Genomic DNA, 144,179 nt, shown 5'->3' with positions numbered 1-144,179 from the left:
AGTCAGGTACTGCATGTTTTAAAAGTTCTTGTGGCACACGGGTTGAAAATCGCTGATCTTAGACACTGGCTGTGGTTTACAAAAGATGTACGCACATGTGTAACCTTTGACCTAGTAAGTCCATCTCTGGGAGCGAGAGGAGGATGAAATAGCCTTCGCAGCGTTGTCTGTAACAGCAGAAAATAGGGAAGAAGGACATTTCCAGTAACCAAGGGGGGGACTAAGTACTAGGAGACAGTTGTTGTGAAAAAAACAGATATCTGGACGCTACTTAACGGCACAGGAAAATTCTAACATGACATGTGGAAAGGGATGGACAAGAGTCAGGTGTGATACAGGCCTGTGAAATGCACAGAAAAAGGGAAATGCTCCAAAATTTTTAAAATGTTTTTCTTTGACTATCCTAAATTATGAGCCAGTCCTAATTCTCTTTCTACTTTTCTTCTTCTCAGACTGTTTTGGGAACAACCAAGATAAGGATGAGGAAGAGCCATGTGTTGGGTGAAGAGAAGTTTGGGAGGAAAGGACTTGGGTTCCTGGGGGGGAGGCTCCTGACAGAGGCGCCCAGACAGGCACATTCTCACGCTTTGCCCAGCCGCCCTTGGCGGGCCCACCTACCCCCCCCCACCCTCCACCCCCCCCACCCCCCACCACCACCCCCCACCCCCCGTCCGGTGGGAACTGGGAGAAGACAAGAAGACACACCTCTGACTCCTCGTTGGTAACTGAGAGCTGCCCTGTGCAGCTCACTGGGAAACTTGGATCAGATGGAGAATGAATGCTCGGCCAACATCACATGAGAAGTGTTTGGGAGGAGTAGGAAATGCAGCGATTTGACCGCAGGGCTTCACCTCGTTTCCCTTTGGAACCACGCTCGCTTGTGGGAGTGATGGAAACACCTCCCCAAGGACTGGGAGCTGGAAGGAAGGGACGACGTGTCCAGAGGGAGGAGGATCTGGCAAGGCAAGGGCAGGAAGGAAGCCATTTCAGAGTAAAGAGATGAAAAGTGTCCTCACTTAGTTAGCAAGGGGATGGGGGTGATAAGTCCCTGGAGGGTCTGGCACAGGAGCCAGGGCAGCTGGACCCTCTGTGACCTGTGTGGCCGTGTCCGGAGGAAGAGTTACCAGGCTGAGGCTCAGGGACAGCCCGTGGCTTAGGGGCACAGTTTAAGAAGGTTTTCTCAAAGGATCACCTGACCTCCAAATGTCTGCCTGGCTGGATTGTCCCAGGGTTTGAACACACACACACTCACACACAGACACACACACTCACACACACACTCACACACACACTCATACACACTCATGCACACTCATGCCACACACTCACACACACATTCACACACACATTCACACACACACTCATACACACACTCACACACACACACTCACACACATACACAAACACTCACACACAGACACACACACTCACACACAGACACACACATTCACACACACACTCAGACACACACACACACACACACACACACACACTCACACATACACACTCACATACTCATACATGCACTCATACACAGACACTCACACACACACACAGACACTCACACACACACTCACACACTCACATACACGCACACCCACACACACACACATAAATTTGATGAACTTGAAATTAAAACTTCTGTGTAAGAAAAGACAAACCAAATATGCTCCTTTGAATGAAGTCACTAGAGACCCTTTGACATGGAAGGTCACACAGATCATCATTTGGAGGGCTGAGGGCGTGTACGCGGGATCCATGGAGACTCAGGGTGGCCCTTTGTAATTTCAGCACAGTGACCCCTAGGGCTAAATACAGTACTTGAGGGTCTAATAATGTTTGAAAATCACTCAGCAATTTTTGCTAAACTTATTTTATTTGATAGTTTTGTTGGGTAGTACCTTAACTTAGAATTTGGCCAAAGATGAGAAGTAATATCTCTCTTTTTTAAGATTTTTTAAAAGATTTAATTATTTTAGAGCAATTTTAGGTTTATAACAAAATTGAGAGGGATGGGGGGTAACATAGATACCCCTGCCCCTCACAGGCATAGCCCCTCCCATTACCAACTTCACTCTCCAGAATGGCACTCTTGTTTTTTAACCAACAATGAGAGCCTACTTAGCATTAATTTGGATTTCCCCCAATAACTAGTGAGATAGAACGTTCAAAAGTTCATCAGCCATTTGGGTATATTCTGCTTTCCATAGATGACTGCTCGTGCCCTTTGTCTATTTTTCTATGAGGTGTTTACCTTTCAGTCTGTTGGTTTGCTTGTTTGCTTAGGTTGAAAGGATTTCTTTCTAGGATCCCAATAAGACCCTTCACCTCACCCCCCAGTGGTGCATAGAACTTCTCCTAAGGTTGGCCTGTCTTTCACTGCACAGAAGTTTTCAAATTTATCTTTCTTTTTCTTTGTGTGCATGTCCTCTAAGAAATGCTCCTTCATCCTAAAGTGATAATGAAGTTTTCTGACCCTTTCTGCTAATAGTTTTCCAGTTGTTCCTTTCATATTTAAGCCTTTAATCCCAATGAGTAGCTGATTGCCCTTCCTCTGTTTCCTAAACGGGCTGTTTCTTCCCCACCAGCAGCGAGCACCATCGCTGCCCTGCAGCCCATCCCCGTGCGTGCATCGCCTTGCTCCTGGTCCTGCTCCGAGGACACATTTATTGCCCTGAGCCAGCACCCCACTGTTGTTCATACTGGGTCAGAGGCCTTAATATTGGGTGGGGCGAATCCTTCCTTTTTATTTTGTTTACAGACTTGGCTATTTGGGGTCATTTTCTCCTTCACACGGATTCTAGAACCAGAGTCCCCCTTTCCCTGAAAACCCTGGTAGGAGTTTTATTGACTTGGCATTAAATTTACCCTTTCATTTGGGGAGAATCTGAGTCTTCCTGTGAGTGAATCTTCTCTCTTCATTTATGTAAAACATATTGTATATTCTCCAGTAGCTTTGTATTATTTTCTCCACAAACAGCTTGTTTGTACTTATTCCTGTATGCTGTAATTTTGTCACCGTGAGCAAAATCAGTGCTTCATTTATTAATTTTGTGATTTCCCCCCACAATGGTACATATGAATGCTATTGTTTTTGGATAGTGATTTTCTATCTGAAAACCCTGCTGTATTCATGTATGAAGAATAACCATGGCCTCCACCAATAATGGCAATTTGTTTTATTTTTCCCCCCCAATTTTTTACCTCTTATTTAAAATTTATTTTGCTATGTCAATATCTGGGCATTTGAAGCAATGATCGCAGGAGCATTTTTTCTTGTCTCCAACATTTAAGCGGATGCAGGCTTTGAAAGTTATGTGCAATGTCAAACTTCCAAGCCTTTGTTTAATGAAAAACATCTTCCTTTCTCTCAGACCAGCCCAGGGCTCAGACGCTTAGCACAGGGACACTTATTTTTTATTTCTCCTCTTTGCATTTCCTAGAGTCACTGAGCTTTTCTGGGGGTGGGGCTGGGGGTTCAGGAGAAGAAGGGCATCCATCTGGGCATCCCAACCCCAAAGGGGGCACGGCAGTCAACACCAACTCCTAGCTCCACATCCAGGCAAGCCAGGGTGGTCACAGTCTCCAATTTTTCCTACCTCAAACACTTCCCACCACCTCAGCATCCCTCACAGCCCTGGCGCTGACAGGAAGGGGCCTCATTTGACTTCAGGTACAGGAGGGTGAAATGCAACATCCCTCCCAGGGGCAGATGGGAGAGGCTCCAGTCCCAGACCACTGTCTCCATGAGATCTTCCTGTGCATGTGTCTCACCCTTGCCGACTTGCTAATAAATTCTTAGCCTCACATTGTATAGGCTGCAAGTAGATGGGTGACAGGCTAATGCCGGCATCAGGGCCTTTGGACACTCCTGCTTCCAGCAGGTGGTGAGCACTCTGGTCAGGCTGGTGGGGGTGGGGGGGAGAGCTGGGGGAGGGATGGGGGTAACTTGTCTTCTCAGCCTTCAGAGCCTCTGAGGAAAGGGAAAGATGGCAAGAGACACCGCACTTAGCACTCTGTTGCAAATGACCAGAAATACTTTGCTTGTCATGCGTTCCTTCCACAAATTTGTTAGGTAATAAAAAGATGATATTCCCAACTTTAAAATCAAAAGCACATTTGAAGACTGAGCATATTTACTTAGCAACATTTTGGCATTTGAGTAACATACTAAAATTTGGCTTTAAAAATTCCATGTTGTGAAAAGAACTAAGATGGAAGCCAATTTGAGCAAAACCTTGAGTTGGAGGACACTAGACCGCCACCCCCCTCTCTTCCCACCCCAACCCTCACACCGTGTGAGACCACAGCAGAACTCAGCCATCTGCAAGCCAGGAAGAGCATCCTCTCCAGGAAGCAAAGTGGCCTGCACCTTGATCTTGGACTTCAGCCTCCAGAACTGTAAGAAACAAGTGTCTGTTGTGTAAGCCCCATGCAAGGTATTCTTGCTCCAGCAGCCTGGGCTGACACACTCAGAGGAGCAGGATGTGTGGGTCATTCCCCACGTGTACTAACTGCTTTGTGAGTGAAGCCCCCCAGCTTCTACCAGGCTCCTCAGCTCTGTCCTGCCCACCACCTGGTCACAGGGACATCAGGTGTGCTCCGTAGACATAGGGGTGTGGGTTGTGATGCAAGAAGCTCCCATTGGGGGCCTCCTCACCTAAGCCACACCCTCCAACTCAGTGTCAACCCAAGGCCCTGCTGGGGTGGGGAAGGTTGCCTAGCCCTTGCTGCCTCTCTGCTGGCTCTGGGTCCCTGTGCAGGTCACTCCTTTCAAGTCCCTGCAGGGAGGAGCCGTGAACTGTGCGGTGACTTGGTGGGTTAGTGGCTTGTTGCACACGACAGCCTGGAAGCAGCTGGTCCTGGACCGGGGGCTTGAACGCTGGCCGTCTCTCCTGTGCATCCCAACAGACATGACTAACATCTGGCGCGATCCGACAGTCTGAGACAAGTAAACACAGCGCAGGAATGGAAATGTGCTTGGAAGACTCACCCAGGAACCCGAAACTTCAGAACAGCTGCTCTTCTCAGGAGCGTAGTCTGATGGTGGGAAATATCAGCCAGGATATGATGCGGTGAGTGGCCCTACCAACCTCCCAAGTCTATTGACCTGGGTAGAACATGTCATCCAATGTGTGCAGAAAACCTGGCCTTTGAATGCACTTGGAATGTTTACTAAGAAGGCCTCACGCTGGGCCCTAAAATAAGTCAAATCAATTTCAAAAGAGTGAAATTGTAGCCTGTTTTATAATCACAGCAGAATCTAATTAGAAAATAAAAGGCATAGAAAATTTCAAATATCTCAAAAACAGGCAAAATAGTCCTATGCCGAAAGAAACCAGACTGAGGTTGCCCTTGAGATGAAATGAAAGGGACATGAAGGAACACCTTGTGAGGCAGAGGGTGCAGCTGGGCTCTGTTGATGGGTGCTGCTTACACAGAAGCATATGCATTACAAAAGTCATTGAGTTGTTCAGTTAGGTTATTTGTATTTCACTGCACATAAATTTTACCTCCATTTTTAAAAAAGGTAATGGAGACATCCTCTCTCCTTCCTTACAGACTGTGACAGTGACACTGGACACGGGAGACCTATGTCTTTATTACCATGTTGTCTCAACATAATTATTACTAACACCCCCCTTCACACCCAATAAGCCTGCGTCATCTTGCCTTTGATGGTCCATTTTTTTGTTTGTTTGTTTTTGTTTTTTTTGTAGGGCCCAGGTAGGGTGCCCCTGGAGGCAGGAGAGGTCAGGCTCAGGCCTGAGTTGAACATGAGACTGAACTGCTATGGGAGGGGAGGGGAGCTGAACTATTTTGAGAAATGGTTCATTTTGGGAGACCCAGATCTCACTGGTTTCATATCCCTTGCTTTGGGGCCTCCATCCAAGGAAATTTGGGCATGTGTTAAAGACAATGTATTGGCACAAAAGAAGACAAAACTGGCATAAAAGCAACATGGCCTTGTGCCCAGGGTTGTGAGCAACCACATATCTGAGGTTAGAAGGGGCCCAGGGAAAGAGGGGAGGCCAGGACTCACCAGGGAAGGGCCAGCTGAGCACACTGTCAGGAAGAAATGAGCCCCTGAGCAGCCCCCAGTCAGAGAGAAATGCACGGTGCAGGAGGTGGGATAGGGCATCAGAGCATGTGCCTGGCATTGTTGGAGCAATACCTTACCTTCCAGACTCAGTTCCCCACCAATGTCCCCATTTCCTCATCTGGCTCTTGGCCCCATTTGTATAAAGGTCAAGATTTCCCCTACATTCATTAGAACAAATGAAGGTACCGCAGGTTTATTCTACATCATTATACCTTTCTTTTCTTGTTAATCTATAAACCAATTGAACACAACCAATAAGATCATAAACACGATTTCACACGTGGACACAAAAATCTTGTGTCAGCATGAGGCTGTTATACAGATGGCCCACATATATGCTAATTTTATTATAGTGTCATTGTCTCAGGTTTTACTTGAGTAACAAACTACCACTCAAACAACATTTATTTAAGAACTCATGATTGTGTGGATTGATAACTTGGACTGAGCGCAGTGGGGTGGTTCGTCTGCTACTCTCACATGGCTGCCTCAGGCAGCTGCAGGCAGCTGGCCAGTCAACTGGGCAGCATGGCTTCCTAGATGGCATCTCTCACATTTGGTAGTCAGCTGGGATGATGTGTGAGCCACAAGCTTCCAGCATCTAGCTGACCAACCCTGTCTTTTTCACATAGCCATTGGGTTCCAAAGACAGGAAGAGAAGACAAATCTTAATGGACACTTTTCCAGCTTCTGCTTATGTCATAGCTATTAGTGACCCATTGACCACAAAAAGTACCATGACCAAGCTTAGATAAAAGAGGTAGGGAAATAGACTTGGCAAGCATACTTTTTTTTTCAATATAACAAAGTTATAAAATCAAAATCTTCAAATGAAAAAAAGAACATTTTATAGAATATTTGCAGACCCCTGAAAACACTTTCTGAGGCCCCTGTAAGGAGTAGCCTATGTGAAGGCAAGGTGCCCCAGCCGTGGAGAAGTTGCACGGAAGGGCCGGGCTGGGGCAGGACAAGTGCCTACCACCCATGACTAGGCCCTAGGCTGCCCACTGGGAAAATAGCCTTTCCATCAAACACTTTCCATATGCCCCATTTTCTTTATTCCAGAAGAGATTGTCCAGCACATGGGTTTGCTCTTCTCCTCAGGCGAATCTTAACTGTGGAAATGAAAGAACAGAAACAATATGCCCTCGTTCAAGTCAGGAAACAAGCTGGTCGCTCTTCAAGTATGCTGACCAGAGCTCAGTCCAACAGAGAGCTGGGCATGAACTGATGCTCCACATTTAGTCCACACGGTAACGGCCACAATGTGGGGAAGGAGATGGAGTGTGGTTCAAAAAGGGAGTTCGACTTGGGTTAATTTCAGGCAGGCACTGGTTTTCCTTTCTAGAAGGGGAACTTGGATGTTGACTAGGAAAATTTTGTTAAGCAAATGGAATTTAACTGAATATTCCAGAGAAGTTCTTTGATTTCCCATACATCCTAGAAAAGTGCACAAAAACAAGCCCATAGGGAGCTCCCGGAGGCACCCCTCCATCTCCATTGGGTGACCTCAACACCTGCTGTGTTTAGAATGCAAAGATCAGGCTCTAAAGTCAGGAAGATCTGAGTTTTCATGTAAATATTGATACTTTCATGTGTTGCCTTTAACACATTTCTTTAGCCTCCTGAGGTTCCTTTCTCACCTATAAAATGGGAACAGTTGTATTTTCTCCCCCCTACCCCCAGGATATAATATGTTAATTCATGTAAAGACCTCACAGATCACCTGACACTCAAGACACTCAACTTCAAACCCCACTGCTGATGAAACTCAAGCCCTTCTCCTTATCCCACCCCTTTTTTTTTGTTAATCCTCACCTGATGATACTTTTTCCATTGATTTTTATTTTTATTTTTTATTTTTTTTAATATATTTTATTGATTTTTTACAGAGAGGAAGAGAGAGGGATAGAGAGTTAGACATCGATGAGAGAGAAACATCGATCAGCTGCCTTCTGCACACCCCCTACTGGGGATGTGCCCACAACCAGGGTACATGCCCTTGACCGGAATCGAACCTGGGACCTTTCAGTCTATAGGCCGACGCTCTATCCACTGAGCCAAACCGGTTTCGGCTCCATTGATTTTTAAATAGAGTGGAAGGGCAGGAGGGAATGGGGTGGGGAGAGAGAGAGAGAGAGAGAGAGAGAGGAGAGAGAGAGAGAGAGAGAGAGAGAGAGAGAGAGAGAGAGAGAGAAGAAGAAGAAGAAGGAGGAGGAGGAGGAGGAGGAGGAGGAGGAGGAGGAGGAGGAGGAGGAGGCCAGGAATGGAACTTCCCTACAACCCAAACTACAGAGTAAAAGCTTCACATATTCTTGACCAGGAATCGTATTCATGACCCTTAGCTACACAGGCCAGAGCTCTAACCACTGAGCACATGGGCCAGGGAGAAACTCAAAGCCTTTTAAGTGAAGCATATTTTATTACTAAGAACTGAGTAGTGAAGTGTTTGTCTATTGCTTCTCAGGTGAGATGTGGGAAGGAGCAAGAAACAGATTGTGCATGTCTCTGCCATAGGATTTTATTGCTGCTTCTGTTGATGAACCCTCACCTCCCAAGCACACACCTTTAGAGGCAGCTGCTTGAAAAGGAACACTCACCTCCCCACTTTTCCAAGGAACATTGTTATTTACTTAAAATGTCATTATAAATAGCATCAGAACAAAGATGCTATTTATGCTAGTAAATTTTAATTGGGATCCTGGGGAAGAGATTAAACATAAAGATGATTATGGTTAACAAGCAAAGCTGGCTTCTTCTAGACCAGCAGTCACCAACCTTTCAGATCTCCTGGACCACTGGTTGGTGATTGCTAGACACTATTAATCGCTGGTTTTAATCAATTTGAGCATGGTTTGTTTGGATGGAAATCTTTATTCTCAGATTTGTTGAGCTTCTTGCATCTCAATTTTCATCCAGTTTTGACAATTTTATTCATTATTTATTAAATCATTTTTTCCAATATATGTACAATTGGGGCGTCCAAAGAGGACTTTTGATAAGATCTTTTTGCTTCCTCCTGGAGAAAGAGGGGACAACAGAGGACACAAATGGAAGCGGGTGGGTGCATAGGACTCAGATGGGAGGTGGCCAGGTAACACTGGCCAAGGAGAAGCTGATGGGGATGAGGAGACTTGGATCCGTTGGAATATTCCTAAGGTACAATCAGTGGCTTTTGTAGCCATGGAAGTGGATGTGCTCACCTGTGGGAAACTGCATTTGGAAGAGGAGAGAAACTAGAACCAAACATCCAGGCATCTTGACATTAACTAGTCATGCAGAAGAAGATGAGCCTGCAAGGAAGTGAAAAGAAGTGTGCGTAAAGGTAGGAAGAAAACCAGGAGAATGTGTAACCACAAAAAAATAAGGAAAGAACGCGCCTCTCAAACCCTGAGTGGTCAAAGGGGAAACAGATACCTTCCTTCCACACCATTTTTCCACCCAATATTCAAACCTGTTCTTTCTACCCTAACTGCTTTGTAAAAATTGTAATAGAATGCTTGATTGCATATGTTCATTTTTTTCCCCCCATCTCTCTACCTCCCTCCTTTCTGGCAACCATCAGCTTATTCTCTGAATTTAGGAATCTGTTTCTGTTTTGCTTTGTTTGCACATTTGTTTTTGGTTTTGTGTTTTTTGGTGTGTTTTTTGTTTTTTTGTTTTTTAGATTCCACATATAAGTGAAACCACACGGTGTTTGTCTATCTCTGTTCCTTTTACTCTAATGCCTCTTCAACATATCTGCAGCCTCTGTCACTCTTTGCATCTCTCATTTTCAGCTCCCTTCACTCTCTATTCTCATCTTCCTCTCTTTATTCTCTATCTTCCCATAAAATAAAATAAAAACTAGCTCAAAAATGTTGTCACAGTGTTTTTTCAAATTACAGAAACCTTTTATACAATTCATAGTCAACAATATTTGTAGGAAAAAAATCAATATTAAATTAAATTGACAAGGGCTAAAGCTTCACAGAGTAAAAGTAGTTACTGACTAACATTTTGCAAGAAATAGTCTTCCTGCCTAAATTTTTCTGTTCAAAATTTGACAGAAAAATTGGACTTTGTAGAAATAATGGGTAATGACTACAGAAGGAAAACTTATAATGGCAAAAGCAGTGACTGTTAAAAGTGCAATAACTGAGGACTCAGATATTGATTTTTGTTATAAACTCTTCCTAATACATGAAAAAAAATTTACCTTGATGAAAATTATTCCAGTAAAATGAAAATGGAAATAAGCAATATATATGTTTTGATGTATAGAAATTTGGACAAAAATTATATTTTGTCTAATGGATTTTACTTGAGAAAATAACTATTTCACACCAAATTCACCTTGGGAGCCTGATTAAACAGTTTCTACTCAAAATGCCCTACTCAAAACCCTGTTAACCTCAATTTACTTGCATGAAGTTGTTCGAAATAGTCTTATGACTTAAAAGGCTTTTGGAAGGTTACCTTTCTCTTTTCATTTCTAATTTTGTTTACATATATACTCTTCTGTTTATGATTAAGATATGTGAGTACACATGTTAGCCATAAGGTTAATATTAACAACTTGGAAAAGGAATTATACTCATTTATGCAGATAATGTTTTGTGTATAATAGGAAGCTGAAAATATTTCTTTGTGAATAAATAAAAATTAATCAGTCCTGACGTGCACAAAATATTTTTCATGTACAAAATCAGTCTCATTTAACTTACATAATTACATTGAAAATTTGCAAGCCCTGTCTTAGAGACAACCCTTTATGAGTTTTTTATCGAGTGATATTCTCAGTGAGCTAAGACCTTGCAGCATTATGCAGATGAGTTTTAATTGTGTCCCTCTTTCAACAAGAGAAGGGCAGTGGCCTCCTGGGCTGCAAGCCTGGGTTCCTGTTTTCTCTCTCATTTTCTCTGTGATTCACTGTATTATTCCAGGCAAGCCGCTCTGTCTGGGCCTCACTATCTCGCCTTTTTAGAGAAGCCAAATCGTACTTTCCGGATCATCTCTCCAGAGACGTGAGGGCCCAGAGGCCATGTTGTGTCCTGTCTAGAGAATGTGAACATGAGGTCTGAAACCTGGCACCCGGAGGGAAGGGCAACTGCTGTGACCTCCCGAGGTGGCAGCAGGAATGGGAGAATTTCTCCATCGTTGGCAACTGAATCCTGGAGCCTGGTGGTGAGAGTCATCGCCAAAGAAAGGAAGACCCTTTGGTCCCCTGGAGGTGCCCAGTGAAAACTGCCCTTGGGGTTTTTCCGTGGGATTTTGTTCATGGTGATTTGTTGGTGTGGATGAACAGGGTGAAGGTGATGAGAACAGCCCCGGCAGCTCCTCCCTGGTTATCTGTCTGGATCCCCTCTGTGGGGTGTCCTTCAGGATCTGTGACCATAATCTGTCCACATTTTACCATTCTCTGGATCAGAACAGAAAGCTCCCGGACTTGGCTCCCAATTGTAAAATGGCCAAGACATGGGGTCCCAGGGTGAATGTGGCTCTCCTATACAGGATGTCTCATCTCTTCCCTGAGGGTCACATGGAGGTCAGCCAGGGCGCTGCTATTCCAGGCTGGAAGATGGTGGGAGGGGCAGGTCCACCCCTGAGCAGCGAGTCCCTTTGTGCCCTGGGCCCCCGAGCAGGTGCCATCTCTCACAGCTGTCCCTGCGGCCCTACGCAAGTCCAAGGCAGCTCCCTAAGCACCTTCCGTGGTGCCTCTGTATCTAATGTCACTTCTGTTTTAAAGGTGTCATACAGTTGGAATAAAACTCATTATTCTGACAGAATCCTAGAAAATAAAAGGTTTGGAGTGCACACTCAAGCTCAGGAGAGGCTGAGTCTTGTTCCTGACTCCCCTGTTGATGAGAGGGAGAGAGAAGCATCTGTAATTAGAGCCCGGGCCCATCTGGCTGCACAGCGTGATGCCCGTCATAAACACACAGCTGAGATCGCACATCAAGCTGTTTGCAGAAAAGTGCAGCTGAAGGCTCAGGCATTCTTAATTGAACTCAAGGAAAAGGCCTGCTCTGCAGAGCACACGTGACTAGAAGCCTGTGTGCAGTGCGATGCTGTGGATGGGGGATCTGGTTTCCTGATGGCTTTTCTCAGCATGCCTCTCCACCCCCCAAAGCTGAGGCCTGTGGTGTGAAAACGAAGTAGCTGCCATATGGTTGTCTTATGCCTGAGGATGAATAATGGAAAAATAAATAAATAGAAGAAAAGATAATTTTTTTTTTCTTCAAGGAAAGTGGAGAAACAAAGGCTTTGGATTCCTTTCCTAAAACAAGACATCAAGGCTGAGGAAGATCCAGGCTGAGTTCACCTCAACAGGAGAGCATTCTTCTGCCTCACCTGGGCCATGGTAACTAGGCACCTGGGCCGTGGTAACTAGGCAGCTGGACCATGGTAACTAGGCAGCTGGGCCGTGGTAACTAGGCAGCTGGGCCATGGAGACTTGTACAGGTTTTTTTTAGCGATTCATTTCCAGTGCTGCTCTGTGCTGATGTCCTGAGGAGGCCACACCAGGCACATGGGGGAGCCTTCACACTGCTGTGGACACAAGCCTCTGAGGGGAGATGAGAGCTCTGTGTGCAGGTGCACTTGGTTCTTTATTCCTGTGTGTTCACAACTAGACCAAAACAATACTGACTTCACCCAGTGGACAGACACCTGCATCTGTCGCTGGTGTGGGAAGCATCATCTCTGGCTTTACAGATGGTCTTTGGCTATTCTGAGTGTCTGGGCAATTGTTCACAAATATTCATGTTCCTCTCCTCCCATCCTCCCATGCAGCCTCAAGAGGAACATACTTCCATATGTTTTCCTTACACTGATGCTGGGTGTGGCGATGGGACATGCTTTGGCCCACAGAGCATGAGCAGAGGTGAAATGAGCACAAGTCTTCAATGCACTTGTGCAGTTTGATTTGACTCTTAAGCACCAAGATCAACAATCAAAACAGCATCCCATGAGGGGTCACTGCCTCTCTAGCCTGGATCCCAGATCATAACATGTGCAGCAGACCTAGGTTTCACCCAAGACCCAGAACCAAGCCCAGATGACCCACTGCCTGAACCAGACTAGGGTTGACCAGCTCCATTGCATTAGCATGTTGGTTCATAAGCATGGGAGTAAATACTGTAATAAGCCATGAAGTTCGGGGAAATTTGTGATGCAACATTGATGTGGCAATAGCTGACTGATATCGAAAGGTTGTGTGATTTACCAAAGTCAGGGAGAAGTCAGAGTCCAAGCATTCAGCCTTTCTCATCTCCACATCCCATACTTTCCCAATTCTACCATGTAGGGCAAACAGTGTGGAGGGCATAAATCAAGGCAAATTGAGGATTTGTCCCCTCTGCAGTACAGCTGGCCACTGAAGCTTCCAGACCGTGAAGATGAAAGAGGAACATCACACAGGAGCTGATTCAAGAGAAGTGTTTGTTAAGAAATCTCCTCAGACTTAGGTTTTCAGAAGATGTGCCACAGGAATGTTTAGCTTCATCTACCCACTTAAAAAATTACAGCCAGGCAGATTCATGTGCTGCATCTGTGAACCTCAAACATTTCAATATGTAGATCTGTTTGTATTAAACTTGGCTGAACCACTCGTTTTCAACATTGTAGATAAAAATCCACTAGCTTAAGTGTGACAATAGTAATATTTCACAGAAGAAAAGACATTATAAAACATGGTGACCACACAGGATCTGTCTGTCCAGCCACCTGGAGTTGTGGTTGCTGGATCCCAAGCCCTGAGCCCTCCCCTGATGTCCTGAAGGATGAACAGAGAGGAGGCAGGAAGTCAGGAACGTGGAAACTGCTGAGTGTTTATGCAACTGAGGGTAGACAGATTAGTTTGTATTTGCATTTCTCTCTGTTACCTGGGTGCTTCTCCTCTCTCCTCTTCTTATGACAGTGAATTAAATAAGAGACTTGGCCCAGCCAGCATGGCTCAGTGGTTGAGTGTCCACCCATGAACCAGAAGGTCACAGTTCAATTCCCCACCAACCACATGCCCAGGTGGTGGGCTTGATCCCCAGTAAGGGGCATGCAGGAGGCAGTTGATCAGCGATTCTCTCTCATCATTGATGTTTCTATCTCTCACTCTCTCTCTATCCCTTCCTCTCTGAAATCAATAAAAAAAAAATTTAAAGAAGTTATTTAGGGAAGCACTTAATCAACAGAAACTAAGTAATAGTTTAATAGCTATTGATAAATCCTATGAATTTTTAGAAAGGGTTTTGCTGGATTCCCACCATTAAGTTGCAGTTCTTTGGAGACCAAGTAGAATCTCGTGTTTAGGGCCCATCCATACACTTGGGCGCTGTGCTGGGTGCTTTGCATGCAGGGGACTCCCCGCCACCCCTACACACACACACACATACACACACACACACACACACACACACACACACACACACACACACGGAGCCCACGGCGCCTGCTGGATAATCTGTGTCTGTAGACAAGGCTCCGGGAAGCGACTTCCCCAGAGATATAACTAATGCGTGGCAGGCTCAGAACTGAACCCAAGTGTGTCTGCTGCTAAATTCCATGCATTCCCCACCAAGCCAGACTGCCTCCTCCCAGGCTGTTTCCTGCTCCCCAAGTCCAGGAGTGAGCAGGAGTGTCTCCGACCTTCATTCAAGGAAGAACAGGGAGCTCCTGGGGACGTGGCAAGTGTGTGACATACAGTGAGGCCCTCCAGCTCAGGGCGTCTCTCTGTCACTCGCCCCAGACTTCCCCTGGTTCATCTCCCCTTCTCTGTCTGTTTTCAACTTGGGGCTCTTTTACCAGCTTATCTAGTGGAGGGGCAGGGCTGAGACTCAGCCCATTTTCCCTTTGGTTAGAAATCAAATGAAAACCTTGGTATTTGGAGAGGGGATTTATGGGTAAAGAAGTTAAGCAATAGCAATGCGAGGGTGAAGGTTCTACTGCTTCCTTCTCCACCCGCTTTCATGAGGACTTACTCGCAACTTAGCTATAGTATCACAGACATGTTTGTTCAAATGAGCTCTGACTGTTCAACTTTGAGGGGGAAATTTGATATTCCCTGTAATTTATTTTTCCCAGCAGGATGCCAGTGTCAACAGCAGCGATGTTGAATCATCAGAGACTTGGCAAAGGGTCATGTTCAAAACTGAAAATGAACGTTTGATCATTTATCTCTAACGACTTCTGATGCCACATTTTTCTCGTATTTATATGGTTATAATTTCTAATTGATCCATCAAAGATGGGAGGATTATTCCTGATGGTTTTTTTCCTCCATCCTTACTGTCCAGTACACTAGCACACCCTACCCATGCTCCCCCAAAGCTCATGTCTTCACTCCTCTCTGTGGCTGAGGCTGCCTCTTGGTCCCTGCCCTCAGCCTCCCCCCTAGATGAACAGGGACTTCGGTCATAGTGACGCCAGAACAATCTGTTCTAATGGGGACTGTGTCCCAAACCTATAAATGTATGGTGACCCCCTTAAACCCACTTCTTGGGGACTCCAATTCCAGGCCACATCCTACATGTAGTCTCCCAGGCCTGAGCACAGGCAATGACGCGGCCCCATCCAGCGAGCTAGTGGGAAAGCTGCCCCCTTACAGCAGTTTGGAGCGGTCAGCGCACCTCATGGTCTGGGGGGAGCTGTGGTCAGGACTCAGGCTTCTCCAGGCCAGCGTGTCCCCACCTGTCAGCATAGCCTCCATTCTGAGGCCTCTATGGGGGAACCATGGCCAAGGCCCTTTCCCCCACTCTGCTGTGTGCCTTTCCACCCAACACCTTCCCTCTGCCCCTCACCATGGCCAGTCTGCTCTGTGTCCACCTGGCGCCTGCCCAGCACCTTTCCCTGGGGAAAACAGGACCTTCGGGGGTGGTCCTCTTCCTGCCTGTTGCTGGCACTGTTGCATGAGGCATAAGCCTACTGGTTTGGAAGGGGAAAGGAAGATAATTAGCAAACATTGAATTTGCCTCTCTTTCCTCACCAGCTGCTTTTCCTCATTAACTGTGTTCCTTCTTCTCTGCTTTCCACACGTGCACATTCTTGGGGAGGGCTTTGCATCAAGTGACCAGCAGTGGCTGCTGCACTCCTTCCTTACAGAGGACCAACCGCAGCCAGTGAGGGAGCAGGGACCTGGGGACTCTCTAGGAGGATGGGTCCAGCCTCTTTCAGTAGGAATGTTGTCTTTACTGCAATATCAGTGATAGCTCTTCAAGCTTCTAGAAAGTCCTATGGCCAGCCTTGAGAGGTTTCACAAGGTTCTTTGGGTTAGGAGGATGAAATTCACTTTTAAATGCAGTCATAAGTTTTCCATTTCTTCCTGATCTGGATTAATTTGGCCAAGCCTGGGCCCACAACTTTCAAGCATTCAACTTCCTTGGAAAAAAATTGTCACCAGGGAAGCACGCACCCACTGTGCCCTGCTCTGACTCACTCTGGCTCTGTGGGTGCTCTCTCCAAACTGTGGGAAATGCAGTCTGGGGGTCCTGCCTTGGCCTGGCCCTCTGTGTGTGGGTGCCCCTTTTCAGGGAAGCAGTGGGTGGACAGGGCGCCTGGAGTAGAGGGAGGATTGGGGACTGAGTCACCCCATTGGCCACAGACATTCTGCTATTGTAACTGACGGTGTACCCAACCAGACATATGTTCCTAATTTTTCACTCACATACCCCTCCACAAGTGACTGGAACTTCCCACTGGGGGCTGAAATCACAAGTTAAGGATTGCTGAGCTAAGGAGTAGTTATTTTGGATTTGAAGATTCTCAACCCAGAGAATAGAAGTATTTATATCTTGGCATTTGAGAGAAGAGCTGAGTAGTCTTCTGTAGACAGTGTGGGATAGATATCCCACTAACTCTAGGAGTCAGACAGTATTTTCTCAGCTCCTTTATGGAAGGCTCGCAGGGATTCAGCACAGGGACAAAGGGACCAGACCAGCTGCCCACGCTTCAGGGAAGGGAGGAAGTTAAGGGGCAGTGGGCTCAGAAGGCTCTGCCTTGGAGGCAAGGGTCTTCCACAAAGCTTCCACGAATCTCGGGGACCTGGTGCGACATGCTGAGTTCGCAGGCCTCAGACATGAAGCCCATACTCACAGACCCCATTGGCCAGATCCTGTTTATTTCTAACAAACAAAGGCCAGGTATGCCCTTTTGTGGGCTGCCCGAGTTCTCAGATGGGCCTTCCTCTTAGATCCATTCTTCTTGACAGGCTATTGATAACACTGGTGAACCGTCTCTTGCATATGAAGCTTGAGAGCTCACTGAAGAAAACGCCAGCCTGACGCAGCTCCTTTGTGGGTAGCACCTGCCAGGGGTACGTTGGGTGGCCTGGTGAGGAATGCTAGCTCAATCAGGCAGAAAGTTGGATCCATAGAGGCCTTTTAAGGGTCAGGTGACTTCCCAGCCTCAAGGTATGAGTGAGACATGTGGGGGGATGGGTAGAATTTTCTAGAGAGAGTAGTAAGTGAAGTGGCAACTCTTCCAAGGTCACTCCTGTTCTGTCTGCACACCACTCACTGCATCCGTCTCCTGAGACTGAGGAAGAGGTAGCTTTCCTCAAATTCATGGAGCATTCACCTGGCTTGTCACTCAGACTCATGAGAGCTATTGGTATCACCTGCATCCTCTCAGCTGCAGGAACTGAGGTGTGGGGAGGCTGTGCGCTCACCAGAGTACTCACATCTGGGTTAGATGGAGCAGGGAGACTCCAGATATCATGTCAGTAGGTGTCCGGGAATATCTGGAGGAGAATGCTGTATGGGGACCCCGGGATGTGGCTGGGCCCGTGCAGGGAGGAGCTTGGTCCTAGTCCTGTTTTCCCTCTACCTTTCCAACCTCTCAGTTTCTGAGACTGGCTTTCTCCTGTGTTCCCCCAGCCACCCCTTAAATACAAGTTCTTTCCAAAGCTCTATCCTTGGCCCTATTCCATAGGATCCCTGGGTGAGCATCTGTAGCTTCTATTGTCACCTACAGACTTAGTGGCTTAAATAACACCCACGTATTCTCTTCTAACTCTGAAGGCCAGAAGCCCATGCAGCATCGCTGAGCTAAATAAAATCAAGGTAATAGCACTCACTCTGGGCACTCCAGAATCTGTTTTTTCATCCCCTAGTGTCTGGTGGCTGCTGCAGTCCTTGGCTTGTGGCCACCTCACTACAGGCGACCTCTGTAGTCACGCTGTCCTCTTGGCATCTGCATGCCACACACCCCCTAACTCCTCTCTTTTAGAAATTATCCTGGGCACCCACACAGTCCAGGCTGATCTCCCCAATGCAATGTCCTAATTCAGTCACATTGGCCAGACCCTTCACAAACTAACAATCATAGGTCCTGGGCATTAGGATACAGACATCTTTTGGGGAGCCATCTTTCACCTTACCTCTATTCCAAATCTATAGATTCACCCTTGGCCTTTATATTGAACTGCAGGCCTTCATTTCTAATAGCCCATCAAACTGCCAAGGTCAGGGAGAGTGAGTTCTGCACCTGCTGCAGGCCACACCCTCTGTGCAGTCCCATGCAATCCATAATTCTACCACAGTGACCCAGGAGGACCACAGCAGGTCAGCCTGCACCCTCCCAGGTGACCTGGGCATTGGGCATGCCTGCTGTAGCCTTGCTTTGCTTTTCCAATCACTGTGTGTGGCGGGAACTATCTGCAGGCTCCATTGTGTCCTGAGAGTGCAATGTGGAATCATTTCCTGGCTCGGGCACATCTGGGGAAATCACCTCTCTCCATGAGTGTTGACATGCTTGATATAAGATACAACAAAGACACTGGAGGAGCAAAAGAGCAGAGGCAGCAATATAAAGTAGCTCACTCCTAGAACGGAGCCCTTGTCGGAGGGACCAGTGAGAAGTCACCTGCTACACGGCCTCCAGCAAGACTGGTGTCACACATGCTTTGTGATGACACCTCTCCCTGATAGTGGGGTCCTCGCCAGGGGCGCTCAGCATAGGTGTTTCAAACGTGGGTCTGGCCACTCTTGTAAGAACTGGGTAACATCTGGACAGCAGCTCTGATGGCTCAGCCCCTGGCCAGGAAATGAAGTCTTCTGCAGGGGAGGGGTCTGTGCACACAAATGGGATGTGGGAGAGGCCTCAGAGCTGCAGACTAAGTGTGTGAAACTAAGTTCTGGGACTTCTGGGAGCTGAGCAAGAGGAGGTCACAGCTGCCTTGGACAGAGTTAGGAAACTGTGGGAATTCACACGACAAAGGAAGGCCTAGAAGCCATGGCATCATCAGACCAGTTTCTCTTTCCTTTGGTGAGAATCAGATGTTGCTTCCAATGGGAAATGGAAAATGCTTTCCATTGAGCCTCCTTTTGATTGTTCCTGAAACTCTGCATCAACGTGAACAAAATGTTTGCTGTCAGACTTCCTGGTTTCCATGTCCTCATTCTTTGCTAACATAAGGTACCACAAATGAGCTCTGGCTGCAGAAGTCACCAAACCTACCATGTTGAAAAGAGGTATTATCACAAAAACTTAGATTCCCACGGAGCTTTAAGGAAAACACGCCTGAGCCTCCACCGTCAGCCTCTGTGCTCTCACCCACATGGGAGACCAGCACCAGACCTCTGTGATTCACAGCTTTCCTCCTTCATGGTGTCGGCAAGCCCCAGGGGTGGTCCACAGAGACCGAAAACCCAGTTCTGCACCTGCTTTGAAGTTAAAGACAGTACCTAGAGGATTTTTGGTTTGCTTTTGCTTATTTCTCCCTGATTTAATTTTTCATGATCCTAATGTAAACCCAAGTGTTGAGCTGACACAACTATTTTCTAGAGTGCGGAGGACCCTCCTCCAGCACTGAGGAGAGTTCTCACAGACAGTTTCAATAGAGCAGAGCAATGAATGGGGAAGGGAGCCACCCCACAGCCTCACCCAGTGTGATGCTGGCTTCAGGCCTGTGCTAACCAAAGGCCTAGAACGGTAGCCAACTTCAAACCCATATTGAAACAAATCAGAAGCTCTTTAGATAATTGGTTTTCAGCATAGGGAAGAAACCCATAAATGTGGGTGGAGAGGGGAATGTTTCATGCTGTGTTAAAGTGCAATCTATTTGAATTGGCTGCACTTTCTGAGGCTGGCCAGACTCTTCAACTCCAGAGGCCGGAACACAGCTCTCATGATTGTTAAGAACCAGTGATGACACCCAGTAAAGTCTAAGCTTTGTAATAATATATGGGAGATGTGGTCTGTGTGCATGACTATCCGTAGGGAGAGTCTGGCTTTCCTCCTCTTCCTCCCAGCCACCAAGCTGTCCCTTTAGTTCCCTTTTAGAAAACTTTGGGAAGGTTTGGAAGGGATTACTCAGAGTCTTTGTCCCTAGTCCCCCCGTCTTGTCTTGGGGACAGTGTCTCTTGGCTTGGCTCCGAACACTACCTCCCCTGCAGTGGGTGGGTCTCTGTCTAGAGTGGTGCTCACCTCAGTTACCATGGGAACCATCTGGGAGTTTAATAAACTTGCCCCACCTCCAGTATTTCCAGTTTACCTGGTCCAGGCAAGGCCTGGGTATGGGATTGTTGATGGATACCAGATGACTTCTGGTGGAGCCAGGGATCTGGTCTCTCCGTCTATACACAAAGCATTCATCTTCACACATAAAGAGTGCCCCAACACCATCACATCCACGGAGCACTTCTGTTTCACCGTGTGGCAGCACCATTCACCCACTTAGGTCGAGTTAGGTCCATAGCAGCTCACAGGGCTGAGGGCTCAGGACATCTCAGTCACGGCCCTCCCAAGGCCCAGCCTTACTTCTGTATCCCTCATTTTACATTGCTTTTCTTCAATAGGACTCCCAAAATGTATCAGCTTTGTACCCCACAAAAGTGTCTTTAGGGCCATTTTGTTTGTTTATTGATACCACTTATTTCCCTTTCAGTCTTTATCAAGCATATTGGAGCAGAAATAAATAAAGATAAAGTAAAATTATCTCTCCTATTCTTAATCTTAACTGATCTAAAATGGAGTTGTTTGTTTAAAGCAATAGTAGTCACCATGCATTGGGTTCTTAGATCACGTGGTAAGAAAAACAAGTAGTAGCAACAGGAGGGAGCAGTTGAAGAGACTCTGTTATAAGGTTCCTACACTCCAGGTGATGTGGTGCAGTGTTACTTAAAGATGATTTCAGATTATTTAAAATCTATATGGTAAGTCCTAAGGCAAACACTTAAATGTCTTCAAAGGAAGCATGAGTGACAAGCACAAGAGGAAATAAAATGGAATCAGAGATAATGCTCAATTAAAACCAGAGAAGGGGGGGGGGAACATCAATTCTAGAAAGACCGAGTAGATGTAGTTTTCATTAGTCCTCTAAGTCCAACCAAAACCCTGGGTGCCCTTTGTCAACAAACGTAGGAAGACATGAAAGGTGGAAAGAAGCGGGCAGATGGCTAGGGACCTTGGGACCCAAAGTGTAATATGGCAGGAGTTCTCCGGGTTTCCTTTATGCTCACGTGTCCAACTAGGTCCTGGAGAAGAGGACAACCCAGAAATGCTAATAGGTATAGACAACCCACCAACAACAAACACTGTTCTCTCTAGCCAAAGGAATGGGGCAGCCTAGCAAGACAACACTTTCAGATAATAATCATTTTGCTCCATGCAACCAGACACACACATACACACACACACACACACACACACACACACACACACTACCTGTGGCACTACTCCACACACACCAGCAAAAGCTGAGTGTAGAGACTAGACTGCCCTTCTTCAGCCCGGAGGAAGCCTTCTGACCTCCCACCAGTGAGCTGAGCCTTGCACTCCCTCCGGCAGTAACAGGACGCGTTCCCCTCCCCACTGGAGTGATGCCAGGGGAGACCTAATGTAGACTCAGGACTTCTAACACCACTCAGAGGGAATGAGGCCACCCTCCCTCTACTTTGTGAGTGGAGGCCACATGGAGAGTGATAACTGGGCACCCCCATTTTCCCAGTCAGCAAGGTAGCAGTGGAGGCAAGGTGGGATACTGGAACCCCCACTTCTACCTGGCATAATGATGCTGCAACACTGCTACCTTTCATAAAATAATAGCTGGAACGTTCTGATTTCTACCCAAAATCACTCACCGTCCAGAGAACCAGAAAGATCACTAGCTGCATAAAAATACGATAGATGACAACAGCAGGATGACAAAGACTCTAAAGCATTCATCATAAAATACTCAAAGAGCAAACACGTGTAAAATGAATGCTAAGAAATGGGAAGTCTCAGAGGAGAACCTGAATGTGTACAGGTGACACAAATGGAAATGCCAAATGAGAAACTAGCATTCTATTCTGGGACCAGCCCCACATGGTCCTGTGTGGTGTTGGGTTTGGGTGGCAGGCACTTTGTTGAGGATTTACATGTCTATATTCTGGTCTGTGATTTATTCTGATGTCTTTGTCTGGTTGTGGTATCAGAGGAATAGTGGTCTTATAAAATGAATTAGATAATGACCCATCATGTTCCATTTTTTAAAAAATTTGTGAAAGACTGCTGTTCATTTTTTAAATGTTCAATAGAATTTACTGGTCAGGCCATGCTGTCCTGGGATTTTTCTTAGCGGGGAGATTTTGGATGAATAATTCAATCTCTTATTTGTTATAGGTCTGCAGAGACTTTATATTAATTTTTTATTTTGTTTCAGTAGTTTGTGTCTTTGTAGAAATTTGTCTTTTAGGTCAAACAATTCCCTTATAGTATATTTAAAATTCTGTTAAGGACAGCAGCAATGAGACCACTTTTTATTTTAGCATTCTGAGATCTCTCTCTCTCTCTCCCTCTCTCTCTCTCTCTCTCTCTCTCTCTCTCTCTCTCTCTCTTTTGGTCAAACTAACTAACCTGTAGGTTTTTGTTTTTTTAGATGCCCTTTTTAGATTGAGAAAGTCCCCTTCTAGTCTTAATTTTCTGATTTAATTGGTATGTGTTTTTCTGAGCATGGATGGGTGCTGAATTTTTAAAAAATGTTTTCTCTACTTCTATTGAAATAGTTCACTCCTCATCTACCACAGTATGAAGACAATAGGTTTGGCAGAATAAAAACTACTGAACAAGAGACAGGATTCACGTAATGAACAGGAGACATGCAATGACAGTAAGGGTTAGTATTTCACTGTAAATATTGTAGTGGTATTTTACTTTACTCAATGAGATACAAAAAATAATTTCTCCATGAACAAAATGCTTATTTCCCAAGTGCATTTTCAACAAGAAGTGTGTCATTGAGGTTCCTTCCCCAATTCGGTCAGCAAACCACCTGCATCCATAATTCATTGGCCACGCGAGCAGAGAGACAGTGTGATTTTCAGTAGGGTGTTTTGTTAAGAGATGATGACAAGCACCCAAGATGCCAATTTCAGTACTAAACAGAAAAAGATGTGTCTTCTAAAATAAACAATATAAATTCAACTAGATACCAACCTTCAATTGTATAAAATTAAAAAAATTAACTTTTACATCTAACATTTATTTAGCTCTGTGCTAAGCACCTTACATGGGCTAATATTGTCTGCATGTTTTAAGTCTTTAAAAATAGTTTTAAAGGAAAGTATAAAATGACATGCATGCTGTGTTTTTATAAAGAAGAACCTATATGAATATTAATGATTTCTAAATATATTCATAAGTTCAAAACGAAGCAATAAAATTCCAGTGGGAATTTAGCAGGCTACCATGACAAAGAGAACAAATGAGGGAGAAGAGCTAAGAAAAGTTTGGGTTAGGGAGAAAGGAGAGTAATCAGACTTACCCTATCAGATACTCAAATGTGTTGTAAAGTGACAATAAAAGTTAGAACTAAACTTGACTAGAAGACAGATCAATGGAATAGAAGGTGAGTCAAGAATACAAATAAGCATATGAGAATGTAATTTATGATAAAAGTGTCATTTGAAATCAGTAGGGAAAATGGATTATTCAACAAACATTTTGAGGACATTTGTAAAAAAAAAAAAAAAAAAAAAAAAAAAAGCTGCATCTTTGGACCATTCTTAATATTAAAATAAATTCCAGATGGATAAAAAATTTAAAAGCAAAATATAAAATTGTAAAAGAATGAGGAATTATTTTGAATGAAATCATTAATAATATTCAGTAGAGTGATTTCAAAACAAAAAAAATTATAAAGGAAAAGAAATGGATTCAAATATGTAAAATTGTCATTTAGCAAAGAACAGTTAAAGGAAACTCCACTTAAGCACTTTGCATTATCAGTGATTAATTTCCTTAACAAACTGTCAATTTAATAATAATTTGAATGATTAGCAAATGATTTAACTGTTCCTGTTAAATATTTGCCCTAGGTTTTTAGAGGATTAAAATGTCAAACTTAGGTTTCATTACAAATCTTTTCCTTCGTGATTTCTTTTGCTTTTATACATAAAGTCCCTTCCTATTTTGAAATTAACATTTGCTTGTAATTCTTGTTCTCAAGGGAATTATCACATCACCACAGCAGACTTTAAATGCATTAGAGAGCTCCATGTAAAAATAATTCCAAGCAAGAATTACAAGCAAATGTTAATTTCAAAATAGAAAGGGACTTTATGGATGCATGTATTTCGGGGGGAGCAATGGGGAGAGATGGACACATGTAATACCTTAATAACAAGAAAATTAAAAAAAAATACATTAAAAAATAAATAAAGTCTGCTGAGGTGTTTGACATAAGGTAGAAATCATTTCTGAATTGTCACTTGCCTAGGACTGCATGTTGTGCAATCCTTCCTTCCCAATTGATAAGGACGCCGACTCTACCATGTGATTTAGATGAGTCTCTACAAGTTGGACCCATACTTACATCTACATCTGTTTTGTCCACCAAACGTCTCATGGGTGATACAGAAAATCTTTCATCAGAGAAAGACCCAGCTTTGCCCTGGGTCACACAGCTGGTGTAGGGTGGAGTATGGGTGTGGGCCCATGTCTATCCCTAACCCCCAGCATAGTGTTCTTCCCCTAAGCTGGGCACCCTCTCAACCAGGCTTCCTGTTAGGTGGGGAATGATAAGTCCACCCTTTCCCACCAGAACACCCACCCTCTGTTCAGGAGAAGGACCCGTCTCTTCCTTCACCATATTTGTGGAAGAGAAGAGTGTGACTTTGTTCTGATTCCTGGGCTCTGTTCTGTGAAGCTAGGTCCCAGAAAAGAAGGCCAGTCTGGCTGAGAACCAGGCCCTGCTCCCTTCCCCTTCCATAGATGCAGCGCCCACCTTCAGGAGTCCACCTACCTGGACACTGGACTCAACCTACCTTGGTGCTGGACTCAGCCTACCTTGGTGCTGGACTCAACCTACCTGAGTTCAAATTCCAGTTCTGATGCTTCCTACTTGTGTAACCTCAATCCTCCATCTTGAAAATGAGAAGAACAGGAGTGCCTGACTCGTGGGATTTTGTAGAGATTAATTGCATTAATCCATGTAAGGTGCTTAGCACAGAGCTAAATAAATGTTAGATGTAAAGGTTAATTTTTTTAATTTTATCCTGTTGAAGGTTGGTATCTAGCTGAATTTATATTGTTTATTTTAGAAGACACATCTTTTTCTGTTTAGTACTGAAATTGGCATCTTGGGTGCTTGTCATCATCTCTTAACAAAACACCCTACTGAAAGTCACACTGTTCTCTCTGCTCGCGTGGCCAATGAATTATGGATGCAGATGGTTCGCTGGCTGAATTGGGGAAGGAACCTCGATGACACACTTCTTGTTGAAAATGCACTTGGGAAATGAGCATTTTGGTCATGGAGAAAATATTTTTTTGTATCTCACTGAATAAAGAAAAATAACAGACTACAAAGGCAGAAGGTTACTATTAAAGCATTTTTGTCTCATGAAAAACTGATTGGCTTCACTACCTGTTGATTAAACATCTATGTGCAGTAATTCTTTAGACAATAAAAATCCTGTTATAAAGTAACCTCGCAGGCAAAGTTCATTCATGGTCAGGGCAGTTTCACCAAAACAATAAATCCCAGTGTTACGATTCTCAACACCAAGTGCCTGCAGTCTCCTTGGGGACTTGGTTCTGATTAGAGCACAAATTGCTCTCACAGCTACCATTTCCTACTGCTTCCTCAGTTTCCCTACAACTCAACAATCTGAGAGACAGAGTGAAGTTGGGGCACTTTTAATTGTACACCTCTCTGCCCGTTGTGTACAGTCCAGACGTGCCCAGATGTGTGATCAGAGTCTGTTCTCAACTTATCTATTAGAAAGTGAAGCAACCACGGGGTGGATCTCTGTGTTGTGATATCAAACACGAGCTGATATCACAAGCACACCCCCAAGAAATGCTTTCCTGTGCTCAGATAGGCAAGCAATAAAGCCCTTCCCCCTGCCTTGTGTTATTGCCCTCACTGCCTCAGAATATTCTAAGGGTCTTTCTCATAGCCTCCACCTAAAACTTCGCTCCTTCAAGATCACCTTACTTCTAGAGAATTCTGTTAGGAGATTTGTTCCACATCCATCCCTTTTATTCTCTGGTTCTGTTATTAGCCTTAGTGGTCTTCTTGTAGGTCTAAATATAAAATATATAGGCAACAATATAAAAACCAGTAATTGGGTTCTACAGAAAAATGCGGGGCCACATGTCACCAGCCAAAACAGGATGCAAGAGCTCTATAGAACTGTGTGAACTTTTGAAATTGACTAAAAGCCATTTGTTTGTATGTCCTATGCCTTGCTCACATGTCCATCTGTACACCATGCATGTAGGCACGCATTGCAAACCAACTTTTTTAAATACGATTAAAGTGCAAGGGTCAAAAAGAACTCGGATCCCAATGGCTGGTCTCATGACAAAGCTCCAAGGCCCAGCTCATTCTTGAATTGCTGCCAGGCCCTCATCGAGTCTGGGCTGAAAGTACCCAGGAAGAAGGTGCGACTGGTCTAGCATGCCTTAAGTAGGCTACCCCAGTCATCCTGGAATTTGAGATGGACCATAATTCAAAACAAATAGGAATCTACTGAAACCCTGTGGTGACACTCCCTGTGCCCTGGACAGATGTCTGGGCACCAGCTCCAGCTGCTTTGATGTTTGTTTCTAAGGACTCACTGCTGTCCTTTTCCAGAGAAGTGTCCTTGGGACAATGACAGCTTCCTGGCCCAGAAGTTCACACCCATGCGACAGGCAGAGGCCCATCCCCGAGTACAACAAAAGGCCAAACCCCTTGCCCATAGTGGGACCAACTCTGGTGTGGTTCCGATTCGCATTCCAGCACTCCCCGCAGGAGTAGCAGAAGCCAGGCTCCAGCCAAGACCACATCCTTACTCAGTCCTTCCCCCTGCCTTTTGTTGCTGCCCTCACTGCCTCTCCGCTGACAGTGCTCCCTCAATAAACCCTTTTCACAAGAGTCCTCACTCAGGCTCTGCTTGAGAAAACCTTCATCTTTCCACAGATCACTGTGTCCATATAGCATCTCCCATATAGACAGTTAAATTCCCCCCAGATTGGCAGGGACATTGACAATATTCAGACCTTCAAGACAACTGGAACAGCCACCATCCCTTCACCCTCTGCCCTGCAGTGGAATTATCAACATTCACCAAACCCAGGAATAGACTACTCATACTCGTAGAGCAAGAAAAGAAACACTTCATATGTAAATGGTAGCTTTAAAAATGCTTTCAGATATTAATAATGCAATGACATTTTATTCGAAAGTATAGAATGTGAGGAAGCTGAAAATACATTCTACAAGAAAATGTGTCAATCGACAGAGATCCTGGGCTCAAAGGTACCACTTGAGTTCATGACCATTGTATAAAATTCTAATGTGTGAAAGTTGGAATTTTATCACTGGCCACAAATGCTATAAATGTTTTCCTCAAAATGACAGGCTCACTTCATTGTCAGTTATACTCTGCAAAATAGCTATGTCCAAATAGCCATAGTTTGTTAGTTTTTCTTTCAAGTAAATATGATGTTCCATGAGGGGGGAAAAAGAGATTAGTTCAGCTCACAACTCAAACACTTACCCAAGTGTTCTTCGAAGTACTCTGCCTTTATACTTCGGTATGCTAACGTGCTGTAGGTGTGTTCTCACTTTGCAACTCAGAATATTCAAAGGACAGCCCTCAAGGATCAAGACTGAGTAAAAGTGACCATCTGCAAGGCGGCAACGATGGCAGAAACAAGGTCGCTGGTAGAGTTTGACGTCACAGCCCGGATTCCTGCGAAGGTGTTGGCAGGCTGTTTTTACACATAAGGGAAAATGTGAACACAGTGGGAAAGGCGAAAGGTATTCTGGTGGGTCTGTTTAAATAAGCTTTTTTATTGTAGAACACTTTCAGGTTTATAGAAACATTATTAGTACAGAGAGTTCTTATGCACTCCACACCCATTTTGCATCATTATTAACATCTTGTATGTGGTACATTTGTGACAACTGAGGAACCAGCACTGAAACGTGATTATTAAACAAAGTCCACACTGCTGGCAGATGTCCTTAGGTGTCGCCAGATGTCTTTTTCTGTTCCAGGAACCTACCCAAGACACAATATTGCACTCAGTTGCCATGTCTTATGCTTGACTGTGTCAGTTTCTCAGACTTTCCTTGTGTGTGTATATTTTTAAATTGATTTTTAAAGAGAGAGGAAGGGAGAGGGAGAGACAGAGAAACAACAATGTGAAAGAGACATATCAATTGGTTAATTCCAGCATGCGCCCTGATCAGGGCTGGGAATTGAGCCTGCAACCGAGGTACCCATCTCAGACTGAATCGAACCAGGGACTCTTCAATCTGCAGGCCAAAGCTCTATCCACTGAGCCAAACCAGCTAGGGCTGGGGTCTCATTATAAGGGCAGTGACCTATTCGTGAGGGTTCTGCCTGCATGACCTAGTCACCCCGCAAAGACCCCACCTCCAAATACTATCGCTTTGGGGATTAGGATTAAACATTGGAATTTGAGAGGGACACAAACTTTCCACCTGTATCAGTAGTATCACTAGTTAACTGCTCCATCTGGACAGTGAGAGGCGGGATCCAGTACATAGATGTTCCATTCTGCCCACAACCTGGCATTGACTCCCACTCAGGTTTCACGTGGCCTCCTGGAAGGTTTTATTGTGTGGAGCGTCTGGTCTCCTATAGCACACGAGCTTAGCCACACATCTAACACTGTCTGCCTCTCCTCTACTGAACTACTTTCCCCATCCCCTAGGTTTGCCCTTGGCAGCACTTCCCAGTAGCAGTGCTAATGCATAGGTTTGTCTGGGGCTCCTCTCCTTGAGGAGCTCAAGCCAATACTGCAGCTGCTATGATGGAGGCAGCCCACTGTGCTGCTGCTGCTGCTGGCAGTAAGTGGGGCATTCGGATGCATATGCTTTGTCCGGGGTCACACACTCATCCAGAATCCTGGGGGTGTGGAGCTTCCCCCAAGCTGGCTCTGAGTGTCCTCCCAGAAGTGACTTCTTTTCATGGGCTCCCTTGGCAATAGCCTTGCACACGTTTTAACTCCATTAACTTCATCCGTTAGTTGAGTCACACTTAAACACGCTGTGGTAGAGAGTCAGTATAGCGGTTTTTGTCTCAGATTCTCCAGGAAACAGCTTCCATGTCTACACACATTTTGCCCGTGGGGAGTCATCGGCTGGGCCAGCCAGTGATCGTGACCAAGTAGAACCAGACGTCCAGGCAGTTTCCATCTGGGAAAACTCTCAGAGCTCTGACTTTCAAACTCTGTTTTTCATAAGGAAATGCAACTTTTGAAATAAAATTTTATGAAGAAAATATATAAAACGGGTTCAGGAGGAGTAATTCTGATTAAGCAGCAAGAGGCATCCCCCAGCCTCTCTCCCCAGGTCCCCCCAGACCCCAAGGAACCAACATTGAGTTTAAAGCATCTGACCTATCCCTCTGATGACTATAGTCTTCTTCATAAAGGCCACTGGAGCAGGAGTGTCACAGAGCAGCTTCCCCCTTGGTGCAATTTGGGATGGGCCATGGGGAGTCAGACTGTCTTCTGGGCAGGCCTCTCCTTGGGGGAAAACCCTATCTGTGGCACAGCCTCCCTCCAGCTGCATGACCTCCGGATGCCTGAAGTCACAGAGATTGGAGGCATCATTTTGGATTCTTTGGTTATAAGCAACAGAAATGGACTGACTCACTCAATCCAAAAAGAAATTTATCAGACAGATACAGGGTGGCACACAAAATTGGAAAATAGCTAAAGCATCGGGCTCAGAAGGGGAGCAGGAGAAATTCTACACACTGACATAATAGACAGTGAGGTCTGGTGTGCACACAGGTGAACAGGTCCCATGTGGAAGAAGGACTGCCTCCAGAGAAAACCCAAAGATTCTTGGATAGCCAGTTAACTGCCAACTACCGGACCCACTGGTGACTGGACTTATTGCTAACAAGGTCACTAGAAACCTTGAGCTTCTAGTTGGGCCCCACCTGTTGCTGTGCCTGTCCCCACAATGCCTCAGCCTCATAGGTAGCACCTACATTATTTGGCAGTCAGGTATGGTAAACTATCCTGGGCCAGATCCACATAATTTCCAGCTCTGGCCTTGGCCGTGTAACCTGTTCTGGAGTCTCCTGCAGCCTGGACACTCCTCAACTCTTCACTCATGTCATGTTGCTGTCTCGCCCAGCTGTTCCTGCCCAACCAGCTCTGGCCCCCCACAGCACTTGTTCTGCACCCACTGACTCGGCAGGGAAATACTTCTCCTTCCATTAGGGCCCCACTGATTTCCGATTTCCTGTTGAACCCCAAGGCTGACATTTCAGACCCCATTTTGGGTGGGCTCACCTGTCTACCATTCCATACTTTGAGAAAATCAAGAGCAAAAAAGAGTGAGTAGGTTTTGTGGCCAGGCACTAGGGAGCATGAGCCAAGGACCAAAGTCCCATCCAAGTGACGTGAATAGCCGGGACGTGGTGGCCCCAGTCTGATCACTGGGAGGGCAAACACAGTGTTGGAGCAAGATGGTGGGTCAAACTGCAGCAGGACCAGCATCCACATCTCACAGAGGTATACATACTGAGTGAGCATCTGGTGTGAGTCCAGGCTGACGCCTTGCCTAGGGTCTTGAACAGACAAAGCCTCACTATGAGGAGCTTCCTGCCCCCCTCAGTGTCCCTCACTGTCTGGAGAACCAAGAAAATTCTCACTCAGCAGTTCCTCTGAGGACCCTCTTGTTTAGGTTGCTACCCTCCATCTTAGCCAAAGTCACTTTTCTTCATGGCCAGGCAGATAGATCACTGGTCCACAAACTTCGGCTCTGTTGACTAATGAGTTTGCTGACCACTGGATTAGGGGCTTAATCACACAAAAAAACAACAGCCTATAATTATTGGAATTGAGATCTAGGTCAGTGGTCGGCAAACTCATTAGTCAACAGAGTGGTAAACCGCAGCTCTCAAGCTGCATGTGGCTCACGAGCTGCAGTTTGCTGACCACTGAGTTAGATTGTCATGGAAACCTTTTATTTGATGCCTAATGAATAACAGTGGTTCAAAAACATCTTCCTTCTCTCTCACTTTGGGTCAAAGATCCTTATTTAAGACAACATGGCTGATAAGGCACAGCTGTCACCATGCAGCTCAGAGGGTCTGTGATACATGATGCAAAGGTTGGAAATGATGCCAAAGAAACAAATATGGGTCAGCTTGTGAACATTCTGGAAAACGAAGCCAAGGAGCTTGTCTTTTTTCACTGCTGCTGAAAAATGAGAAATCAGTAAGTATTTGTTGAATGGATAAATGAGATATATCAGAACCAAAATGTAGGCAATAGCCTTGACAAGAATGACACGGTGGCTACCAAATGCGAGCACTCTGGTTCTGAAACAATTGTTAACACCTGGAAATGGGAAGAAGGTCTGGACTGGGGCAAGTGCAAATGGAGCTGAACCTTTAAGTCAAGTTGAAAATTGACTGTGGGGAAGTGAGAGGGGCAATTAAGGAAACTTCCAACATCATGAACCTAACAGAGTGTGACAGTTTCAACAGCCAGGGAGACTTAACGAGAGAAATGGATTTAGAAAATAATACATTTAGTTTGGTCATGAATGTGCCATATGGATGTATCCGGGCATACCAAGAGCTCAGGAGAGGGAGAGCCTGTGTCAGAAGGGCACATTGGAGGAAAGTGAGCAGAAGTTTCAGAGCTTTCACCATGCCTATCCCGTGAGTCCACCACATCCTAACCTCAGCTGCCCTGCTGCCTCTGTCCTATCTGTCCCATTGTGTGGTTGGCTAACTTGAGCTGTGAGCCCACCCCAAGAAAGAGTGCCGAGCCCAGCTTCCTCCCAACATCCTCCCCTGAAGCAGAGTTTGACTGGGAACTTCTGTGCAAAAATTTTATGTGAAATGAGATCTCAGAGAATAGAGTGAAGGACCAGGGAAAGCAAAGGAAGGATAAGTCAAGTCGATGTGGAGCTCATTTTAGAGGTCACTGCTGTGGGCAACTGGTGCTCAACCCATCCTGGACCTTAGAATTGAACGCAGAATGCCCCTTAGAATTGAACCCTCAAGGGCGAAAAAATAAATCATTTGTTTATCAGCCCCTATGCCACAGTGGGCATCTCAAAAGGGGTATATTACCACTCCTACGCTTCTAGGCTGCCTTTGTATGTGTGCCACATGGGAACCAGCCACATCTGTAGCACTGGAGAAACTCCAAGGCGGAAAGTGAAGGATGTGGGCTCATGCTGGAAGCCAAAGATGTCTGCAAAATGTGAGTAGAAGCCCCACAGAGCTGCCCACCACATTCACAGCTGGAATCTGTGTAGGAGGGGCTTGGAGGCATCTGAGACATGAACCGCTTTTAATCCTCAGATCCACTCCTGCCCTACAATACATCCAATCAAACCAAGATCAAGTCCTTAAAACTCAACAGACACGTTCGTGGAGCTAGGTACTGTCCCACTGTTGCAGTTGACCCAGAGACCTTTACCACCTCCCTCCTTCACGATCCTTCCCAGGTCCCCCTCTCTTTTAGCTAACACTTCAGCTGGTCTAGGTTGGTTGCCTGGTCAGGCAGGTTAAACCTTCACCTCTGAAGGGTGGGAGCACTTGGCTCCCTTGCTTCTGGAAGGCCATGGTGGCTGCAATTGCCTGTTACTGACATCACTGGTTTAACAGCACCAGGAAAGGTTCCAGTGAGCTCCAGAGGCCCTTCTCTTCCAGAAGCCACTCTGGCTCCTGTTGACAAGAATTAGTGACCCCTCCTTACTTGCTTGCTGACCAACTGGCATGACTGGTCCAAAATGAACACTCTGTACTCACAGCTTCTGAGCCAGTGAACTCTGTGTCCCTGAGGGAAGTAAGTTCCCAGCCTGCAAATTATGGCCTATTTTCCAGCAGATCCTGGGGGTAGGAAGCGCAAATCCCACAGTGGGTCACTGGAGGTGACAGTGTGAGTGGCCACCCCACTTCTACCCCTTATTGATCACACCTTTATTTTCTAGCTGATGGGGATCCTGCACCAGCTGTGAACTTAGTCCACATTTTACAACCTGGGCATGACACCTCCCACGAAACAGAAGACCTGTGCCTCTCATCTGTTGAGCCAGATAAAGATGTGACATGGTGTTGTGCTATATGGTAAGGTCTTTTGGTCTGAATCAATGTTTTGTGACATTGTTGTCAAAGGAATTGTATGCAGTTGCCAAAGGAATCCTATGTGGTGGAGGAAAACTATATCCAAACCAGGTGTTCATTGCAGCAAAGATAAAACACTGCCCTTCCAGGTGCAGGGATATGATGGAGTCAAGACCTACAGGTGCCTAGCTCTTGTCCTGTGGGTACAGTATTCGATGGAAGACTCAGCATTGACTCCTGCTGCTGACAGTCCAAACAGTCATTTCTGGCAGCAGCATAGATAAGCCCGATGAGAGTGAACTTACAGTACTGGGCCCATGAAAGGACTCTAACCCTACCCCCGAATGACACTGAGGGAAAAGAAATCTGCATGTAAGTACTGTGCTCTAGTAGATAAAGCTGCTTCCCAAGGATACAGCTTCACAACAAGAATGAACTGGACAGGTGGCAAATGGTGGAGACCAGGGTTCTCATGTTGGAGAAGGAATTCACAGATAAATAGGGAATGGTGGTGGTAATGATTCATGTGGGAATAGATTTGAGTTGGAAACATCAGTATGGAGACTCATGTTTAGTTTAATATAGATACAAATGCTTACATTAATTATTTTCTGTTATGTATGTATACACAGGTTACCATATACATGTGTACTTTTTTGCTCTGTTGACTGAGGGGGCCTAAAAGGCATGACAGCTGGGAGTAATGAGCACAGCTAGTTCTCAGGTCTTAGTTTATGAGACTATTTTCCAATAAAAAAAACCAGGATTCCTTGGAGAAATGGCTGGCTCTAGGATGGGCAGGAAATGAACAAGATAAGCCTGAATGTCTTACTTTGCCAGAAATAAGGAAGTGATCAGACATGGAGGGAAACAACACCGACAGGCATGTATTGAATGGGCTCAGGAGCCAAGCAAAAGGGCTGGAACAATAAGAGCAAAAAGTCAGGTGGTACTGTGTTATGGTCCAAAGTATAAAATACATACCCATGATTCACAATGATATAAACTAGACAACTAATATGTGGGTTAGAAACGAGACAAATCTCCCCTGTAGGATAACTTCAAATAATTTACAAAGATATCCTGCCCTCTGGGAGGTAGATGTGACTCCCCACTCCTTAAGTCTGGGCTGCACTTCTTCCACAAGAAGCAATGTGCAGGGACAAAGAGTAATCCTACCATGGATATTCCTCAACCCAACGATCAAGGTACTCAGCAGTCATAAGTCACACTGATACTGATAGTATGTACTCTTGATATGAAGTGATGAGCATGGCCCCTCTCCTTCTGTGGGCTTCCTCTCAACCCCCAAATACCAGTCTTTTATAAGAAAACATCAGATGAATTCAAATAGTGCAACATCTTTTAGGACATCTACCCAGTACTCCTCAAAACTGTCAAGGTCATCAAAAACCAGGAACATCTAAGACACTGTTGCTGCCAAGAGGTGTGATAATTAAATGTAATGGCACCTGGGTGGGCTCCTAGAACAGGAAAAGGATATTAGGTAAAAACAAAACAAAACAAAAAAAAACAAGGAAATCTGAAAAAGGTAGAGACTTTAGAATGTACAATATCATTTTTTTTTAATTATAAAAATCCACCATAGTACTGTAAGATGATAATAGTACAAGAAACTAACTAGGTGTTATGTGCAATTTTTTATAAATACAAAGCTGTTCTGATGAGTAAAGTCCATTATTTAAAAATGAGTTGTTACACAAAACAACATGGATAGATCTCAAATACATTATGTTAAGTGAAAGAAACCAGACTCAAAACATTGTCACGGACCCTAAGCTGCAGGTCCATGGCTTCCCCAGGACTGAGCCTGGCTGGAGAAGTGACGCTGAGTCCCCAAACACACAGGTGGGAGGAAATGCTTGCTGAATGGCGGCATCTGCAAAATACGGCTCCCAGGGAAAAGCAAGCTGGCCCTAAGGAGAAGTCACGCAGTGTTTGATCAAAGGGTGGAGCTGAACATGACTTACTGGTTTTCGAGAGGAAAAACACGCACACGCCAACATCAGTCAATGTTGCTAAGGCATGAATGTCTATTTTAAAATTTCATGTGGAACCAAGTGTGAGTTTCACTGCAGGGAAACAAAAGGAAGCTTCTATATCTAAGAGGCAGCATATCATGCAAGTTTGCAGTTAATAAACCTGTAAGCATAACCGCCTGCAGGAGGTTGGACAATGGAAGTGGATCAGGTGGGCACAAGCAGAGTCTTGGCAGGGCTGTGCCCATTTCCAGAAGCTGGTCTATTCTTGCCTGGCTTTGCTCTCACTAGTTCTGTCCTTGCTGCTTGTAACCCTGCCTATGCCTCTGTCTTCAAATCCCGTCCTCTTCTCCCCCTTCCTTCCTGAGCCTGGCACAGACCCCCCACCCTGTGCCCCATACCCAGAGAACCCCATGATAGCTCTTGTCACTTTTCAGATCTCTACTCTTCCCAATGGATAGTGAGCCCTGTGGGACACAGTCCAGTGACCAGCAACATGTTATTTTTGAGTGAATGAATGAATGAATGATAAATGAGTTAGTTCTGGATCACCTTTTTGCCTCAGATGACCTGGATATCCAGCCCAAATTCTCCTTTCTCCTGATGCCATTCAGACTTTGGAATCCTGACACTGCCTCCACAGTGAGAAGCAGAGCCTAAAAACATCATTCTGGAATCAGCCACCCCAGCCGCACTCCTTCCCCACCACTTCTTAACCGCTCTAATCTCGGCTCAAACTCTGTTTTCCCATCTGTAAATCTGACAAATTATGTGCCAAGGATGTCACTGCAAACTCACAAAGGCATCAAGGGACACTGCACATTCTCAAGGAATCATGGAGGTGTCTGTCAGATACACAAGGACTCTCCGTGAACCCTCAATGGGAAGTCCTCCTAGGTCTTTGTTACGAAACTGCAACTCCTGAGTGGCGTAGACCCAACCACAGGTAATGGTTTGGTATTTCTCTTGTTGTAGGGGCCCTGGGACAACTTCTGAGAAAGGTTGGGGATCCATGATTACTGTGGGATCTCAGAATTTAATGACAAACTACAGAACACATTTGCTACTTGTTCGGTGACCCACAACATTAGTTATAATCCTTAATCACCCCCATTCTCTGGACAAACTTCATCATGGGATTCTACTGGTCATGTAAATCATCATTTAAATGATGGTTAAACTAAATTTAATCAACAGAATTATAAATAATAATTCAAATGCCCTTATTTTCCCCAATTACAAATTGGAATGACAAAACAGTTTAAGACAAAATATCTACGTGGGAATGGGCAGGCAGAAGAACTCCTCAGGGCGTTTCTTCTAGGAAATAAAACCCACAGCACTACCCAGACTTCCCGGGCACGGACCACAGAGGAGCGCCAGTCACCCCGAGCCCGCTGCGCTGGGAATGCACCAGAAATAGCCTCAGTCCAATGAGAGAAAGTCTCTGGACACAGCCCATTCCAAACAGCAATCTGAATAACTCGCTGATTGTTATTAACCCAAATGTCAAGCGGTCTGCTTCTAAAACACTAAATGTCCTAGAAACTGTTTATTCCACTACCTTTAAAAAAAAATAGATGTCTTATTTGTTTGTTTCCAAGGTATCCACCATTACGTTCACTGCTGTTTTTAAACCGAATGCCATGACTCGGTCAGTGATTAATAATATATAAATGGTGTGGGCTTACGTGGGAGTTGCCGTGTCATTTTTACAAAAAGATGCTCAAGAATCACTACAGCCAGAAATTCGCTCTTGGTTCAAAGGAACGAGCACCAAACAAGACGTGCTGGCTTTTTTCTTTCCCAAAAATGTCAAACCAAGTGCATTGTTAAGTCTTTCTTTTAAAATGGAAAGACTAAGCACAAGTTATCCTGGAGTCCTGACTCTGGTCTGAGCCCCTGAGGAGTGCAGGCAGGAGTGGGCGGAGCCGGCCTCTCACTTTCCCTGCAGGCTGTGCTGCCTTGGTGTTCTGGCTGCTGCGTCTCTTGGTTAGCTGTGCAGAGACCCTTTCTTTTCACAGGCCAGCAACTCCTCGCACAGGAGTGCCAGATGTGGAAGATAATGTACAATATCTTAGATTCAGCCCTAGCCAGTTTGGCTCAGTAGATAGAGTGTCAGCCTGCAGACCAAAGTATCCAGGGTTCGATTCTGGCCGAGGGCACATGCCCAAGTTGCAGGCTGGATCCCAGTAGGGGGCATGAGGGAGACAGCCAATCAAAGATTCTCTCTCATCATTGATGTTTCTATCTCTCTCTCCCTCTCTCTTCATCTCTGAAATCAATAAAAAATATTTTAAAATTAAAAATCAACAATCCTAGATTCACTTTGAATCTAAATTGACCTTAACCGGTTAGTTTGTATTTGTAAACACTCAAACATTTCCAAACACCAGATTCTTATATGATAAACTATAAGTGTAAGGAGCATGCACACCTCAGAGATCTGAAAACCTCTACTCCAGCCTGTGGGTTCTATGTTATTAATCATCTGGTAAGCCCAGGAGACGAGCCCATACAGCCACAAATATATACTAAGGGTTGGAGCAGCCTGTTATATGAGATTTCAGTGCTAGAACCAGTTCTGAAATCATTGCCTCTGAAAAAAAACACTGGAAGTTATGCAGTCATGCAGGGAGCTTGTGTACCTTTGTCTTATGACTTGTGTCATCAGAATGTAAGGATGTTGAGAGTGACCCTCCTTTCTTACTGCTGGGGGTCCAATGTGTGAGTAGCATCAGGTCCGTAGTGAATGCTCCATAAACAGCGGTGAGGTCAATAGTGTTGGAAAGCAGGTTCCAAGGTCACCCATTCAGGCCTGTATGCATGGCTTCATTAACATCACAACACTTTAAAGGAATTACATCATCTCCATGTTGCAAATGATAAAGCTAAGGTTCAAGAAGGCAGTGCGACCATCCTAGATCACCCAGCCAGCAAGCACCAAGCACAGACCCGGAGCCTGCCACATGCTCGAAGCTTGAGAAAGCTCTGTGGACATGAACAGAACCATCCCTGTGGGACCACACATCTCCTGGTTCCATGGGTACTAGTGTTTCCCATGAGTTAGGGTCTAGAGCTTATGGAGAGCCATAGCCAGAGGCAGAGTTAAAGGGATAGGAATACAGTGAGGAGGCTGGTGGAAGGGCAGCCTCTCTCCACGTGACTGGGAATGAGGAGACACATCTCCCTCTGACCTTGTTTCATAACCTATTTCTTTTTTGGAAAATGGCAGGATCTGGCTAGATTGTGAGGGGCTCCCAGGGCTGGGGTCTAAGAGGATCGGTACACTCCCACAATGCACTCTGAGGGGCTGAGGAATGAGGCACGCAGGGTCTCCCAGCAAATTCTCCAAATCCCACGGGAACTGTGCTTGCCTCCGTGGAAATGGCAAAGCTCTCACCTGGCCCTCCCCCCTCACAGCCCACAGTGGACCCACCCCTGAGTGCCAGCTGCTCTCCGTCCCCAATCCCGACCCACTCGGAGCCTTCTGCCAGTGGACTTCCCAAGCCTTGATCACACACTTCACCTTTCCGCTGGTCACAGACCACCTCGGGGAATAATGTCCTTTAAACACGGGGTTACCTTTGTCCTGTGGGTTGGAGTAGGCAGCAGGGGAACTTGGTGTTGCGCACATCTCATTACCATTGGCAAGAGGAGTCCGTGGCTTGTTGCTGCCACGGTCTTTCCAGGGTGGAGTTCTTGGCAAGGAATTTGAGAGCAAACATCAGGTAATACCATTCCCGAGCTTGAAGGAATCCTAGCCTCTCTCATTGCCAGTGTGGACATGGCGCAGAGCAGGCAGGCAGCTCCCCACGCTCGCACGGTGAGTTCACTAGGGGGGAAATTCATATTTTCCTCCTGACACACCACACCCTCGTCTTCCCAGAAAAATCCCAGACGCCCTGGGAGGAATGACAAGGCTGCACAAGGCACGTGGATGTGAGCTTTCTGGCCATCACCGGGAGGTGCTGCCCCTCTCATTTCGGTTCACTCGCCTGGCACGCGCCATCCGTCCCCAGCTCGGGAATCCACACAGCACTTGAATCCATGTTTTCTGCTTCTGATTCGCAAAGCAGATGAGAAAGGGACTGTGAGCTGATCGGAGGGTGCAGACAGGACATGGGGCTGTTCAGGCCCATGAATTCAACAAGCAACATAGCTCCCTTAAAAAAACAACCGTGACAGATAGTACTTTATTTAGCAGATGGGAGAAAGTAACGCTAGCCTCCCTGGGAGAAAACTCCCAGAAATCCAAATCAGAGGTCTGTGCAGGCCTGGCTGCCCGTGAGGGGAGCTCCCACCCTGGCAGTCAAGATGGCGGCCTCAGAGGCCCAATGTCACGACTTCAAGGACTTCCCAGATTCATATCTGGTACAGCTGTGCAGGCTTTGCTCTCAACTGCCATCCACCAAGAAATTAAAAGGCAATTTGCCTTTGAGGTCCTGGGCTTTTATCTTCATTTAAGACTACAGCTGGAGGTCGGAAAAGGAGACACGAGGATTTCACAAACACGCACACATCCTCCACGCTCCATTGTGATGGCCCAAATGGCTGACCGCTCGCCATGCTCAGACCTGCTCGCGCTGAGGGATGGACGCACTATGTGTTCCTGAAATGAAGGGGATCTTATGCATCTCGCTGACGGATGCTGAGGAAAATAAAGCCTCGGACAGCCCTTCAATCGTATTTTGTGAAGCTGGTCTAGAGATCAGAGCAGAGCAAAGCACAAGCAGAGCCCCTGAAGAATGTTTCCCCTGGCAGCCCTGTGAGCACCAACCACGTTACCTGTTCAAGCAGAGCTGATTTTTAACTTTTTCAAACTTTCATTTTTTTTTTCTCCTGTAAAGATTATCGTCTTGTGTCAATTATAGCTCAAGCAGGAGACAGAAACCACATAGCAATTTAGACAGGGAAAGTCGAGTTTAAGAATTAAATAAAATGGGGGATTGGAGTAGCAATGGATTGGCTAATAAAGAGTGACAAGGCTCCTGAGGAACATGGGATCGGCAGGCAGACAGGCCACTCTGTCCCTGGGACTGAGGTCCAGCACTCAGGGAAGTCCTGGCTCACCAGGGCTGAGGAAGCCCAGGTCTGTTGGAGAGAGCACAGTCCTGTCTCACTGGATAGCAGAGTGGTTGCTGTGCTGTGAACCAGTAGAACTTGCTGGAAACCAGTCTCTAGGACTGGCTGGAAAGGTGATAGAGGTACTGCTGTCAAACCACAAACACTGCGTGCAAGGGAGGTGCAGAGAGGGCGCGGTGGCCGCTGCAGTGAGTGAGCAGGAGCCAGGAAGCTGCCCCAGCTTCAGAAGATGCCGGGCAACCCCACGTGTTGCAGGAGCTGGGATTCTGGGAAGCTACACACAGCAAGGGAGCCTGCCAAGAGGACACGCTAGAGCCACCAAGGAAAGTCCCTTCCTCTGGCATTGTCTCCCCAGAGGTTCTACTCACAAGTATTGTGATAAATACGAGCAAGGGAAAGTATTTAAAGGGTTCAGAAAGGATAGATTTGGATCTGAGAGGCAACAAACTGATAGCTGACACAGTCCACCCCTTTGACTACTCAGCTTCCTACGAAATGTAGCTATGTGTCTCATTCCCCAAAATGTGGAGGCATGCCATCCCAATGCTTGCATCGATTGTTGGCTATTTTAACCATTTCTCAAATTCAGTCACAGCCTGAGGTTTTGTTTTGTTTTGGTTTGGTTTGGTTTTTTTGCATAAATTATCAAATTAATGGCCAACAACTTGTACATAAAATAAAAATGGGGTAGGGTGTAAAAATTATTAACATAGGCTTGGCCTGTGGGCTCAGTGGTTAGAGTGTTGGCCCACACACCAAAGGGTCTCAGGTTCAATTCTTGGTCAGGGGCAAGTACCTAGGTTGCAAGTTCCATCCCTAGCCTGGTTGAGGTGCATGTGAAAGGCAACCAATCGATGTAGCTCTCTCACATCAATGTCTCTCTCTCTATCTCCCCACTCCCTCCTTTCCACTCTCTCAGAAAAAGCAATGAAAAAAAATTCTTCAGGTGAGGATTCACACACAAATAACATAGAAAGAATTTATAAAATAAAAGAGTAATATTATGTGCTAATTAGACCTGACAACCGGACAACCTCCCAGACATCACTCCGGACATCCTTCTGGATGGAGCTGCCATGGCAGGGGCTAAGGCAGAGGCAGTTAGGGGCAATCAGGCAGGCAGGAAAGCAGTTAGGGGCAATCAGGCAGGCAGAGTGGTTAGGGTGATCAGGCAAGCAGGTGAACAATTAGGAGCCAGCAGTCCAGATTGCCAGATCCCCCTACAGGATAGGGCCTAACCAATAGTTGGACATCCCCTGAGGGGTCCTGGATTGCAAGAGGGTGTAGGCTGGAGTGAGGAATTCCCCCCCCTGCCACCCATGCACGAATTTCATGCACCAGGCCTCTAGTACTTACATAAAGAGCAAATAGAAAACACAAAGTGCCTCAGTCCTATTTCTGTCATTGGTCATGAAGCGTATCCATGTCCACAGCTTCTTTCTCCCACTAGCTCTGGAGAGGCTTCTCTGGGCTCTCTCTGTGTCCTCATTCCAAAAGGTATGAATCCTCAGCCATCCTTCTTTCCTTTGGTTTCTCTAGTTTTCCATTAAACTTTAATTTTAGTTAGTTCTTAAATGGAAGAACTAAGAGGCACTCAGAAGATCCTTGGTTCCAGACTCATTCCTTGGAGCCCCACTGGGGTCTCAGCAACCCCATCTACCAGTGACCATCAGAATCAAGAGCTCTGGCCAGGAGACTGTCTTTTCGGCTGTGGTCCAGTGGCATCAGGACCTCACAATGCCCACATGCAAGTCTCTTCTTCCAGTGAGTGGAGTCGTTGTCATGTCCCTGATGGAAGCTCTCTCGCCTGGGAAACTGAGACCTCCACACCATCAGGACTCCGAGTGCCAGGATGTCAAATTTCTTCCTGGACCCAGAATGGTTACCGTGGTCTCTGATTCTAAGCACATAGGGACTCCCCTAAGACAGAGCCCTGCCTTTGCATAATACTGATGACGCTCTTTCACAGATGCAAGCAGAACAGGAAGTGAATATGAAAATCACTAAAGAACACTTCAGATTCTGGATGTTGTTCACTGATGCTGATTTTTTAAAATTTCAAACTTGTGTTTTTCCCCCTCACATCACCATTGCCTGTAAAAGGAAACACTGAGACAGCCTCCATTCCAGGCTCTGTGCTTTGGGACCACGTTTGCCATCTTATTTTATCTTCATAATCCCACCTCGCGAACAAGCACCAGACTCCAAGTTTTGCAAAAAACCAAAAGGCTCTCAGATTAAATTATTATTTCACAACTTGGAAGAAAATAGCATAAGTAAAGGCAAAGTAAGGTCAAATTTTAAAATATGGTTTAATAACTGCAGACTTCTGGGAACATTTTTATGATTCTGGCCAGTGATCCTGACAACCATGGCTCCGAGTTGCCTTTGGTGGGAGTGGTTCTATCAGCAAGGATTTGGATAAAGGGATGTGGGCTGGGCTTCCACAGCCACATGGACCCTTGAAGAAAGAAGGGAGGGGGGAGAGAGAATGTAAAATGGCCTCGCTGGGGAACTCCTTTAATGCATGGGGACGCCATTTACTGATAAGTCTCCAAAGCCTGAGGATTCCTAGGAAAAAGTGTTTCTCATTCCATTTCCTTCAAGAGGTAAAGGAGGAGGAAGTCAGGAAAAGAGGAGGAAGGGGAGAGAAAGAAGGCAGGCAAAAGAACCGGGTTTGCTGCATGTGAGATATTTTCAGACGCGTTGCTAAGAATTTCCGTCTCTGAGAGATTGGATCACTTCCTAGGAGTGGTGGAACCATAGTTATAACCTCAAGCCCGTGAGAAGCCAAACCGGTCTTCATTTGCCTGTGGCTTGCTCAGTGGGTTGGCAAGTTGGTTTCCCCTCCACCCTGCTGTCAGTGCCGCACTTTACAGGGGACTATCCAGGCTCTGAACGGTCAGCTCTTTCAGGACCACTTTCCATAAAAGATTATGATTAAAAGTGAACAGAAGGTAAAGTGGGGAGGCAAAGGGACAAGTGGCTTCCAGGCTAGCTCACTAAAGCATTTATGGTTTTGTACCCCGTGGGGTGTGACGGCAAAGCAAAAAGAGGAGGAAAACAACATGTGTGAAATCATGGGGTTCTTGACTTTTTCTAACTTATTTTGCTTGGCATGCTGTCCTCAGGGTCCATCCATGTTGTCACAAATGGCATATTTCATCTTTTCTGTGACTGAGTAGTGTTCCCTTATGTGTATGCACCACATCCCTGTGTCCTATCATCTGTGGGTCATTTCCATGTCTCCCTGCACCTTGGCTTCCAGCCAGACCACTCACAGGGGCTGTTCTGCTAGAGGACATGTGTCCATGCTGCTCAGGCAGTTGACACAACTCAACCCCATCTTGTTAGATTTTTCTGTTATATTTGGCATTATTGATGGGATCCCTCCTCTCAAACTCTAGGGCCTTGGTTTCCAAACACCAATCTTGTGGTTTTCTTCCTTCTCTGACAAATCCTTCTAAATGCACTATCTTCCACCCAGAGGCCCTTCCATGACCAAGAAGATGCAATACACCTGTTTCTCCAGCAGAGGTGACAGAGCAGCTCACTTTAGAGGTTACTCTTGCACATCTTGAATTGAAGAACAAGTCCAGCATTTGGAAAAATTATTGAGGGACCCCAGCCTGTGATCACATACATTAAGTTTGGCCAGCTTATGTTAAACTTTAAGATTATTCTCAGTATTTCAGACCAAGCCACTTCTCAGACAGCTGGGCCTTCTTGCACGCAGCTCCAAACGTCCTGTACTCACAAAGATCCTCCCTGACACTGGGAATAAATATGGCTTCCTGGGAGCATTATTTATATCTGGACCCTCTCCAGTTATTACAAACTGCTGCAAACTATTATAACTTCTTCATTTTTCTTTTAACTTGGACTGTAAGTTCTTACCATGGCTCTATCGCACTGACAGCAATATTTCAGTTATATTTACACTTCTAAATATTTTTCTCTGTGCAGAACAGATCATTTCTGCTGTGCTCAAGCAACACTCTTTAATGAACTTGCCATCATGTTTGGGTGATTTTTTTTTTTTACTTAATTCGTGTGCACATTTCCCAGCCACATCAGTTATTCAATTAAAATTAAAAAGGCAAGTTGTAGAAAGACAAGTATCACATGATCTCACTTATATGTGGAATCTAATGAACAAAATAAACTGATAAACAAAATAGATCCAGAGACATGGAAGCATGGAACAGACTTAGTAATCTCAGAGGGAAGGAATAAGGAGTAAGGAAGACATTAACCAAAGAACTTATATGTATATATGCACAACCCATGGACTCAGATGATAGAGCAGTAGGCCTGCGGGTGGGGTGCAGGAATGAATGGGTCAGTGGGGGGGGGGGGGTGGTAGTGGGACATCTATAATACTTTCAACAATAAAGATAAATTTTTTAAATTAAAAATTAAATTTAAAGGGTCTCTTAAATTTTTCCTTCCTTATTATTTATTAAATTTTCCATGATACATCTCTTCCTTATATTGATCATAGGTCTTATCCTCATTATTTGTTTCATGCTATCTTAATTTGAATTAATTTTTTTTTATTTTTGCATATCATGTGGCTTGCTCTAATTTTTCTTCTTGGAACTTATATTCTTCTTGTTTTTTATTTTTGCATTTTTAATGGGGCTCAAGAGAATATATGAAATATCTTCTCATTTTCCTTTTCCCTGCATGAGAAAACATTAAAAAAAAAAAAAAAAAAAAAAAAACACAAAATGAAACATAAAAGGAGGGACATCAAAATGACACCTAGAGTTGAGGCTAGGTTGTAGATTTTGGGCTGCTTTCCATTTTCTCTTTCATGTTCTTTATTCTTCCAGTGTTCCTCAATGAGTATTTATTACTAATAAAGATATTGTTTAAAAAAAATTTTTTTTGCCTCCACTTCTTTATAAAAGGAGTGAAATGGCCTGGGAAAGGATACAGGCAGCATTTGCATAGTCACAGGAAACAAATTCTACTGTTCATATGTTTACAGGTTTTCTTTTCATCCAACAAGTAATAGGTTGTTGCCGAAACCAGTTTGGCTCAGTGGTAGAGCGTCGGCCTGCGGACTGAAAGGTCCCGGGTTCGATTCCGGTCAAGGGCATGTACCTTGGCTGCAGGCGCATCCCCGGTGGGGAGTGTGCAAGAGGCAGCTGGTCGATTTTTCTCTCTCATCGACATTTCTAGCTCTCTATCTCTCTCCCTTCCTCTTTGTAAAAAATCAGTAAAATATATTTTTAAAAAAATTTTTTAAAGTAATAGGTTGTTGTTCAGCCTCTAACTCATAATCTCACTTTTCTTTAATATTCAGTCCTTATGCTTCATCTGCAATTAAAGGATCCATCACTTTCTTTTGGAAGGTCCTTCAGGTCCACAAGTGTGATGAGAATGTATATACTTGATCCTCATGCACACGGGCAGGGTCTCTTATTCTTCTACCAACGGATAGAAATGCCTGCCAGTTGCTTTATTCGGGAACAACAAAAAAAAGGTGAAATGGTTCTATTTCTGTCCCAAGTGACCTCAGGCAGTTTCTCTGGTAAAGAGTCTGTTTCTATGGAAAAGGTTTGCAGAGAACCCTGGGGCTGCCCAGCTCAAGCATGGTGCCCTTTTTGGAATGGTTAGGAATGGATGATGGTGCGTTTGGATCAACTTCAAAGTATCATCTGCCAAAGAAAATAACTCGGACGCTGTCATGTCGGGAAAGGCATTTGCCTCTTCTGGAAGTTTCCAGACCTCCTCTCTTACTAGAGACAGCCCTTGACACTCTGATCCAGCTTCGGTGCAGCCAGCTGCCCTGTGAACAGGAATGCGGGGACCTCTTCACTGAGCAGTCACTCCGAAGCTCCTCCTTTTGTCAGGTCCCAGGATTCTGTGAAGACCAGCTCTCCTCTCTAGTGCCTCCCAAGCCCCTGTCCCCACTCCCCTCCGCCCCTCTGGGACCAATCCTCCCCAGTGCCCAGAGGCACTGTCTCTATTCCTGTCTCTTTTGCACTTGACTGCTCTGTCCCTTGTCCTGGGTCCTTCCAGCTGGTTGTGGGGTTCCTCACCCAGCAGACTGCTTGTTTGCATGAGTTTCCAAGAAGATAAAGACCTGGTTGGATCGTGGCTCAGACCCTCAGTGGCCCTGGGGTCTTGGGGAAGTCCTCAGCATCCCTGGGAAAGGGGATAGTGATGGGCCCCACCCCACCGAATCAATGTGGGAACAAAGGTGAGGAAGCTCAGAGCGCTGGACCCAAGATCTGAGAGCACCAAAACTGCGCCAGCTGGAAAAAATGAAGCAGCCAGGGTTTACTGAGCATCTAGTTACGTTTCATGTAGTTCTAGTTCATTCCTATAGGCCTCCTCTGAATTGTGTGTTATCGACATGGTAAACATAAGCCTGAGGCTCAGCGAAGTTCTGCAAGTCTCCACTTCCAGTGACAAGAGCTAATGGGGTTGCAGATACACTTTGTCCCAGACGGTGCTCCTCTCTGCTTCTCTGTGTCCTTCTACTCAATCAGAGGACAACTTCCAAACATCGTGTCCCCCAAGCTCTCTGCTGGGTTTAATTAGACACAATAAACATGGATTCATTAGGTGCAATTACTATTTATCCATTTGGCTAATAAATAATCACAGCTTCTGAAACCAGTTTGGCTCAGTGGATAGAGCGTCGGCCTGCGGACTGAAAGGTCCCAGGTTCGATTCCGGTCAAGGGCATGTACGTTGGTTGCGGGCACATCCCCAGTAGGGGGTGTGCAAGAGGCAGCTGATCGATGATTCTCTCTCATCGATGTTTCTAACTCTCTATCCTTCTCTCTTCCTCTCTGTAAAAAGTCAATAAAAATATATTTTAAAAAATAAAATAAATAATCACAGCTATGTAAAAAACTCTCAGTTAATGAATATGTAAACGCAGCCATGAGGAAGTACCCCCTGGGATGATGGTTGACAAGGTGAAGTGCAGTGGCCTCCTCTATTCACAGTTTCACCTTCCGAGGTTTCAGCTCCACCATCCCAAAGTATTAAATAGAAAATTTCAGAAATAAGCATTCTTATGCTTTAAACTTCTCACTGTTCTGAGTAGCATGATGAAATCTTGCCCTGTCCCACGCCATCCCGCCAGGGACGTGAGTCACCCCCTTCGTCCGGCGTCTCCACACTGGACGATCCCGGCCGTGAGTCACTTAGTAGTCATCTATCAGACCAGTTGCCAGGAAGAGAACGTGAGAGGCCGCGTTTAGATAACTTTTATGACAGTGCGTTGTTATAATTGTTCTATTTTATCATTAGTTGTTGTTAATTGCTTCCTGAGCCTAATTTATAATTTAGACTTTACCATAGGCACATATGGAAAGGAAAATATAGTACCTACAGGGCTCAGCTGTGGTTTTGAGTGTCCACTGGGTGTCTCGGGATGAATCCCCTGTGGAGAATGGGGTTCCTCCCCGAGAACACAGCCTCGGGGGCTGCTGAGCTCCGGTGGCCTGCCCCTGGCCTTTGCATCTGTGAAAGGCTGGCTGCAAAGCTGTAAATGGAAGTTTGGCTTTGTTTCCATACTGGGCACTTTGCTGCCAAGTGGGGAAGAAATTAGCCTCCTGGTGCCAGCTGGCCGGATCCCGGGAGGCCACAGTGTCCAGTCTGAGAGGAGAGAGCGTGCTCAGCCCTCACCCAGAGGCCAGGCTACCCAGGCTTGAGAGCCCCTCTACCTGCATGTGCTGGTCCAGGGAGGAGCAGGAGTCCCGCAGATGGGAGAGGACCTGACAGACTCCAAGGAAGCCAGATTCAGAAAGAGGTTTCCTCTTCCCTCAGTCAGAAAAGGAGGCCGGTGCCTGTGTCCGCCAGTGGTGCCACACCCGGTGATCACCGAAATGTTGACCTGTGTTCATTTGTGACCCCCTCTTTGGGAGAACAATTTTATAGAAAGAGCTGTGCCTACTACACATCGCTTTGTATGTGACCCAGCAATGCTGCCTTAGAGTTGCTTTGCAGTGTATTTAAATACCAAGTGGGCCATTGCTTCATGTCACACATCACGTTCACAATCTTCAGGTGTGTACTGAGTGCTGCTTCCTCCGCCGGGGCATTTGTGACTTCAGATTTGGGGGGTGGGGGTAGGGCAGAGACCTCTCATTTTATCTCTTACCACCTCTCAGATCTGGAGCTGGTTCCAGCTACCCCAGAACCCCAGTAATGGTGCATGTCCTCCATCCCTCTTGCACAGAGAGTGAGAGGAGACCAGAGACCCACACACACGCCCGATGGGGCAGGGCTGTGCAGTGAATGGGAGGAAGAGCAGGAACAGCAGTCATGGCCACTGAGGGAAGAGGACTTCAGGTGGTCAAGGGCACTAAAAGCCACGCAGTTTAGGTAAAATGACAGCAGAATCATATCCATGGGGTTTGGCGACATGGAGGGCACAAGTGATCTGGGAAAGAGCCACTTCAGTGGGCACAGAAACCGAGTCTAGCAGCTATTTATAGCAGAGCTAGAGGCCACAGGTAGCTGGAGAAGTTTGTGGAACTAAAGGAATTGGCTGCACATTGTCTTGTTTTTGTTAATTTAGGACAGGAGACACTTGAGCTCATGTTGCAGATGGAATGATGGAAAGAACATGCTGATGGTGTAGGAGAGAGAACCTGTAGGATCCACGTTCGCAGAAGGAAGAGAAGAAAGGACTCAGAACTCTGATGGGAGCAGGAGCAGCTGCCAGGTGAAGGCGGGCACAGGTCTGCCAGGGGTGCGGGGACCATGAGGACGGTGAGTCCTGAGGCGACACCGTAAGAAGGGCCTCTCACTTCAGGTGCCGGTTTTTGTCAGAGATGGCTGTAGACTCATTCATGCGATCTGAGCCAGGAGTCTGACCTCACATGAAGTGAGAACTGGAAGCGCTTTTGTCCTCGCTTTTGTCCTTTTGAGATGTTGTCCTCGCTCACTGGTGGCTCCAAAGGGTCCTGTCAGCATTTCTCCTGGCCTCTCACATTGAAGCTGGGCATGTGACAGGACCAGCAGTCCAGCACTGGGGAGAGTTAGAGCCATGCAGGCTTCTGGATGCCACTCTAGTCCACTCACTATATGGAATAGGAGATGAGAAAAGTGAGCCCACAGACTAGTGCCCTTGAGTTAAAAACTGACAAAGGTTTCTGTACATGTTTGTCATCATCAGAGGACACTGGGCATGTGGGGGCTGATCTAGTTGGGAAGACCCAGTACACCCTCCTCCTTCTTCGTGTCTGATGAACCATCGATGTACCACAGAGGGAAATGGTAGCATCCAATACAAACCGTGAGAACTGCCCACTTCCCCCCCCTTCCCCTCCCCCGCACCCCCCCCCCCCCGCAGCTGTGCCCCACAGGAGACCCTGTGGTCACCCACACCAAGGGCTGAGGTTAAAAATTGGTCCTAACGAGCCAGCTGACCTGCAGCCTCTGGGTGAGGTCCCTCCCACAGGACCGAGCCAGAGGAACTCCCTCTAGACAAGCTATATCCTGCTCGAATGACCAAGACTTTCTTCTTTCTGCAACATAATCTAGGTCATTCTTTCAACAATTTTTCATCTCAATATCATTTTTAAACCCCCAGAGCATAAAAAACAGGGTCTCCACACAGGACCACTCAAAGCTATGTGTCTACCCCATCAGATAAAAAGACCAATAATTCCTGTATTGCCAACCGGATCAGGTGACCAAGAGGTATGAGAAAAATTACTAGCAAGAGGCTTAGCAAACATGGAAGCCCTCCAGTAGGTGTATTTAGCCCTTTGTGATGGCCTATGTCATGCCTCCATTAACTAGCATTCATTGTGATTGGGTTTCTGGTTCATTTAACTGGGGGGTTATTCAAATAACTTGTTTGTTTCAACCTATGCTTAAAAATATCTATAATGTTTGTACACTTTCAATCATTGGTGACACCATCTTGGGGTAGCTCTCGCTGAGTGGAGGGTCATGGGACACAGGGCCAGGTGTGAAGGTTGGAGATGAGCTGAAAGGATGTTGGTGTCATGGAGACTAGCACCATGAAGACAGGGTCCTTAGTGCAACACAACTTCCCTTCAGTAGCTACACAATAAATATTTGTTACATGAAACCACTCCTGATGTTCATCTTGTTTTTGTTTTTATTTTTTTGCTTTTAAAATAGAGAATAATTAGTAATGTTGATATTCTAATAGGTTGAAATAATTTAGGTTTTTACCATCTTCAGGAATTAATACTTTTCAAATGGAAAATCAGAATATTCAGAGAATGACCAGCGATTACCCTGTCCACATAAATCAAAGGGTAAAGTGAATTAAGGCCATTTAAAGCAGTGAATCCTAATATCTGGCATTATGGAAGCAAAACCCAGAGGCTCTCCTGGGCCTGGGGCAAGAGTTAGGGTCCGAGTGAAAATGTGGGCGTGAAGTTGGACATCCACGATGGGCCCGGTCAATGATGAAGACGAGAAAAGTCCAGACAAAAAGAGTCCCCAGGAAAGCCATTCTAGAGGAAATTCTAGAGGCCTGAAGAAAATTGTCTGCATCTTCTAATATCATACAGTCAGCATCATAATGAGATTACCCTAACTTTGAAACAGTGGAACCAGGCAACAAAAGCCTTGCCCTAAGTGTCCATGAGAAAGGGTCCTGCCTTAGCGTCAGGGTCACTTAAATGTCCGTTTACTAACACTGGTTCAATGTAAAATGTAAGTCATTTTGCTTTTAGAATGGTCTCAGGCACCAAGAGGGTAAGCAAAGACATATGGTAAGACTGTGGCTGGGTCCTTGGCACCTTCCCCGAGGAGCCCCCATGACCACAGCTCAGTCAGAAGCTAGGCCACTGCTGCAGGGTAGGGTTTCTCAAAGACAGGCGGGCTTGGAAGGGAGCCCAGGAAATGCATGTCCAAGTTCCTTGACCTCAATTTGGAAATCATACATGTCTCATCTTACAGGCAAAGAAGCCCACACACAGGGCACTGGATTATAGGATCTAGACATCCAACCACCATTTAAATGCCAGAAAGCTCACTAGATTGGCAGTTTCATCTATGTCTACACGGGTAATAACATACTAACGTGTGAGCCATGCACGCAGTTTCAGCTAGGGCTAGAATAAAATTATGGGACACCTCAATGCTTAGGGTTTTATTATTGTGGCTTTTTAAACGAAAAGGGAGATAACATATGGATCATAAAGATTTATTTTCAGTTCCTTTGCGCCCTGCACATTTATGCCCCAACACTTCACACTGAGCCTTTCTACGTTAAGAAGCAGTCAAGACAGTGGGCAGGAATCTGCTCTGAGACCACGGCTCTGCCTCTGAATGGCGAGATGACTTTGGAAATGCTACTTGGCCTCTGAGTCTGTTCCCTCAGCCTCACCAGGTCATTGTGAGAATTAAATGTGATAATTCAGGGGAAGTGCTTAGCTCAATGTCTAACACGATAAACACCCACCAATTCTAGTTGCCATTAGATAAATACTGTTTTTGTTTATTACACTAGTATTCTCATCATATTTGGATCAGAATCACTTGCGTCTAAGCAAGCATATAATCAGGTAACTTCCTGTCTTTGTGTGCCTTGTTCTTCAGGTCTGTCCAAAGCCCAAGGCACATTCCCTGATGACTTTCAGGCCCCGATCTTCATTACCATTTATGAGGTTTGAGAGGTGAGAGCCAGCTCTGCACTTGGAGCCATCATAGCGCTGCACAGACCCGAACAGTGTGTGCTTTCCCTGCGACCCCAGAGAGGACCTCTCCATCCTGCCTCTCCAGGAGCCTGCGCTCCCTGTCAGCCTTGCCTGGTTTTGAGGACAAAGCACAGTGCTTTAGCATGAGGTGAGCAAATGACCATTCACCCACCCCGCTCTCTGGGTCTGTAAAAGGATTTCTAAGAACCGTTTCGTTTGCAGCCGTCATTATCACGCTGGCCAATGACACATGCTAGCTTTCCTTGCCACGGGGTACATTCCAGACCCAGACCCAGGGTTAGTCAACTTTCCTACGGAGAATGAGGTAGTAACTAGTTGGGGCTTTGCAGGCTACACACAATCCTGTTTCATCATCTTCGTTTCTTTTTCCCCACAGCTCTTTAAAGATATAAAACCGGTGGACTGCATGTAAACGGTCTCTGGGCCAAGACTGGCCCACAGGCGACAGCAGAGACCCCTGTTCCAGAGCCCGGTTTCCTTTGCTTCAGACCACTGGGCCCCGGAGGAGAAGGCGCACTGAAGTTCTTCTCTTTGCCAGATCACACCGAAAGGCAGTCTCCTCGCCACTGCAGGAAATGGGCCCCTTCAGAGATTTCATGGGAAGGGAAGAGGGATTTCGTTGCAGTGCATTCTGAAGCACACGGTGTATCTTCACACGCGCCCGCACACATATGGTCTCCGTCTTCCACGTGAGTAGAAACATCTGACCTTTTCCAGCTCGTTTCCCTGGGAACAAATGTTAAAACACAATGTATATTCTCATCGAGCTCCAGGCTCCTGGCTGATGCAACGTTTTACGAGTGGACCCTGGAGGGTGTTTCATTTCCATTAGTGCCTGCCTGGCTGGCTCTCCCTCCCACCCCATCCTCTCTCTGTGTGTCCGCTCGGTCACATGTGCTCCTCCAGTCTCCCCCCTCCAGCGCCTCCCTCCTCTTACCGCCTCTTTGTGCTGCTCGCTCTGCGGCCTCGGAGCTGAAGGGCCCACATCTGGTTTCCATCCACCGCGCTGTTTCACTGAAGCCCGGCCGACCCAGGTTTCCTGTTCATAAATCATTACTCATCTGGAACGCACTCGGGACCACTTCGGGGGCTGTTTACTCAGCACAGCTCCTTTTTTAGAAGAAGTTTCCCTTCCCCAGCATTTCAAGTTGGCTGCCATCTTCTCCGTTGATAATTTTCTCAATTTTCAGTGTTGCGATGTGAACAGAAGGGGAATTCACTTGGAGAAGGCGTTAGAACAAATTGCATAAAAATTAGAGTTGGGTAAAACTTAAGAGTTTATAATACTAAAAGTGGTAAAAGAAAAAAAGAACTGGAAGGACAGATACTGTACTGAGGAGATGTGATATTTGATACTTTAAATAAACTTTTCGGAAGTGGAGGTCGTTAACACAATCATAGCTTTGTGCCAGGTCATGCTTGAACTCATTGAATTCTCTCAAGAAGCCTACCCAATAGGCACAATTGGCCTTACTTTACAGACGAGGAGACGGAGGCACAGAAACGGTAAGTAGCTTGCCCGTGCCGCTGGTACGTGGCAGTCCTGTGGCAGGTCCCAGACAACCTGGCACCACAGCCCACGATCCCAAGTGCCTGATGTGGTTTCTTCAACTGTATGGCTCAATATTTGGTGTTGTCTCTATCCGGATCTTTATTTCTTCCATCTCTCTCTCTTGCTCTGCAAATATCTCTTTCATTGGTTTGGTTTCTTTAATATAATTTGTGCCACTTTTTCTGTGTTAAGTGGGGTGCATACATCACGGTGAAGGATGGACACATAGAATAAAAGCAGAAAATTAGTTTCTATTTATTTATACAGACAATATCCAGATGGTATTTAGTCTCTCTAGTCTCTAGTTTCATAAGCCAACTCAAGAATCATCACAAATTCTTCTATTGCTTAGTGATTTCTGTTATTCATAAGCAAAATATTTATAACTAAGAAAAACCAGCAATTAGTTATCAGATTCTAACAAGGGGAGATGGCTCAGGTAGAGGTGCGGTAATAGTCCTCCAGGTCTCTCCATCTCAGAATGAGAGCTGGCAGCTGCTGTGATCCCCTGGGGCTCGGATGGCATGCCTCCTGAGCCTGGGACTTCATAATACATTATAGCAAATTGTGCTCCCTTGCTATCCATGCACTTGGTCATATAAGGAGTGGGTAAGTAAGTACTTGACCCAAACCGGATCACTTCATCATTCCCCAGAAACTGGTGCGAGGGAATCCCATAGTCGTGGATCTGTATCCCAGTGAAGAACTTTTTGGATGCAGGTAAAACAAACCATGTGTTAAGAGGTTCCACAAGATGGAGGAGGAGGACACTGGTGACTATTATGGGATTTTGTGATGATTGGGGCAAACTCACACATAGAGCCTGTTTTTCATAACAATGATCGATGGTGACTGCCTTTTTACTGAACACACTTAATGTGTCATGTGAGGTACTAGATACTTCACTTGCAAGAATTCTAGAAATAGATATTGCTATCTCCACTTTATACATGAAAAAACTGACTCAGAGAGGCCACACTAACCCAAGTAGATTAATATTAATTGATGCTGTAACAAGTACCACAGAGATAGTGGCTTCAAGCAACACAAATGTATTATTTCACAGCTCAGGAGGTCAGAAGTTCAAAATGGTCTCTCAGTGAAGATTAAGGTGTGGGAGGAGCTGAGTCCCTTCCCGAGGGCCGCAGGAGAGATTCTGTTCCCTTGCCCTTTCCTTCTCTAGAGTCTGCCAGCATTCCTGGGCTCATGGCCACATCCTCCACTGTCAAAGCCAGCATCAGAGCACTCTCTGGCCTTGCTTCCATTATGATACCTCACTGACTGACTCAATCGTTTGTCTCCTTCTGCCACTTTGAAGGAACCTTGTAATTGCATTGTGTCCAACCAGATAATCCAAGATAATCTCCCTATGTGCCATCTAGTGAACTTAACGCCCCTTTGTTATGTAATGTAACATATTCATGGGTTCTGGGGATTAGTACGTGAGCCTCTTGGGAGGCCCTCATTCTATCTACAACACCAAGGTTGCATTGCTAGCACCTGGAAGAAATTAGATTCAAACACGAGTCTGACTACAAAACTCATATTCAAAACCATCCCATTCTCCAGCCTCTCATCTGGTTTCCTCGCTGCTCCTTCTGACCCTTGAGTGACTTCCTGAGACACTAGAGCATCCTGCATCCAAAGCCTCCTCATTCCTTAAAGTCCCAGGTCACTCTCATCTCTGCTGTGGAGCCTTTCCTGCGTAAACTCTCCCACAGAGCATCGGAGTCATGCAGTCAAACCCCCATCTGCAGTCTTTCCAAGTGCTTGTAGATTCTGGGATAAATGACTGGTTGGTCTCTGTGCTACACATCTCATCTTCTGCCATCTAGTCATCTGGCTTTACGCCTTAGAGATAAAGAGAACACAAGTAATCTTTCTTCGACAGGAAAGCTTTTCACATCTATGAAGGAAATGACCAATGACCTCTCACCCCGCATCTTCTCATTGCCACATGGGAGAGCTCTGGTTCTTTCAGCCATCCGCAAGGCCAGGACACATTCCCCTGCACACACTACGGTTCACCAGTGGCTCCTTACAGAGTAACAATTCCTTAGGTTGGTATAATCAGACCTCCACTTAGATGCCACATTTCTATAAGCCATGTAAGGCCAAACCAGCTGTTCAGTGGGTCTATCATGGTATTTACTCAAAGTTAACTAATACTAACATGAATTAGAAGCATTAAGATATTTGCAACATGCTACCACTACAATACTATTTTTTATCTTATATTGGGAGGTATTATTGGGAGGTTTATTTGTGAGATTTGGGTGAGCAGACCTAAATAAAAGACCTTACATTTATGCCTAGTAAAATGTATTTTTACAGAGTCAGCCCCCTTCCACCAACACCTGATCACTCTCCCTTCCAGTTTCACGCCATTTATAAATATGAAAATGATGACTTATATGTTTCTGTCCATGACCAGTATGGAATCGGGTCAGAGCCCTATAATGGAAAGATAAAAAAACCTTTGGGTTACTGAGTCAAAAATTCCACTGGACCATCAGCCAGTTAGTAATTCACCTCATTCTACCAGCCTCCACCTCATATTTCTCCAGCGTGTCCACAAGCAGATCATGAGAAGCTTGTCAAATGCCTTGATGAAGAACAGATGGTGCCCTGTGTCAACCCATTCCCAGCTAAACTTCTGTGAAAGAAGGAAATGAGATCTGTGGGTAGTGGCAGCTGGTATTAGAGGAGTTATTTCCCCAAAATCTTCCACAAAGTAAAATGCACTGATAGGAATGATTGCCAACCTTACACAAAATGACAATTATAATCTTTAATATTATGGAAACATATAGAATCAACGAGCACAGTCATATAACCAGCTCTGCTATCAATGAAATAAACACAGTCAGCTCTTCCTGTCTCTCTGGGTTGTGGCATCACTTTAGCTGAGATAATGAACATTTGCTATAAAAACCACAGACATGCCCTCCAGCTCTGTGTAGTTGAAGTAATCTTGACATCATTCAAGCACACCTTTCATATCATCAACCAGCTCAGGAATGCCATACATCTGGCTGCAAACCTCAAGGAAGTTCTAGATGCAATAACTTTCTTCAAAAAGCACTTACTACTTAGGGAAAGTTTGGAAGCGAAGAACAATTCATAAGCAAAAAAAACAAATAGAATAGCACTATTCCCAAGAGAAAGATAATGCCACTTTATTTTAATAGAACAACTTTCATACTTCACAACCCAATTTGTATTTATGTTATAGCTCTGACATCTTTTGAATAGCTCATCCAAAGAAAGGTATTAGCCCATTACATTGAAAGGACACTTCTCAGGTATGTTCTGTCATACCTGGTAGTTAATGCCAAAGAGATTATAAACACGGAGGATGAGAATGTGTTTTCTCCCCTTTCATTTGAACACACAGAGCAGTTAACTGGAGGTGTGTGAAATGTGGTAAAGCAAAGATCATAGGCAAAAGACCAGCATTCTTCACTCATCAAATTTGTGACCTTGACCTGGCCACTCCAAGTGTCAAAAATTAATTTCCTCATCTGTAAAATGAGTTCTTTGTACCTTCTTTACCATGCCAGCTTCTTCTTCATAGTACCTTCTTCATCATTCCACCATCATTGTACTTCTCCACCATCTGTCTTCTCTAACATATTAAGGAAAACATTTGTTGCTGTGTTAGTCATGAAAAGTACTATGGTCTAGCCTGGCTTAATTTACCTTATCCCTCACAACTCTACTGTACCTTCTCCAAATTATACCTTCTCCATCATCATACTTCTCAACACTGCTGTACTTCTCCACCATTCTACATTCTCCACCATCGTACCTTCTCAACACTACTGTACTTCTCCACCATTCCTTCTTCTCCCCCATTGTACCTTGTCCACTATTGTACCTTCTCTACCATTCTACGTTCTTCATCATTCTATCTTTTCAACACTGCTGTACCTTCTCAAAACCATTCTACCTTCTCCACCGTCGTGCCTTGTCCACTACTGTACCTTGTCCACCATTGTATATTTTTCACCACTGTACTTCTTTATGGAACTGTTATGAGGGGTAAGTGAAATAATGTATATGAAATTGCCAACTCTAAAGCCAGGCTAGATCACAGTACTTTCCATGACTAACACAGCAACAAATGTTTTCCTTAAGATGAATCATAGATAATTCATACAAGACCAGCTTCTGCGGATGAGTGAGTATTGCCTTTGATCCCAAGCTCACCATTTGTCATGCTGTCAGAGCTTTCAGTCATTATATCATAATCCCAAGCACATTGACTTTTAGTTAAAATAGAACCTTATATGATGTATAAGCACTGCAAAATAAACTGAGCATGTCTGTATTCGCAATAACAAAATTACAAACTTAAGTAATTTGCAACAACATGGGTAGATCTGAAGGGTATTATGCTAAATGAAATAAATCAGACAGAGATAGACAAATACCATATGATTTCACTTACATGTAGAAACTATAAAACAAAATAAACAAACAAGACAAAAATAAATTCATAGATACAGGAACAAATTGATGGTCGCCAGATGGAAGGGTGGTTGGCAGAATGAGTGAAAAAGGGGAAGGGATTAAGAAATACAGATTTCCAGTTATAAAGTCAATCATAGGGATATACAATACAGGGAATATAGTAAATAGCATTTCAATAACTATGTATAGTGTCAGGGGTACTAAACTTACCAGAGAATCACTTCATAAGTTATATAAATGTCTAATCACTATGTTGTCCACCTAAAACTAATACAATATTCACTGTCTACTGTAATTAAAAAATAAAAAAATAATTTTTTTAAAAGTCGAGGGCAGTGAGATCATTCACTCTTAACTAAGGTATGAATTAACATACGTTAGTTATTGATAATGAGGGAAAATAGTATTCTATAATAGTAAAATATTTAAAGTAAAAATTATACTGAACTGTGCAATACAAAGAACATTCCACAGATAGTAGCCCAATGAACAGCTTTTGCAGCTGGGAAGCCTGAAGCTTAGAGAGGTTAGGAAGCTTCCTCGGGGCCACAGACAACTTCAGAGCCAACCTTGGGATTCAAACTCAGTCTGTCCTGCTCTGAAGCCCTGGCCTTTCTGCTCTGAGCTTGCACCCCTCCCAGTACAACAGCTGCCTTCAACCTCTAACTCACCTCTTCCCTGTTCCTTAAAATGCCTACCGGAATCCACACCATTGTTGTCTCGCTTTCTGGTTTTTATCAAGAGGACTCGGGCACCAGGCCAACTGGAGGTTAGGATATTAGCCACACTGAGAATGGCTGGAGGCAGCCAAGAAGACCATGCCAATGTCCAAATGGGAGAAGTGTATTCAGACGTGTCCAAGCAGATGACACCACCCAAGGATGAGCTGTCAGGTTGGTCCAGAAGTGGATCGGCTTCCTTCCTGAACAAGTGGAGCTGGTGTTCTCACCCACCTGGTTCAGGCAATCTGCAGACAAGACTGGAGCAGAGGAACCAAGGCCCCCATTGTCCTGAGAGAGCAGGAATCAGGCAGGAATTGGGACCTGGGCCAGGAGACGGTGGTTGGGGTTAAGCTCTAGAATCAGGTGGATGGCAGCACCAGACAGACGGGAAAATAAGAAGGTGCTGTCACCCCCTAGGTCTCACTAGAGGCTGGAGAAGCAGGAATTGGACATCAGTCAGAAGAATAATTCAGGAACCTGTGGTGATCAATCAAGAATGCTGACATGCTGCCTACCCTGATCAAATCTGGCACAGGAAGAGTGAGAACTGGTCCACTAAGGAAGGACTCAAGGTGAGTACAGCTAGGACATATTGAGAAAAGAGGGGCTCAGTGCTCATCCTGCTCCCATAACCATCTTCACATCTGCCCGGTGAATACTGTGTGTTATTATTATTATATTGAATTATATGTTCATTTATCAACCAAGAGCTATTGAGTTCCTACAATAGGCTAAGTGGGATTATACAATGTAGCTGAAGCAGATGGTCATGTGATTTTTGGTTTTCTAATTAATAGACTTTATTTTTTAAATATATTTTTTATTGATTTCAGAAAAGAAGAAAGAAAGAAAGAGAAAGAGAGAGAGAGAGAGAGAGAGAGAGAGAGAGAGAGAGAGAGAGAAAGAGAGAGAGAGAGAGAGAAACATCCTGCAACTCAGACATGTGCCCTTGACCAGAATCAAACCTGGGACCTTTCAGTCTGCTGGCTGATGCTCTATCCACTGAGCCAAACCATTGAGGGCTAGACATTATATTTTAGGGCAGCTTTAGTTTTATGAGAAAACTGACCAGAAAATACAGTTCCTATGTGTCTCCCTTACTCAGATCCCCTTATGTTAACATATTGCATCAGTGTGATATGTTTGTTACAATTGATGAACTCAGTTAGTTAAGGTTCCTAGCAAAGGAGGAGCCTTTTCCTCCATGAGTGGGGAGTCTGAGCCCTTGGGGGTCCTGCCTCCATGTAGCTGTGCTCAATCCCTGCTCCCGGTGATCCAGGAGGCACCATGGGAAATCCTGAGGGCTTCATCCGCACTCCTCTCCACCCAGGTTGGGGAACATCTGGTTGGAGACTGGTACCCTGGCTGACATGGCTACCTGTCACCCACTAGTATGACAACAGCTGTTTCCAAAGGAGAGTACTTACGTGCTCAAGAGGGTGCGGACGGGCTCCCGAATCACGGGAACACTACTGTGATTCACCAGTCCAGGCTTGTCACGGCTCCTGAGGCTCTCTCACACCCACAGTTTCGGCAGGACGCTATGCTGGATCAAAGAGCCGCAGCACGGCCTCCCAGCTGGTCTCCATCTGCCCCCTCCATGTGTCTGTCTTATGATCAACCAAAAAGTCTTTAAAGAAAATAAGCAAATAGCTTGTACAAATAAATTTAAAGATACAAGCCCTAAAGTTTACAAAGTTAATTTTCAAAGAAATAAAAAGAAGTAAACAACCTAAAAAAGTGTTGCAATTTAGAAAGGCAAAATGGAGTAGCATGGACCGAGGTTATGAACCACCAACACACCATCGGAAAGGGTGAAGAGGCTGCCCAGGTAATGCTTTGAAATGATTCAGAGGATAGAATAAAAGTAATGTGAAGACCAAGGGTGATGGAACACAGCTAAAAGGACAAAGAGACGGTAGTCCAATATGATGGCAGGTCTAACTCCAACACTTTACTTATAAAGTAACGGTCCACACAACCCCTCTGACCTCTGGCTTAGTGAGGGGCCCAGGCACGACCCTCAAGTTTGGGTCAAATCAGATACTTGGCTTCCTGCCTCACCAAAGAAGGATTTGGAAGCCTTTGCCGTTGAGGCGAGTGTGCCCTCAGAAGCACTTTGTCACTCAGCCCAAGTGTCCCCAGAGAGGTCCCTATGGCCTTCAGCACCTAGAAGCCTGTATGCACTCATTCCTCACCGTTCTGTGCCTGCACAGTGGAGAGGAGGGAGGAAGTGGGCGCGGAGGCCAATTAGGAGATTCGGGCAGTGATGGTTGATACTCCTGGCCCCTAATAAAAGGGAAAGAAACCTAAGTTCTGGGGTGAGGGAATCAAGAAACAAAAGATACAGTGGCACCAATGGCACCTTTCCATGTCCCCGCCAAGGATGTGATCTCGGTCTGGGCATCCTGCCAGCAGGGCCGAGGCTGGGACGGATGCTCTGCTGACCTGTGTCTATTTCTGACCCTGTTTTTCAGCCTTAGCAGGCCATTGAGAGCTGCGGTCGGCCCAGAGACTTTGGTACCCCGGATGACCTGAGTTCCTGAGACACCTGAGCCTCAGTTCACAGCACCTGGGGTTTCCCTGCAACAGGACCTTGGGGAGCTGCCTCACAGCTTCAGCTATGGTACCCGAGGTGTCTGAGCCAGGACCTGAGACCGCTGAGTCAGTCACTCTACATACGCCCCAATAGCTTAATGTAGCAATCAAAATTCACTTTGCTTCAAGTGCTTGGCTGACCCTTTTGCGCTTTGTTGCTCTTTTGTCCCTGCTGTGGCTTCTTGAGTAAGACAGGCCCTCTCACACAGGGAGGTGGGACCTCAGTAGGTATCAGAGAAAGGCCCTGGACAGGAGCAGATGTACCAACAGCAACTACTGCACTGTTTTTGAACAGTAGCAAGAGACAGGGGATTTGTGAGCGTGGCAGCAGAGAGAAAGTGTGTAAGGAGAAGAGCAACAATAGATATGAGTTCATCACAATGTAAAGCCACATAAATAAAAGAAAAAACGCTGCCCTGGCCGGGTGGTTCTCTTGGTTGGAGAGTTCTCCCATGCACCAAAGGATTGCAAGTTCGATTCCTAGTCAGGGCACATTTGGGAGGCAACTAATCAATGATGTGTCACTCTCACATCAATGTTTCTCTCTCTCCCTTCCTCTCTTTTAAAAATAAATAAAAACATATTATCGAGGAGGATTTTTAAAAGAAAGAAAGTGTTAAGTATTTTTTAAATGTTTATGAAAGTCATTCAATAAGTGCAGAAATCTTTAAAATAGAAAAATAAGCCCAAACTGGTTTGGCTCAGTGGATAAAGCATTGCCTGTGGACTGAAAGGTCCCAGGTTCGATTCCGGTCTTGGGTATGTACAGTGGTTGCGGACACATCCCCAGTAGAGGGTGTTCAAGAGGCAGCTGATCGATGATTCTCTCTCATCGTTATTTCTAACTCTCTATCCCTCTCTCTTCCTCTCTGTAAAAAAAATCAATAAAATATGTTTTAAAAATAAATAAAATAGAAAAATAAGTATGTCCAAAAGAAAACTAGCACATTGGCAAGACAGACTGTTGAGTTTGTTCATTTAGCAACTGTGACAAACTGCTCCGAGCCCCTGCCCACCTTCCTGCAATGCGAGCTGGAGTCAGCGTGTGGGGAGCGGGGAGCACACTGGGCCAGGCCTGGAGAGCAACCTCTGGCCTGGAAAAGCCAGCGTGTGTGTTCCTGTTAGACTTTTACAGCTGTTTGGGACACATTCCGTTTGCTTCAAACTTTTACTTCACTGGCAATTTCAATAATTGAAAATAATGCTATATAAATTCTCATATCTGTAATTCATGTATGCAGCAAAAATGTAATAAATGAGCACATCCCTAGCAGACATTTCAAAGAGGAGACATTTTAAAGAATGTTGGTAGGAATGTAAATTGGTGTGACTTCTTTGGTTGGCAATTTGCTGACGCACATCAGCAGAGCAGAAGCGGTGTAATTTTATCATATGTCCTATTCTTCTCATTTGTGCAACGGTAACATTTAAACTGTGTTAACGTCTGCACAAGAGGTTGCTTATCACTGTGTTTTTTCCAATAGCGGAAAAGTGGAAGCAGAGTAGGTCTATGCGCCAGCCTCAGCAGCCCAGTCCCCAGTCCCTCACTCTGTCCCTCGTGGCTCCCAGCCCTCACTCCTCCCACTGCAGTGGCCCAGCCCAGATCAGGGCTTTCCCTACTCCTGCCAGACTGTTAATAGCCTCCTCTCTGTCTCCCTGCTCCCATCTACATAAGCCTAACGGCTCATGCCAACAGTCAATGTGGGGTAGATTGTCCTGCTTTACAGAAATGGAATGTTTACTCAGTATCCTCTGACTTTGTTGTCTTAAACATGAGCCCTTTTGCGTGATGAGTGGGGCTCTTCAAGATCAACCTTGTCTCCGTCGTCTCAGGAAGGGCCCACAGTGACAAAGTCCACATTCCCTGAATACTTCCTCCCCCAGAGTGTCAAGCAGTTGCCATGCTCAGTACACACTGAGCAGGGACACCCCTTCTTTCAAGACCCCCTCTGTCTCCCCTGAACCCCGGAGTGATTCAAATATACTCTCCTCAACTCCCACTCTTCTTAGTCTCACCTCCATAGAAACAAATGTTACCTCGTGTTTACTCGCCTGTGTATCTGCCTCTAAATGCTGATTAAGAGCAAGGGCTATGATATCCCTACTGGCTTTCCCAGGGCCTGGTTGTAGAGGGCCTCTTGGAGTGTGTGTGCCTTTATCAGAGCTCAGCCTGCCGCACAGCAATGCCTGTGTACGAGGCTGGACAAAGACTATCATCCCGTCGTTGTCCATGCAGAGTCCGGCAGAGCGGCGCCCTGGTGGAAGCACTCACACACACACCAGCTGGTCTTAGATGTTAAAACTCACGTATGTCCTCGCCGTCTAGCATGGTTGTTCTGCGATCTGCTTGGCTTATGGGATGCACAGATGTGCTGAAGGCCAGTTTGAGAAGGAGGACCTGCTCTGGACCTCACGCCCAGAAGCATCTTCCTCCAGGGGCTGCATTGATGACAACGTTGTGGACATTGGGCCCACGTTTTAGGTCGGCTTCCTCTTCCCTTGTGGCCCCGACTGCCCAACACACCCCGGACACTTGCTGCATTGCACCAGGTGCTGCTTGTTCTTTATGAAAACAGTGCTGTGAGCATAATGAGTCTCCAGACAGCACCGGCAACTCTCACAGTCAGGCCCGGGTTCACAGTGAGACCTCTAGACTTAGATCTGCTACTCCTGTGGTCAGGGGTGGGGTGGCGGGGGGGCGGGGGGCGGAGAGTGTGGGGAGATAAAGCTTTCAAGCTAAAGCTTCAAGGTTTTGCACAATTGTACACAGCTGACCAGACACCGCAACCATGGATTTTAACCCCGTGCCTCTAAATCAGAGGTGCCCAAAGGCCAGATGGGCCTAGAGGACACATATTTGCATTAGTGTGTTATGTTAAAATCTTCAGACCTGAATGCCTATAAGATGGACATTTCCCCTGTAAACCTCAAGTCCCAGCAGTGCCCCCTCTGGCCTTACTCATCTGTGAATCTGTGTGCCCTTGATGGCATTGTATCTGTGTCCCCCCGTAAGCCAAACCTCCTCACTGAGCTCCACACACAAGGGACTGAGCCCATGGTGGTCTCTGAGATGCTGCCACGGTGATTGATCTGGCTGTGGATCCCATGTCCTCGGCACTGTCCCATCCTGCCCTCTTAGAAAGCTATCAATATATTGAGGCAGGTAGGGATCTGGGGCCCAGGAGCCTAAGGAAGCGTGAGCTTTGCCTTTAAGGCCATAACAATGGGGAGTGGCCTGGAGGCACCCAACTAATGGAGCACCTCTCTGAAAACCAAAAATTAATTTGGGGTGGGGTTTGAGTAAGAACTTCTGCCCAGGAAGAACAGTGTCCCAGGGAGACCCGGCCGACAGCTCCTATATTTTCTCAGCTGATGGAGACCAGCGGCCAAGGCAGAGCCTGGAGAAGTCTGCCCACTATTTTTAGCCCTTCTCCCTGCCACGCTGGCAGAGGCTGCCTGTTCACTCGATGGCAGGGGAATGGTTCCATGTGTGCGAGCTGGACTGGGGCTGCTGTGCCCCACCACCCAGCTGCTTCCTTAAAAGGCAGGAGAAAGTCCAGTGGGAGGCTACAGGGACCAACCAGCACGTGGCCCGGGCAGAGGAGGCACTTCCAACCCCCAGAGCCCTCACTCCACACTGAACTCGCTGCGTGTGAGCATCTTCAAGTGCAAATGCGTCTTTATTTTGAAACTCAAATAAGGATAGGGATCTGAGCTGACAGATATGTTGCAGCCTGGTCCCCTGAGGAAAGACGATGCCTGCATGAGTCATAGAACACTCTCTAAATTCCCTTCAGACATTTGCGTTACAACTCAAAGCTGCTGGGCCACTGGGTTAGAGTGTGAGGCTAAACAGACCCAGTCCTCAGCTCGAGCCTTTCCCAGGGCAATCTCACAGAAGGAGACAGTTTTCTGAATGTAGTCCAAGATGGATAGAATACAATAGAAAGGACAGAATACAATATAACATGATTTATAATAATAAAAGCATAATATGCTAATTAGACTGGACAGCTGAACGTCCTTCCAGACAAAGCTGTGGCAGCTGTGAGGACCGAGGGCAGGCAGCCACAGCAGCCAGCAGCGGTGGGGTGATGGGGGCAGTGCCTTCCCCTGATTGGTCCAATAACCTCCCACAGAGGGAGGCCAGACTGTGGCTTAGGCCCTGCTCCCTGGGCCACCAGTAGGATATCCCCTGAGGACTCCTGGACTGTGAGAGTGTGCAGGCAGGGCTGAGGGACACCCCCCAATGCATGAATTTTTGTGCACCAGGCCTGTAGTTAGTATATAGTCTAATTTGGGGACTTTAGTCTGAATAGTATAAAATGTGTGTAAGTTTTTATTTCTGGAAATGTTAATATTTACTTTTTGTTCTATTGAAGCTGTGTCTTATCCTGAGTAGCCTCAAGCCCCTTGATGAGTTGGGAAGTCCAACAAACTCTTTATCGTGAGAACTAAGGGCCACGCACTCCATTGCCATTTCCCTCTTTTGCCCACTGAACCATAGAGCAGCAATATGGAGACATTTTTGAAGTCTTCTCACACAGCTCTAAACACAAACTCAATCATTACATGGTTTTCCAAGACACTGTCATAGGTCATGGCATTAGCTCTGGCCCTGGGATTAAGGATGTCCATCAGAAAATCAAGAGGGTGGGGAATGCGGTGTGGGCTGGAGTGTTGGGCACAGCCCACTGATGTGCAAATCAGGAGAAGCAGAAAGCAGTGCCGCACGGAAATAGTTGAGTTGATGGTCACATCAGGGCTGTATTCTTGGCCCACAGACCACACTAGGCTGGAAATGTAAGTCCCATTATTTCAAGGGCTCCCCATTCACAGAAGCTATAGAGTTTACTCCTGTTGTTCTGATTTCATTCTTTGGAAAATATCATGAGAGTTCATTGGTATGAAAAAAGGCTTACACCATCAGGTGAGCTACACACAGCTTATTAAAAGTCACGCACATGCAAATCGACACAGTAAGCCCACATCCTCCAGAGCTGAGCCCACTGATTCTCGGAAGGGAGATGGGCTTGTCCTCTTGCCAGTGGTTGGCATAGGGAGGCCTGGGAGCTGAACCTGGCGCATGGAGTGCTGGGGGCCATGCTGGAGCCATTAGGAGACGCTTTCTCGGTCCTGAGGCAGCCACAGACAATGGTCTTCCTTCTCCCGTAAATATTGCCATGAGACCATCTTGTTACCATCAGAGGATGGAGCCCACCCTGAAAATGGCAAAGAGAGATGGAAGGAACTGGATCTTTGACGACACCATTCCACCATCTAACTCAGCGGTCCCCAACCTGTGGTTCGAGGACCACTGGTGATTTCTGAGGTCAGAAAGGTTGGTGACCACTGATATAACTGATCAATCCCACTGCCCACACTCTGGACATCCTGAGAGCTGGTGATAAAAGATGTCCCTATAGGCAGGCAATTCCAGACTCCAGAGAGGGTTTAGTTCCTGGCCACTGAGAACATCTAATCCCCCACCAACCCCACACGAATTCTCTCTAGACTCCCTGCCCTGGTCTCAGCAGCTTTCAACACAGCAGAGCACTGTTTTCTGGAAGGAGTTTCTTTTCTTGCTCTCGGTGACATCTTCTCTCCTGGTAGTCCCTATTGCTACAGCTGCTCCGTCTTAGACCCTCCCGCTGTCACTGAGACCAGAGCCCTCTCCGGCCTCCCTTTTTCTCCTTCATCCACACTCAACGACAAGGCCTCTCATCTGCTCTCACAGCGTAAAATTGGATATATTGCCAAACTGCCACCCTATCCCCAACCCCAACCCCTCCCCTGACCTCCCACTGCCTTCCCATCTCACCACGTGAAAGTTCACAGGCCTCCCAAATCAAAGAGCACAGGAGAGATTCTTGATGACTCCACCCACCTCTAAAAAGAAGCAAATAGCACACTAAAATGCCATTCCTTCCTCATTTTTCTTTGTCACACTAGAAGGCATCATCAACCATTTAACTATATTCCTTCCCCCCCCTGTCTAATTCAGAAGCAAGTCCTATTGTCTCTACCTCCAAAGTAAGTTTAAAGTCATCCTCTTTTCTCCCACCCCATGGCCAGCACCTGATCCGCATCTTCTGTAATCAGTGTTGCAGATCCTATCCCCACCCTGTTAGCCTGGCTACATCTATTATCCTGCCCTTTCTCCATTGTCCCAGACTCCACACAGCAGGCTCAGAAAAGCCTTGGACCCAATGCTTCTCTCAGCCTGAAGTCCCCTCCCTTAAGGTCGTCCCATGGCTGGTTTCCCTTGCCTTTTGGGTTTAAGGATCTGCTGAGCTCATCATATCCTCTCTGCCCCCACAAAGTGTCCTTGGTCATTGTGTGTTTGACAACCATCTCCCTTGCCATTGAGGTCCGTGAGGACAGGGAGTGTGCCCTGTTCACCCTGCAGACCAGCACCTCATACCACTCCGGGAACAGGTGAGGTGCTCAACAGATGTTTGTTGGGTGAGTGACTGAAAAACTTAATATGTACCAGTCAAGGTCCTATGTTGAATATTATTTTATTGGAAGAATATTTAGTATCTCAGAGCAACAATGGGAAAACTAGAAAACCAGATTCAGTTCCAAAAATGGACAGGAACCAGGGAGCTGAGCAGCCAGAGCCACAGCCAAAATTCACACCACAGACACTATTGCTGTCTCTGCACCCCTGGACTGCTGGACATCTTTTACAAAATTTGCTGACCCCCTATCAGGGGTCTTCAAACTACGGCCTGCGGGCCACATGCGGCCCGCAGAGGAGTCTGATCCGGTCCGCCAGGTTTTTTGGGCAGTGAGCGCAGCCGAGGTGTTACAGTAGGAATTAGTAGTTCATATAGTCCGGCCCTCCAGCTCTCTGAGGGACCGTGATCTGACCCCCACTTTAAAAAGTTTGAGGACCCCTGCCCTAGATGATGGAGTGGTAAGCCTGCAGCAGGCCAGGGCAGAGCTCAGAATATATGCTCAGTCAGTGATACTCCATTTCTCCCCACCAGAGTAATAAGGAATATAGTGTCTATTATAGACTCCCCTCTATTGGGATCTCAATCTTATGTCTTTGCTTCAACTCTGTGGGTTCATGTCCAAAGGCTGGAAGGCAGTGCTGTCTGTGCCATGCTCCTCAACCCACCTCAGTACAGCGGAAGTTCCAGGTGTGCAATAGCTCTGTACCTCAAGGGCTCATGTCTCCCTGCTTCTTGACCTACGGACCTTCTCTAGCAAACAGCCTGGGTAAAAAGTTCGAAAGTGTAAGGACTTAACACTCCCGTGAAACCCCAGCCAGAATATGAGTCAAGAGGTAAGCACCCAGGGTCCCTCTCCTTGTCACACTACCTCCCCTTCCACCGGTCCCCAGCAGGATGGGTTGGCTACCACCACTGCTGCTCAACATTAGTGATCTTCTGTTAGCTTCTCTCTGTCTTGCTTCTCAATTCCCTCTTTTGTGCTTCCCATATTTCTTCCTAAACAAACTATCTGCAACCAAAATGAGGTCAGCACCTGGTTTTAGGGAACCCACATGAAGGCTGGGTCACAAATGACCAGGAACTCCTGGCACCAGAACCCTATCAGATACACTGGTCTCATTTGAGTCTTTAAAAACAGAGATATTGTTTCTCAGGGATATAGGCTCCACCAGTTGTGTGTGTGTGTGTGTGTGTGTGTGTGTGTGTGTGTGTGTGTATGATGCTATTTCTGTTTCTATCATCTCCTGGAAAATGTGTGAGCACTGTATTCAGCATTCCTCTGGAATGCAGATAGGCATGGCTGCTGTCTTGTGCCAAAGCCCACGTCCCTTCCACTGGAGGACTTTTGCAATAGCTTCTTGAAGGTCTTCACAGACATCTCCGATATTGTCCAGGTTGAGTGTCACTGGCAGGTGTTTCCACTGTGCACAGAAGCCTTTTTTTTCTCAGATGTCTCCCATCAGCCACAGCCACATGTCTTTGGGCTCTACAGACTGGATTTTAAAATACTCCTTCTTTGGAGTTTTACTTTTCAGCAATTTTATGCCTCGTGTGTGGGTCTCAGAATCAGGAACGATGTGGAAAGGGGTCTTTGAACTGGCTCCACGCTGAGCCTCAGGACCTCTGAAGCAGCACCCAGCTCTGGAGTCCTGGTTTCTAATAAACAGGAAACCCCCTGGGGCCCGATAGGGCTCAGAGCAGCTCATCACCAGCACTTTGGCCCCAAGGGAAGGCAGGAGGCATAGGCAGAGGCAAGCTCAGACCAGGGGACTAAAGTCGGAGAAGGAGCAGACCCTGGAGCAGCCTCTGGACATGGCCCAGTGGCTTGGCACCACCAGCAGCGCCAGCCTCTCCAGAAGTTGCACTCGGATGAGTGAACCAGAGAACTGGCTTCTGAGGAGCAGCCAGGCTCAGCTGGAAAACCGACAGCAGAGAACTCTGAACTAATCCCTAAAAATGAGTCACTGTGGGGGAGGAAGTTTAAAACTGACCTTGAGGGTTCAGGATATTGGCTTCCATCCACATTCACTCTGACTTTTTATGTAGAAAGTTGTAAAGGGTGGGGAGGGAGGGGAAGGGAGTAGAAGGCACTATGCTCACAAATCCAGGAAGATGACAGTGATAGGGCTGAAATGTGCTAGTGGTTGAGACCTAACAGATGTCCCCATGACTCGGCCCAAGCAGGCCGCCCTCAGCAAGCCCTAAACATGAGCCAGGATGTCGGCTTCTCCTTTAGATAAAGGCAAGGGGGAAAACTAAAGGGGCAGGACAGAGGGACTCTGTCCTCTGAGAGGAATAGAAGGTGCATGCTGGGCAGGGCATGCTTTGTGCTGGGAGGAGACAGAGCCATAACTCATCTGACTTCCAGGAAAACAGTCCGAGGGCCCTGGGAAATGTCAGTGGGGGTCCTGCAGGAACCAACCCATGCTTGAGAGCTTTAGGAGAGCATCTGGGTCCTGGTGATTTGCCCAGATACAGCCTCCAGTAGGTCATAGCTGGATGAACTGGACACTCTGACCCTCGGTTTCATCATCTGAAAGCTAGAATCCTGCACACTACCAGACACACTGCCTGACATGGAGCGTGTGAGTAACCTAATGCAACTCCTGACACACAACCGCTATTGGACGAAGGTGAAGTGTGTTAACTGAGGTCACATCTGCTGCTACAACAGCCCAAAACCTCAGGGCCTTACCCCAGGAGAAGTTGAATACTTGCTCACAAAACCCATAACCGGTGTTCTTTACTGGCAAGCCACCCTCCACACCAGCCAGGCTGAGAGTTCTCTGAGTCTTCCCCTGAAAGAACTGGGTGGACACTGGGGCTAGGGACATGCCAGTGTTCGAGGAACGATTCGGAGTCCCTGGCGTAGTCTGGCAAAGGCGGTCGGAGAGCTTTCAGGGCAGGAGTCCACGTTTCTCTAAGCACAGAGTCCGGACAGCTGACTCGGGGTTCACTTTTAGTTTCTTCGTGAGAGTAAATGTGGAAAGCTGAACAGGATACAAAAATGATATCAGTTCTTGCGTATTTTGGATCAAAACATACCCAGAGCGCACACTTCATTCCTCTGCTCTTGCTCTGGTCTTGGCCGCTGCCATCTCTCACCTAAATTTCTGCCACCGCCTCATTGCAGTGTCATCGCCTCGCTGCTCTGGCATCTGGTGCACACACGGCAGCCAGGGATCCTTCCACACTCACAGAAGATCACGTCAGTCATCTGGAGCAAGCCGCTGAAGGATGACCTGCCTACCGGCCACCAACGACCCCTCCAGCCTGCCCTCCATCTTTAGAGCTCCTCCTCCATTGGGGGCACACTCCTGCTCTCTGCTCTTGGCGTCCTGTCTGACCACAACTCTCTCCTCAGCTCTCCAGGTGGCTGCCTCCCTCACTGTCTTTGCGTGTTTCTCCGAAGTCACCTTCTCAACAACAAGGATGGTCACACTATCAAAATTTGATGGCCGCTGACCACAGCACTGTCAGCCTCACCTTCCCTGCCCCACAGCCGTTGTCATCACCCAGAGCAACACGTCATTTGCTTCTTCATCACATTCCTTACACTTTGGCTGCCTCCCACCATGAGAATGTAAGACCCTCTGGTTTGCTTACTAATTTACCCCAAAAGCCGAGTGGCGCATACCATGGGCTCCGTATCCGTCAAGTGAATAAATATCACCAACTGTGTCTATTGAACAAACAGACCCACGTGGAAATGGGACCTTCATGTAAAATTGGAAATCTGGGGTGGCTGAAGCCATTCATCACTCCTCCTGTCCATCGTGTAACCAACACTGGGGTGAGAGCAGCTTTGCAAAGGTCTAGAAATGGGGAGTGAAAGCCCTATCACTGCTGGGGAAGCATTGGTGAGCGTGTCCTTGTAGCTGAGTGGGGTTCTGACAACAGCCACCTTCCCTCCAGCAGTCCCCTGCCCTGCACATCCTGGACGAGGGTGTGAGGTGTGGCCACATGTGACACATGTGCCCCAGAGCGCTCCTGAAGTCCAGACTTCCTCTTGTTTGGCATCTCCACCTGCTCACTGTGTAAGGGAATGGGAAAGGCGGACATGCTGCCTTTCGCCTCAGCTCTACCCTCCTAGCATTCACAGATGTATTGGTGTTGTCCTGTTCCCCCACCCACCTCAGTTCCAGGAGGACTGCATTTCCATTGCGCAGACCTGTGTTTAGCACATGATACATAATCAACAAACATGTGGACAAAGGAATGAGTGAATGAACGAATGAATGAGGGAATGAGGGAATGAATTGATTGATGGTTAAGTACATCGATACAACACAGATTAAAACACAATTTCAGTTTACAAGTACTGCAATTCGTGTTAGAAAACATTGTCGAGTTTAAAATAACTGATGAAGGTAGCATGTTTATTTTTGAAAAAAAAATTAAGTGTGGAACATTTAAAGAACATTTAAATCACATCACCAGAAATAGTCACAGCTTGAATTTTGTTGTATTTCCTTTCAGTATTTGTCTTTGCTTAAACGTATTATTTGTGTGCATGTACATACATATGAATGAAATTATCATATTAAATATACAGATTTGTATTTTTTAACATTATATCATAAACATTGACTGGTTATAGTAGTCTCTATCCAGGGTTTCATTTTTCACAGTTTGAGTTATCTGTGGTCAACTGTGGTCCAAAAACATGAAATGGAAAATTCCAGAAATAAACAGTTCATGAAGTTTGAAGTTGCACATGGTTCTGAGAACCTCACTTCATCTCATCGTCATGTAGGCACTGTATCATGTCTCATCTTCACAAGAAGAGTGCTTTCAGCAAAATAAGATATTTTCCAAAAGAAAGACCACATTTACATTAACATTTTTACGGTTCTATCTTATTATAGTCATTGTTGTAAATTTCTTACTGTGCCCAATTTAAAAATTAAACTTTATTATAGGTATGCATTAAAGAAAAAAACTTAGTATATATAGTATTTGGTATTCTCCATGGTTTCAGGCATCTACTGGGGATCTTGGAGTGTGTCTCCATGGGTAAGGGACCACAAAAATTACATGAACCATTTACCAACTTATGGGGTAAACAATGGCTACCCATCTTTTTCTTTGGTTGGTGAAGCATGATGTATTTAAATATCCTCCTCTTGTTGGCCATTTTGGTGATCTCTAATTCTCTTCGTCATTGCAAATAATGACAGATTGAATATCCTTGAACATAATCTTCATACATCTCCAATTATTTCTTTGAGATAAATTTGTACATGTAATGTACTGGGGAGGAAAGCTATGAAAACATTAAATGCTCTTTACACACATTGCCAGATGGGTTGTCAGAGATGTTTCACATCATGAGGGGTGAGTGTTACAAGGCATTCATTTGTTAAAATTCATCAAACAGTACACATAACCAGATGCACTTTATTGTACGTAAAACTAATTATTTTAATGGGGGGTGGGGTGTGTAGGTCTCATGTGAGATCTACTGGGCAGGAAGCAAGACGCCCACCTTGCTGCCATCTCCCAGGCTTTTGTTTTCCTGGTTGAAGCGCCCACGCCAGGAATGGCCTGGGCAGCTGTGGAGGGGATTTTAGGCAGCCACTGGGGGGAAGAGGAGGAGGAGGAGATGTGAGCAGCTGTGAGGCTGAGACAGCTTGTTAAAGGGCATTTGTATGAAGTCAGTTCCCTCAAGGACTCTTCAATAAGACACCCACTAATGTATGGTGAAGGCAGATTCACACGCACTATCGGGGTGCCTTGGGGATGCAGTTTTCCTTCTGGGAGAGTTAGAGGCATGGTGGGAAAGTGCAGTGTTGAACCCATTGATAGGGGACTGGGGACCGGAGCTCTCTGATCATTAAGTTCCTGCACAAGGCTGGCGTTAGGTGCCTGATGGGTCCTGTCTGCCCAGAGGTGATCACTGAGGGCCCTACTCCGAGCACACTGTGCTGAACGCACACAGTCACCACTGCAGTAGAAGAGAATCAGGACAAGGTCACGGTGACCTTCTGAGGGCCACGCAGCACCTGTGAGGCAGCCACACTCTTCTCTCCTCTCCTGTGGGGAAATCAGGGAACTCACTGCCAGTGGCAGCAGCAAAGGGCATGCAACTGGCCCTTCCTTGAAGACAAAACCATCAGAGAAGCACTCCAAGTTGAGGGAGTGATCACCACCACCACCAAGGCAGGGGCTGAGACCAGCTGAGCATGTGCCTGACCACTGGACCAGTGGAGGAGTTCAGTGGTTGAATGGGGAGACTAGTTGATGTGGCAAGGTCATGAGTTTCCTGTGGATTAAGTGACCCAAGAGGGTGGCTGGACTTGAGTCGGCTTGATTACATTGACCGTCAAAAGGGTGGTCTACTGGATAAAGACTCCAAGCACCAAGAGCCTGTGTGGAGGGATTCCCCCAACAGGGAGCTCCAAAAAGGGGAGGAGGAGGTTCACAGAAGCCAGATTGTCCAAGAAAGTCCCCACAGATGCTGCCAGGGAATCAATATATGTCCAAGAGAGGCAGCCTAGGAGCCCTGCTGCAGAAGGGAGACAGGAGCAGGCAGGGTGAGAGAGCAGCACCTGCAAATACAAGGTCAGCCCCAACTTTTACCCAGGAGTCCAATTAGGAGCTTCAGTGCAGAAGTCTACCAGCCTAGAGGATACAGAGGCATACAGGAGAGTCAGCCCTGCCTTTCTCCACCCAAACCCCCTCCATGGCCATGAGTTCAGCCTGCACTGCAGGCAAGGAAAAGGCTTTGTAAAGTATTTAAGATGAAATTTTTAAAATGAACAGGGCTCCTCAAGGTCCAGTAGGGAAGCTTTTAATAACAAAGTGACTGAAAGGTGACAGAATTCGGCTGAAGGGGTCTACACTGGAGCTGCTGTCAAGCTGTCAGCAGTGCTCCCACATAACAGAGTTGGGAGCAGGAACTGGAAATGCAGAGACTCTGCTAGGAGTTTAATCGTGTCCCCCAATAAAAACATGTGCTGAAGTTCTAGTCCCTAGCACCTCAAGATGCGACCTTATTTGGAAATAGATGGCATATATAATTAGTTAAGGTGAGGTCACACTGGAATATGGTGGATCCCTCATTCAGTGTAAGAAGACGGCCTTGTAAAGGCAAAGACATTTGAAGAAGCCATATGAAGACCCAGGCAGATTTGGGAGGCTTATAGAGGCAACCTAAGAAATTTCCAAAAAGTAGGAAGAGACAAGGAGAAATTCCCATGCAGATTTTAGGGTAGCCCAGCCCTCCCAACACCTTGAGAGAGGAAATGTCTGTTGTTTGAAGCTACCCAGTTTGTAGTACTTGGTTGTGGAGCCCGAGCAAACAGATAGACTGTTTCCTGCTATGCCCCCCTTCACCCCAGTTCACCAGGATCACTCCTTCCCCTGGCCCCTCTACAAACATGTCCTTGCTCCAATGGGATGGACTTGGATGAGTCTGAGAGGAGGTGCACACGCACATTCATGTGGAAGGGGCTGTTCCCATGGGGATGGAGAATTTGGGTGGCTGTCGCTGAGAAGGTCCCAGAACCCATGTTTCCCACCCATGGTCAGTACCCATTTGAAGGGAATTCATGACTCCACTGGGCTCTTTGTTGGTCCAATGGGTTGGTCTCATGCTACAAAGGAGGCCCTTCAAAGGTTAAGAGGGTCGGCATTATCTAGAGCAGTGTTTCCCAAACTTTTGACATATGTGTACCCCTTCTATAATTTTCATAACGCTGAGTACCTCTCGTACTCATGAGAATGTAGAATTAGGTGCAGCTAAACACGGTGCAGTGCATATCCCCACCAAACTCCGGTGCAACGCTTACCCCCACCAAACTCTTCCCGTATCCCTGGGGGTACGCATACCACACTTTGGGAAACACTGATCTAGAGTTCAGAGGTGGTCCAGACCCTCCTGACTGTGGGAGCTTCTAAGGAGTCCCCAGAGCTTTGCATGTCCCCTGAATCTGCCCTGATGTCCAATCAGGTGCTCTCAGTCACCATGGGATGCCGGTAAAATAAAGTCCCTGATGTCATATACTGTGGAGTTCTGAGTGCTCCCCCAGGTTCCTGCAATTCCCAGCAGAGGTGTCCTCCTTCCATTGGTCAATGTGCTTTGACTCTCTCCCGCATGGACTGGGGCAGAGAGCTCCACTTTTCCACCAGTCCTGTGCAGGTGCGCTCACCTGGAGGGCACTGTGAGAACTCAGAAACCTGGATGACAATTGCAGGGAGTGGTGTCTGTGATCCCCAGTCTTCTCTCCAGCTCGACACACTTTGTCCTCCCATCTCCCTTCTCAATAAAATAACTGACAGATTCACGCCGAATCTCATATACAGCAGGTCTGCCCAAATCCAGGTCCCAGGAGCTCTGTTTACCAGGGGAAACATGTTCTCAAACAAATCCTGTCTCCTTTCTCCCTGGAATGCAGGGACCAGCTAAAGATGAATTTGTTTGTTCCTTTTGTGTTATGTCTGAAGACAAGAGGAGACAAATGTCTTTGAGGAAGAAATTGAAAAACATTCTGCTTTCTCTTTGAAACTCCCAAAAAGGGATGGGGTGTCCTGGGCCACTTGCACATCATCTCTCAGCTGCTGGTAGGGGGATAAAAAGGGAAACAAATCAAACAATTCTTTTAAAGAGGCCAAGAAGGAGGCCAAGGCTCTGGGGGCCCACCAGAAGTTAGAGGAGAGGGTGAAAGCCATCCTGGTTCTTAAGACCAGAAAGACTCTAGGAGTCCTAAGCCAGGAATGTGGTCCAGGTGGTCCTGGTGTGCTGGAGCCCTGGGCTGGACCACCAGCTAGTCTCGCACACTGCCTGAGAGAGCTCTCTAGCTCCCTTCACTGGAAACAAAGGGGTGATACTCAGGACCAACCATCTGGCGTAGGGGTGATTCTAGAAATAAGACAGCGAATAACACCAAACCCTAGACACTTTCCATATACTTTATTAAAAAGTTTCTTTGTATAAATTTCCTAAAAACTTTAAAATTAAAATTAGACCCCACCCACCCCGCACCAAAAAAAATAAACAAAAAAACACAACATTAGAGGAATGCCAAAAATATTCTCTATTATGACTTTCTTTTCATTCTTTAATGAAGGCATTGGTCCCATAGCAGTGCACAGAGGATTAAGAGATTTCGCTTCCTTCCAACCAGATGGTTTGTAAGAAGCTTTAGAAAAAGAAAATTCTCTTGGACTCTAATCCAGGATTTGGGGAGAAAAATGGAGACATTGGGTAGTTGTTTATTCGCCAGAACAGGCTATCCATCTAAAGTCATGCTTAACTGAGAAGGAAAGAGATGAACCAAGCCAAAGGATAGAGTAGCTGTGAAGTTGGGAGCTATTTTCTAGACCTTGCATTTGCCTGGAACAGGCAGAACGTGAAACTGCAGAGGGAATTTGAATGTATAGACATGTTCACATAGACACCAGCAGTGGCTATTACACACGTTGAAAGTATACGCGGTCACTGCCTGGGGACCAGAGCGTAGGTCCACAGGCACACTAGCACCATGTTGATAGGTCGTGCGGCAGACGGCTCCCCAAGTTCGAGTGTAAATCAAAGCATGAAATGGTAGGTGCCAGGGAATCTATACCCAGAGCTTCTGTAAAGATGACTTGGACATGGCTGACTCCTTCTTCTTCAAGAGGTATGTGTCCCTGGTCGGCCATGCTTAGGTCCCGATCACAGCCATGACTTTGGGGTTGACAAGCCCTGAGCATCAACAGATGGGGTGGGGAGAGGAGGAAAAGCCATATTACTGACATGAAATTATCCCACAGCCTCTGGTTTTCGTCACCCATCTCTCGCGGTCCTGCTCAAAGCCTTCACTAGCTCCCCAGCGCTTCTAGGCCTGGAGACAGGGGCTCTCCTTCAAGCTGAGCCTTCTCTCACTTACACCCCTGGCCAAGTCTTCGTACAAACTGAACACTCATCCCTGCCACTGTCCTGGCAGGGCCCAGGCTCTCGGTGAAGATGGCCTGCTTTATTACCAATCGAATTGCCCAACGTAATGGAGATTTTGGGTGGCCCCACAACCAATATTGCTTAGAAGAAGCAAAATTATTTAAAGATGAATAGATGGGATTTGTTGTCTTTAGTGTTGTCTACAATTGTTCATTACACTATTTCCCTCATAATCATGTGTATTACAATATTTTATGAACAACAGAGACTTTATAGCATTTCCAGTAGTGCAGAGTAATTGACCATGTGTTTCTTCATTGGCAAAAACATGAGGATATGAGGAAGTATTTAAGAAATATTAATCATTCAAAAAGTTCCTTTCATGTGCCTTACTTGAATATATCTCCCTTATCTGAAGATACAACCAATTTTTTTTTTGCTCCATATCTACCATAATTATTGCAATTCAAATATCTTAAAAAGGTGAATTACTGCCCTGGGTCTCTTTTATCTTGTTTAGAACACCTCAAACACAGAAGGCAGTCACTTACCAGGAGAGCAAACCTTCTCGCATTCTTCCTGTGAATCGAATCTGTTTTCGTTTCCGCCGCACCCTCTGTACCAGAACCTCCCACAGGTCTTAGTCTGCGCGTTGTGGTACCATTTCAACACAAAGTTTCTGCACGTGCCTTCCTCTTTGGGCAGTTTACATATATCTTTAACAACGAGAGGAGAAAAGACATCATCAGAGCCCGTAGGTGACTATCCCAGTGCCAGGGGCTGAAGGTCTCATCACAAGGCTGTTGGAGGGAGAAAGAGAAAGGGGGAGGAGAGGGAAGGGGACTCCCAAAAGCTCCCCAAGCCTCGGTTTCCTTCCTGTCAAATGAACTTTGTAACCACCCAAAGCTACCTAAGCAACAAATGTAATTGTACCGGTGAAAGGACTCAATGAACTGCACTGGGAATCCCAGTGTGTCAGCTCCCCTTTGTTACTGGATAACAAAGGTAAAATGAGCTGTGTTTCCCTTTCCAACCCTGGGCCAAGCCACTCTCCAATTCCCTCACTGCTGAATCCTCCGAGAGGAAACTGAATTTCCAACCTTGGAGTGTTCCGCTCCCGGGCAAAATAACAACTAATACTGTCAGAATATAGTTCAAAAATAAGGCTGTCCATTTCACTACAAGCCAACTAGATTGAAAATAAACCTTAAAGTGGAAAAAAAATCTTTATGAGAGTGTGTATGTGCGTAAATGAGTATCTCTGTGTGTATCTGCATGTGTCTGTGTGTGTGCGTGCATGTGTCTGCATGTGTCTCTGTGTGTGTGTGTGCATGTGTGTATGTGTAACTGTGCCTGTAGCCCAGTGCCTCTGTGACTGGCCAAATTAAACAAGTAAGGAAAAAGACATGTTGACACTGATGTAAAATTCACAACAGCAAAAATGCCTCAGAGAGGAGCTGCTCTGAAGGCAGGAGGCATTCTTTGTCCAGTTAAGGAAGTTATGTTTGAATGCACACGCCTGATGCAGCCCAGCTGCCCACCGAAGCCGCGCTCTGCAGAGCCTGGGGGGAGGCGCCCGCTCACACTCAGGGAAACTGCAGGTCCTGCTGGGAAAGAGAGGCATTAATATCAACTGTTATCTGAGAGTCTGGAAAGCGTAAACCTTTCCACAAAGATCCCTGGCATGGACGGTGCCACGTGTTTCCGTGAGTAGCTAATGGGTCTGACTCACCAGCCCTCCCCACACAGGGCCTTTACCCACAGCTGCGTGAGCTGCCCGCATCAGAGGTGGACAGCACAGTTCTGACAGATATCAAGAAAGAAAAATGGAACCTTAGGGAGAGAACCAAAGCTTGTCTAGTACATAATGGACCAGACTCTGAGGTACACAAGACTGAGGCTCAGAATCCCGTGAGGATCAATCCCACAGGGACCAGGTCCGAAGCAAACCTGGGAACTCGTGTCCGCACGCTGAAATGGTGAGGGCACATTCAGGTCCTGGGTTTGACAATTATCTCTCATCAGGACAGAGGTTTAGATTCATCCAAATAGACTACTGGGAGCCTTTAGAGACACAAGCCCCAATTTCAAAAACTTTTCTATCACAGGGAAAGAGGAGACCTAAGGGACAAATGTCTGGATTGAAAACACTCTCTTACTTCTGAATCCGTGTCTCAGTCTTTAAAAAAAAAAAAGAAAAGAAAAAAGAAAAGAAAAGAAAAGAAAATGGTCAACCCAGCCAGATTCCTGTTTAAAGATTGTGTTGTTTATATTAACCAAATGCTGTTTATATATTCTTGTCCCTTCTGGACCACACATAAGAGAGCAAAAAAAAAAAAAAAAAATCCCCAAAATTGCTGCGTAGTTTACACCCAGTCATTTTCTCTCACTGAAGCACAGAATTTGCTAGAAATTTTACATTTCATATACTCTTTAAGGAGAAAACTTACAGTGGCTGAGAAACAATATACACAGATGGCAGTGACTCTGGAGTTATCATCCCATCTGTCCTCACCCGTCTCTTTGGGGGACTTCTATAAGCTCTTTGTGGTTTCTCTCAGCTCAAGCACCTTGTGGGGAGCCTCATGGAGGTCACTGGGGGTGGAGCTGGAGTGGGCTAGGAGCTCAGTGCCCAGTGCAGGGGACAAAGGCTTTCCCGGATCCCTTGGTGCAGGACTCAGAAAACTGCTTATGAGCAGAAATCAAATGGCTGAAACAAGTTTTCTTCTCCAACCTTCCCTCAACTCCACATTCCTACTTCCACTATTTTCCATTTGAGTTGAAATCCATAACATTAAAACTTTTTATAAAATCTGCCATGAACTCCTGAGTCATCCCCATCCATTTACATCCAGAGGAGACAAGTTCTTGTTTTTCAATCAATTTTTCCATTAGAAAGATTTGAGGAGCTTGAAAAACGTGGCTGTCCCTAACACAGACCAATTTTCAAACTTGTTTCCAGAGGCAAACTATTATAAACATTTTTTTCAGTTATCTAAGTAGTTCATTTATTTCCCTTATTATACAAACCAGTATAGGTAGGTGCATAACAGTTTCACAATTCCTATACTGACTCAGTTACCTCCTTTCTTATAATGACTAAGGCCACATGTCAGTATGGATTGTGGTTATATTAATTGATGATAGATAGGAGAGAGAGAGAGAGAGAGAGAGAGAGAGAGAGAGAGAGAGAGAGAGAGAGAAACAATGTAGAAGTATACATGTAAATGTAAGTATAGACATAGATATAGATATAGATTATAGATCATAGATTATAGATTATAGATTATAGATTATAGATTATAGATTATAGATTATAGATTATAGATTATAGACATAAACACATATCCATGGACATAGGGAAAGTCCATTGATGGAATGATGTATTCTAGCGACAGAGAAGGTTCTCACTAGAAACATAGAATCAAGAAGCCTCTACTCCCAAGTATGGAGTCAGAAGCCACCCAATTTTATTTAAACACAGACGAGACAGGGTACAGACCCTACAGAAATGGCAAAATGGAGAAATAACACCTTAAAAACTTATAGTGGAAGGAGTAAAATGAGGAATCCTGGTAGGTAACTGAAAAAATATTGTGCTGTTGCTGCTGACAATGCAATACTATGGAGAAAACACAGCTGCTTTGAAATCCAGCACAGAAGCAGCTGGGCCCCAGCAAATGCCTTTTATCATAGTCGGGTACAGAAATAAACCCCAGAAAGAGCTATGCCTTCCTCCTCCTGACTGTGGCCAACACACTGAAAAAATAATGACCTGCCATTCCTAGGAAAACCTTGTGCTCTGGGACCTATAAAACATGGAATTTGGACTATGGATATTAGTAGCAACGTCTTTTGGGAGAACACTCGAAAGCAAAGCATGTTGACTATGTCAGTCATCAGTTCCTCGAGGCTGAATGACTGGAGCTCGTGTTCTGCTCGGCGAGGGTTTTACAGGTCTGAGAGAGTCCCACTGACCAAGAAAAGAAGCAAGGAACAGTGGCCAGTCCAGAACACGCCCATCTAGTCCCTGATTAAATGTCAAACGTGCCCTCACTTGGCTCAGGCACACAGAGAGTGGAATGATAGACTGAGCCAGGTATGTGCTTAGGAAATTGGGACCAGAACACAAATTCCATGGGACATTTCCAAACCCATCTGCCATGGATCCTCATCTGCATGTCTTGAGTCCTTCTGAGCAGTTTTTGTTGTTGTTGTTGTTAATCCTCACCCAATGATATTTTTCCGTTGATTTTTAAAGAGAATTGATTTTCACAAGAGAGAGGGAAAGATAGAGTGAAACATCGATGTGAGAAAAACACATTGATTGGTTGCTTCCTGCATGAGCCACGACCAGGCCCCAGGCTGGGAAGGAGTCTGCAACCAAGATGTGTGCCCTTGACCAGAATCAAACCAGCATGGTCTGCAGGTCAATGCTCTATCCACTGAGCCAAATTGTCTAGGGCCTGAGAACGTTTTATTAGATTGGATCACTGAATGGGTGACACCCCATTCTTTGTAGCATCACAGACCGCACAAATCCACCCTAGTCCCAATATGAGAAAAGTGATTAACAAAACATGGATTTCTGGCTGCAGCGCCCAAAACAACTCCCATCCAATTTTCTCCAAGAGCCTGGGCATTGGCAAGGTAATCCAGGGATGGTTTGGAATATGCAGAATGAGTCCAGGCTGGGCCACACCAAGCGATATGGAACTTTTCCTATATAAGTCATCCTACTCTGAGAGTTAGAACCTCAGCAGGTGACAGGGTATCCAAAATGCAAGGGTTGTAACTTGGTTGAGAGAAGGCTGTACTGGTGCTGCGAATGGGCCGAATGTTCTCATAACTCACCTATTTCATTCTCAGCCAGTGGTTCTGTGCTCACCATGAGATTGACAGTTGCACTAGAGGCCGACCTTGCTTGTTGTGGAGGTGGAGGCTGAGTTTTCCCTATAAAAGAAAAACGATTGAAACTAGTAGGTAACTCTGACACTGAAGGGCCAGGGAATCCTTAGGGCTGAGGCAGGCTTGCCTCCCTGGATTAAGATAAGGGTGGGCCACTGAAACACTGGGACCCAGGAAACCCAAACACAGCCTCCTGATGTCTGTTATCTGCTGGTTCAATTCATCTCAACAAGCAGACAGAGCAAATCTCTGCGCTTTGAACAAATCCTCTCATGTTCCCACGTACACTCTTCTGTTTCTAGCCGAGAAAACAGATCCCTGGGGTGGAAGGGTCTTTGGCCTCTTTATCTTCATGGATTACATGATGGCTGGTGGGAATCCCCTTCCCTCGGCACAATTCTTTGATCTGAATAGCACTGGCCTGAAGAGGAGGAATGTGAACCCCCCCCCTTCACACCCCAGAGAAGCCAGGGTCAGGAGGAATGTGGGGGGATAAGAAGGAGGTGGGGCATGACTAATTTAGAGGCTGGAGAAGCTGCAGGGCCAGGCCTTGGGGCCCTGGAAGAGCCATGGGACAACAAAGGGCAGAGCCTGAGCATGGAGAGGAGGGGAGAAGGGAGTAAGGGAGGGAAACTCTGAGGTCTTTTCTCCAGTGGCCATGGATGCCTGTAGCCGCCCAGCTGGTTACACCCTAAGGAGCCGGGGACCCTGGGTGGTGTTTTCTGTTCACTGAACATGGAAATGTGCTTCTGAAACACAAATGTGGTGGGCATCGAGCCCGGCCAGGTTACACAGGGCTATTTCTTTCTCCCAGGGGCAAGGGCGGCACCCGGGCCAAATGGATCTGGTTTCCTCCAGGACCCCAAAGGCAGAGCAAGAGGTCACAAGGAACCCAATCTCCCATTCATTTGTTTATAAAGGATTTTGTTTTAACCTTGTTGTTTCAGAACAGAGTCAATGAATATGAATTATCCCCTCTATGTCCTATCTCCATTCAGGTAAGCAAGTCAGGTACCAACTTTTGTTAAATGGACCCCATACTCACTTGTACTGAAACTTCCGTGGTAGATGGCCTTAACCTGAGACCGCAGGTAGCAGACCACCACCACGTGGTACGTGTGCCCGGAGCGCAGGTTCTCGATGGCGCGGTTTGTGACCGTGAGGTTCTGCCTCACAACTAGGGTCTGGTCATGGGCCGAGGTAACGGTGAGGTCATAAAAGTAAGGGCTGGGGGGCTCCGGCCTCTCCCAGTGGAGTTTGGCACTGTTCTCGGTGATCTCCAGCACCTGCACCTCTCGGGCAGCCTTGGCTAGAAAAGATCAAAGCACAGTGTGGAGACAGATAAATAAAACCCCATGTGACAGAAACAGGCAGGCAAGAGATGAAAGCTGAGAGATGTGTATCAGTAGACAGTTGAGCAGAAAGTGAGGTGAGGCAGGGAACCAATTTCTCATTCATGGTCCTGGGAAATATTGCTCTTCTACCAATGTAGATGAGATGTGAAAGGACTCATAGTAATTAAAACTTGCATTATTCATCAGCAAGGTACAAAACTCCCCCTTTTTCTTTCTGACAATCTCTCTTATTGAGGGGATACTATGAAAATTCATGGTCCCATGTACTATCTGAAATGTGTTCACTATGGCGTGGATCCCAGGATTTTAAATATATTGAATCATTAAACCTTAGGGTATGACATGAAATTCTTCTAAAGGAATCTCTGCTTTCTGTTCATAACACGAAGACTACTCCCATGACCTTTTTAGGAGCACATGCATTCTGCCTTCACCTTTCTGTACAGCTTGTGATACTGCCTAGCAGTGGTGTTCAACCTTTCTAATGCCGCGACCCTTTAATACAGTTCCTCATGTTGTGGTGACCCCAACCGTAACATTATTTTCATTGCTACTTCATAACTGTAATTTTGCTACTGTTAATGAATTGTAATGTAAATATCTGTGTTTTCTGATGGTCTTAGGCTCTACAGCAGCGGTTCTCAACCTGTGGATCGCAGCAGGTTGAGAACCAATAGTGGGGTCGCCTAAGACTATTGGAAAACAGATATTTACATTATGATTCATTAACAGTAGCAAAATCACAGTTATGAAGCAGCAACAAAAATAATGTTATGGTTGGGGGTCAGCACAACATGAGGAACTGTATTAAAGGGTCGGAGCATTAGAAAGGTTGAGAACCACTGCTCTATAGTGTCTCCTAACATTTTCATTGAGGAAAAAATAAAATAACACCCTCTGGGCCTCATAGCTCCCCTCCCCTGATTTCTCCTTCAGGCTGAAGCCTGCTTTTCCCATGGACAGGCCTGGCACGAGGTTCAGCCTGTGGGGTGGCTGACTGTCCAGGTCGCTGAACTAACCACCGGGCAGCGAGGGACCGCTTTGCAGCAAAGTCCACAATCACAAAACTCCTTGCAGATCTTCTAGAGTCGTATCTTATGGGAGGCAGGTCTGGCTCCAGAATCCAAGCACAACCCATGGCTCAAGAGCAGACAACAGGCTTTTTTTTCATTTTTCATTCTCCCTCCCCAAATGGGGCCCCAAAACTCTGCTTCTGTTTAGAACTCATCCCTTTTGCTTAAGACCTGGGTTTCCCAGAGAGAGGGGTCATGCCCGCCTGTGAACTTACCAGAGAGAATGAACCGGTGTGGGCGCAGGTGGGAGGGGGGGAAGTGGGAAAGCCCTTTTGCCTGTTCTGCATGGAGCTCACCGGCCTCACATGCGGTGAGAGATCTCTTTCTAATATAGAAAACAGGCCACGTTTTGACAATTCCCTACTCTGACCAGCACCTTTTAGATGTACACATCCCCCAGATGTATAAAACCCTGATCAGTGACTGTATTTCAATGGCTTTGTAAACAGGCTTTGAGGGACATGCTCTAGACACAGTACACGAGGGTGTCAGGGGGCAGCCCTCCCAGCAGCTTGCTTACCCACGGGCTTAGCAGTGGCTGACTTGGTGGTGGCCGGCCTGTCTGCCTGGGGTTTGGGGGCCTCAGGCTTTGCTGCCACTGGTTTGGTAACGGCAGAGGGTCTTGCAGCTGCTGGCTTTGCGTCTGCCACCGGCTTTGCTGCTGCCACTGTCTTTGTTGTTGCTACTGGCTTTGCTTCTACCACCAGTTTTGCTGCTACCGCCGGCTTTGCTTCTACCACGGGCTTTGCTGCTGCCACTGTCTTTGCTGTTGCTACTGGCTTTGCTGCTGCCGCCGTCTTTGCCTCAACCACCAGCTTTGCTGATGCCGCTGACTTTGCTTCTGCCACAGGCTTTGCTTCTACCACCGGCTTTGCTGCTGCCACTGGCTTTGCTGCTGCCACTGGCTTCGCTGTTGCTACTGGCTTTGCGGCCAGTGCAGGTCTGACTGTGGCTGTCTTTGAGACCTCAGGCTTGGCAGGCACGGGTCTTGCAGCTGCAGGTCTTGAGGCGGCTGGCTTTGAGGCCGGCAGGTTGACCACGGCCACTGGTTTGGATGTAGGACTTGAAGTAACGTTATTCGGTGTGTTTCTGTTAAAACAAATTAAATTTTGCTTCAACCCATCTATAGTTTTGCCTGCTATATAAAATGGATAGAGACATGACCTAGTGAGCTATGCAAAGTATGCTGTCTTATTAAATGCATGCAGTAGTTTTATGTATTACATATAGGCCTGCGCATATCAAATTCCTCCTTTATAGGATCTGTGCCACAGAGAACATACTGGACAGCATGGAAAATAATAACCATTAAAAATGAAGCGTCTATTGTACAATAAATACATCTGACATCTCATCTTCAATTTATCAAATAAAAGCAGGGAGAGAGTAAAGAGACAATAGATATTGAAATGATGATAATTATTCTTATTTTTAACAATAATAATCAGTTAATAGCTGCTCTCATTATAAAAAGTGTCCACTCAGCAAAATGCTGTGTTGAGTTGGAAAATTATAAAATTGGTGTATGCTTTCACTCCCAGGCTCATTGTGCATTTTAGTTTGTATTAGGTTTGTATGTGTGGTTTTGTTTTGGTTATTTTTTTATAATTTCTTATTAGAGGCCCAGTGCATGAAATTCGTGCATGGAGGAGGGGGTGTTCCTCAGCCCAGCCTGCACCCTCTCCAATCTGGGACCCCTCAAGGGATGTCCAACTGCCCATTTAGACCTGATCCCACCTAAACAGGCAGTCGGACATCTCTCACAACCCAGGACTGCTGGATCCCAACAGCCTGCCTGCCTGATCACCCCTAACCTCTCCCCTGCCAGCCTGATCGATGCCTACCTGCTCCCCTACTGGCCCTATTGCCCCTAACAGCCCTCTCTGGCCAGCCTGGTCACCCCTAACTGCCCTCCCCTGCTGGGCTGGTAACCCCTAACTGTCCTCCCCTGCAAACCTGGTCCCCTCCAACTGATCTCCCCTACAGGCCTGGTTGCCCCAACTGCCCTCCCCTGCAGGCCTAGTGCCTCCCCAACTGCCTTCCCCTGCTGGCCTGGTCTCCCCCAACTGCCCTCCTCTGCTAGCCTGGTCACCCCTAAGTGCCCTCCCTGCTGGCCTGATTGCCCACACTGCCCTCCCCTGCAGGCCTGGATTCCCCCAACTGTCCTGCCTTGCAGGCCTGATCCCCCACAACTGCTTTCCCCTGTACGCCTGGAGCCTCCCAACTGTCCTCCCCTGCTCTTCTGATCACCCACAACTGCCCCCCCCTTGCAGGCCATCTTGTATTCACATGGGGGCAGCCATCTTTGACCACATGGGGGCAGCCATCTTGTGTGTTGGAGTGATGGTCAATTTGCATATTACTCTTTTATTAAATAGGATTCTATTCAAGACCCCAAAGAAAACAGCAACATAATTAGACTCAAAGGCATAGAGCCACCCCTTGTTCATTTCTTGCCCTGACATGAACATTTGCTATTTTATAGATATATCACACTACATGTGATATGCAATATACTTTCAAATTGTTATCATACAAATTCAAATATTAGATTTATTTATTCTGTTTTCCTGGATAAAGTTGAGCCAACTTTTGGGAATGTTCTAGAAGAATTATAAAGATAATTAAGGCTAGAAAAAGAGAATCTATGAACCAAGATCAACAGGGTCGCACCATAGTGCCAGAAAAGGGTCATGGCTGCCTTAGTAATGATTCTCAACTAACGAGGCTGAGATCTGAAGCATCCCCTCTGGTGACAAAAGCGAGAGCTGCGGGACTTAAGGGGTGATGGAAAGAAGGGTGTGTAGGAGGAAAAGGTGGGATCTCTCTCCCCATCCTGAGGTCAGTGGGAGTAAGACAGACATTCCTATTTCAAGGATAATTCGAATCCACACATCATCTGGGTGCCACAGTCATAACCCCCACCTCCCCCAGAGCATGGCACACTGTTGCATTCTCTTAAAGGGTACCAATTGATGGCACATTCCCTGTGTTGGGTCCTGCCACCACATTCCCCTCATCAGGCTCTCAGTCACACAGCCAACTGCCCTCCCATCTGCTCCTGGAGTTGGCACCACAGATGGAGCTGGGCATAAGGTCACTGAGCACATGTCAGGTGGCCAGTATCACTGTGAGTACCACAGTCCCTCCCATCTCCCAACCCTCTCTATTAGCCTTCGTGGTGGAGCATCCTGTTGCCTCCACTTGCTACCACCATCACCTGTGTGATTACAGCATTAATCATTTTAAGTGGATCTGAAGTCCATTCTTTCCTGAATGCATCCAATCCTTCTACAGGAAATCATTTCACACCCAAGATGGTCAATCACTTGGACACAGGGCCTCAACTGCCCACCCTCTCTGTTCCCATGCCCTGAAATGTGATGTGGCAGGTTTCCCACCAAGTCCAGCTCCCATCCTCGAATCTAGCAAGGCTGGCCTCTGGACATGCTTTGACCAAAAGAATGTGGCCTAGGTAACAGTGAGCCAATCTTAGCCCCAGGCCCCAAGAGGTCTTGCACACTTCCACCTTCTCTTCTGACCCTGCCCTGTCACCTGTGGACAAATCAGTCTTCCCCACTGAAGAATGAGAGACCTTGTGGAGCAGAGATGAGCCATCCTGCAGAGACCACACTAGACCACCAGCCTACAGCTGATGAGTCCCTGACCACAAGCATATAAGTGAGCCCAGTAGATGCCAGAACTGCCCAGCTGATTCCAAGCAAAAATTGCTAACCCACAGAATTTCAAATTAGAAAATATTGTTGTTTTAAGCCACTAAGTTTGGGCTCATTTGTTATGCAGTAAAAGCTAAAAGATACAACAGATTCTTCTAAAACAGTGGTGGAAAACCTTTTTTTCTGCCAAGGATCATTTGGATATTTATACATCATTCTTGAGCCATACAAAATCATCAACTTAATAATTATGCTTCTATGAAAAAAGCTTTGAGATTTGTTGAATTTCAGGTCCCACCTGCAATTTCCTTGACAGGGCCAGACCAAATGATATGGCCCGTGGGCCGGACATTCCCCACCCTTGTTCTAAAAGTATGTCTTATGCGACCTTAGGGCAGTCACATTTTCTGAATTTTTATGTCCTCACCCCATAATGTTAGGCGTTTGGAGGATCTTGGCATTCCCCCTAACACTGTAATTTGTGGGACAATTATCATAATCACTTACACTTGTTTGTGACCAAATTTCTCAAGAGTCTTTGCCGGTTGGTCCCCTTGGAACCAACTGCAGTGTTTCCTGATATCAGGGGACAAATAAAAAGCATTTTCACCTAGAGAGAAATAGAAAACAAAAATATTTTAAGTTTATGCAAATCCCTCTCAAATTAAAATATGCTAATGAGTTCAATGATTGACATAGTGTTTAGTTCATAAATATATGTTGACTTAATTAATTCTTCCAGTCAAATCCACTGAGTTTTAAACATTATAATGGTACTCGATCAATAAAACATATTAAGCCAATATGTTGTATTTGGCAATATTTGGGTGATTTGGTTAAAGATAATATTTACTCAATGTAATCAGGAAGATAGGAATAAGAGAAAAATCAAGTGCAGAACTTAACAGTTCCAAACCCTCAAACATCAAATTATAACCAAGTCACATTTAATATTTTCTCAATGCTGGGTTTAACAAGTGTTTGTTTTTGTTTTTTCTTCATCATCTGCAGTTAGTGATGATGGCCTAGGTGAACTTGCTGCCCTACCTTTGTTTCATATGTTCTCCCATAAAACTTTTGGGGCACAGGCTTCACAAAAGTGACTCCTGTTTTCAGGGACTACACCTTACCTTGAATAATAAACTCCATATATGCATGTTTATTCATACTTTATAAATCTCTCTCATATGTTAAGTACAGTGTACCTTCCCGTGACAACTCTGAGCCCAGCACTATGCCAGGCTCAAGGAAACACAGTGAATTAAATACTTTCTTGCCCTATCCGGTTTGGCTCAGTGGATAGAACATCGGCCTGCTAACTGAAGAGTCCCAGATTCGATTCTGGTCAAGGGCACATGCCCGAGTTTCGGGCTCAATCCCCAGTGGGGGGCATGCAAGAAGCAGCTAATCAATGATTTTCTCTCATTAATGTTTCTATTTCTCTCTCCCTCTTCCTTCCTCTCTAAAAATCAATAAAAATATATTTTAAAAAAAATAAGAAACACTTTCTCCAGGACCAACCATGCAGTCCTCTGTGATCATAGATCCCATCAATGGATGACCAATGGGCCATGCAATAAATGCAGAAAGTGCAGTATCCAGATTAACAACAAATAAGCCTTGGGAGTGGGGAACATCCATGGTGAGCAGGGGCAATTGGAGGTGAGTTTTGAAGATGAATGTGGATTTGCTGCTGAAGCAGAGGTGGAGGACACTCTGGGAGAACCACATCAGCAAAGACCCAGAAGTTTCCAAGGGTGGGGTTGGTGGCAACTTCTTCTAGAAGCTTCTATGAGCTCCATCAGGATATACTTCTCTGTGACATGCCAGGATATTACATCATGCATAACAAATATGCACTTGACCCATCTTCCATCTAGACTGTAAACTCTCAGGGACACTGTCTATGGCTGGAAGGTGCCCAATGGAACTTGGTTAAATAAACAAATGAATAAGGACAAGATTTCTGTGTGTTCACTGCCAATCCTGGCAACTTAAAGTGTGCCTGGGACTTGTGGGTGTTGATATTTACCTATTGAATGAATGAAAAAATAAATAACATTACACTAGTTGTCTTTCCCATGCCTGTGCCCCTCGCCCCTATTGCCTGAGGGTGTGGACTGGCAGAAAGCCCAGCCCATGATGCTGACTCAGGACTTACTGTTGACAAAAGAAGGCAACAGCCTCCCAAAGCGCATGAGAGGTTCCTCATTGAGCTCAGTGGACTTATCCACGAACTTGAAGAAGACATCATTTGGCTCGCTGGCGAAGCTGAATACCTCCTTGACGTTGACCTTCCTGCCAATGCCCAGAATCACAAAGAAATAGCCTTTGCACTTGGCCTGCAAGATGGCTCTCTGGGCCTCCTCCAGCTGTTGCTTCTGTACCTCCCCCGTCAGCATCAGAACCACAATTTTCTGGTCCCGTGGGTTGGGCGCATTTTCAAAGACATGATCTATGGTGTAGTCAATGGCACGGCCCAAGGACCTGGACCCCTCCAGCTGTACCATCCTGTTGCCCAGGGCATCCATTAGCTTCTCCTTGGAGCCATAGTCAGTCAGGGAGAATTCCACCTTTACAGGTGGCACACTGGCATTGCCCATGGACTCATAGGGTGCATGCTGCACCACAGCCACTCGCGCAAAGTGCTGGGAAGCCTTGGGGTCAGGGCTCAGGTCCAGTTGTCTAACCAGGTACCCTATATACTTCTTCATCTCATTGAATTGGAACAGGGTGGTGGACTCAGAGCTGTCTAAGATGAAAGCCATGTCGATGTCCACATCGCTGCCCGCTGCTCGCCGGTCCCTGAAGGAAGGCCTCCAGTTGCCGAATCCACAGGATGGGTCGATGTTGCAGATGTCTAGAAAGAAGCATGGTAGCCATTTATAGTGTGACTTCACAGCGAGATATAACTAATCAATCTGCTGGGAGCCCTGCCAGCTGAAACTATCACAGAACATAGAAACCTATTTATATCTTGTCAATATTGCTGTGGCCAGATTCCCATTTTCATCATAGAATACTTACTAAATAAAACAAATTAAATTCTGTTGGTATTCTGTGGCATTGGCATTAAGAAGGAAGGAAGGAGGGAAGGAAGGAAGGAAGGAAAGAAGAAAAGAAAGAAAAAGAGGAGAAAGGAGGGAAGAGAAGGGGAGGTTAGGAGAGGGGAGGGAAGAGGAGGAAAAGGGTAGGGAGGGTAGGGAAGGAAAGGAACCTTACTTTTTTGCCACTGTTTGAAGAAATGTACTCTAGAAAGTCCAAAGCCAGATAATTAAAAACTAGGCTCCAAGGTCAAAATTGAAGTAGAACCCAGGTTCTCCTTCATTACTTATAAAATGAATCATTTTCCATCTAAGTGAAGCTCTATTTTGAGGTTCTACTTTAAACATGTAAACTACCATGTAGTGTCTACATGATAAATAACAGGCTCCATGAATCTTCACTTAACTCAAGCTCTTTACCCAGATGACAGGTATTTACTCAAATGTCCCTCCATGGACTATATGGTCTGCAGTTACAACTGGACAGATGTGCCCGTTGGAGAAGCATCTTACCCAAGCAAACGTGACAAGTCAAGACTTTCTTCAGGAAGTCTGTGAGGTCCCTCCTGGCAGGCAGGACCAGTGCATGTCCCACAGCTGTGTTATTGATCTGGTCAAAATAAAAGGAAACACTCAGTAGGAATGTTCAAAATCAGTAACTACTTACAAAATATAGCTGAACAATAAATTAGAGTCACATCAATAAAACAAACTTCCCAGAGGATCTGTATCTTCTCACTGTGTTAGAGGGGAGATTAGAAGAGGCACTGAGTTTAATAGAAAAACACAGGTTTTCTTCTGCTGAAATGAGTTGGAGTTTGAATCCCACTCCTGCACTTTTTGCCAGACCTGATTATTTAAGCTCTCTCAGGTTCAGTTTCCTTGGCTGTAAAATGGGATGATAGTAAATTCTCAACAGAATTATTTGAGGGATTAAGATTGGTAATGTATGTAAAACGCCTAGTCTAGCCTTTATCAAATAGTGGGGCTTAAATAATATCATCATTTTCTACAATAATAACAACTGGGAAACACTAGCTCCATTCCTTCATCTCTCTCCCAGGTCTCGAAAGGGATTTAATGACAAAGCAGTGATTAAATCATTTCCAGAAGATTTTAACAATTCCTGCCCACCACAGCACACCATCACTAACTGTTTACTTAGTGAATAATTAAGTTCAATCAATGAATGACTAATTCATTTTCAAACTTGCTGAACTATGTTGTTAGACACATGTGTGGTTCTGGGTTCCTCGGCCCACACAGCATACCCCTTACAAGAGCGCACGGCTGGTGGCCCATGCAGGATCCCATGCCTGGTGCTCTGAGCCCTAACTTGCCTGCAGTTTGGTGAATAAACCCTGAGAAATGGTGGCAATGACCCAGCTGCCTCTCACTGAGACAGGCAATGGGGAAACCATAGAATGTCCAGCTTGGAAGGACAAATGTTGGAGCCTGACTCAACCATGCCTCATCTTCTACAGGTAAGAAATCTAAGCTACAGAGAGGTGAAATGAAGTGACCACGTTACTTTAAGAGACCTAAAGCCAGATGCTGGGTAGACTGATAACAGAGCCAGGGCCTCCTCACTCCTGGTCCAGCTCTTCCTTTGTGCCCACCATCCACCCCCTTGAACAGGAAGCCCAGAATTTACAATGAGAAAATAATCATTGATTAAGTATAACAAACAAGTTATTCAAGAAAATGACAAGGGTGCCCTTTTCTGTTTCATAGCTGACTCTTGGGTGAATAAAGGTTTGAACAGCGGTACACCCTGGAGAGCTGGACTCACAAATGTCTGGGAACCTCACTAGGAGATGGAAGACTTCTAGGGTTACCCTGGGAGATTCCCCTCCAACAAGTGAGGAGGGAGCCTAGGGCCTGGTGCCTGAGCCAGAGGCTGTCCTAGAAACCCTACTAGAAAAGTTCTCAGCACACCAGCATCCTCCAGGACCTTCTAGGAACTTTGGGTCATGGATACTCTATGATGAGCAGGGGAATGTCTGAGAACCTTTCCAGAACCCAAGAAGGACAGCAGGAGGTATCACAGAGCAGCTGGGCACAGACCTGCAGAGCATTGACCAGCTGCCGGTCCTCCTGGCTGGTGAGGAACAAGGGCGTGATTCCGGCATCCGACAGCTTCAGCACAGCCTCCCTGAGCTGTGGGGATGCCCTCGTGGGCTTATTGCTGAAGAAAATGGCCACTTTCCTCATCAGAAATCCATTCCTCACTCGCTTGAACGTGTTTCTGGCCACAAAGGACATGGCAGTCTCTAGGCTCTGCTGCTTGGATGTCAGAGCCACCTGAAGGTTTTTGATCCTGTCCAGGAGGACGGACTTCTTCTTGGAGTCGGCAAACCGGATCTCCGTGGTCACCTCGTTGTTATAGGTGACCACCGCCACGCGGGCCCCCCTTGGGCAGTTGCTCTCAGCAATGGTCAAGTCGCCCACGATTTTCAAGAGCACGTCCCTCATTCGGCTAAAGGCATCTTGGTTGACCCCCTCAGAGGTGTCCAAAGCAAAGGCCAGTTCTGTGGGGAACACGGGGCACTCCAGGGGCCCTGGAAAGGGGGAGGGTTTTAAAAGCAAACTTTACTTACTGGAAGAGGGGTCTTCTTTCCTCGGAGGAAGTCACACCACCTAAATGAACTTACCATAGCAGCAAGCTACAAGGGAAACAGAGAGAGGGAAAGTCACTTCACCATGTGAGAACTTCAAATGTCAAAATAAAAATGTACCCCTAATAGTAGGATGCCATGTACTTACGACATTTATCTTTGATGCTCTGGACAAGGGCACATTGCTTTAAAAGGGAGAAAAGAAGGTGTAAGGACAGCAGACAAAAGACTCACAGACAATGACTTGTGCTGCATGCACACAACTTACATCGATTGAGTCGCCTCTGTTGCCTTTGTGACCCTGAAAAACAAGGAAGGAGAGGCTGATTGGGGGATGTAGGACATAGGGAACAATCTTCAGTTCACAAAAACAGAGAAAACAGAGGTGGGACCTGAGCCGGTCTGGCTTATTCTCAGACTCCCCTGTACACTAGACTAGACAGCTCAAAGGGCAAAGGGGAGAAGACTAGGAGGACAAAGAGTATTCCCCCAGTGAAGAGAGTAGCTCCACAAATTCACATAAACAACACATTTGAGCTTGATTCCAACACCATCTCTCTGAGAGAAGGGCTTCCTTCCACTTGCTAGCCCAGTCCACCCTCTCCCTGAGTGGACAGCAGGGAGTCTCCTACCTGCCCATCACTCCAGGTCTAAAGCACCCACTGATTTCACTCAGGAAGGGACTCTCTGCTGCCCTCATCATCACATCCCAGCATATGTTCCCCTGATGGGCAAGCAGTCGCCTCATGGACCACTTGGGCATCTCTCAATGAGGCTGTTCCTACTGGCTCGTCCCCACAGTAACTGGCATATTGATCTCCCATTGAATGCTTTACTCACTGAACACCCAACTCAACCTTCTTCTCCCAGGTCCACCCAGGGTAATCCCTTCACCTTTTTTCTAGGACAACTTCCCATTCCTGGGTAATTGGTTCATTCTTCTTTGAACTTTATCAATGTCAATGTAAGGAGGCAGGAGAGGGAGAATTCAAGTAAGGAAACAAGGAGATTGGTAATGAAGAGATTTTATGGAGGGGCCCCAGAGGGACACCTTCTGGCTCCTGGTGGCCAGGTGATAAATGGGTTCTAACCATGAATCAGTATCTCGATTGGGGGTTTTACAAAGGAAGCATTCCCTAAACCAAGGTCTGACATAATTATAGTCCTCCCACGAGGTGCAATCAAGAGCTAATACGTAATGTAGGTCGTAAGTGTGTTCTCTTTCTTTTTTGTTGTTGTTGTTCCCTGCACAAGCCTCAGACAAGGAAACTACACCAGGGAATCATAGAGGCAAACAGCAGTATGCCCTGGACTACAGAGTGCCATGTGCTCAAGAGCTCTTTTCTTCACTGTGGTATCAGAAGAGAAGTGGTTACAAAGAAACAACAATAACAGCAAAGATGCAGACATTGTCTTTGTGAGAAGGAGATAGTAGAAAGTTTTCAGGGACCAAACACAATGCACCCACCCCGACAGGTAACTTTATGGGAACCAGCAGGTACTTACTGATGGTCCCGGATAGCCAGGGTCTCCCTTCTGTCCCATTGTCCCTGGAGGTCCTGAATTTCCCTGCCAGGGGTAGAAAAAAATAGTGTTCAGTTGTGGCAAAGGAAGGAACATCCACAGCTCCCACCGTTGGAAAGGAGCGTGAAGGTGATCTAACACGACGCCCCCCATCACCATAGGAAAGCTCTCATTTTCAGGATTCCGTGTCTCCAAGATTCAAATATAAGGACAAGAGGCTCTCACAAAACTGTTATGCATCTCCCACAACTGTGCTCTCTAGGAGGTTAGAGAAGGCAGATGTTTACCTAAGACCCATGAATGAGACTGTCCAGGAATACACAAGAAATCGGTAACTGATAATTAGATCACTATTGGTATAGACAACCAATTTAATGTTTATAAACCCCACCTTCATTTAAGCAGTAACTGATCTAATTTGACTGTCTTCACTGAGCAAATGAATAGGACAATTACGGTGAGTTTAACTATATTTTAAGCTAAAAATAACTTTAGAAACTTTTACCTGTATCTAGACCAAAATCGGTTCACTCAAGACTCAGTGCAATTCTAATGGGGTGAGTAAACATCTCCTGAAGAGAGGCATGCAGAACCAAACACAGCTTAAGGAAGAAGAGTCCTATTGTGGTGGGAGGCAGGAGCACAGGGTGCTAGCCTGGCTTGCCTCTGAGCCCGAAACCCTCATAAGCACAGCACACACCCCATGATATCCTGTTGCCTCACCATTTGGTGGGCAAGACCAAATGTGGGCACACGAACTCTGACATTACTCGTTCTGACAACTGAGTCCCCCTGGTGCCATGCAGGGAAAGGATCATGGACTTAAGACCCTTGAGATGTGTTAGAGGAAGGGGCTCTCAGGGTTTCCCCTTAAACAAGAAAACACAGCCATAGCCACAGGTGGTCCTGAAAACATGGGCCTTCAGCTTAGGATTCCTTTGCCCCCATCCCATGCTATCACTGGCCAGGTTGCCAGTGACAAAGAACTTTCACAGAAGTAGTGGAGGCATCAGGGTTTCACCACCCTCCCACATGTTCTCATTTCTGTGGCAGCCATGGTCCAGACAAACTTACCCTTCGACCTCTGATGCCTTTGGGTCCTGGTGCTCCCCCTGTTCCTGGGTCACCGGAGATACCCTGGGAAGAGAGCCAGGAAGCAGTACATTAGCTCTGGAATGGAAGGTGTAGCTGGGGGTTCCTAGGGCATTTGGACCACTCTTCCTGGAGCAGCCAAAGGGCTGACTTTGCTTACTTTCCCACTGGGTTACTAGTGCATGTGTGTCTTGCAGATTTAGCCTTAGCTTGCTGAACAGTAATAATAACATCATGAAGATACATCACTTTAAGGTCTACAAAGTATTTTATTTTCATTTAACCCTCAGAAGCACCATGACAAGTGTATACTGTCATCTTCATTGGACAGATAAGGTACTTAGAGAGAGTGGGGCCTTCTCAAAGTCACTCATTCCATAACTGGCTGACCCACAACTAGAACCAAGATATTCTGATTTGCAGCCCGTGGACACACTAAACTTATCCTAAAGCAGGCAACATGTTACCACCAGGGGAATATTTACCTTTGGACCTGGGTATCCAGGAAATCCTCTTTCTCCCTATAAAAGATATATAAATGACTCAATATTTGGTCTCAATTTAAATTCATCTAAAATAAATTATTCTTGAGCAGAAAAAAAATACATATATCCATAGAGTCATCAAGAGAAAAAAATTCACAATAAATTTTTGAGAAAGGGTTCTGTACAAATACAATATATCAGATGTACATACCTTTCTGCCTTTGCGACCTTCACTGCCAATCCCATCTCGACCATCATCTCCCTAGTTGTGGAAAGACAGCGTTATTGCAGGTCACCACATTGGGCACGCCACACCCACCTCTGTCTAAAGCCCTGAGCAGGGTCCTTGAGTTCCTGAAATGTTCCCAGATTGAGGTATAGCTTAAGGCAGTGTTCCTGTTCCTACACCATCTTCCAGGTGTGAACAGACCATGTCTGTAAGAGGGTGGGCATAAAGCACTCCTGTGGCAAATGGTACTGGTGGGCCCACCTATTTAAAGATCCACTATAGCTGTTGGTAAAGATACTGCTTGCAGGTGGAATCAAAGACTCATTGAACCTGGGAATCTTAAAGTTAAAAGGACTCTTGAAGGTCACCTTGACTCTGTGCATCTATGAGTCTTCGATTCAACTTCAAAGCAAAAATGCGGGACTCACTCTCCCATATCTTCCTGAGTGGTCTGTGCTCAGACCTTTCTCCCCCCGTCCACCCTCCCCACCCACCAGCCACCAGCCCTGTATCCTTTCCCTACATAGATCATCCCACTAGACTATCTTCTTTCCAAACACCTTCTCCCCGGACTCTCACATCTGTCCCTGTCACCTTCTCATAGGGGCTTTTAGAACTGCACACAATTACTTCACTCAGAAGAAGTCATGTGAAACATGCATCAATCTCTCTAAAACATGCATGGAACATGCTACTGAGTTAATTTACAGTTTCAAATGGACATCAACAGTGAAAGAGCCATTGCCCTCAAATTTATAGAAACAGAATCAGAAAGATATTTTCTTTGATAGTTTGAATGGATTTTAAGTTTGACTTTTTTCCCCTCTGCTTCTGAAACTAAGAAGAACAGACTGGATTTTTTTTTTTTTTTCAGTTCTCTGTAGAGAAATTATATTCACAAGGAAAATATCTTAAAGCTTTAGGATCACAAAACAGATCAACCTGGTCAGTTCTTCTAGTTTTTATGTATACTGGCTTATTTTAGAAAAATTACCAACATTCTGCAGATTTCTTTTTCTTGCATAGAAAGATATCCTACAAGATCATTTTAAATAACAATTTTTAAGTGAGCTATCAAGGTAGCGATTTCTATTCCTGGGATGTCTCATTCAAAGGGAACTGTTTCGAGCTGGCTTAAGACCTTATCAAACCCAATTCCATTTGAACCCAAGGACATGCATTTCCTTGCAGAAAAGCTCCACGTGGAAGTGCTCACAAAGCGTCCATAAGCCTGAAGGTGAAGGCGGTTCAAGCTTTAGCGAGCAGCGTGTTTACCCCAAAAACGTCAGAAGAAACATCTTTACCTCCCCTCCCTCCAATGAAACAAACCTTATTTGACACTTATTTGCTGCTCAAACCTTATTTGACATTTATTTTCAATCACATCCCCAATGACAGGAGAAACAACTACTGAGTTACCTCTGTTTGGAGTGAAACTAATCTGCACTGGCAAAGGCTAGCCCGGCACAAGCCCCACATCCCACTTCCTGGGCATTTCAGCAAAGAGCCACAACAGCACAGAGTATGTTGATCTTACCGTCTCCCCTCGGGGACCCCGGTTCCCGATTCCTCCCTTTGGTCCTGGGTCTCCGGGCTCGCCCTGCACATGAGAGAGAAAGCTAAGACACCTGAGGGCCCAGGCCCATTTGAAATGAGAGTCCAAGCCCCAGCGTTCTAGGTGACGCCACTGCCAACCTCAACTTTTGGATTTTTATAAAAGTGATGTCTTCAGTGGCAACGTTCATGTGTGGACTCCTGTAGGAGAATCAGGGAGGCAGGTGTGTGGTCTTTTCAGAATCATGGCATGGGGACATGCTGACAAAGAGAGAGAGGGGGTGGGGGAGGAAAGAAGACGCAGGGAAGCCCAACACCAACAAAAGGCAGAAAAAAGACTCTGGACTTGCAGGAACACGTTTCTTTTGCTGAGAAAACGCTGCCCTTTCAGCATTTTAACTGGTTATGTTAAATTATGGTTTTTCTCTTGGTTTGTAGAAAACAAGTTCTCAGATAGTCAGGGCTCTTAGATTAGCTCAACATGCCCAGCAGAGCAGCCATGTGGACCACTAGTAGTCAAACAAAGTGTGTTCACCAAGTCTAGTGCTGTGCTATGTGCTCCCTGCCCCCCACCCGGTTTTGATGGCCCCGAGATGCTGAACTGTGGCCACTGTTCACAGCAGAAGCAGACCAGACATCCACAGCTGTTGGCAAGTCCCGGCTCCCAGAAAGCCAGCCCACTGAGCATGAGCCACATGTTCCCTCGTGGTGGGACAGGGGCCCCACTGGCCAAGCGGCTCTCAACTGGGAGGCTGAGTGGGAAAGACCAGAGGGGAGGCGAAGGGATGTGTAAAAGAAGCAGGTAGAAAAGCTGGCAAATTAGGGAGAGGTTGCCTGGGGGGCTGGCCAGGCCTGGCCTCCGGAAACCCGCTCTGCCTTTGTCCAGACAAACCTTTCTTCCCAGGGGACCAGTTCTTCCACGCTCTCCCGGAGCACCTGCGGTCCCTCCGCTCCCCTGCAGCGGGAGAAGAAGAGTGTCAGTGAAATATTCGCCTTCCAAGCTTGAGAGTCTGAATCCCACCTCTCCCTCAGGCCCCAGGGGTCAGAGCCCCAGTACTTAGTGCCACCCAAGGTGCTGGAGACACAACAGCAAACACATATGACTTGTGCAACCCACAGTATTAGTGTGAGCCTCGGGTCAGTTTGCACAAACACCCTCACAGTGCAGTTTTCCACGTACATTCATTCATGTCCTGAGTCCCTGACTGGAGGACAAGCACTCAGATTTTATGTGGCTTTTATCCTTCCGCCTGTCCACACCTCCACAGGGACACCTGCTTATACAGGTGTGGAGACCTGCAAACACTTATCCGTTGAGTGAAGGAAGGAATCAGTGTTCCTGCGTGTGGCACAGCCCAGTGAGCACAGGAATGACCCCCACAAATATGGCAGAAACCAGCTCTCGGTTATCAGTAATTATTGCACGAGCTTTGCCTCATCCGTATTCTGTCTTAGGTTCTTGATTAATAAGAGCTAAAATAAATATGTGGGGAAAATTAAAAGCTTTCAAAACAGCTGTCAGGTTTTGAAATGGAGAGGACTTTCTAAGTACACAACAGCTGTCACCAAGGTCCTGTTTCCACGGCAAAGCGCATCTGTGCCCTGAGGGAGCCCAGGCTGGTTCACTGCCAGGCTTCAGTCACTGCTCTTTTCTGTAACAAATGGTAGGGTGGCTCCCCCGTGTCCTATCGCACACCAGAGACAGCAGGTGTGTAGGACACCTGGTCCCAGCTCGGCTGTAGCTACACGTCCGCCCATCGTCACTAACAGCTGAGATGCTGAATTCTGCAGTCACAGCAGGTTTAAGGAACATCTTCCGGGCTGAAGTGGAGGATGGCGAACACCAGCCACAAAATAGCGAACCTCAGAGCCAATCTCCAGGGGCGATTATGAAACCATTTGTCATAATCTGAGCATTTCAGTGGATTAGGTTACATTTATGCAGTCTCACGCTGAGACCTCGGGGACAGGCACATCCTGCCTCGCTGACCCCAGCTGACCTGTGTTGGGAAGGAGTGGCCTAGCTGCCTCTGGGTCACCAAGGAAACAGGGTTCTTACTTCCTCACATACACTGGCTGTGAGGACTGAGGTCAGCCCAGTCTTGTCTCCAGAACACAACTCCTCACCTTGAGTGTCACAAAAGAGTCAGGCCAAAAGGAACATCTGTCCTCAGCAACATCCCTCCCCCTACAATCTCAGCCTGCTCAGACCCTGTACAGTCTGCTTAGCCTCACAGAGGGATAGGCTGAGATGCACTTACCCGAGGGCCAGGAATGCCCTGTTCTCCCATCAGGCCTGGAGGGCCGGTGGGACCAGCTGGACCCTGAAAGAGGAAAAGGCCAAGGTCAGTGCTGTGTTGAGGAGACACTCCAGGAGGAAGCTCAGATGACCTCTGTACTTTCTCCAGAGCCTCACTCCCACTGCCAATGAGGCCCCAGAGATCACATTGTATCTCCACTGTAGAAGCAGCAGCAGCAGCCCAGAGCATGAACGGGGAAGCTAGTTTTTAAAAACACAAATGTGTACATGACATTCAAGGCAGCAATATTCACAGTCTCTAAAAGGTGGAAACTAAAAAAATAAATAAATAAATAAAATAAATAAAATAAAATAAAATAAAATAAAAGGTGGAAACTACCCATGTCCATCAACCAATGAGCAGAGAAGTAAACTGTGGTCTATCCACGTAATGGAATATTATTCGGGCATGAAAAGGAGTGGAGCCCTGTGACATTCTTTAACATGGGGAACCTAAAAAACGTTATGCTCAATGAGAAAAGCTGGACACAAAAGGCCACCTATTCATGTACATGAGATGTCAAGAATAGGCAAATCCATAGATACAGAAAAGAAATGAGGGCCACAAGGAGCTGGGAATGAGGAGGTGAGGGGAGATGATGGGTGACTATGTAACAGGTACCATGAGGGTCTCCTTTGGGGGTGATGAAAATGCTTTGAAACTAGATGGAGGTTATGCTTGTACAACATCATAAATGTACTAACCCCCCGCTGAGTTGTTCACTGTAAATGATGAATTTTTTTTCAATTTTGCGAAATTGTCACCTTTGATTAAAAATATATATATATATATATATATATATATATATATATATATAAAAATATATATATATATATATATATATATATATATATATATATATATATGTGTGTGTGTGTGTGTGTGTGTGTGTGTGTGTGTGTGTGTAATAGCAAAGGGTATGCAATGTCCCCGGGTACCAACCTGTGCACCTCTGGTCCCCTGCTCTCCTGCAGAGCCCGGCTGGCCTGGACCACCCCTGTTGCCCTTAAAAGAAGAAAGAGAAGATTCAGGGTAGGGTCAGCATAGTTTATACCAATGTCAGCTCTCTGTTCCAAAGTCCCATCTGGGTGAGGGGACAGGGCCATGATCCCAACTCTACAAGCAGCTTCAAAGCCACTGATCCCATCACTCCAGCTTGAAACAGTCAACATGTGGTGCCAGCTGCCCCTCTGTACTGTCACAACTATTTCCACTCTCGCCTCACCTTCTCTGCAAGATGGCTTTGGGAAATAAGGATGCTTTGCAACCTAATCCTGTATAGCACAGGTGAGAAGACTAAGACACAGAGACGTTGTGACTTGCTAATGACTGGATAAGTGGGCATGTTGTAAACAAGATGCCTAGGAATTGCCTCCTCCATCTCTCTTTTTCCTTTCATTCCCACCCCCCCCCCTCAAAAAAACAAAAAACAAACAAAAAAAAAAACCTGCCCCCACTGTCAATCATTGTCACAAGTTCATTAGAAGAGGCCAAGTTTAAAGGGCTAGAGAAAGGTGGTAGCTGCTGGTTGAGCTGCAGGCTTTGATAGCAAAGGAGAGAGGAGGTTTTAGCTCGTGGGTGGGAGGTGAACAGGAGGACAGTCCATGAGAGCACATGGTGAATTACATTGTCCTGATGGAGAAGAGGAGCCAGCTTACCTTAGCTCCTGCTGGTCCCCTTCGGCCATAGCCGCCCTGCAGGAGAAGTCACACACCATTAGGGGAAACGGGACAGAGCCCGGACTTTGCCTGACTTAACCCACACATTCATCTGCCACCCACTGTGTGCCTGGCCCTGTCAGCCCCAAGGAAACACCTTCCTGCCTCATCTCAGTCAAGCTTTGCCTCCATGCTGCCCTGTTAGTCACCCAAGTGAAAGTTTTGAGAATTACTTCAGACCCGCCAAGCAAAATAATGACTCCTGGCTGCAGGGTCCCAGCCAATTTCAAATAAGGAATGTGAAAGGGGAATGTCAAGCTGTCTGTTTTTCTACCATTTTTCCAACTGTCAGGAGAAGTCATCATAATACGTTAATTATCATGGAAGGGAGTCCCAGACTCTCCAAGTCCTGCTGGCCAAGTATAACAGATCCTCTGGTAGGTGAGCAGCCAAAGGCACATGCGTGAACCTGCGAGCCCAGGGGTGCCTCATGTCTTGGGAACATCTGTGTCTATGCTCCAGGGGTGACCCCCAGTCCAAATAAATGTGGGCTCACTGTGTAAGTAATCTGCTAAACCTCCCCCCCCCCCCGTTGTGATTGCTTCCTCTGTGGTGAGGAGGTTTGGGATGGGAACATGGGAACATCCTGGATAAATCTTTGCAAGGTGAGGAGTTGTGTTCTGGAGACAGTAACAACCGGTGGTTACTGGGCTTGACCGATTGCTGCATCACCCAAAGACCACAGTCTCCACTCCCAACAGGCCATCCCAGGGATCTTCTTGTGTTTTTTTTTTGTTGTTGTTTTTTTAATTCATTTTTGCTATTCACTGTTGTGGCAGTTTCTTTAATGGAAGACTTAGGCCTCCTTCCATGAACAACATATGGACAAGTCGGGGGCCAGGTTAATCCTCCAGAGTAGCAATCTGGCTGGCCCCTCCCAAAGGGGACAGCCTAGAGTATGTCAGAGGCCACCAGTGCTCAATGACTCATTGCTCAGGCCAGAGGCAGCCTGTGGAAGCCCTGGGGGCTGGGAGGGGGTGTGAGATGTGAAGAACAAGGTGGCCCCACAGAAGAATGTGCTTTGTCTGGACCTGGGCCTGACACAGTAAGGTCCCAGGGAAGGAGGAGGCCACACTGCCAGGCCTCACCCTGCTGCAAAGGAAGCAACTGAGTCCACAAGAGCCCTTGACTGTATCAAATTCAAACCCAAGGGTCCACCTGTGCATAGAATTAAAACGAACTGTTTACATGACTGTCAGTCACAAAAACCAGTTTTGGTCCTACTCACCAGCAGTTACATGGCACATTATAACAATTGGTTAGCTCCCCTTTGCTTTTTCATTATATAGCTCAGCAGCATTATTCAAAAATAATACTCAGAACTATTAAGAGAGCATTTTCAGATATTAAGTCTTCTTCTGAATTTTAAAAGCGAAATTATGCCCACAGCATGTCATCTGACTATGGATGATAGTAATTTCTTCTGGAAGCCCTCAGGTCACATGCTCTCTCAAACGGTTCAATGGCTCAGCCCTTAAAACTTCGCTGCCACCTGGAACCGGCTGCACAGCCCCAGCTAGTCTCTGAGCAGAGATGTGGCTGGGCACCACAGCATCCTGAATGGGCTCCTGAGGATTACAAATCCCAAACACTCCTCTGCATACAGGAACCATCTTCTCCCACCTTAAGCTCTGCGTACCCCTTGGCCCTAGAAGTTTCCAAACTACTTAGTGTCCCTTTGGCTTTAGGTAGGAACTCATCAACAAGACACAAAGATTAGGCATGCAATGAGCTACTGCAGCTCACATTTCTGATGTGTTTAAGAAGCCACTGAGAGCCTGGCCAGTGTGGTTCAGTGGTTGAGTATCAACCTATGAACCAGGAGGTCACACAGTTCGATTCCCAATCAGGTACATGCCCAGGTTTCAGGCTCCCTCCCCAATGTGGTACGTGTAGGAGGCAGCTGATCAATGATGCTCATTACTGATGTTTCTATCTCTCCCTCTCCCTTCCTCTCTAAAATCAATAAAATATATGTATTTTTAAAAGCCACTGTAAGATGCAATTCTCTAGAAAAAAGAGTCTAGTTTCATTGATTGGGTTCCAGCAGAACACACACACACACACACACACACACACACACACACACACACACACACATACGCACCATCATACACAGCATCATACACACCATCACACACAAACAGTTATAAAACCAATAAGCATATGACCCCGTCAGCCTTCCTGCCCTCATTCCCTCATCCCTCCCAGATTCATGCTTCATTTGGATCTTTTAAATATTTAGTGGGATAAAACCTGGCCAAATTTCCTAAAGCAGTAAAGATAATATTTTTAAAGCATCTGTTCAGTGTGTTTTCTGGGCTGGGAAAGAAGCAGGTCTTGGGGAGGGAGAAGAGACGGAGTATAGAACTAAGATAAGAATGAGAGATTTCTCTAAGTGGCATGACTTGGATGACAATCGTTTCAGAAATTTCTTAATAAGAAGTAAGGCAGGGTTTGGGGGTTTGGGATCTAGGTGGCACTTTAATATCAGGGAGCCCATAGCCCTCAAAGACACTCACATCCTTGCCGGGATCTCCAGGCCTTCCGATCTCGCCGTCTCTCCCAGGGAGGCCCTGGTGTGGGAGAGAAAACGGCGTGAGATTCTCCTCTGCAGAGAAGAGCATCAAATACGGCAATATTGTTCAAGACACCGTGGGAAACAATATTGATACACAGAGGGGGTCACCCAAATAACTTTGTGGGTGCATCATGCTCAGACACATTCCAACAGCACAAGGCTCTGGCTTAAAAAGCACTTTCTGTGAACATCTGGGGGGTTGAAGGGCCTCTTGGAAGGATTGTTCCATTTCCCAGTGGAGACTTCCTTCACGGGGACACACATGGGCTCTGGGAACCCTCTGCTCCCAACCTGTTAGATCTACAGCCTGAAAAGCCACTTCCATGGCCTCCAGGCTAGGGACAGCCCCATGTGGGTTTTGTGTCTTGGCCCCCAGCACAGGGAGTCGAGGAACGAGGAGCATCATACCATGGGCCCAATGTCTCCGGTTTCTCCTTTGGGTCCTCTCTGCTGGCTGTCCCGTCCTGAGTCACCCTGGAAACAACACAGGTTGGGGGAATGAGCCTCATGGGCAGAAAAAGACACCCTAAGTTTGCTTTAGGAAAAGAAAAATGTTTGTAGCTCATCTTTGATTCTGTAAGTGCAAGCAAATGACCACCTCTGGGCCAGGCTTCTGTCCTCCCAGACAGGTCTAGGCAAGAGGGCCCGAGGCCCCATCTTCCCTGGAGCTAAGAATGATTGGCCGATCCACAGTCAGGGCCAGGGAGGGTGGGATGGATGTTGTCTGAATGGGATGTGTCTACTGGGGCTGGTGCAGAGTCTTGCATTCATGTCCTCACTCATATTTTTTTTGACCACCCAGTCCAGCTCGATTAAAGAAACCTGAGACCATGTTTTAGGGAAATCCTCATGTCTTCCCAGGAGAGGTCTTGCAAACACTTATCTCCACAGCCAGACAGCAAACATGTCCCCAGCAACCCCAAAAGTGAGGGGAAATGACAAACCACATCTTTTATCAACAAGTTTTAAAGCAGCATCAAAAGTAAAATTCCCCCTTTCAGCCCTCTGTTCCCACAACCCTCTTCCCCAGACTCAGGGCTTAAATTGTCTGTGAGGAATTCTTACCGGGTCCCCTCGAATTCCAGCATCTCCTCGTTCTCCTCTGTCCCCTTTAGGTCCTTTGTCACCCTAACAAAAAACACATGTGGAGCTTAATCACTAAATAGAATTACACATTTTTGTCTCATTCTTAAAACCCCATTCTTCAACTCATAGGTTTTAAATGGACCGATGTCAAGCATTTACTCATTTGGCCATGAAGGTAAAATTCCTTCCAAATATTTATGATTTGTTCAGATAATCCACAAATATTTATTAGGGACCCCCTCTGTGCAGACACTGGGATTTATTTGCAACAAAACAAACTCAGTCCCTGCCCTATGAGACACAGTCTCCAAACAAGACAATATAATGTAATCTGTCACAGCTGCCAGGGACACAGGGATGCCAAGGAGGCAGCCCCAGAGGAGGTCAGAAGAGGTCTCGGAGGAAGTGGTCTTCACATACATCAGTGAGAGACAGAGTCCCTCGGTGACATGTCCCTCCATCCCAGCAGCAGTGGAAATGCACCTACCCTTCTCCCGGGATTCCCTTTCTCGCCAGAAGAACCAGGCACACCTTTGTCTCCCTGCCAAAGACAACAACAACATGTCATTTCTGGCACAGTGGCTTCCAGAGGCTGAGTACAGTCCCTGGAATCTTCAGGACCAAAGCTGCTAGGACTTAGAGCACAAAGTCACTCACATCTTCCCCGTCGAGACCATCCAGTCCGATTTCCCCCAATTCACCCTGCGAGGGGACAAGACACACAGGTGAGTGTGGATGGCCTTCAGACAAAGAAGAAATGAGAAATGCTGGGAACGTTTTCAATAAAAAAAGGAAACAAGATGAGTACCTTCTCTCCTGGGAATCCTCGAGAGCCCTGGAAAGTAAGGGAAGAAGACACATTAGCTCCTTTTGGAGGCTGGTCCCTGAGCCACAGGATAGGGCTGCCCCAACCCCAGAGAAGGCCATCTTAGGTGAAAATTCACTATTGGGGATTTATTTGTTTGGGTTATCCTCTCACCATTGCACAGAGGTCGTAAAGCTAATTTTCCTGGACCTGGGCACTGGTTGGTTTGGCTCCCTGGTCAGGGGAGTGGTCCCTGAGAGCCAGGAACCAGGAGGCCCCTCTGTGACTTTGCAGTCTGGTGACCTTCCCTTCAGCACCCACTCTTAAACTTCAGCAAATGGAGAAGAAAGTTTATCAGCCCTTGAATATAAGTATTTCATGCAAAGGACTGGCAAGTGCAGTGATCTCTCCCTTTCTTTTGCTGCCCCATCTCCCTGGCTCCTCCCGGAATCCCAGGCTGAAGCCACGGGCACTGGCCTTCTCCCTGTTCTGGCACACATCCTGTCTGTCCTCGTGATGGTTTTCTGGCGGCTGCCTGTTTCCATAGGAAACTCTTTCTGCATTCCCAGGCTCCCTTCCCAGTGCAGCCTGTGCTCCGAACCTACCAGACTGTGGGCTGTCTTCCCAGGAGAGGCCCCAGTGGCTGGATGGTGAGAGCAGAGAGACCCAAGCACCATCCTCCCCCTGGCACGTGGAGAAACTGTCCACTTTTGTACATACTGCTGACCCTCCCACCCCCAGATAGGCCGATGCTGTGGTCCCCCCACATGCAGAGCCCCCCCCCCCCCACACACACACACACACACACACACACACTGTACCTTTATTCCTCTCTGGCCAGGACAGCCCTGGAAACCTTGAGTGCCGTTCACACCAGGAGGACCACGATCACCCTGTCAGGGGAGACAAAGGTTTCGGTCATCACATCTCCAATGGGTCCACAGCTCGGTGAAAGCCCTGCCTTCGAAGCAGATTTGCTGCCAGGAATGCTGCCTGAGCCGAGGGATCCCAGCCTTCCTGCCCCCCAGGCCCTGTGCACAGCTGAACTGGAGAAAGGGGGCCTCTGGGCACCATTTCTGGGTGGGACCTGGGCCCCCTTAGGCAATGCTTGCCCTGACTGTCTCTCTGTATGGCCCCAGCTCCTGACTCTCCAATGAGGCTGTTCCCAGCCCTGACTCTGGCACTGGGAGCTGGGTCCCCGTGACCTCACCTGCTCCCTTTAACTACAAGGCTGGGCCTTCTTCTAGGGTCTCAAAGCCTCTGGAACCATGTTTGTCCCTGTATCATTTCCCAAAGGCTCTGTACACCCTCAACTGGCCCCTGAGGCTATGGCCCATCCAAACCTTCTCTGGGAGACTTCCCCTAAAGGGCATCGACCTGATTACAGCCTGATTTGGGCCCCCCTGTCCCCTGCTCCCACTCACTCCCGTCTCTGCTTGAGTATTGGAGCTTAGCAGACTTTGAATATGCCAGACCCGGTGGCTCTCTGCCTCAGAGGCACTAACCCCTTCCTGAGGAATGGAAGGAGTGGAAGCCCGAGCTCTGTAGCCACTCTGGTCATGCTTGGGCCATCACGCTATTTCCATCATGTAGAAATCTGAGTAAAGATGCTAAGGAAGTTAGAAATTAATGTCTTCCCAGTTGGATAACCAAACAGATAGTGAACTCTGAAATTCAACCCCTACAAGAGACAAGGAGGGAATAACAATTTCAGGAATAAAACAACTTCACTTACGGGTCCACCTTCGTCACCAGGATAACCTCGGTAGCCATCTTCTCCAGAAATACCCTAAAACAAAGTACATAGGTCCCTAGGTTAAATCCATGAGTTTTGAAGGGGTCTGTTCTGTATGTAAGCATCTCCCTGATCCCCACCCCCTCCTCTCAGTAGAGTAGTGCTAAAATTCAGCATGGCTTTAGGTGCTCCCCTGAACGTCACAGTTTTCTACACATTATTTCAGTGAAATTATTCTTTCTAGCAGGATCTTTAAGGCTCCTGATCTACCCAGAAATCCTGTCCATTTCCTGTAACTGAGTCAGATCCTGACCATCCCAGCTGACCATCCAAAGGGAGTCTGCTCATCGGATCTTCTGGGGCCCACTCCCCTCCCCTTTTCCATCTCTAGCCAAGGTGAGGACGGACTTCTGAATTCCATCCTCAGGTGTAAGAAAAGGACAAAGCTGCTACACCTTTGGCCCGATGCTGCCGATGGGTCCTCTGTCTCCTCTTTGTCCAGAACATTTGCAGGGCACCCCACAGCAAGCTTTCTCAGCGATGTTGTCCTGCCAAAAAATAATGAAAAAGTTCAAGTCTCAATAAGCCTCCAAAGAAAACATAGATGTGCCCTGAAGGTAAGATCTAATGTGGATTCCACGATCAGATAAAGGCACTCCCACATAACGCTCACTCACAGACCAGCTTAGTGGTTTAACCATCACACCACGATAGGGGAGGGAAGTCACCAGTAGGAGACTAAAGAGCAACCAAAGTAGAATAAACCTCATTCACAATGTCACCTCAGGCTGGGCCTTATTTCTAGAAGGTTCTGACATACATATTCAAGTTTCAAATAGAAAGCATAACTTGTGTATTTTTAAGCTCCAAGGAGCAAAACAAATGAATTGCAGATGGTCAGGTGAGAAGGTGGTTCCAAAATGAAGGTCCATATGCTCTTCCTCAGAACCATGGTCAGGGCCATGGACTAAGGCGCCAGCCTGGAGGAGGCCTGGGGGGCAACCTTGTGTGGGCAGACACAGGCAGTGCTGCCTCTAGCCACAAGCACGTGACTCTGGGTCACCAGCGCCTCTGTGGCCCATCACACACCATGGATGCCCCTTCCAGCCCCAGGCCTGGACTTCACAGGTGAAGTGCAAACCCAAAACACATGTCCATCTGCTAAACCCATGTGGTCAAATGTGCTTCTGACAATGACCTTCCTAGTTTTCATTGTCTCCCACATCCCAGACTCATCCCCTAACTCAACGTCTTCCCACCAGTTTTCAAAAATCCTAATTCCTGTGCTGGGAAGAAGACAGAGAGAGGGAGGGTAGAGTCCATGCATCCCACGTCCCACTGCTGCCACCACCAAAGGACCTCAGGGTCAACCACTCAGCCCACATCTCCCAAGGGCCCCACCCGCACTCCCAAGTCTCCAGCTGAGAGAGGCTGACCTCCTGAGGGTGAGGGAGTCCCAATGGCACCCTCATTTGCTCCACAGGAAATTGGAAGGGAAGGCAATCAAAGCACTTCTCTGCCCAAAAGTGATCCTCCTTTCCTGCACATTCTTGTTTCATCGTGCAGGCTTTCTGAGGACACTTTCTGTTTTGGAGCAGGCAATCTCAACCCTTTGCCTTCTCAACAATTAGGCATGAAATTTTTCAGGAAAGGGAGCCTAGGAAATGCCAAGGCAGCAATATCACACACCTGGGGACCTGTGGCTCAGCTCACTGCCTCTCCAGCTCCTGAGTATCTCTAATTCCAGGACTCATATGTGTTATGGCAACAAGGCAGATCCCAAGCGTATTTAATGGGTTAAATCACCCACCCAGAGGCCCATCTCCCTGACTTCATTGTCTTGAGAAGCCAAACACTGTGGCATCTGCACTGATCTCACCAGCTGCTCCGCGAGCTCGTAGTCCAGGTCCAGCAAGTTGAGCCTCAGGGGTCTGTTGTACATGAACCCTCGCCCGAACTCCAGATGCATCAGCTGCTCCAGGTTGGCCACACGCTCCAGGCCCACCAAGATCAGGGCTCGGACACCTGCGAGGATGGGCACATTTCCAAGGGCTTGCTGAAGCACTGAGAGCCACAATATCTTTTGGGGGGGTTGGTGTGTTGTTGTTTTGTTTGTTTGTTTGTTTGTTTGTTTGTTTGTTTAAGAAAACTTCAGTATGTAATTTGGCCTGTAACTGAAACATGTTTAATCAAGCTAGTCAACCACTCTGAAGTGCTTGGAACTCCTCAGAGAAATAGTCTCAGATGTGTCAGTAAGTCAACCGGTTAATATAAATACAAGTAGCGACACCATGAAGTGTATGCATAAATTCTCAAACTCTGGTCCTACCTCACACAGGTATACTGTGGAAAAAATTAAAGTGCCACATCCCCAAAATCAGGTAGGAGTAATCTTATCTCCATGGCACGGGAGGAGGGGGAGCAATTCACAAAATGTTTTTATGATAATGTATGCTTCATAAGTCCTTCTTAACCCTCTGGTGTGGACATCCACTTTTTGATAGTCAGAGCTACCAAAGTCCAAAGCTGTGGACAGACAAATATTACCTCTGTTAACATGTTAACAGGCACCACAGCTTATCCAGTCACCCTAATTTGGAAAGTATGCGGTTATTTACTTTATATTAAAGTATGTGTTTACTTCATGCTGTAGTTTTGTTGAGCTCTAATAACTGCAAACTGCTACAAAATTAATCCCTAGTTTATGGGATGTGGCTAAATGAAGCAAATCTTCATGTTCTTTTGCAATATCACCATGCTTTCTAGATGTTGCACCACCTGGATGAGTCTGAGAACCTGTGGAACCCAGGCCAGCACTTGTCTGTGGCATCCTTGGTAGCCCCTTCCCATAGCCCCAGACAGGCAACTGAGAGCCAAGATGACGAGGAGGAGCTTGCCCCAAGGACTCTGTAAGCAATTTCTGTCTCCCCAGCAGAGCAGTGTGTCTGTCTCCCCCACATCTCCACTTCCCGTTTAGAAAGCCCCGGAATCTACCTTCTTGTCGAAGTTCCTCCGATGCCTTTTGTAAATCAGCCATATCTCCGTCCACCCCATCAGTAAAATGAATGACCACCTGAAATTAAAAAGAAGCATCACAGAGCCTGGTAAGGGAGCTTAGCCAGTTCAAGCCCCTCATCTTACAGTTGAGAAAACTATGAGGGCCAACTACTCCATGTTTGTAGCTCTTTGCTCTTGTGCAGTTAGACAGGTGGAAAGTGAAGGAATTGCAGTACTTGATTTATTCAAAACACAAGCAGCAATGAAAATAAGAGCAGTTATCTCACTCTCTTAGTATTGGAATGTCTTTTCTGGAAATCACGTGTGTGTGTGCGTGTGTGTGTGTGTGTGTGTGTGTGTGTGTGTGTGTGTTGAATACAGGCACCAGCAACCCATCAAATGTGAAGAGTGTTTAGGGCACACTCCTGACCAGGAAAGTCCAAAACTGGCACAAGAAGCTGAACACGGGCCCTGCTTACCTTCACACTGTCAGGCGAGGACTGCCTGAACTTGTTCTGATAGGCTTTCAGTGTGTCTGCAGTGAGGACATAGGGGTGCTGGCTGCGCATGTTCCGGAACTTCTCAAACAGCTCCGGCTCGTACTCGGCAAAGTCGAAGGCCTCCACAGGGCCCGATGGTGTGTTGGCCACCACAGACACCCGCACGGTGGGCATCTGGCCACCGCTGCAGCTGAGTCTTTGCATCTGGCTGATTCTATTCAGGATGATGTCCACCTTAGACTCGAGGCCTTTCTGAGTTACAAAGACATTCTGATCTCTTGAACCATCAAACCCCAGAACCACATCCAGATTGCAGGCTGTAAAGGGAAAAAGCAGGCAATGAGCTCTAAGAGGGGCTGCACAGGAGAGTTCAAGGTATAGGCACAGGACATGGGCCAGACGTCATGCTCAAGGGCAAAATGAAATCTTCTATGGATGAGCTTTGAGAAGAAATTAGACCAGCCTGTCTCACAGGGAATACCAGTGCTGACTGTTAGGAACCAGAATGGTAGGCCATTTTAGTCTGTTGCTCTTTTCATGATATTAATCAATTTTGCCATGACATATAGTTGCTCTCTACATGCCTCCCACATTCCTGAACATGAGATCTCAAATACTCCAGTCTCACATAATTGATATAATAAGGCTACAAATAGAAACAAGAACCATCTGAATTATTTGGGGGATTAAAGAATAAGGAGAAAAGGTAAATCTTAAAAGGGCATGAAAAGCAGGCTTCCACTCATTGAAGAACATCTGAGACCTGGATAGGTGCCTACCAGGACCCAATCCTCAGGGAGATGAGGAAATGCCCAAAGTAAACAATGCTTAAGGAAGCCACAGGCCAGTGCTGGGGACCTAGGTCACTAAGTCACATCAACAAGACGGGATGGAAAATCTGCTCAGGAAAAGGTTTACCTTTGGAAACATCCGTCACCCCCGGACATAAGATCTCATTCATGGCATCGTCCAGAGTTTCCAACACCTGCTCCTTCAACTCCGACAGCTCCTGGATGTTCCCTACACGGAAGGCTGTGGCGCTGTTGGACGCAATTTTCCCAACCTCCACTGAGTCGATGTTTCCCAGGCCCACCGCAAACACTTTGACACCTCTCTGGGTGAGTGCCAGGCTCGCCTCCTGAGCATCCTCCGTGGACTTCCCGCCGGTGATCACAAATGCAATCTGAGGAACCCGCTGATCCAGGCGGCTGCCCGCGACTGGCACAAAGTGATTCAGCCGCAGGTGATCAATGCCCACCTTGGTGTTTGCGTGCCTCCCCCCTTTGTAGACCACCTTGTTGATGGCATCGATAATCTGCTGCTTGGTGGAGTACTCCCTCAGGAAGAACTCATCAGTGGGGCCGGAGTTGTACTGTACCAGCCCCACCTGGATGGAGTCTCCTTGTCCATAAACCGTGTCCACGATCTCAGACACAAAATGGAGCACCTCCTGGAAGCTTCTCTTCTGGAAGTTGATGGAGCCGTCCAACAGGAACACAATGTCGGCTTTCTTTTTATCTAAAAGGGGCCAGAATGAAAAGGAGGAGAACTTTGGTTTCCATAGCCACACATTAATAAACAAACTATAAATTAAAATAATTAACATAAGACATTCCTGTAACTGATTACATTGAATACCTTAGCTCAATCCCATGCCTCTATGGCTTCTGAATTCACAGCCCTCAACACATTATGCTAAAGACAAGAAGATAAAATGATAAACCACTGAAACAAAAAGGAAAGGACACTGAAACTGAGTTCCCGTTATTCCATACCAAATGGTACTTTACGATGGATTCAGTGGTCCATAGCCTCAGGTGTTTTAGGAAATACCATTGAACACTTTCTTCTGGTCAAAAATAAAGGTTGATATCTGACAGAAGTCAGGGGACATCTAGAAGTGCTAGAGGCAGAGCCAGGAAAGGCTTCAGATACAAATTGGAAAATGGAAAGCAGACCCCCGCCTTTGAAGGGTGGCATGCCGGTATGCTGAGAGCTTTGTGGGACACTTTTGAAAATCAGTAGCATTTGGGGTAATAACCCAATTATTTCAAGTGGTCAAGATCAGAGTAGAGAAGGTCATGGATTGGCCAACTTCAATGATGTTATCCTATTCTGAGAGCCAACAAGCCTGTGGTTACTCCTCAAAGCACCTTCATAGAATCTTTCAATGGGGCTACATTAGCCTTACTGAAGCTTGTGGAAGTCTCATGGAAGAAAAAGTGACCATATGCTTCCTAGGATATTTCCTTCTACAATTTCAACTGATTTTTATGCTAGTAGTTACTTTCTAATACTATATGCAGCAATAACCCTACAAGATGAAAATTATTCAAATAAATGCTATTTACATTTCTCAATTGGAAAGCAATTGATGTCATACTCTGCAGTCATAGGTTCCACAGTTCATACCTGTCCGAGGAGGAGAGGGTATGTCCACTCCCGGTGGTGCAGGTGTGACCCCTGAGGGTCCAAATGAGTTCATGATCCTCTCTTCTACATTGGGAAGATCTCTGAACTCTCGCACTGTGAAGACCAGTCTGGGGTTATTGGTGATAGTCTGCATCTCCGTTCTGTCAATGTTTCGGTCTCCTACCCCTAAACTCACAATCCCTGCGTTGCGTATCACCTGTGAAAACTGGGAAATGTCATCCTGGGATTTTCCACCCAGAATCAGAACCAGGTGTTGGGGCACCCCATCTTCTATCCGGCTCCCAGCAGACTTGACAAAGAAATTTCTTGCCACATGTTCCAGAGCTATGCCGGTATTCCGTGGAGACCCGCCTTTGAACCTCAGGCGGCGGACGGCATCAACCACAGCGCCCTGGGACTTATGGGTCTTCAGGTAGAATTCTGGGAAGACTTCATTGCTGAACTGCATAACTCCAATTCTCACTTTATTGGGGCCAACGTTGAGCCTTTGGACAATCCTGATGATAAAGTCTCGGATGTGTGCAATGCCTTCAAATCTCACACTGTCAGAGCTGTCAATGAGGAAGACAATGTCGGCAGCATCACTCTCGGCAGCTGGGAGAAAAGAAGAGGAAAGCTCAGTGCATGGCTGGCACCCATGTATCTTGATTTCTGCCTTTGTTTCTGAGGTTTGTATTTTATTCTGGACTTGGTGTGGTATTGCACCATAATATTAACATTAAAACTATGATTTGAGTCATTGGTGTTTATTTTTTGGACTTTTTAAAATTAATCATTAAAATTGGATCTTTTTCGCCTAAACAGTATTCATTTCTTGATATATTTTAAGGTCTCCAAGATTTTCTGACTTTACTCAATTTTAATTTTGGCTTTGGGGTGTGGGATATAACTCATTTCTAAAATAAAAGTGATATTTAGAAACAAATCCCTGACCCATAATCTACAAAGTCATGAACTATTACCACCATAAGGAGCTGAGATCATCCAGACCAATATGTTGTACAAGAAGAGAGAAGCAGCTGAGGTCAAAGGTCCTTTCCCACCCATGCTCACCACTTCTCTGCTGACCACTCAGGTAATCCCAACTGTCCCCAAAAGGGCCACTACAGCTCCCCATGTGTTACAGTCATAGTATTTCTTTTTTGCTCACATTTCTCTAAGATTTATAGAAAGTTTTTATTTTCAATATTACCATTTCTATTTCTTTACATGAGTTCATTTTTTAACTATAAAATCAATAAGAAAGTCCTGTTTTCCTCTTAATTGGTGTTCTAGGTACTTCTTGGATGCCATGTATTAAACTACTCATATGTTTCCACTCCACAAATTCAACCTGTATTTCGCTTCATAAATCACTCGGCTACTTATAGTGGAAACAGCACAGCATAAGGTGAGCAAGTCTTGGAATTGAAATGTTTATACTAAGAAAGAGGAAATCTCTCCTGGCACACACAGCCAGGCCTCAGAGAACATCAACACCAGGGAAAGCCACACTGTGGCCGCCATGGAGCAAGACAAAGATGAGGTCATGCTGGAATCCTATGTGAACACTGACAAAAAGAAGACAAAATAACCAAACACCCCTCTGTCCTGGCTCATAGGAATGATCACTGCTTCTTTACCAATTATAGCTTTAGCCATCAGATTTAGCAAGGCACCCAATCACAGAATTCCTTTCATTTCTTAACAACATCTGATCCTGGCAAAGTCCCACTTCCTCAAGTGTTCCACAGACTCACTACCGTAAGCTTGAGACCTATCAGAAATCCTTTCCAACACTGAGCTATCCGTGGTTCCCCGTCCTATGCATCCTTCTTCCTGGCCACAAGCAATAGGCCAAGTGGCTCAACCACAGGTGTGCCTTTTTTTAAATTAACTTGTCCTGAGGACAATGGATCTTTGAACCTATACATATATATATATATATATATATATATATATATATATATATATATATATATATATATATATATATATATATAACACTCAGAGAGCTGCAACAACAATACACTCAAACTTACCAGGAGGAGGGTAGGGAGCTCGGGCCAGCATCTGCTGAATCTGCTGTGAGGTCAGGGTTGTGATGGGTGTCAGCAGCCTCTGCTCCAGGCTGGGCAGCTCCCGGAAAGTGTTCACTGAGAACACGTATTCAGGGCTCAGGGAGATCTTAATCAGCTCCTCCTGGTCCGCATTCCTGGCAATGGGAAATGGTGCCACGCCATACCGCTTGAGCTCTGCTGCCGCGTCGTCCACCTCGTCTCCAGAATTTCCAGATGAAATGAGGACCAGGAACTGAGGAACGCCCTCTTCAATCCGGCTCCCCAGTGGCCTCTTGAAGATATTTTTTGACACAAACTCCAGGGCATTCCCAACGTTGATCTGCCGCCCGCCCTTGGGCCGCAGCCGCCTCACCGCATTCTGCACCTCCTCCTTGCTGGAGTATTCGTTGAGCAAGAACTCCACATGTGTGCCCTCACTGAACTGGATGACTGCCACCCGGGTCGTGTCAATGCCCACGTCCAGTGAGTCCACCACTCTCTCAATGAGGTTGCGGATGTACTGAAACTCAGGGGCAGCACGCTGGGACCCATCAATGAGAAAGACCACATCCTTCTTGTTGCCTGCGCCTGCGAATCAAACCATATACCATGGGTTTCACCTTCATTGGCATTTAATTCTCAGCATTAACAAACCATTTCCCTGGCTGTCATGGAATCAGCACCTGATGGGCAAATATCCTAATTCTGAGTCTTGGCACAGCAATGACAAGTCAGGGAGAAGAAGAGGAACCAGCAAAGGATAAGGAAGGGTAACTGAGGGAGGCCGAGATGAGGCATATAAGACACATGTGTAGACGAAGTGGGAATGGTATTTCGGGAAGGAGGGGACCTCAGCGGTGACAGCAAAATGTCACTTGTGAATTGCCCATGCATTGGAGGGGCCTTGAGAAGAGCACTCTGAGTGGAGTGGCAAGAGTGAGGGGCAGAGAGGTGGGTTCAGAGCGAAGTTGTAGGGCATATAGGAACTCACCTAAGCGGAGACTGAGGCGCTGCTGGAGGGGATGCAGGGCACCATGAGAGAGTGTTTGACACAGAGAGAAAGCAACAGGTTTGCAGAATGAAGGAAACCACCTTCCCATCCTCAGTGGAGAACCGGTGACGCAGGAGAGAGAAGAAGCAGGTGATCAGGTGACAGGAGAGCCTGGGAGCAGAGGCGGGTCACCACAGGCACAGGAGGGAAGCTGAGTTGGGGATACCGGTGCTGGGATGGACCACATGGTGCTTCTGGAAGTTCTTTTCCAATTTACTTACATTTCTCAGAGTAATGGGATTCCTGCCACCATCTCAGACTAAGCTGAGGGAGAAGAGCATAGAAGAAGCGGGTGGGAAGAAAGAAGGAGGAAGGATATAGTCACTTGAAAGAGGGAATGTGAGTGGGCAGGAATCCTGTTATTATGGAAACATGGGCTTGCGCTTCAAGTAAAGGAGCCGCACATTCCGATGCCGACATTTCCAAGGGGCGCTCTCAGGACACAGGCGCTGCAGCTATGCTGTGCAAAAGGCTCTGGCCCCACTGCGCTGGAGGCACCACGCACGTCGATTAGGGGGAAAGCTCTTTCCCTTTGTTTATCTCATGATGCCTGCATTCATCTGGTGACAAACCCTTTAGAACAATCACGTGCTGCTCTCTGGCCTGGACGCCAGCGAGAAGCTGACACCCCTCCCTCGCACTGTGTCCGTCAGCCTCACCTCCCTCGTCTACCCAAAGGCATGTATGCTGCATCCCACTTTTCTCACTGGCTTTTTCTCCTCCCTACCTTCCCCCTGCTCCATGCCATGAGGCCATGGATGGTGTCCTGTAGAACATGAGCCGCAGGGAGAAGCCACAGTTCTCTCCCCACCTGGGTCCCAGGGAGGACAGGCCGCTGCTAGGTATTTTTGGAGGGTGTGGCCATATCTCAGTCCCCTATCTTCTCAGTGGCCAGGCTCCCACCGTTTTATAGTTTATTGTAACTAGGCTGAGGAAAGCAGATAGGAAGGAGGATATAGGATAAATACCATCACATAGTCTGGCAGTGTTCCTGCCAGCTAAGACACTTCTCAGCACCAAGCAAATTCCAACACAATCCTCACACTTTGGCTCTGGAAACACCGGGATTTCAGAGACTGTGTTTCAGCTTGACAAAGAGCCTGTGCTCTAACCCCGTCCCTGGTCATGGAAGGCTGCCAGCTGACCTCCCTCCGGCAGCTCAGAACCACACTGAACTGCTGTTATCGAAGAGGTGGCTCTGCCCTTTGGATACCTACACAAAAACCTTCATGCAGAGTCAGAGCACCTGCACTGTCAGGGAGGCACATGCCCTTTCTCAGCCTTTACTTTGACCAAAAACATGAATCTCAGCATCTCCCCGAGCCTCTGCCATTTCTGAAAACCAAACAAGGTTCCTAATTCTTCACAAAATTAGGTGTAAATAGAAGAAACAAAATGTGCAGGCCACAGTCCAAAGTAGCACCGGATGTTTCAAGGAATGATGATCCAAAAGTCCCCTCCTTACCTGGTCTCAATGGAAGACTAAACACCGGCTCCAACTTGCCCACTTCATCACTGGTGAGCTGGGTCACCCTCTGGGAGATGTCCTGCTGGACATTCTCCAGCCGCCTGAAGGTGGGAACAGTCACAGCAAAGTCTGGGATGTAGGAGATGGTCTGCATCTCCGTGATGTCGGCATTCCCGATGCCAATGCCAATGGGCACGACCCTGCCCCTCTTCAGGACCCCTGAGGGGCCTCTCACATCATCCCCGGACCTGTCCGCTGTGAGGACGATCAGGAGCTGGGGAATGCCTTCTGCCATCCTGCTTCCGGCAGAGCTAATCAGGATATTCCTCAGGACAAAGTCCAGAGCAGCCCCAGTGTTGGGCGTCGGCCCTCCCAGAAGTGCCAGCCTTTGAATGGCACCGACCACACTCTGCTGATCCATGTATGAATTCAGGTAGAACTCAGGCCTGGTCCGGTCACTGTACTGCACCAAGGCCACACGGACTCGGTCTGGACCCACATCCAGGCTCTCCACCAATCTCTGGACAAAATCCTTCAACAGAGAGAAGCCGCTCCTGACACCATCAGAGCCGTCGAGTAGAAACACCACATCCTTTCCAGCTGAACCTGGAAGGAAGACAGCCCAAATGACTCACCCAGGATATGAGAGGGACAGTTCCACTACTGATGGTGGTGGGCTGAAGAATGTCTGATTCAGAATCCCCAGAACTTGGCTTTGGGGATGTCCTTATAGGTGGGAGACAAGAGGATCAGGTTTAGAGGAAGAAGATTTGAGGATGGAAACAGAAGTCAGAGAAGAGAGAAGACACTATGCCGCTGGCTTTGAAGCTGGAGGATGGAGCCGTGAACCAAGAAATGCAGGTGGCATCTAGGAGCTGGAAAAGGCCAGGAACCTCCAAGAGGGACATATCCTTGTTGATAACTTGATTTTAGCCCAATGAAACTGGTTTTGCATTTCTGACCTCTAAAACTGTCAGAGAATTAATTCCTTTTGTTTTAAGCCGCTCCACTTGCCACAGGAGGAAACAAACTCACTAATTTATATAGATAGCCCTTTCATTTTAGAATTGTTCAAGTCTTGAGCAATAAACTCTCAAAGGTGTACTCAAGAAAACACTGAGGGCTAGAGAGATCTGGGTGGAAGAGACTGCATAACCAATAACATTTTATACTTGGCGGTTTCAAATAAATTGCTGCAAGTCACAGTGGATCCATGAGGGGAAAATGTAACCCAGATGTCCAGGTTACAATCCAAAACCAACAGTTTGTGGGACCAATAGTCAATGCAGACACTCTAGATTCTCAGCTTTTAATAAAAAGGATTGTAGATGAAAGGATTTTTGACCACTAATATGTCTAAATTTTTATCATGTATCTTACTGTGAAACTCGAGGCCCAAATATCTGTGCACTTGGGAGAGAGGGTGTCCCTTAGCATGGCCTGTGCCCTCTTGTAGTCCAGGACCCCTCAGGGGATGTTCACCTCCCAGCTTAGGCCCACTCCCTTGGGGAGTCAGACATCCCTATGGCAGCCCAGAAGTCCTCGGGGGATGTGTCAGACAACCTTAACGCTGCTGAGGAGGCGGGAGAGGCTCCTGCCACCACCACTGTGCTCAGAGCTGTGAGCCCGGCTTGTGGCTGAGCAGAGCTCCCCCTATGTGCGTGCACTGATCACCAGGGGGCAGCTCCTGCGTTGAGCATCTATCTGCCCCCGGGTGGTCAGTGCACGTCATAGTAACCGGTTGTTCCTGATCATTCTGCCTTTAGGGTCAATTTGCATATTACCCTTTGATTGTATAGGATACTCTCATGTCCTTCCAAATAATCACCCTGATTTTCCTGTTTTGTCCTAAAGAACAGTTGGAAAATCCAAGTGAGGAAGGAAAAGTCATATTTCATTGTTCCTACAGAAACCATCTGTTAGCCTTCCACTTTCCCTGGAAACCCAAGGACGGCTTTGATCTCAGGACCTGGAGCCAGCAGCCCACCATCAAGCCACACCCTGGAGAGCTAAGCTGAAGGTACAACCAGAATTCCTATGCCATACCTGGTGAAGGCACTGACACTGTTTTTAGGAGATTCACAATCTGTGGTTGAAGTTCTCCAATCTTGGGAAGCGACTCCGCAGCCAGGATAAAGGCGGGGGATGGTACTACCAGCTCTAACTGGGCAGGGTCTGCATTCTTGGCCTGTAACACGAAAGGTATCACCCCACTCTGCTTCAGCAGGCGTGCCGGCTCTTCCACACTATCAAACGAGCGTCCCGCCACCAGCAGCACCAGGAACTGGGGCACCCCATCCTCCATCCGGCTCCCGGCGGACCTCACATAAATGGATCTGAGTGCATCATCCAGGGCATAGCCCACATTGAGGGTTTTGCCAGTCTTGATTTTCATTCTCTTCACAAGATTCAGGATTTCGGGCTTATGCTGGTGCTGATTAAAATGAGACTCGACCCTGACATTGTCGCTGTACTGAGCCACTGCAATTCGGGTCCCATCCGGCTTCACATCTAGCTCATCGATCACCTTGTAGAGAAAGTCACGGACAACTTGGAACTGGCCCACAAGATTGGCTGAGCCATCAAAGAGAAATAGAATATCTCGCTTGCTCTCTACAAGAAAAAGGAGGTTAGGACACCATGAGGTTCAAGAATATAACAGGCACCAAACTGACATCAGCCCAGCACCACCAGCATTTGGTAACAGTTCACACAATTCATCTGACGATCACTGTACCAACAAGGGAGGCAGAACCTCGCCAGCTGTCAGTAAAATGTCTGTTTCAGCCCAGCTAGTGTGGCTCAGCATTGACTCATGAACTAAGAGATCATAGTTCGATTCCCTTTGGAGCACATGCCCAGGTTGTGGGCTCAATCTACAGTAGAGGGCATGCAGGAAGCAGCTGATCAGTGATTCTCTCTCATCATTGATGTTTCTATCTATCTCTCTCCCTCTCTCTTCCTCTCTGAAATCAATAAAAAAAAAAACAAAACATTTTTTAAATGTTTGTGTCAAAGCAGTGTATACTTGCAAAAGACCAGAATAACAAGTCGATCTACCCAATCTGAGAGCTTCTAAACAGAGTGAGACAAGGACAAGCCCACAGAGTTCTATTGATACACTAGGGGCCATCATTCTAGGAGAACAAACAGTGTTTTCAAACTATAAATTATCAATCATGTTTATTGTCCTTTTTCCTAAAAATTGACCTATCTCTAGTGAAAAAGGCCGATGTAGGTTAATTGCACAGGGATAACTGAGTTGACACATTATCAGCTGAATCGATGATCAGCTCTAACTGGATTATCTTTTCATTAAATTGGAGGTAATGGATTATGACCCAAAATGGAGCATCTCATTGCTCTGTGGTCAGGCAGGCTGTCTGTCACTGCTTTCCAAGCTGCTGTATTTAGACAACAAAAAAGGATGACCACCCATATGGGGCTACACTGGATAACGTGAACATGATTTTCAGTTCACACAATGGGAATTCATTCGATTAGGTTTCGGTTGTCTCAGTCTTGTTACCTGTCCATGTGATGTCAACTGCAAGATCCAGTACTTGATATCTCTCACCACCGAATTAATTTGCAAAAAGAACAACTATCTAAGACTTCCTTTGGAAATCATGTTACTGTCACATAAAGTGGCAGCCTTTGTTGAGTTTACAACAAATAATTGTCTAGATACAGCAGATTTTGAACATAACAAAAAAAAAAGGCCTTATAAAGAAAAGAACTGTGATTTCTAACTGATGCCAAGGCATCCTCATGTGTGACAGGAAACCCACCTCTATCTATCTACACCCTCTCACTTCCACCTGAATCTTCACAGGCATTGGGGGTGGAGGAGACAGCTTTTGAATAAAGGGTGGGATAAGATGCAAAGAATGTAAGCTGAATTTCCTAGACTTGCTTTCATCAATGAACACCCTTTAGATAGAGAATGTAAACTTGCTGGTACAGTGTCTCAGACCCCCAATCAAAATACTTCAACCAAAGGGAGTCAGTCGAGTTTCTAGGGTTCACCATGCCCTTGAGTTCGGGTTGGGCCACCTGCCTGCCAGGGGAGGGAGCCCCGAGCAGTGGGGGAGCTTTACCTGGCTGGTTGACTTGCACTTCCTCCACACCTCCACTAACATATGTGGTTAGGGGCTGAATGAGCTGCTGCGGCAAAGCTGGCAGAGAGCTGAAATCATCCATGAGATACACCAGGCTCGGGTTAAAAGCAATCTGCTCAAGCTCGGCCTTATCCGCCTGGTTAGCTCCCACACAAAAGGTCAGGATGCCCTCACGGGCTAGTGCATTGGCGGCTTGCAAATAGGAGTCCTCAGACCGCCCCGCCGTAAGCAGGAGCAGGAGCTGCGGGACGTGTTCACGGATCCTGCTGCCGCCAGTTTCAATGAAGTGGTTGGCATGGACATAGCGCAGGGCCGAGCCCGTGTTCAGGCCTGACCCCCCTTGGAGCTGCAACTGTCTCAGGTGAGCAAGCAAATCTGACTTTGTCTGGTACGTGTTTAGGGAGAACTCCGTGACTGGAGTATCACTAAATTGCACTAAACCCACACGAATATTGTCACTTCCAACATCAAGGCTGTTAACTACATTCATTACAAAGTCCCGCACATAGGGGAAGTTGGTCTTTCCAACGTTGAGTGATCCATCCAAAAGAAAGATGATATCCCTTGGGTTTACGTGAACTGCAGTGAAGCACAGAAAAGAAAGTGAGACACAAACACTCATGTGTGCCCGCAATCGGTGCACACATGCCAACACTCAAGACATAAGACATCAGTGAGGCAAAGCATATCCGTCTGGTAAAATATGGCAGAGGTGCGCATATTTTCCCTCCGTGGCTACCAGTGCTATGAGGTATGCCATAGCCAAGTTTATGAGACCAAGTTGGCTCACAGAGAGACACAGCGCCAAAGGTAGAGTGCTTCCAACCAACAAAAAGGATCGAAGTCCTTGAACCAGAACATCCTTCCTCGAGAATAAATTTTGCAAGAATGACGTCAAATTCTGCCTCATTCGTGTCTCTGAATCAGGTTCACAGCCAAGTTCACCTGGGTCCTCAGGGTTCACCTCTATGCATTCACAGAGATTTCCCTTACAGATAAGTGAGAAGCGTTAACCCAAGTTAACCTGAGAACATGAGTCCCTTATGACTAAAAAACTCAACACTGTTAGTCTGTTCTCATCTTGAGGGATTCCTACAGGCGCCCATTTGTCATTTCCTACTGTCCTCTTTTCCTAAAAGGGCATCACGGGGTTGCCAGATGTTAATACAAAAGGGTACCTATGGGAATCCCTCTGGGTGAGATCACAGGATCCCAGAAACATGTGAAAATACAGTCTTTGTGCTATGCTTGGCTGTATACATGAAGAATCAAAAGTGTAATTCTCAAATTAGAGTGTTTTCCCAACACATTTAGTACATGTCCTTTGAAAAAATTACTTCCCATCTCTTCCTTGGTGTCTCACTGAAATTTAAACCTAACAACTAATTTTATCCTTTATTCTATCAAATTGTACTTTGGCTATGAGAAGGTGGGTTAGAATTTTTAAGAAAATAAAAGAGAGGGAGAGAGATAGGCATGCAGAAAGAGAGAGAGAGAGAGAGAGAGAGAGAGAGAGACTTTTAGAAGACCAGAGAGCATGAAGAGAAAACATGCACTCATGCAATATGGGTCCTACAACATGGGTCATACAACATGCAACATAGGTCATGCAACATGGGTTGTACACTGGACACTCTTTCAGTGGAAAAGTGTTTCCATGGTATTCATCTTCATTGAGGACGGCAAATTATACTTATTCAATTCATAAGCTCATAGACTGCTAGAATGTGTTTTAAAATAACTTCCCACTGACAATCATGTTAAATGAGCGATTGGAACAACCACTGGGATTTTCTCTTCACGCCTATTCGTTCACTATACTTTGCACTGAAAGAAATCCCTAAAGAGAGAGGAGTTAATGTTCTACCCTGGTCGGGGAGGAAGATTCCAGGCTACATGTTGGTAGTGGGAAAAGGAGGCCAGGCAGGTGTCACCAAGAGAAACAGAACACTAGGACCTCATGAAGAACAGGAACTGAGAATTGACCTCCTCAACTAGGAGCTTCAGACGAGATCAGGCGCGTTCAGGGTGGTATGGCCGTAGTCAACTAGGAGCTTCAAAGATAGGTGGCCCTGAACCTATAATTCGGGTCAGATGGTTCTTATGGCATTTGAAGGCTTGCAGTCTCGTGTGACATCTTAAGACATGCAGTTGTATCATAGGTCATTTAAGTCTTACAATTCCCTGCTCAGGATAAATGGAAACTTGAAATAAATCTCATGGGTGGCTCTTGCTTCCACCACTTCAGAGTTGTCTCTTAACTGAACACAAGTAAAACTTTCTTTCGTTTTGTTTCTCAAAGGCTCAGCCCGCAGACCACCCTGTGGTGTGTTGGACACCTCCCACCCTGGCCGTACCTTCTGTGGTTCCGGAGAGGGTCCTGAGAGGTGCAAGCAAGCTGGGCAACATGCCCTGCAAAGGGGCAGTTTGAAACTCAGCCGGGGTGAACACCAGCGATGAATCGAAGGCCATGTCCGCCAGCTCCGCCTGGTCGGCAGCCTTGCTCCCAACTGCAAAACACAGGATGCTGCTCCTCTTCAGCTCCTGGGCCGGCTGGCTGACTTCGTCTAGGGACTTACCACCTGTAATCAGCACCAGGAGCTTGGGGACCCCCTCGGCGGCCCGGTGCCCTGCCGCACTAGTGAACAGGTTGTTCCGAACAAAGTCCAGAGCAGCACCTGTGTTCAGGGCCGAGCCTCCCATGGGCTTCATTCTCCGCACAGCAGTCATGACTTCCCTCTTGCTGGGGTAGCTACTGAAGTAAAACTCTGGCCTCACAGTGTCTGCGTACTGAGCTACTGCCACCTGGATGAGATCCTGTCCAATTTCCAGCCTCTGGATGACCTTGCTAATGAAGTCACGGATGGCATTGAAGTTGGACAGTTCCAGTGCTGATGAGCCATCCACCAGGAAAAGTATGTCCCGTTTGTTGACTTCGATGACTGTAGGTAACAACATGAGAAGGTGAGTAGAGCAGTCTGACCAACCACATTCAACTATGACTCTACACAGTTCATTCTGTTTAAAGGACTTCCCCATTGGCTCTGGCTAACGTGATGTGAGGCGGGGGAGCTTGTCATTACACACATAGGAGAATGACAGCCCTATGGGATGGCACATCCCCCACCCACTCGGCACTTTTGTACAAAATTATTGCCCAAAAACAGATTTCGTTTCAGTAGTCACCTGATTAGCATGTTGTCACTGAAAACGTCAGGAAGCCCTTTCCTGCCATAAATCTAAGGCTTGGGTTTGCGAGGCCAGAATGAAGCCACAGCTTGGGTAATGGAGGAAGCATTCAGTGGGGCTCAGAGGCCCCTATGGCACAATCGTGAGTTCATGAACACCTACTGCCAAGTGCAAATGCTAAGAGCGCAAACACCCATTCCTTCCATTCTAGTCTCCATGCCTTGATTTTTCAGGCAGCGGGGGAAGTAACACACCAATTACTTGGCATCATAAAACTTATAAAAAGGAAACCAGTGTCAAAACCAGTAAATGGCACAGAGCATTTTTCAGTCAGAGCCTGTGCTGTGAAGGCTCTAAGTCTCGTGGTAAGCGTGTGATTACTTAAAGACAAACCACGAAGCAAGGACACCTGGACAAGGCCCCTGTGCCCTGCGTGTCACCGAGTGGGCAGTGCCTGAGTGATGGGACCGAAGACTTGAATCAGCCCATCACACCCCACCCAGAAACCGGCAGGGCGTCCAGACTTACAGGAACACCAGGGCTGACAGCTAAGGCCGGAGGGCTCCGTTTATTCAGTCATGATCTGGCCACAAGGAGCCCCTGTCACTTGTGTGGTCAGATCAATAATATGTAGCACATGTGACTACACTGACATTTATCGGTCCACACTCTTCTCTTTAAGAGAAAACATGGAAATGCACACAGACACCAAGCATTAGGAGCAGGCACACGGAGACCATGGCTTTGGTGCCAAGTTGTGGTGTAAACAATACATTTCGAGTCCTCAGCTCTCCTGGAAACCTGCAGATGCCTGGGGATCTCACTGTACCTGCCGCTGAAACACAGGAGTGTCCCATGCCCACCGTCTTTTCCCCCTCCATTGCTCTATGGAGGACATGTATGAGCCATACAAACAGCCATATGCCTGCTTTCACACACAAACAAGGACAGCGAGCACACCTGGGTCTATATGCACTCACAAATGCCCCCACTTATAACCACAGATGGAAGAGCTGATGCTGATACCCTATGTGCAGTTTCCTATGCTCAGCATGAGGTGTGCACCACATGTGATGGGTTTCTAGAAAGACCAATCAGCACACACCTTGTCCCAGCCTACTCCCTGCACCTGCTGGAGTGGCAGCCCCTTGCTCGTGACTTGCCTACCCAAGCAGAGCCTCTTTGCTCTTACAACCGGTTCTGCTGGGACTTCCTTGCTGGGAAGTGAGCCTGAGGTTCCACTAATCTGTCAGCTTCAGCTCCCTCAGGCTCCAACCCTCCAGCCACACCTGAAGCCCCAAATCTGCTCACCCTGACTCCCAATCGGCCCCTTGCACACTTCACTTCCCTCTCTCCATCTTCAGGGCCTTGACCCCAACTCCCTGGCCCTTCCCTCAGTCAGACACTCCTGGCAAGCTTTGCACTCTGCTCAAAGCTGTCACACAGCAAACTCAGGTGGGAGGAGGCCCTCAGCTCCCATTGCACCCACCATACCCTACCCTCCCTCCCCCACACCAATAACTCCATGTCTTCCCCCCAATCAGCTTCTTGGTGGCTCGGGCCCCAGGCGATCTCTGTCTCCCTGGATTCACACTGCCCTCACCTGGCTTCCAGCACCCTCCCTCTGTCACTGACTGCTCCCCTTGGCTTCTTTCCAGAACTTTCCTTTCCTCACCAGCTGTACAAGCACAGTGCCTGCAGCCTGGTCTCAGGCCTGTCTCTCCCCATCCACACTCCCAGACCTTTCCTCTCAGCCCACAACCATATCAGCCCCAGCGCCGTGCTCCTCTCACTCACACTCCACGTGCCCACAGGAAAGCTGTTCTCTCACTTGTCAAGTAATCGCCAGCCCCACTGGGAGGCACCAGACTCCTGTGTGCTGTAGGCAGCCACTTGGGACTCTCTCCCCTCTGCACCTCACCTGCTTGCCTCCTTTCTTCATACCCCTCTTGGGCCAGCCTTCCCTGGCCACCTCATCTGAAGCTCTTGGCCCCATTGCTCCCACTCACCACCCCCCTCCTGGCCTCATCCCTCCAGCTCGCTCAGGCTCCACGCCACCCCCTCTCCCCCCAGCCACACCTGAAGCCCCAAATCTGCTCACCCTGACTCCCCTGTAGTGTCCTCATCTAACTCTTCACTGGGGAATATTTGGTGTGGTCGCTGGTTTATAATTTTGTCATCTATCTCCCCATTATACTCTGACATGCCAGCAGCCACACTGGTCTTGGTCACCAGCCCTGTAACTCCAGGGCCTGGAATACTGTCGGGCTCAAACCAGAGAGCCAAGAGTACTAGGTGAATATTTAAAAACTAATCACAAAGATTAAAGATGATGTGTAAACTGGGAATTAACACTTAATCAGCTAGTTAGCTTAGGAAAACTGAAATGAGGGCAACACGCTGTCCAAAATAAAAAAGTTTGAAACTTTGCCTGGAACAGAACTATATCTTCACCAAGTGTGATCCCTATGTCCCCAGCCCAGCATCATGCAGCTGGTGAGCGTGGGATTCAGGCTCAGAGGCCAGTTCACCATGGTGCTCCTGCAGTGTTTACAAAACCTGTGGAAATCGGGTGTTTGTTTCCAAAAGTGTGCAAGCCCGGAGAAACCTTAGTGGATTGTATTCCCATCAGAGGGATGTCTGGAAATATCAAAAGGATCTTCAGAATGTAATGTCATGTCGATTCTAATTAACCTCCCCAACTACATGCCTGCAGCCATTGTAACAAGATCTCTGATGGACGGAGGGCATCCACAGCTCATATCACTGGTACACCTGTGTGCTGGTTCTTTAACTGCCTTGCATCAAGCACCATTGCATTCTTATTTAAATTCTGAGATCCACTTCCTACCTCCCACAGTTGTTACATGTTGTATTTATGGGACCTGGTTAGTTCTATATTTTTTTAATGGCTCCTATTGGTCTTCCTGCCAAAGACCCTCATTTGTGTGTATGTCATCATGTCTCCATTCAGAAGAACTATTACTAAATTTGACAGGTGCAGGGAAAAGTTTCTCCTAAATATTACTCCACGTGAGGGCTCTGTTATGCATTACCAGCAGAAGCGCACTTCTCAATACTCAGAACACAGAGGACTTTGGGACACAGCCCCCAAGGATCTGTGAGCACACCTCTAACATCCTGGCTCTCAGAAGCCAACGCCCTTTCCCTGGAGTCATTTTCCCAGGACTGTGATGAGCCCTTTCAGTCCACCGCTAGCATGACTGCACGATGAGGAGATGACACAATGATGTCTGACGTCTCAAAGGAGCAGGTCTGTTGAATTGGCCTCACACTCTGACAAGGACTTTCCACTCACTCGTACATCTTCAGCTTTTTAGAGACCCCACCATCCCAGACATGAGATCCAAGAGCCAGCTCACCTCCAGAGGGCTCAGCTGTGGTACTTACAGGTCCTCCTCAAGCGATTCATTCTGTGAGGTGCCCGCCTTCCTTCCACAAAAGCCAACACACAAAACAGCCCGCAACCCCTTCGGATGGCGAGAAGAGCATACGTACCTTGTGTGACAATGGTTGGCGGTTGCAAGACAATGTGCCTTTGGGCCACGCCAACAATGTACGACAGTAATTGCTCCTGGAGGTCCCCAAAGCTACGGAATTCCGGGACAGTAAACACCAAGTTGTCATTGGTAGCTATGTACTGAAGCTCTGCCCTGGGGGCGGCCTGGGCTCCGAGGGCGAAAGAGAATACGCTAGCCTGCTTCAGCGCCACCACCCCGTCGTGGATCTCGTCACTAGAAGGCCCGGCACTTATGAGCACCAGCACCTGGGGAACCCCTTCGTCCACACGGCTGCCCCCTGCCCGAGTGAAGTGATTCTCCACCACGAAATCAAGGGCAAAGCCGATATTGGCCAACTCCCCACCAATGAACCCAAGGGCTTTGACTGCATCCAGAACCTGAGCCTTGGTGGGGTAGGTGTCCAAGGAGAACATGGTTCTGGGCTCATCGCTATACTGGACCACCCCCACTCGGATCTGCTGAGCTCCGACTGAGAGTCTCTCAAGGAAATTGACAAGGAAGTCGCGAATGACTGTGAAATTGACACTTCCGGTGTTGTTTGATCCATCAATAAGGAAAATAATGTCAGCAGAGTCTTGTGCTTGAAAAGAAAGAAATGCAAAAAATGTGAAAGCGTTAGAACAAGTGACCACATGCATTGTTCAGTGTTCTGACATGTTTCTTTGGAAACCAATAAGAAACACGAAATACAAACAAACAAAACACATGTTGATTAGGGAATGTGGAATTCTCTTTTCGTTCTGCATTCGGAATGAATAAGAGGCGACTTCTTGGAATTGATAATGTAAAATAGGAACCTTTATCTTATATTTCATTTGTCCCATCTGTGTAGGGCAGATTTTCACATTCACTTTTCTGTGGGTGAAAATCATGAGTGCATATTCTAAAATTTTTCTACTAAATTTGGAGGGAAATACAGTATCATAGAATTGTGCACTACCATACCCACAGGATAAAATAAAGGAGGACATTAACTAAGGTTCAGAGTTGAATTCTAATTTGGGAGCGTTTCTCTTATTATCCTCAAGTGATTGTAAGAATTTTTTATTAAAAAAAAGAATTTTTTATCCAAATCCACAGCTACAAAATGTAATGTCAGATTCAGGGGCTGGATTCTTGAGCAACTATTGTCTTCTTTTATTTTTTTTTTTTTCTTTAAAAACCAAGATGGCTGCACACATGCAACTTTGTTAATTTGAAAGGTAGATCTCAAACGGCACTTCAAGTTTTAATTTTCAAAATACTCTGATAAAGTTTTGAGTTGAATTTATTTTCTCATAAAAAGATTAATTGTGTGAAACTCCAATGCAGGTCTGGGATTAGGCTAGATGTTGTGCTCATGTACTTCTGCTAGTGCCTCTATATTCAGTCACATAATGCAGAACAATGTTAAGCAGAGTGATATGAAACCAGTCATGACATAATTATCCAACTTTATTTTTATGACATCCTAAATTGCTTGCCTAGTGGAACCATCTGCACCTAATAAACCCTTAATCAGAATTAAATCTGGGGTTATATTAATGGACATAAAAATGGCCAATAAGAAACTTCCATTCTGACACTAAGAATTGGAATTTCATAGAAGCACTGAGCAATCAATAAATCTACAAACCTGAGTAGAATATTTCAAAGGCTCAGCTAGAATATGAAATCAGACTAATTTTAACTATAGGAAAAGCAAAATTATTCTGGTGAGAGTCTGTTTGATAACTTAAGTGCATGACAGAATAGGAAGAGATTCAAATAAACACATATGGCATTTACATTCGGAGATTTTAGAAAACTATATTTTGGGTATAATTATAATATTATAAATAAGACCATTCATTCTGATTTTCTTAATGACAGTGAATATCTTCTATTTAAAACTATTTTTGTGCCAACAAAATTGCTTTTTATTTTCACTGCAGAAATGGAATACAAATCTTGTCTCAGGAAATTGAAAAGTTTTGCTACAGTGTAATTATATTTTCATCCAAGCTCTCTCATTGTATAAGCTGAGCCAGTGATACTCAAATCAGAGTATCTCTCACCCTTTCCTCAAATACACACAATCCCTGACAACATCTTTACAGATGAATTCCTAGCATAGGGCAGATGTTAACTTGGGAATATCTTATAAGATCTTTTAAGATTAACTGATAATAAAGTCTAATGAGCATAATTTTTCATGAGAATAGAGATCTTGCATTTTTAATCATTGCATACAGAAAAATTAAGACTGGGCCTTTGCTAAGAATGCAAAAACATTCAGCACTCTTTAGCCAAAACCTGGGATTCCTTAAGAATCTGTGGGAGGGTGGTACCAGCAAGTGTGACTACGGAACAGGCCAATGAGATATCTCACGTCATCACCTGACTTGAGGTTCTGTCAATCACATGGAAGAATTCCTCAACATTTCTCAGGCCTGAACCAATGACCCTGAGGGACCAAGGAAGGTTTGCCATATATGTAGCATAGGGAGACATTTGAAAGAGGAATTAATGATGATCCCAGGGTGAATAATAGAAATTATCACAGGATGACGTATTTCTTACTATTTTATTACTTACTTTTATTGCAATTTGCAATGGTAGACATTAAGAGCAATAAACCCTGAGGGAAAACCCTTGGATATTTCTCTTCTCAAAGGCTGAACAGCTGCAGGTCATAGAAAAATGTTGGATAATTTGTCATCACTGAAAAAAACAACCTTGTCCTCTTATGCACACATGATGGGACACACACGGGCATGCTGTGTTATCCAGGAGAGCCGAAGCCTCAGGAAGACACAAGAGCCGGGTTCTTGTGTTCGGCAGGCACCCCAGTGATACATGGGGACGTGAAGGGTAATCAGCTCTACCTAGAAGTGAAACGGTGAACCTCTCTGGTTTCCTGCCTCTCTGGCTCACATCTCACACCCTCCATGGCATTTTCTACAGAAAACTTCTGCAGTGTCCCTGGAAAAATCAAGGGCTCCTTCAACACTGCTCTCCTGAGCACGTGAGCATGGCACAATGCCTTCCTTACTCACGGGTTGCTTCCTTTCTGTAAAGGTAGATTTAAAGGCACCTTTGCATTTCCTATGCAAATGCAAAATGGTTGATAGGTTCCATGAGTTCTTGAAATCTTTATATTTTTCAGTGAAAAGAAAGCTGGAATTCTCACTGAATATAGATCATCTTTAGCTTTCGCTTTAGTTTAAAACTTTTGTATCCTATATCCATGTAAAAACACAACTTTTAGAGATTGATTGAGAAGAGTTCATTTAGAACAGTGGCAATCATTAACATTTTACACACACACACACACACACACACACACATATTTCTGGGGAAAAGTTACCTCGTGGACATGTAATGGGAAGAAATTACCCCACCTCATTAGACATCTCTGTAATGCCTTCCCATCTAATTACTTTAACCCAAACGATAAGCAAAAGAATTATTATTATTATCTTACTGTGGAGCATGCAGTGGGCCATAGTTCTAGAGAAATTGCAAAGTGAAGTTAATTAGAAAAGGCAACATAAATGGATTAATAGTTCACCCTGGTGCTGCTAGTGGCTTGGAGGCTAGAAGACAGAGATGCTTTCTCGGCATAAAAACAAAGGTTTATCATCAGTGTGGAAACATGCTGTGCTGATAGCTCACTTAGCATTCAGACTTTAATTATCTGTTCATATATATACAATGATTGAACATAAAGGCAAATTCATCCACTCTTTTTCCTGATTTGGCCAAAGCATCAATAAAGATGCCCCATTTCTCTACTGATCCTCTTTATTATTTTTGACATAAATTAGTTATTATACCTATATTCAGAAATGCAATGACCAGTGAATTATGGATTCTGAGGATAGTGTATCGAATGAAATAGGTCATTTTCTTGCAACAGGGACTGTTTGGTTTGCAGTGCCCCAAGGGTCCCATGTCCTTTTCCTGTAATCTGGTAGGATCAACGCTAGCACAGAAAGGAAGCATGTCATTCAAAGGAGGGGAGTGTTTTATATTAAATAGAAATAATCCAGCCTGTCACTCATTCCTCTCTATGAGAAGTAGGCCCACTGGTAGGACATTAGTCCTCTCATGCCATCAAACCTGAAATCACAGGGAACCATTGGGGAAACCATTCTATGAACAACCTAATGAAACGCCTTGGGGTTGGTCAGTTCTCAAACCCATCTTGTAACCAAGCTCTGCCTGCCCAAGACAGCGGCTCTGTCCTCCAGACACCTACTTTCCCTGCTTCCCTTTCTCCTCTCTGCCCTCCATTTCATAGGACATGGAACTCATCTCTCCTCTAAGGTCCTGGATTTCCCCTTCACTTCCTGTTCGTGCTCCTAAAATCCCCTGTTCTCCATTGTCCATTGGCTTCATGGACCATTTCTCCCTACCCTTCCTATCACTGATGAAGAAGCCTAGCCATGTACTGGTCAAAATTGCCATGCACGGTACACTTGACATTTTACTTATCAGATTCCTTCCCTATTGGTCTTTTAGACATTCAGCACTGCAGAGAGAGCTCACAGGCTTGACTGGTTAAATAACTTACCAGCCAGTTCATTCTGCACATGCCCCTGTGCGATAGCCCGTCAGTGTCATGTCAGCGTTATCAGTACTTACAAGCGGCACTGACAGGGCTTTTGAGTCAGGAGAGCCTCTGTGAGCACAGCCATGGTTGCAGCATGGACACGTGAGAAACCAGGCTCAGAGTCAAGGCCTAAGGGCCTCCAGCTGGGCTCTCTCTAACTGCATGTCACTTACCTTCTGGGACTCCGTTTCCTCCAAATAGACTTGGACTGGATCATGTCTAAGGTTTCTAACAATTCTAACTCCACCAATTCTCTGGAATAAATTCCACAGAGCAAAAGAGAGGAGCTCTCTTGTTATCCTACTGGACACCAGAGCAGATACCTTTTCTCTCTCCATCCTCACTCTTTCCCATCTCCTTCTTTAAGGAGATGGCCCCTCTGTTCCCATCACAAGTGGCCACACTGACGCTTTCTTTTGTGGGATGTGGTTTTTTTGAATTAAAGTGTAATTGCTTGATGTGAGTGAGTGCTCTGTCTCAGAAGGCAACTACAGAGACTATTCAAACCTTTGTTTTTAAACCTGCGAATGCTCCTTTCCCTGATCCACCCGCCATGGTTTAGCCATAGTGGTGCTTTAAGGCCAGCGGGAGCCAAGCTTATCTCAAGGAACAGCAAGGCGGTCAGCAGCGTGGCGGCGACATTGCCATTACCTGTGATGTCTTTAAGGGCCTCTGTGCCTCCAGCCCTTTCTAGAATCACGGATGAACGCACATAGGATACTAAGTTGCCTACTATGTCATGAAGGGATGTGACATTCTCTAGGTTGAAAACATGCATATTGAACGGTTCGCTTGCTATTTCTTTTAAGGCTCCTTCGTCTGCATCCTCAACTCCAATTGCAAACACGTTAACGTCAGCAGATTTAAGTTCCGCTGGGGGCAGAGCAAGGTGGTGGTCCGAGTGTCCATCAGTTAACACTACGATAACCTGAGGGACTCCATCCCCGGCCCGGCTTCCAGCAGCCTCAGTGAGGTGGTTCTGTGTTACGTATTCTAATCCTGTTCCGGTCTGATTGCTTCCCTCAATATAAGACAGGTTGGAAATATGAGAGAGGACCTCTTGTTTGGAATGGTACGTATTTAACAGGAACTCGGTATGTGGGTTGCCGTTGAACTTGACCAGAGCAAAACGGAAATCATTTTCTCCCACAGCTAAAGATTTTATAACATCATATAGAAACTCTCGAACAAGTTGGAAATGTTCCTTTCCAATGCTCCAAGAGGAATCCACTAGAAATATTATATCGGCAGCGGCACCATTTCTGATATCTTTAAAAAAAGACATTGGTTTAGAGTTTTCTCCTGTTCAAGCAGTTACTTCATATCAGCGCAAAGCCTTCCTAAACTAAGTCAGCTTGCACTATGCTCTCACTAAACAATCCACACCTCACTGGCAATGCAGACAGGCAGGCTGACTTACCTGAGGAGTGGGGACCTGGACCTCAGACACAAAGGCCCAGTCATTGGCCTGAGTTCCCTACATAATCACTGATTGCACTGTTCTGGGGCAGGTCCAGGATTGGGAGGGTGCGGGGAATCTCCCAAGGTGTTTTTTATCTCAAGCACGATTTTTGTGGCACTTTGAGCCCCAACACTCACTTGACCAGACAGGAGGGATAGCCTATCACGAGTGAGTAGCCATCATTTTATAAATTCAGTCTTCACTTTGGGGATCTAAAGCAGAGCCCTAATGAGAAGAAACAGTGAAAATTACTGCTGTCTTATAGTAACTAGCCTCCAATGCTTTGGGTAATTCCAAGAAAAATGCACATAGTAAATAAGTCTTCCTTAAGTGAAGATGACTTGTGTTACTGTAGAGAAAGGCAAAGCCTCATGCTTCTCAGATGGTTTAGCATGAGGAAAGGGACCTTAGCATATTTATTAGGGCCAGAAAAGCCTTCATGGGTGTTGGAGATAATCTCTCTCTCTCTCAAAGATGAATCCAGTGAGCCCTCATCAGTGGGGACTGCCCTTCTGCAGCGGTGGCCAGACTGGCTGATCACAGCTGGCTCCTGGCCTCTACTTACCTCGGGCTGAACTGATGCCCAACCAATGATCCCCTTCCACTGAGCTGGCGCCCATTGCCCTCCATCTAACCGCTAGTGGGCCGAGCTCTCTCAGCAAAGGAGAGGAGACCTAGTCATCCTCTGAGCTCACAATGCATGAAGCATTTCTCCATTTTCTCAATCTCTGCAAGCAAATTTTTAATTGGGTTCATTAGGATGGATTTTTTTCTTTTAATAGTTTGGAGAAACTGGTTTTTAAGAGATTAGATGACTGCTGATGACAAATGTTTCTGAGTCTGGACTACAGAGAGAGGGTACTACTTTCTGTGTTTTGTTTCCAAGGAAATCAATGTTTACTCTCAATGGTTGTCTTCTGGTTTTAAGCACTCAGAGATTAACACGTGCCAGAAATGTAGAAAAGCTGTTCCAATGGTAAAATATTTGTGATACAAACTTTCTGCTCATACTCTGTGTGAGAATCAACCACTTCTGAACCAACTTCAAGATATCAAACCCAAGTTCTAGTAAAAGCAAGCCGTCTCTCACTGAATAGAGTGTCTGAGAAGATGTGTAAACTAGATAAACATTTTGCAGTGATCGGCTTAGCTGGCTTCTAGAGGCATCTCTAAGCTCTAAAGCAAGCTCCTGAGGGCTAAGAGCTGAAATCAGAGAACGCTGCTCCTTTTACAACAGCTTTAAGAGACAGTTCTGGATCTTACCTGGTTGTTGCTGCGCACGAGTTAATGAGAAGCCTGAGAGAAAAAGGCAAAAGATGGCCACCAAGGGCAAATGTCGGTGTTTCCTCATTTTGAGTTTGTCTAAGCACCACGTGTGAACCTGAAAGAGAAAACAGGGTGGAGGAGAATGAGCAGCATTTGACTCTTAGATTGCTACCGAGTGAATTAAGGACTTGTCGCTCTTAAGAAAAATAGTTTTGACTGAATATGTAAATGAGACTCTTTAAATCTAATGGTTGCATTACTTTGGCCATAGCTAAAAACTGTGCTACTAAACCTTTTTTCCTCTCAAACAGAGGCAGGCAACAGCAACATGTCAGAGTGGGAGAGTCAGGGGTAAGGTGGCCACAGGCTCAAAAGTGGCGGTTTGTGGACACCTTAACTTTGTGATTCACATTTAGAGCAATCCCCACAGACACACACACACACACACACAGTGTGTGTGTGTGTGTGTGTGTGTGTGTGAGAGAGAGAGAGAGAGAGAGAGAGAGAGAGAGAGAGAGAGAGAGAGAGAGAGAGCTTCAGTTAATGGAGTAATGGAGGGAACAGATTTCGCCCAGATCATGGTGTATGCAAACACAACCACAGCAGCTGGGACCACTTTTAATCTTCCCCTTATTCTCTATTAATATTTATACAAAATCTTTTACTGCTCCAAAGCACTAGTTACAGGCATCTCTCCCTGCTCATGTCTCTACTGGACCCAGGTCAGCAGTTTATAAGTGTCTGTTCCCTTGGAGTCCACTAATTGTAAGTGGGGATCCATGTCCCTTGATGGAGAAGCTCACCACTTCCCTGGGACTGAGTGGAAGGATGGGATGTGTAGATGACCAAGATTTCCTCAAAGAGGTTCTGGGAAGGGCCAGAACCAATTCCATCATCACCGTGAACTTTCAGGGGCTAGATCATATCATTGGCTATACTTCCTGAGCATTAGGAAGTATTTTGGTGTATTGAAAAATGTATTGGGTAGACTACAATTAGGTGGGGAAAGCCCATTTGATTGAAGAAACGTAAATACATTTAATTTAGAGAGATTGAGTTACCACCATAATTGATCTTTCATTGTTAGGGTTTGAAAATTAAAAGGAAGATCTTGTGAATGAAAACATGTGAATAAAAAAACCAAACATATCTCTCTCAGTTTTCAAGTATATGTCAGATTTTTAAAAGTGATTCTTTTTTTATCTTCTAATCCTAACAGTCAAAATCCTTCTAAATTACTTTTATATCCCTCTGCCTTGGGAGTGGTTTGACACTTGCTGGGAGAGCTAAGGGGAAACAAGAGCAAATGAGACATGTAGAACAGCTTCTGAAATGTCATCACTGTTGACAAAGGGAGGACACTGACAAGACTGCATGAGCCTGGAAGAAGTGAGGACAGAAATACATCACAAATTGAATGACCTAGATGAAGTGGGTAAAAGTCTAGAAGCATACAACCTACCAAGACTGCATCACAAAGAAACAGAAAATCTGAATAGACTTAAAATGAGTTAAGAGATTATTTCAGTGATCAAAAATCTCCCAATGAAGAAAAGTCCAGGACCAAATGGCTTCACTGGAGAATTTCCCAAACATTTAAAGAAGAATTAATAATGATCCTTCTTAAACACTTACAAAAAAATTGAACAGCAGGAAACCCTGTCAAACTCATCATATGAGGCCAACATTACCCCAACACCAACATCTAACAAAGATATTACAAGACAAGAAAGTTATAGACCAACATCCCTGATGAGTAGAGATGCAAAAGTTCTCAACAAAGCACTAGCAAACTCAATTCAACAACACATTAACAGGGTGATGCATGACCAAGAACTCCTGGAAAGCAAAGATGGTTCAATACATGAAAATTAATCAATGTAATACATAGCATTAACAGAATGAAGGTCAAAAAAAATACAGAAATATCACATTATAAACTCAACACCCTTTCATGATTTAAAAAACAAAAACAAAAAACACTTAAACTAGGAATAGGAGGAAATTACTTTAACATAATAAAGGTCCTATATTAAAAGCCTACTGCTAATTTCTTACTCAGTAGTGAAAAAATATGAAAGCTTTCCTTCTAAGATCAGGAATAAAGCAAGTGTGCCCTCTCTCACCACATCTATTAACATAGCATTTGAATGCCTAACCAGAGCAAATGTATGCAAAACTGTATGCGTGACAAGGTGTTTCCTGGGGATAGAGTCTAGGTTCCCATGTGACTCTCCCACCCAAGTTCAAGCACCACTGTGCCAATGAAAGTTTCCATGCACATCTTTCAGGAGGTCCAGCTCAATTGCTTTAAAAATCTGATCCAGACACAAAAATACTCTAAGTAGCATTCCAAAACAATTCTGTAGTCTGCACTAGAGCTCAATAAAATCAAAGTCATCCTAGGATGAAAGCTGGAATGTCTTTCTGAGACATTATACATGCTTAACTGTCTCCTAAGGAAAATGAGAATTTTAAATTGGTTGAAAACTCTATGTAAAGATTTTTATTTCCGAGATGTTAATCTTTAAGACAGCAATCCCCTAAATTAATTGCTTCCTATTGGGACACAAAGTAATGGAATAAATGTACAGTACACAGGATCTGTCTTTTCCAAAATCTATTCAGCCATTGAAGAGAGGGGCGGGGAGGGGGAGAAGAAAGGAGGGAGTGGAGAAGCTCTTCCAACTCTGAAAATGAAGGGCAGGAGAGAAGTTTGTGAGCTAATGAGTTATCCAGGCTCCGCTGGTGACTAATAAACTCACATGATTTGGTGGAGCTGAATTCCCAGGTGGGAAAACGCCTCCCTGCGACACACTTTTCCTGCCATCCCACTTAGGAGCAGCCATGTGGCTCAGGCTTCCGAGCCCAGATGATGAATATTTGTTAATGCTTCTGTTTGCAGTTAAATCTACCCTATTGTTCACCATGTCAGGGAGTCCCAATTTTTTTAAAACTGAAGTTCCTCGCAACAAATCTTGGAGAATTTATTTTTTCATTTAGATGATTAAAAGATGCCCACATCATCACCCCCAAATGATCACCTGGCTTTTCCATTTCAATAAGGGGAAATGAGGCAGTTACTGCCCCCTGTTCTCTCCTCCCCACCACACCAGGAAACAGACCAGTGAGCCCCAGGAATATTTACTGGTCTCGCAGTGGGACTTCATGCCAACAACCCAATGGCTGCTTACACCTCTCCCCTTTCATAGCTAGGGAACTAAAACCAGGTGAGACAAAGTGACTCCCCGCAGCCACATAGAGCAAACAGGACCAGCATTCTCCCCAGAGTCAGAACAGAAGCCTGTGCGTCCAACGCCCCCTGAGAACCCAGGAAGCCCTCAGAGGCTGTGCCCAACTTGGCCCAGAGGGAGGGAACTCCCCGCGTCTCTTGGGAGAAAATAGACTTCTTTGGTGGTGACAGACCATGGAGTCTGTGTCAACAGAACCCGTTTGTTCACTGCTGTCCTTTCAATACGGAACAAGCTGGCTGCTCGAGACCCTTGGATTGGGTGGGGCTATGTGCTGCTTTGTGTCATAGGCTCTGTCCTAAAGCAACAAATTTAATAATAGCACTTCAAGGCAATTTTATTCTTTCTGGTTTGCATTAGTAATTCCTCTTTTTTTTTAATCTGCTTCCTTCTCAAAAAGCATCTTTTTGCTTTTAGTAGCTGTCCACTCCCAACTTGAAAAGATGCCCCATACAATAAAGGTGGTTTTGCACGGCCGTGGACTTGACTTTGTGGTCAGTCACAGTCCAGAGACTTTCCCAGGCTATTTTTCAATTCCGTGGGTTTAGTTTTCATGAAGTTTACTCAAAGGCTTCTCCATTTTCCACGTCTGGAAATCTTTTTTAAGAAAGACACATACACAGGCACACAAGGAAACAATTTTGAAACCAAGGCTTAAACACATCCAGAGCGCCCATTGTGAAGTCATTTATTCGGTCTCCTCCAAAGCACTGCCTTTGAAACGAGGCTGGACCTCCTATCAAGTGCTAGGACTTGGGTTAACTCCTAGCTGTCCTGGCTAAAACGGGAGCTGCAGAAATAATCAGAGGCCACGGCGAGAGAGGGGCCATCTGCCGCTAAATGAATGGTCACATTTCAGTAAACTCGAGGGTCCTGAGCCGGCAGCCCCTCCTTCTCTCTCTTTTGCTCACTCTGCTTCCCTGTCTGCCTGAACCCTGCAAAGGGAGTCCCCATTCTTAGCCCCAGAGAGGAAGCTAAGAGGGGTTTATTGGGTCCGTCTGTTAGGAGGAGAGTGGACATGACATATTACTGTCATTTGAAAGAGCTCTGGAGGATCTTCAAAAGCAACTGATTGGGAACAGCCCTGAGAAAACCCCTTCAAAGAAATACATCAGAACCTGCACTTTCATCCCATGAAAGTTCACTAGATAAGAAACATCAGTGGCAAGTTCCTATCTGTAATCAGGGATCTACTTGACCCAGGCCCTGACTGTGTTTCCTGGGGCAGCAACGTCTTAAGGCCTCCTCTGTGTTGACCCAGCCTCGCTGCCACTTGTTGGTGTCCTCGGTAGACACTGTGTGGCTGACTCGAGTCTCCATCTCTCCCTGGCAAAATCGAGTGAAACAGTTCTGATCGTCAGCTCAAGTACTGGAAGAAAGCCGGACAGGAAATGCAGGTTGGAAGGTCCCCCCGAAAGCAGCCTCCTCCTGAAGGAGGCCACGTGAGGGGGTGCTGAGCACACGGGGGTTCGCTTCCTTCCCCATAAAGGCAACTTCTAGAAGCTCCAGGGGAACTGCCCACACTGCTGGAAATTTATATGAAGACATAATCCCAGGGTCTGAGGCAATGCCCAGCAAGCAGAAAGCTCCATCACTGCTGTCATTGGAAGCCCTAAACCCACGGATGCAGATGTCAAAACATTTACCCTCTGAAGCAGGAGCCCCCAGACAAAGCTTCCCCAACGTACGCCACTAATTACAAACATTGGGCGGAAACTGGCTCAGCGTCACGGTAAGGTGAAGGATGCCTTAGGTCAGGAAATGGTGCAAAAATGGCACAAACACCCGTTGCATCCCAGCCCCATGACACAGGCCACTGGTGGCCCCAGGTGAGGGCTCAGTGCATGTCCCCCTCGCTTCCTTTCCTGGCCACGGCCTTCGGGGCTGCAGGCCTCTCTGAAACACAGTGTCCCATTGTGGAATTATTCAAGGTGGCTAACGTGTTCTCATATTCTAAGGAAAATTTAACATTTTGGTTTGCTTTCTGGTCTGATTCATGATCGAGTCTAAAAGAGAAGCTTATTTAAAGGAGAGACTCTAAAACACTAAGTCAAAACATCTGATAAGATATCATCAACTCTGGACTGGGTGTACAGGCTGGGAAAACACTCCGGGTAAAGGTCAGTGACTGTCTCCCAGCCGCGCTTTGGTGGAGTGTGAAACAAGGTGAACTGCCCCATGCTCACGTCCTTCCATCTGGCCCCCTAGGCTCTGCCCAGTGACGGGCTTCCCGCCGCCCCCGCCAGAAACAAAGCGACCATCCCCCGCTCCACCTCAGGACCATCAAGGGCTCAGCTGAGCTGGCTCCAGCCCCAGTGCCGGCACTGGGCTGCCGAATCGACTGATGGACATTCCAGAAGAGACAAACCAGTTTCCTGGAATGGCTCCCCCGGAGACCTGAGTCATCTCCAGCTGCCGTGCAGT

General features: G+C 46.2%; 1 protein-coding gene and 1 long non-coding RNA gene across 6 annotated transcripts; both read right to left on the bottom strand.

Annotated features, from left to right (window-relative positions):
* Nucleotides 1-51,819: 51,819 nt before the first annotated feature.
* LOC311626328 lies at nucleotides 51,820-59,225 on the bottom strand. The gene is made up of 3 exons (XR_014795669.1): nucleotides 59,084-59,225; nucleotides 53,322-53,603; nucleotides 51,820-53,110 (listed from the first exon to the last, which is right to left on the bottom strand). It is a non-coding gene; the product is annotated as an uncharacterized lncRNA (long non-coding RNA).
* Nucleotides 59,226-77,093: 17,868 nt separating this feature from the next.
* Nucleotides 77,094-138,610, bottom strand: COL6A3 (collagen type VI alpha 3 chain). Of its 5 annotated transcripts, XM_084892700.1 has the most exons (43): nucleotides 138,502-138,607; nucleotides 136,428-137,045; nucleotides 131,178-131,780; nucleotides 126,827-127,411; nucleotides 124,449-125,048; nucleotides 122,395-122,961; nucleotides 120,346-120,954; nucleotides 117,812-118,417; nucleotides 115,770-116,384; nucleotides 114,276-114,875; nucleotides 113,337-113,674; nucleotides 112,855-112,933; nucleotides 111,740-111,885; nucleotides 110,316-110,408; nucleotides 109,861-109,914; nucleotides 108,947-109,018; nucleotides 108,129-108,155; nucleotides 107,978-108,022; nucleotides 107,808-107,861; nucleotides 107,300-107,362; nucleotides 106,643-106,708; nucleotides 106,176-106,229; nucleotides 103,594-103,629; nucleotides 102,878-102,940; nucleotides 101,897-101,959; nucleotides 100,528-100,590; nucleotides 99,619-99,681; nucleotides 98,064-98,114; nucleotides 97,853-97,888; nucleotides 97,350-97,412; nucleotides 96,258-96,320; nucleotides 95,020-95,052; nucleotides 94,900-94,936; nucleotides 94,788-94,799; nucleotides 94,201-94,694; nucleotides 92,647-92,743; nucleotides 91,251-91,949; nucleotides 89,597-89,699; nucleotides 85,933-86,501; nucleotides 84,030-84,293; nucleotides 82,931-83,029; nucleotides 78,628-78,792; nucleotides 77,094-77,884 (listed from the first exon to the last, which is right to left on the bottom strand). In XM_084892700.1, exons 1-43 carry the CDS (start codon nucleotides 138,587-138,589, stop codon nucleotides 77,844-77,846), a joined length of 9,696 nt encoding a protein of 3,231 aa, XP_084748826.1. In that variant the 5' UTR covers nucleotides 138,590-138,607; the 3' UTR covers nucleotides 77,094-77,843. The 5 variants fall into 5 exon arrangements, with proteins under 5 accessions (XP_084748826.1, XP_084748827.1, XP_084748828.1 ...); XM_084892701.1 differs by lacking the exon at nucleotides 124,449-125,048; XM_084892702.1 differs by lacking the exon at nucleotides 136,428-137,045.
* Nucleotides 138,611-144,179: the final 5,569 nt, after the last annotated feature.

This window comes from Pipistrellus hanaki, assembly GCF_964339955.1.
Source record: "Pipistrellus hanaki genome assembly, chromosome: 8".
Classification (NCBI taxonomy): domain Eukaryota; kingdom Metazoa; phylum Chordata; class Mammalia; order Chiroptera; family Vespertilionidae; genus Pipistrellus; species Pipistrellus hanaki.
The sequence above is the reverse complement of the archived record's forward strand: the minus strand, read 5'-3'. Positions and strand labels throughout refer to the sequence as shown.

Excerpts from the sequence above, each read along its gene's own strand:
- COL6A3 (XM_084892700.1), bottom strand. The coding sequence starts at position 138,589 with ATGAGGAAACACCGACATTTGCCCTTGGTGGCCATCTTTTGCCTTTTT. Across the intron at positions 131,781-136,427 it reads GGCCCTTAAAGACATCACAG|CACAAGACTCTGCTGACATT; the intron begins GTAATGGCAATG and ends TTTCTTTTCAAG. Across the intron at positions 102,941-103,593 it reads GGGGACCAGCAGGAGCTAAG|GGCAACAGGGGTGGTCCAGG; the intron begins GTAAGCTGGCTC and ends TCTTCTTTTAAG.